The sequence below is a fragment of the Rutidosis leptorrhynchoides genome, chromosome 11, assembly GCF_046630445.1.
Source record: "Rutidosis leptorrhynchoides isolate AG116_Rl617_1_P2 chromosome 11, CSIRO_AGI_Rlap_v1, whole genome shotgun sequence".
Classification (NCBI taxonomy): Eukaryota; Viridiplantae; Streptophyta; class Magnoliopsida; order Asterales; family Asteraceae; genus Rutidosis; species Rutidosis leptorrhynchoides.
This window is the reverse complement of record NC_092343.1, coordinates 366,122,452-366,266,630: the sequence shown is the minus strand read 5'-3', so window position 1 is coordinate 366,266,630 and position 144,179 is coordinate 366,122,452. Positions and strand designations below refer to the sequence as shown.

Here is a 144,179-nt window from a genome sequence, read left to right as displayed (position 1 = left end):
CTCAGTATTGATCACAACTCAAACTATATATATTTTGGAATCAACCTCAACCCTGTATAGCTAACTCCAACATTCACATATAGAGTGTCTATGGTTGTTCCGAAATATATATAGATGTGTCGACATGATAGGTCGAAACATTGTATACGTGTCTATGGTATCTCAAGATTACATAATATACAATACAAGTTGATTAAGTTATGGTTGGAATAGATTTGTTACCAATTTTCACGTAGCTAAAATGAGAAAAATTATCCAATCTTGTTTTACCCATAACTTCTTCATTTTAAATCCGTTTTGAGTGAATCAAATTGCTATGGTTTCATATTGAACTCTATTTTATGAATCTAAACAGAAAAAGTATTGGTTTATAGTCGGAAAAATAAGTTACAAGTCGTTTTTGTAAAGGTAGTCATTTCAGTCGAAAGAACGACGTCTAGATGACCATTTTAGAAAACATACTTCCACTTTGAGTTTAACCATAATTTTTGGATATAGTTTCATATTCATAATAAAAATCATTTTCTCAGAATAACAACTTTTAAATCAAAGTTTATCATAGTTTTTAATTAACTAACCCAAAACAGCCCGCGGTGTTACTACGACGGCGTAAATCCGGTTTTATGGTGTTTTTCGTGTTTCCAGGTTTTAAATCATTAAGTTAGCATATCATATAGATAGAGAACATGTGTTTAGTTGATTTTAAAAGTCAAGTTAGAAGGATTAACTTTTGTTTGCGAACAAGTTTAGAATTAACTAAACTATGTTCTAGTGATTACGAGTTTAAACCTTCGAATAAGATAGTTTTATATATATGAATCGAATGATGTTATGAACATCATTACTACCTCAAGTTTAGTAGGTAAACCTACTGGAAGTGACAATAAATGATCTAGCTTCAAAGGATCTTGGATGGCTTGAAAGTTCTTGAAGTAGGATCATGACACAAAAACAAGTTCAAGTAAGATTTTTACTCGAATTAAGATAGTTTATAGTTATAGAAATTGAATCAAAGTTTGAATATGAATATTACCTTGAATAAGAAAGATAACCTACTGTATATAACAAAGGTTTCTTGATCTTAGATGATTACTTGGAATGGATTAGAAAGCTTGAAAGTAAATTAGTAAACTTGAAGGGATTTTTAAAGTGTTCTTGAAGTGTTCTTCCTATGATGATTATAGCTTGATTCTTGAAGTGATTTTTGATGAAGATGATGATTAACTACTGGAAAAATACGTTCATAATAGTGTGGGTGTGTTGAGAGAGAATTAGAAAGAGAATTGGAAGTGAAATGGAGTGAATGATGAGTGGTAATTGGTGAGTGGTGAGTGGGGTTAAAAGGAGTTCTAGTTAGTTGAATAGCTCATGGTAGAAGTTAAAATTGATTAGTCATACATGACATAATCAAGAGTGGAATCCCATGCTAGTTCCTATTGGTATATACCCATAGTAAGTACGTTTTGAAGCTGTGTATAATACGGGTAAAAATACGACTAGAATTCTTGATGAAAGAAAAGAATGGGAAAGTAACTGTAACCATTTTCGTTAAGTATGAGTGTTTAGATATATGTTTTGAAGTCTTCCAAAAGTATTTTAATACATCTAAATACACTACATGTATATACATTTTAACTGAGTCGTTAAGTCATCGTTAGTCGTTACATGTAAGTGTTGTTTTGAAACCTTTAAGTTAACGATCTCAATTAATGTTGTTAATCCATTGTTTATTATATCTAATGAGATGTTAAATTATTATATTATCATGATATTATGATATATTAATATATCTTAATATGATATATATACATTTAACTGTCGTTACAACGATAATCGTTACATATATGTCTCGTTTCGAAATCCTTAAGTTAGTAGTCTTGTTTATATGTATATAACTCATTATTAATATACTTATGGAGATACTTACTTATCATAATCTCATGTTAACCATATGTATATCCATATATATATATCGTCATGTCATTTTTACAAGTTTTAACGTTCGTGAATCGCCGGCCAACTTGGGTGGTCAATTGTCTATATGAAACATATTTCAATTAATCAAGTCTTAACAAGTTTGATTGCTTAACATGTTGGAAACATTTAATCATGTAAATATAAATCTCAATTAATATATATAAACATGGAAAAGTTCGGGTCACTACACGTTACCCCTAATATTGTACAAAATCTTATCTCTGTTCGTCGTTTTACACGTGATAATAAAGCTTCTGTTTGTTTTGATGAGTTTGGTTTTTCTGTGAAGGATTATTTGACCAGTCGCCTTCTTCTCCGATGTGACAGCACCGGGGATCTTTATCCATTCACCTCTCAGACATCTTCACCAGCTCATCACGCTCTTCTCACTACTCCAAGCATTTGGCATCAGCGTCTCGGACATCCAAGCACTGATGTTTTTCGTCACCTTATTTCAAATAATATTTCATGTAATAAAACGAAGTCTCACGTACTATATCATGCTTGTCAACTTGGCAAACACGTGAGACTTCCGTTTAGCACGTCTAGTTCTAATGTCAATGCATTGTTTGATATTGTTCAATCCGATTTATGGACTTCACCAGTTCCGAGTCTTGGTGGTTACAAATATTATGTTATTTTTCTAGATCATTTTTCTCATTACTTATGGGTATTTCCGTTGCGTAATAAATCTGATGTGTTTACTAAATTTATTCAATTTCGTGCTTATATTAAAACCCAGCTTAAATCTGAAATTAAAGCCTTCCAATGCGATCTTGGTGGGGAGTTTGACAACAATCAAATTCACCAACTCTTTCAAGATAATGGCATTCAAATACGCTTCTCATGTCCTCAAACCTCACAACAAAACGAAAAATCCGAACGTATGATTCTCACCATCAACAACCTCATTCGCACCCTACGTTTTCAGGCACACTTCCCGTCTACATTCTGGGTTGATGCCTTACACATGGACACATATCTTCTAAACCTTCTTCCCTCTTCGTCCATTAATAATGAAATACCTCACACGCGTCTCTACAAATATCCACCCACCTACTTTACTCTACGCGTCTTCGGATGCCTCTGCTACCCTCATCTCAACACCACAAACATGTAGTGACCCAAACTTTTACATGATTATATATTATATGAGATTAATATTTACATGAATAAATGTTTCCAACATGTTAAGCAATCAAACTTGTTAAGACTTGATTAACTGAAACGGATTTTGTGTTAACGTTTGACCACCCAGTTTGTCCGATGATTCACGAACGTTATAACTTGTATATGACATGATATTATATATATGAACATATATATATGTTTAACATGATGAAATGATAATTAAGTATCTCATTATTTATATTAACAATGAACTTTATACATAAAACAAGACTACTAAGTTATGAAATTCAAAACGATATCTATATGTAACGAATATCGTTGTAATAACGTCTTACTATTTATATATCATATTAAGATATATTAACACACTATGTTATCATGTTAATATAACAATTTAATATCTCATTAAGTATAATAACAATGGATTAATTACATTTAACAAGATCGTTAACTTAAAGGTTTCAAAACAACACTTACATGTAACGACTAACGATGACTTAACGACTCAGTTAAAATGCATATACATGTAGTGTATTAAGATATATTAATACACTTTTGAAAGACTTCATGACACATATCAAAGTACTTTTACTTAACAAAAATGCTTACAATTACATCCTCATTCATTTTCATCAACAATTCTACTCGTATGCACCCGTATTCGTACTCGTACAATACACATCTTCTAGATGTATATACTATTGGTATATAAACTTCAATGATCAGCTCTTAGCAGCCTTAATGAGTCACTTAAACATGTGGAAACCATCATTTGGCAACTAGCATGAAATATCTAACAAAAATACAAACTTATGGAGCCTTTATCTTGACTCCATTTTCACGTGAATATGCACACACACACACAAACACATTTTCAATCAACTTCCATGCATCAAACTACTCTCTCTCAAGTTCTCTCTCATTTTTCTAAGTGTTCTTCATCATCTTCATTAAAATCTAGCTCAATCTAGTTCAAAAATCCAAACATAAATCAACATACAACACAGTCTTTCAAGAACTCTTTCAAGTTTGCAAGTCTACTTTCAAGCTTTCAAATCCATTCCAAGTAATCATCTAAGATCAAGAAACCTTTGTTATTTACAGTAGGTTATATTTCTTATTCAAGGTAATACTCATATTCAAACTTTGATTCGATTTCTATAACTATAATTATCTGAATTCAAGTAGTAATCTTACTTGAACTTGTTTTCGTGTCATGATTCTACTTCAAGAACTTCCAAGCCATCAAAGATCCATTGAAGCTCAAGTTATTTTTTCATCATTTTCAGTAGGTTTATCTACTATACTTGAGGTAGTAATGATGTTCATAACATCATTCGATTCATATATATATAACTATCTTATTCGAAGATTTAAACTTGTAATCACTAGAACATAGTTTAGTTGATTCTAAACTTGTTCGCAAACAAAGTTAATCCTTCTAACTTAAATTTTAAAATTAACTAAACACATGATCTATATCTATATGATATGCTAACTTAATAATTTAAAACTTGGAAACACGAAGAACACCGTAAAACCGGACATACGCCGTCATAGTTAAACCGGGGGCTGTTTTGGGTTGGATAATTAAAAACTATGATAATCTTTGAATTAAAAGTTATTTTTCTGGAAAAATAATATTTCTTATGAACCTGAAACTATATCCAAAAATCATGGTTAAACTCAAAGTGGAAGTATGTTTTTCAAAATGGTTATCAAGATGTCGTTCTTTTGACGGAAATGACTACCTCTTTCAAAAATGACTTGTAACCTGTATTTTCGACTATAAACTTATACTATTTCTGTTTAGTTTCATAAATTTCAGTTCATTATGAAACCATAGCAACTTGATTCACTCAAAACGGATTTATAACGAAGAAATTATGGGTAAAACAAAATTGGTTAGATTTACTAGTTTAGCTACGAAAATTTTATAGCTTAACTAACTTATATTGTATTATACATGTAATTTAACATATATTATGTAATCTTGATAGACCATAGACACGTATACAATGTTTTGACATATCATATCGACGTCATATATATATATTATTTGGAATAACCGTAAGTCACTCTATATGCGGTAATGATCGAGTTAGCATATAAAGGGTTGAGGTTGATTCTAAAATAATATATATACCTTGAGTTGTGATCGAGTCTGAGACATGTATACAATGGGTCGTGGATTGATTCTAGATAATATATTTATTTATGTACTACTAAGTGTGTACTACTAATTGTGGACTACTAACGTTGGACTGCTAACTTAACAACTTAAATCGTTAAAACGTAATAAAATATGAAATGAATATATTTCTATCATACTTTGATATATGTATATATTTGTTATAGGTTCGTGAATCGACCCGTGGCCAAGTCTTATTTCCGACGAAGTAAAAATCTGTGAAAGTGTGTTATAGTACCATTTTTACTATCGAATATTTTCGGGATGAGAATACATGCAGTTTTATTAATGTTTTACAAAATAGGCACGAGTACTTGAAACTATATTCTATGATTGAATCATTATACCGGATATCACCCTTTTAGCTTGGTAGCCTAAGAATTTGGGAACAGACCCCCAAATTGACGTGAATCCTGAAGATAGATCTATGGGCCTAACAAACCCCATCCAGGTTATGGATGCTTTAGTACTTCGATTTTTATATACAGATGAGTGTACCTGTATATTTGGGGATATTCTAGATGCATTTTGTTAATGTCGGTTACCAGGTGTTCATCATATGAATAATTTTTCTATACAGATGAGTGTTCCTGTATGTTGTTATGAAAAATGAAATCTTGTGGCCTATTAATTACAAATTGATATATATAGGTTAAACCTATAACTCACCAACATTTTTGTTAACGTTTTAAGCATGTTTATTCTCAGGTGATTATTAAGAGCTTCCGCTGTTGCATGCTAATTAAAGACAAGATTTGGAGTCAGCATGGTTGTATCATATTGTTTAAAAACTGCATTCGGAATTATCCTTTGTTGTAACATATTAATGTAAACCATTATGTAATGGTCATGTGTAAACGCTATATTTTAGATTATCATTATTTGATAATCTACGCTATGTCCTTTAAACCTTTGTCGATAAATTAAAGGTTATGGTTTGTTTTAAAAACGAATGCAGTCTTTGAAAAACGTCTCATATAGAGGTCAAAACCTCGCAACGAAACCAATTAATATGAAACGTTTATAATCAATATGAACGGGATATTTCATTTGGTATCCGTGCGTTGGTCTTAGAGAACTAGAAAATTTGCATTACTGTGTCTTATCGAGTTGTTAGGATGCATTAGTGAGTCTGAACTTCGACCGGGTTTACTTTAAAAACGATTGCTTAACACTTTTTGTTGGAAACTATATATTTTTTTTATATGTAAATATTATGTGATATATTAATCTCTTAACGTGCTTACTATTGTATGATAGATGTCTACTTCTAGTACAAATACTATCGACTCACCTAATAACAATGAAGAGTCGAATGTATTTTGGGAAGATTCACAAATTCCGTAAGAAGAAGAAGGGGAACCAGAAGAAGAAGAACCGGAAGAAGAGGAACCGGAAGAAGAAGAACCGGAAGAAGAAGAACCAGAGGAGGAAATATTAGGAACCATAGAAAAACAATTAAATAAAAGAAAATCCTCAACCAATGGACCAAAGTTAAAAATGGTCAATGGTGTTTCCGCCGAGGAAGAAAAATATTGGGAAAATTACTAATTTTCTGATGAATCGGATCCCGATGAGGATTCCGATGAAGTGATAGAAATTACCCCGGCCCAATTTAAAATAGCAAAAGAAAACAATATGGGAAAAGCTATCAAAATATAGAAACCCGAGTCCAAACCCGATGAACTCTATGTTAACATGAAATATCCCGATGGGATATACCGTAAACACCCGTATTTCTTAAATTTTAACTATAACCAGGGAACATCTAAGCCACCAGGTTTTTCTAGACCATTTGTGAAAAGGACGGCTCGTATTAGAGGAGCACCATTTATCCTAAGAAAATTAGCAAAATGAACCGAGTCCAAGAAAGAAGAAACAAGTGAGTCGGAATAAAGAGTTGAAGTCATTTACTCTTATCATGCCATGTAATATATGTACTTTAGTGTGCTTGTACTTTTATGTTGTATGTAAAAATTGCTTGTAATGTTTGTATTCTATCATCCTTTACAAGATTTAATTTTTTCATCTCTTTTATAGTATAAAAATACAAAATGGACGTTAAGGATAGACAACCGAATATTTTAGAAGACCTACCACGGGACAGGATTGATGAAATCTTGTCTAGAGTTGGTCAGGATTCCTCGGCTCAATTGTTTATGGCAAAAATAGTTTGTAAGATGTTTGAAAGACGTTACAGGCATGTCTTGTGATATTGCTCAATAACATCATATATATCTATCGCAATATCGTGTAAAAATGCTCTAGAATCAAGTATAATGAAGGCATTTCTACAAGTGATAGGCCAAGATATGCAAATTTGTATCGGAGAGTGATTTATAAAGAGTTTTGATGATTTATGACCTTGGTTGATCCCGATACGAGTTAAGGTCTATTTAGTGCTCTAAAATGGTAAAACAAAGCTTCAAATGTGTTAGGCTTCATCCAAATGAAAGAAGACTGAAAACAAAACGAAACAGTAGCTTTCTTTACACTTGGACGCCGTCAGGGGCTTTGGGACGCCGTCCAGCACTTTATTCTTGGACGCCGTCTGGGGAATTGGGACGCCGTCTAACTCTTTACAATGGGACGCCGTCCAGCCTTTAGGACGCCATCCAGAAGTAGGTTTCAGCCACTTTTGACTTTCTGACCTACTTTCTCCACTTTAAAAGCTACTGATTGAGGAACTGTTTTATCACATACGAAACCAGAGGTTACAGAGACGATTTTGGGAGCAAATTTGGTGAACTCCAAGCTCTTGGAAGAGGCTCAACATCAAGTCTTCAAAGATCAAAACCTTCTCCATCCAAGATTCATTCTCTAGTAGGTTGTTTTCTTGTTCTCCAACAATGAATTCTACTTATCAGTTGATTGTTATTTTGTTTGTAATTATGATTGTTGGCTAAACTCTATAATGTTTGTCTAGATAAATAACCGAGATGTTGAATGTTTACTTTTGATTGATTGTTATTATGCACGATAGTTTAATGTTTGAATACAAGAACCATTCTTGTTAAAGTTTAATCCTTTCGATTCAACTAATTGATATGTTCATTTGATTAAGAAACATCATCTTGTTAAATTAATGTATTGATTTACACCTAGTGACATGTGTTTATCCATCTTTTACCAAAAGGGATAAGTTGAGTTCAAATGGTCAGCTTACATAGGAATGTAAGAACGACTCTTGTAGACACTTTCGGATAGCCTAATTGATATGTGTAGTTATATAGGTGAACGATCAATTCCCTAGATTATGTTATACATATTTTCATTACTCGATTCCATATAACTAATAGGTGTTAGTAATTTGCCTTATCTAGTGACGTTTATAGGGATCTTATTACCACCCTAAATTGATTACTTGGGTTGGGTGAATTGAGCATTTAACCGGACCAAGGGAATGAACTAGGCTAAATCATAAGTTGACATAGGAGTGGATCATGATCAACACACCATTGACTTGATAATTCTTCAAGTCTTTAGACTAGTTGAATTAGTTGAATACAAATAGGAGGTCTTAGATGACAAGAACATCACTTGCGTCTTGTAATCCCGTTTGAGTGTTTACTCAAGACTACTCTTGGTAAACCGATCAATTAGTTCTCGTGCATAACCAATCAATCCAGTCTTAATCCTAAATAACATTCAACATCGAGGGTAAAAAGTCTAGATGAGCATTTTTCCTTAAATTGATATCAAAACTATCTTACTTGCTTTCTTTGCACTTATTTTCATCTTATAAACTTAAAAGACCAAAAATATTGTTTTTACATTTAACCTTATCTGATTTGGCTAAATTGTTAAATAGCCACCAAAACATAAAACTTGTACCTTAAGCTTCATTTACTTAGTTAATCATAATATAGTTTATAATTCTAGTTTGACTAATACAACTGTCCTTGGAACGATACACGGAACTAAACCAGTTACTATACTACTACACGATCGGGTACACTGCCCGTTAGTGTATAGCAATCTATAATCGGTATTTTTCCATATTATTTTATACAACAATTCATATACCACTTTCCGCACATCAAGTTTTTGGCGCCGCTGCCGGGGACAGTTTTGTGTCAAAATAGAATTATTAACTAATTTGTGATTAAGTAGTTTCTTAATTATTTTAAATTATTAATAGTCTTTGAATAATCTTGTAGAATCGGTATGTTTAATAGTTTTTGTTAGTTGTGTGATTGACAGATTCTAGGTTGCATATGCCACATACCCGAAGTTCAGAATCTCCATTACTTACACCGTTTACGGAACCTGATAGAAAGCTTGGTAGAATTCCAAAAGAAGTACTTGAACTTTTTGAATCTTCATCAAAGCAAGAAACTTTTGATTCATAATCAAGTACAACCAAGCCTCGATATTCAGATTTTGGTAAACCCGTTCAACCCCCAAATTTTGAAATGGAAGGAGAAAGACCGTTGGTACCAAGACAATCAATGGCGGCTAAGATGAAAGCAACCCGAACCGGCCAAGGTAGTGCTATTACTCCGCCCACTGGTGAGGTAAATTTTGAAATAAAAGGACCTATTCTTCAAATGATTAATAACAGGTGTCAATTTAGTGGTGGTCCAAATGAAGATGCAAACGAACATATTCGTCTCTTTCAAGAGATATGTCTTCTTTTCAAACTTAAACAAGACACTGACCAGGCCATATTTTTAAGACTTTTCCCATGGACACTCCACGGGGAAGCACAACGTTGGTTAGATTCATTGGTCGAGGCTACGATAGAAACTTGGGATGGTATGTTGGAAAAATTTCTTAAGAAATATTTTCCAGCTTCTAAGTCCGCGAGACTCCAACACGAAATTACCCAATTCTGTCAAAAGCCGATGGAAACCTTGTACGAAGCATGGAATCAATTTTCCAAAATGCTAAGAGGATGTCTGAACCATGGTTTGGATACTTTCCAAAAAGTCCAAATCTTTTACAAGGGTTGTGATGTTGCAACCCGAATTTCCATTGATCAAGCGTCTGGAGGTTCACTCATGGACAAAACTGAGCAAGAAGCTTATGAGATAATCGAGAAGCTAGCCAATTATTCTCATGAGTGGCATCAAGAACGACCAATTACTCGCAATGCTCAAGTCCAAAGCGCCAGTGCTTATGATGACCTTAGTTCCCTAAGTGTGAAAATAGACGGTGTTGCTCGAAACATGGACAAAATCACCAAGGAAATTCATAGTATGAAAGTAGGTTGTGAATACTGTGGTGGACTCCATTTAGGAAAAGATTGTGATGCCGGTTTAACTATGGCTCAAAAAGAAGAAGTGGCTTTCATAAGCCAAAGAAATAATAATCAATTTCAAGGAAGAGCCCAGTTTAACCGGAACTTCAACAACCCCTACAACCCTCAAGGTCAAAATTCCAATTACCAACAAGGGTCAAGTAGCGGGTACCAACAACAAACTCCGGGTTTTTATCAAAAACCCCAACAGGAAGAGAAAAAGTCAAATTTGGAGAGTATGTTGGAAAAGTTAATTGCATCATAAACTCAGCTTGTCACAAACATAAACCAAACCAACGAGAAAAACGAACACCAGTTTAGAAACCAACAAGCCTCAATACAGAACTTAGAGAAGTAAATGAGTGGGTTAGCTAGTTTACTTAGTGAGAGAAAACTAGGAAGTTTACCGGGCGATACCAATAAGAACCCCCGAAATGAGCACGCCAATGTTATTACCACATGGAGTGGTTTAGCATACGATGCTCCAAAAATGCCAGAAAATTCTGATTTCAGTGTTCCGTTGAACCAAAATGATGAACCGGTTAAGGAGCCGGAACAAGTGGTTGAAAAGGAAGAACGGGAAAAACCCGTAGTGAAACCATATCAACCACCACTCCCATACCCAAGAAAGCAAAAACAAGAAAGGCTAGAGGCCGAAAGGTTGAAATTCCTAGATATGTTTAAACAAATTAAAATAAATATGCCTTTCATTGATGTAATCTCAGGTATGCCCAAGTATGCTAAGTTCTTAAAAGACTTACTTACTAATCGGAAGAAAATGGAGGAACTTTCATCAGTCACCATGAATGCTAATTGTTCAGCAATCTTGATGAACAAAATACCAAAAAAGTTAGCAGATCCTGGAAGTTTTACCATACCATGTCTCCTTGGAGATTTGGAATGCATTAAAGCATTAGCGGATTTAGGGGCTAGCATAAATTTAATGCGTTATTCATTATATGTTAAGCTAAACCCCGGGGTACTAAAACCAACCCGAATGGCAATTCAACTAGCAGACCGCTCTGTTAAATTCCCCCGTGGAATTTTAGAAAATGTGTTGGTAAAAGTAGGTACCTTAGTATTTTCGGCTGATTTTGTAATTTTGGACATGGAGGAGGATACATGTGTGCCTCTTATATTAGGTCGACCTTTCCTCAATACTGCTAGAGCTATGATAGATGTTCATGGGCAGAAATTGACCCTTAGTATTGAGGATATGAAGGTTACCTTTTTCGTTGACCATGCCCTGCAATACCCCGAATCTACTGATGATCAATGTTATTATTTGCAAACCGTAGACACATATTCGGAATTGTTGCAGGAATTTCCAGAATTGCAAGGTACGAGAGAATGCATTTTTGCGGAAGGTGATGAAGAGAATATGGTGGAAGAAGTGGAGATGTTGACCACCTTGATGGCTAACGGTTATGAGCCAAATGATGAAGAGTACAGAAAGTTGGATTTGGGAAATGAATACCGTTGTAAAACATCGATTGAAGAACCCCCCGTTTTAGAACTCAAGCCACTTCCAAAACACTTGGAATATGCTTACCTTCAAGAGGGTTCTACTCTTCCGGTTATCATTTCATCCGAACTCTCTGTAAGTGAGAAGTCTAAGCTTGTTTCCATGTTAAAAGCCCATAAACCGGTTCTAGCATGGAAAATTCATGACATCAAGGGTATAAGTCCCTCTTATTGTACGCATAAAATATTAATGGAAGATAACTATAAACCATGTGTATAAAGACAAAGGTGACTGAACCCTAATATGCAGGAAGTTGTTAAAAAGGAGATTGTCAAACTCCTAGATGCAGGTCTTATTTATCCAATTTCGGATAGTCCTTGGGTGAGTCCGGTCCAATGTGTACCCAAAAAGGGTGGCATGACCGTTATCACCAATGAAGACGACCAATTAATTTCCACCAGGACTATCACGGGATGGAGGGTATGCATTGATTACAGAAAATTAAATGATGCTACCCGAAAAGACCATTTTCCCCTTCCTTACATTGATCAAATGTTGGAAAGGTTGGCAGGAAAGAACTTTTATTGTTTTCTTGACGGTTTCTCGGGATATTTCCAAATCCCTATAGCACCCGAGGACCAAGAGAAAACCACCTTTACATGCCCTTATGGTACTTTCTCTTACCGACGTATGCCCTTTGGCTTATGCAATGCTCCTGCTACCTTCCAAAGGTGTATGGTAGCTATTTTTCATGATATGATCAAAGACTTTATGGAAGTATTCATGGATGACTTTTCAGTCTTTGGTGATTCTTTTGACTCATGTCTTAATAATCTTGAGCGTATGTTGATTAGGTGTGAAGAATCTAATCTTGTGCTTAACTGGGAAAAATGCCATTTTATGGTAAGAGAGGGCATTGTTTTAGGTCATAAAATTTCCTCTGCAGGACTGGAGGTGGACAGAGCTAAAGTGGAAGTTATAGCTAAATTACCACCACCGTCAAATGTGAAAGGTGTAAGAAGTTTTCTGGGGCACGCCGGTTTTTACCGGCGGTTCATTAAAGATTTTTCCAAAATTGCAACCCCGATGAACAAACTTCTTGAGAAAGACACTCCATTTGTCTTTACAGACAAGTGTCTTAACGCCTTTAACCTCCTTAAAGCAAAACTCACGCAATCACCCATTCTCATATCTCCGAATTGGTCAATTCCATTCGAACTTATGTGTGACGCTAGTGACTTTGCTATTGGTGCAGTCTTGGGGCAAAGAATTGAAAAACATTTCAAGCCCATTTATTATGCTAGTAAGACATTGCAAGGAGCCCAACTTAATTACACTACCACCGAGAAGGAACTCCTGGCAATCGTCTTTTCGTTTGATAAATTCCGATCCTATTTGGTACTAGCAAAGACGGTTGTCTATACAGACCATTCGGCATTAAAGTACTTGCTTGCTAAGCAAGATGCTAAACCCCGGTTAATACGTTGGGTCTTGCTTTTACAAGAATTCGACATTGATATTAAAGACAAAAAGGGGGCCGAAAACCTAGCAGCCGATCACCTTTCTCGACTTGAGAACCCGAATCTTGAGGTTCTCCATGAGACCGTTATTCAAGATAATTTTCCTGATGAAAATCTCATGAAAATTGAGAAAATTGATGATCCCTGGTTTGTAAACATAGCCAACTATCTTGCAGGTGGATTCCTAGAAACCGGTATGTCACATCAAAAATGAAAGAAATTTTTCAGCGACATAAAATACTATTTTTGGGAAAACCCGTATCTCTTTAAACGGTGTCCTGATGGGATAATCCGTCGTTGTGTCTCCGGGGAAGAATGCAATCAAATTCTTCTCCAATGTCATCTTGGTCCCACTGGTGGACATTTCAGACCCCAAATCACGGGGAGAAAAGTCTATGAGGCCTGTTTTTATTGTCCTACCATCTTCAAGGATGCCCACCAAATTTGTAAATCATGTGATTCTTGCCAAAGGGCAGGAAAAATTAGTCAAAGAGACGAAATGCCTCAAAACATAATCCAAGTTTGTGAGGTTTTCGATATTTGGGGCATTGATTTCATGGGACCATTCCCAAAATCTAATTCCAACCAATACATACTCGTTGCAGTTGACTACGTGTCAAAATGGGCGGAAGCAAAGGCTCTCCCCACAAACGATGCACGAGTTGTTGTAATTTTTCTTAAAGAGCTCTTTGCCCGATTTGGTACCCCGAAAGCATTAATTAGTGACCGTGGTACCCATTTTTGCAACACCCAATTAGAAAAGGTGTTGAAACGATATGGGGTAACCCATAAAATTTCTACATCTTATCACCCACAAACAAGTGGGCAAGTTGAAAATACAAATCGGGCACTAAAAAGGATCCTTGAGAAAACGGTTGGATCAAATCCTAAGGTGTGGTCAACGAAGCTTGACGATGCTTTGTGGGCGTTTAGAACCGCCCACAAAACTCCTATTGGAACCACACCTTACCGCCTAGTCTATGGGAAGGCATGTCATCTCCCTTTAGAGATAGAGCACAAATCACATTGGGCTCTTAAGACATGTAATCTCGATCTTGAAAAAGCGGGAAACCTTCGTTTAAACCAACTTAATGAGTTCGATGAGTTGAGATAAAATGCCTATGAAAAATCGCTCATATACAAGGAAAAGACAAAAGTTTGGCACGACAACCGTCTTAGGAATCTGAAAGATTTTAAAGAGGGTGATCGTGTTTTGCTATTTAACTCACGATTTAAACTTTTTCCTGGAAAACTCAAGTCCCGATGGATGGGACCATTTGTTGTTAACAAGGCTTTTCCATATGGAACGGTGGAGTTAAGGAATGCAAAAGGTGAAACGTTTAAGGTGAATGGCCACCGGGTCAAGCATTATGTTAATGGTCCCCTAGAAATCGAAGATGAGGTTAGCCTCAACTTCGAGAACAAAGCGTAAATCGAAATGGGTACGAGTTGGGTAAACGACTCGTTAAAAAGTGGTTCACAAATGTAAATATTTTGAATTGTGTGTACGATAATTTTTAGTGTTGTGCAAAATGATTTACGTTTGGACTTAAAACTGGCGAGTGTCAAAAAATTGAGGTCAGTAAGTTTTAGTTCATTGGGACACCGTCCCAAATCCCTGGACGCCGTCCCCCTTTTAAATCCTGGATGCCGTCCCAAAATGTAGACGCCATCCCACTTCATAAACTTGGACGCCGTCCCATATCCTGGACGCCGTCCAAAGTACCTGACTCAGAAAAAAATATACGCGTTTTATACCCTATCCAAACCATTTCTCAACCACAAAACACATTTTTTTATCAAGTTCTCTCTGCCAAACACGAACCCACGTCCAAAAACCCTAATTTCCTACCTCAAATTCGCGTTTTCTTCTACCAAATCCAAGCTCCAATCATGTTTTCTAGGGTATGGTTACTTCATTTTCACATTTTTCTTTCTCAATTACTTGAATTGTATGTTTATATGTATAAATTGGTGAAGGATAAGTGTGGGGTGTTTGATTTTTATGATTCATGTTTAGATTAACATGCCTTACTTGTTTAATTACCCATATTGTGTTGATTTTGCAAAGATTACATGTTTTAAGGGTATGTTCATGATTCTAGGGTTTGTGGTAATTGAATCCGAATTTAAGTTGATGAATTCATGATATTGAGTTTGTGTATGATGTTAATGAAGCTTGTGAAGTGTTTAATTGTGTTGGTGATATAGATGTCAATTTGGCCGGGTCATAATTTGAATGTTCTTGAATTTTTAGCATATTTTTGAATTGAAATGAACTTATGAAACATGTATGCTTGATTTTCATTTGTGTGAGCCTGTTGAAGTAGATTGATGGTATGGGTTGCTATAATGTATGACGTTATAATGGTCCTTTTGAGCTAAAATTGTGAAAATTTGTGTTATGATTTGTAATGAATATCATTAGAATGCAAGTTTAAATGTTATGACCTATGAACGCAACATGCTTGAATCCTAAGTTGATGCTAAATTGTGAAGTTGTGATTTTCATTTTTGAAAGTGTATTAGCGGGTTTATGTTAACTTTGGTTGACTTTGGTTAAAAATTGTGAACATACGCTTTTGTTTAAATGAATCATAATACTTATGAACTTTGTATGGAATGATTAGGTTCTCTTGCTACTCGGTTATGTTTTTAGCTAACATTAACACAACGGTTTCTATGTTCTTTTGGTTTGGTGTTATTATGTTTTGCAGGGACAATCTAGCAGAAGAGGACAACCAAAAAGAGGGAGGACCTCAGGTTTGGTTCCACCACCACCACCACCGCAACAACATTCATCTTCATCATCTGGTGACGAAGAAGAGGAGGATCTAAATGATCCTCGAGTTTGGTTGACACAGGTTCAAAACGACAACTATTACGCAGAAACATTTGAGAGGATAAACAGTAGGCCCATAAATGCAACGTGGTACTTTATTTGGGGCCCATTGGATGAGGCAAATATGCACCAACATGTTTCCCGTTTGCTAGCCATTCCCTACGATAGGATCATTACCTACGCATGGGAGCACGTTTTTAGCATCCGCGAACCAATTTTTCCGGTGTTGTTAAAAGAATTTTACTCAACTGTAAGGTTTAATAATGTTCGGGATTATTTGTCGAATGATTTTCTTCGGTTTTGATTAGAGGGCGAAAATAGAGGGATAAGCAAATTTGAGTTGTGCAGAGTGTTGGGGATTTTTGAGGAACTTACCGACAACCAATTGGGTTATTACTTGCGGGGTTCAGATTAGGTTGGTCGAGAGCCCTTTAATGAGATAGCTTATTGGCGAAGAATTTGTGGGCCGAATGCATCTACACCGTTCAGATCAAGCAGACACAGGTATAATGAGATTGCATCCCGGGATGATAGACTTCTTCATCGATTCATCGCATGCACTTTCAATGCGAGAGTCGAAGGCAACGAAAACGTTAAAACATTGGATCTATGGATAATGGATCAAATAAAATGAGGTTGCTATACTGATATTCCTGGGTTGATAGGAAACTATTTTCTGGCCATCGCTACCGAGACACGGAGAGAAAAGCCACTTCTTGGAGGCTACTATATCACGAGGATTGCTCGTCGCTTCGACATAGATTTCAGCCGATTGATGGAATGTACTAACGTCATGAAACCATTAAAGAAAATTTCTTATATCAACACTGATATTCTCATGAAGGATGCAAATGGGCATTTGGTACCTTTTGTGGCAGGTGGCGCAGGTGGCGCGAGTGGTAGTGGCGTGCAGCAAGAACAGCAGGTAGAGGAGGAAGCAGAAATGGAGGCGCAAATGAGCGTTGGTGATCAGGGTCCTTGGCATCCGTCCCAATCTAGTTGGGATAATTTGATTAGTAGTGTTAATAATATGAGGTTGAGTCCGAGTGAGCAAAGGACACACAACGATCGAATGTGGGATAGTCAGCAGCGAATAGAGCAACGACAGATTGCTCAAGTGCACGATCAGGGATGGATGAGTTATGGTATTGATTGGATTAACCATAACTCAGAGTTGTTTTATTCCAACCCCGAGCAGTACTATGGGACGACACGACTGACACCCCAATATTACACGGATCCTCAACACCCACCTCCTCCTCACCCAATTTATGATAATAACACTGCGATGCAGGATGCTAGGAACCGATTTGATCAGGAATTCCCTCAAGGACGCCCGTACAGAGATGGTTCGGGAAACTACTTTTGGCCATATGGTAACTAATCCCGTTAAGGCCTGCGTGCCTTTGATCATTTTGTACACTGTTTTCAGACTATTTAATTTGTGTGGTGTGTTTTTAGACAATATTTGGTTTGTAATAATTGACTAATTGTGTGGATAATGGGTGTGGTTGACAAAACACCATTATTTTTAGAATTAATTGTGTGGTTTGTTTTTTTTTGTGCAGCGTGATTTAACTTCAAAGACTGGCATTAAGTTCAGTAACATTTGATATTGTGATGTGTGTATGATGATAATCGCTGAATGGACGATGCTCTTATGCTGACAGTAAGTTCAGCGGCATCCGTCTACATGTTCCACGACTTGCAGGTTAAAAAAAAAAAAAAATTGAAAATTTCTACAATCACCCTATCACTTTGCCCTCTAAAATTAATCCTTTTTCTGATTTCATACAATGAGGGCCTTGCATGATCTCAAGTGTGGGGTGGGGAATATAAATTTATCGGGAACTCGTTTTACTAAAATTAAGGCATTTATTTAAAAATTTTAAAATTTTCAAGTAGCCTTAAATGTCCAAAAACCATGTTACACACATTGTGGTCTTAAAATCTAGAAAATAAATTTTGATTTATGTTTTAAATTATTAATAGTCTTTGAAGTTGCACTATCATTCAATTATTTGGATGAAAATCCTACTAGTTTAGTAAAGCTAACTTGTAGGTCACTTGTACCAAAACAAGTGTAAACCGTGAGAGAGCGGTTATTGTATAGCGTGGTCGGAAACCGGATCTCGCGCCAGATCGAAAACCTTAAGGGCGATCCTCATTGTTTCTCCTAACAAGGACAATGTTGCGTCCGACCACTTGATATGACCAATAGGATGTATCTATTCCATCCTCAAGGAAGTAAAGTCTTCCGAATGACACACTTACTGATTCAATTCAGAAGATGTAGTCCAGACCAGTTGTAGGGTGACGAAAAATCTTGAAAAGTCATTACTAACATCGACTGGAAATCTACCAGGCCTCAACGTCAAATAGGGAAACTGGTAGTCAAAGTTTGTCTCAATGAGGGAGATTTACTAGTAAAACGGGAGGAACCATGCATACACAAAATGTTAGTGATTTATCAGATTCCCGGAAGGATAACCTCCAGAAAGGTAAGATATCAGCTTTTAAGACTGATGAACCTCAATCTTCATGATTGATTTAACGGATTAGATGATTACCTCATAATTGTCAATGATATCCGGACGTAATGTGTATCCTCCTAAGCACATTATTTTCTTACCAACATCTTGTGATGTTAGGTACCGTGGGAGGGATTGGCTTGACCAATAGTGGAAAACCCACACTCATTTTTTTCAAAATTCAGAAAATCCAAAAAATTCGGAAAACGTGCCTAGTATTAAAACTAGCATAATATTTTCAAAAACATAAAACATTTTCATAAGGTCCTGATTTCCGTAGGATCAAATTTTTCGGATACTTGGCTCTAATCTCCCAAAAATATGTGTGTGTGTGTGTGTGTGTTTCCATTGTGTACATAGCGTGAGTGTGATTACAATAAAGGTGTGCTATACTTAAAGCATGTGTTTCATATAGCGTGAGTTGCGTTTCATATCAACGTGTGTGTATCGTGTGCTTCAGGTGATTTATGTAATGTTTGTAATCTATATTGTGTGATTGTGTTTGATATTGTTCTACTTTCTAAAGAAAGAATTGCTTGAGGACAAGCAAGGTTTAAGTGTGGGGTGTTTTTATATTGCTCAATAACATCATATATATCTATCGCAATATCGTGTAAAAATGCTCTAGAATCAAGGATAATGAAGGCGTTTCTACAAGTGATAGGCCAAGATATGCAAATTTGTATCGGAGAGTGATTTATAAAGAGTTTTGATGATTTATGACCTTGGTTGATCCAGATACGAGTTAAGGTCTATTTATTGCTCTAAAATGGTAAAACAAAGCTTCAAATGTGTTAGGCTTCGTCCAAATGAAAGAAGACTGAAAACAAAAAGAAACAGTAGCTTTCTTTACACTTGGACGCCGTCCGGGGCTTTGGGACGCCGTCCAGCACTTTATTCTTGGATGCCGTCTGGGGAATTGGGACGCCGTCTAGCTCTTTACAACGAGACGCCGTCCAACCTTTAGGACGCCATCCAGAAGTAGGTTTTAGCCACTTTTGACTTTCTGACCTACTTTCTCCACTTTAAAAGCTACTGATTGAGGAACTGTTTTATCACATACGAAACCAGAGGTTACAGAGACGATTTTGGGAGCAAATTTGGTGAACTCCAAGCTCTTGGAAGAGGCTCAACATCAAGTCTTCAAAGATCAAAACCTTCTCCATCTAAGATTCATTCTCTAGTAGGTTGTTTTCTTGTTCTCCAACAATGAATTCTACTTATCAGTTGATTGTTATTTTGTTTGTAATTATGATTGTTGGCTAAACTCTATAATGTTTGTCTAGATAAATAACAAGATGTTGAATGTTTACTTTTGATTGATTGTTATTATGCACGATAGTTTAATGTTTGAATACAAGAACCATTCTTGTTAAAGTTTAATCCTTTCGATTCAACTAATTGATATGTTCATTTGATTAAGAAACATCATCTTGTTAAATTAATGTATTGATTTACACCTAGTGACATGTGTTTATCCATCTTTTACCGAAAGGGATAAGTTGAGTTCAAATGGTCAGCTTACATAGGAATGTAAGAACGACTCTTGTAGACACTTTTGGATAGCCTAATTGATATGTGTAGTTATATAGGTGAACGATCAATTCCCTAGATTATGTTATACATATTTTCATTACTCGATTCCATATAACTAATAGGTGTTAGTAATTTGCCTTATCTAGTGACGTTTATAGGGATCTTATTACCACCCTAAATTGATTACTTGGGTTGGGTGAATTGAGCATTTAACCGGACCAAGGGAATGAACTAGGCTAAATCATAAGTTGACATAGGAGTGGATCATGATCAACACACCATTGACTTGATCATTCTTCAAGTCTTTAGACTAGTTGAATTAGTTGAATACAAATAGGAGGTCTTAGATGACAGGAACATCACTTGCGTCTTGTAATCCCATTTGAGTGTTTACTCAAGACTACTCTTGGTAAACCGATCAATTAGTTCTCGTGCATAACCAATCAATCCAGTCTTAATCCTAAATAACATTCAACATCGAGGGTAAAAAGTCTAGATGAGCATTTTTCCTTAAATTGATATCAAAACTATCTTACTTGCTTTCTTTGCACTTATTTTCATCTTATAAACTTAAAAGACCAAACATATTGTTTTTACATTTAACCTTATCTGATTTGGCTAAATCGTTAAATAGCCACCAAAACATAAAACTTGTACCTTTAAGCTTCATTTACTTAGTTAATCATAATATAGTTTATAATTCTAGTTTGACTAATACAACTGTCCTTGGAACGATACACGGAACTAAACCAGTTACTATACTACTACACGATCGGGTACACTGCCCGTTAGTGTGTAGCAATCTCTAATCGGTATTTTTCCATATTATTTTATACAACAATTCATATACCACTTTCCGCACATCATCTTGGTTTATAGAAGGCTTTCCTTCGATAGGTGGTGTATATCACATTGGGGAAACCTTAAGTTACGTCATATTTTCTATAAGGCTATGTGTAAGGGAAACCCTAATGAAATTTTCCGCCACGGGTTGAGGGCCTATTTTGACTCCGAATATCCCAATATAGGATTTCATTCATTAAAAAGGGCTTCAAAGATGCAACTTAAAGAAGCATGTTACGTTTACGGATTAGTATGTTCGCCTCTCATCAAATTGAGAAAAAGAACATCGGTTTGCAACTTCTTAATGAAACATTCCCACAAGTAACAGATTCGGTAGTTGGGGTAAGAGATAAGGTTTTTAACTTGTTACGGTGCTGTTGGATATTACGTAACCCCGTACTTTTGATGACGTTACAACATGCTGCCTTGCCAACGGTCACAACGATTATTTCCCATTTGATCAAGGATGGGAAATAGTACTAGTGAAACCCGAATGCATGACTTGTTTCTGGTCTTATGAATTACGTGTCTTTATTGCCTTCATTGAACAGTTTGAGTTTCACTAGAATTGTCTAAACAACTGCCTTGTATTACATTCATCGTGTGCCTTATTTCATGCTGTATGTAAAATAACGGTATTGTATGATTGTATGGTATTGTATCGAAGGTTTAAGCGTGAAATGTTAATGAATTAAAGTTTTTCATGATAGAATATTATGTTGATAGTAGTAGTTAATTTTTGTACTAGCTATTAAGTATGAACTTTAACGGGTAGGTAATACCCTAATCACAATTATAAAACGCTAATATGAAGAAAAAGCTTTTATAATAAGTTCATATTATGCTACAAAATATTACTCTTAATATTCTATACGATTAACTTAATTCTTTTGGCTACTTTTGAAGGAAATGGCACCGACTACTCGTTAGAACTTGAATATGAGCGAGGAAGATTTCCGTGTTTTCCTTGCAGCAAACATAGCCGCAGTACAGGCTGCAATGCAAAACAACAATAACTCTGAATCTAGTAATGGAACTAATTCCACAAGAAATCATGTAGGATGTTCCTACAAAGAATTCACTGCTTGTAAACCTCTGGAATTCGATGGAACAGAAGGACCAATCGGATTGAAACGGTGGACCGAGAAGGTCGAATCGGTGTTTGCCATAAGTAAATGTACTGAAGAATACAAAGTAAAGTACGCTACGCATACCTTCACAGGTACTGCGTTAACATGGTGGAACACCTATCTCGAACAGGTGAGATAAGATGCTGCTTACGCACTACCGTGGTCAGCATTCAAACACTTGATGAATGAGCAGTATCGCCCCAGAAATGAAGTCAATAAGCGAAAAACAGAGCTTAGAGAATTATGAACGCAAGGATTTGATATTACCACATACGAATGACGATTCACATAGTTGTGCCTATTGTGTCCAAGAGTGTTCGAAGATGAAGAAGAGCAGATCGACGCGTTTGTAAAAGGGTTACCAGAAAGGATTCAGAAGGATGTGAGTTCGAGCGCGCCCACCTCAATGCAAAAGACAAGTCGAATGGCTCACAAACTCATGAACCAGATTGAATGTAACACCCCGTTTTTCTAAACATGACGCTCGGGGCGTCATTTGAAGTCCAAGAATGATTATTTAATAGTTTAGATATAATGCATTGACCACGATTGACTTTGGGATGTTTTAAAAGTGAAATTGGAGTACATCATGTAAACTGGCGAGTTTGAGTGCAGTTTGTCGCGTTCTGGCGCATCGCGTTCCGTGACAAACATGCTTGAAACGAGACAACTTCTGATGGTGATTTCTGTCCACTTTGTCGCGTTTGAGTGTTGTGTGTCGTGTATTGGTGTCGCGAAACGCGACAAGGTGTCGCGAAACGCTACAAATGTCGCTGTAATGACATTATTAACCCATTTTAATGGAATCTTTTGAGGGTGTTTTGGTAAATTCACTTATGGACGGTTCTAGAGCCATAAGACTGATTCAAGGCTCATATTATCCTCATTTTCACTCAAAAACACTCTCATCTTCAAACCCTAGAGAGAGAGGAGAAATTTAGAGAGAGAGAGCTCCAATTGGAGAAGAAGAAGGGTGTTTCGGGTCAAACATCAAGTATTAAAGTTGTTCTACTCATCAATGGCATCATTTTGGCGGTATTGGTAAGTTCTAACTCCGAGTTTCATTGTTTGATTTGAGATTCAAAGTTAGAGTTTTGAGATTTGTTGGTTGTAAAACCCATTTAGATGATGAAGAGGGTTTATGGAAACTTGTTATTTTGATATTTGGCGGGTTTTGGGTTGGTTAATGATTTAACCATCTTTAAGGCTTGTAAGTGGTGTATAATCACTAGTGTTAGTGATTATAGAAGTGTTGGAACCACTTTGGGTGTATTTTGGTTAACTAATTTTGAAATGGGTCAAAATTAGGGTTAAGGTGTCATATTGGGCAAGATTGGTGTTTAACGCTTATGCTTGGGTTTAATTGGCATATTAGGACCATTTTCACTTGTGTTAGTGATTGTTGGTTAGTTTTGGCGTGCTTTGAGCTTGGAAGTGCAATTTGGGTCGAATTTGCACTAGTTGTCAATTTGGGTCGATTTGTAAATCCACCCTAATTGTGTTGTTGTATTTGGGTTAATGGATTAGGTACTTTCCATTGACGAGTTGCGGATTACTTGGAAGCATTCATCAAGGCGACAAGGTGAGTGTTAATATCCTATGTGCATATGTATGTGTAGGATGGGTGCGGGTCGGGTGAAGTGGTTCTCGGTTATAGAGCTCATTTCACATATAGGTGGATTTGATGGACTTGTGTATAGGTCCAATTGGCACGGTTGTGTGTTTTGGTTGACCACCTTTGGCGAAGTACACGTTTTGTGTGTACATTATCACACGTGGTTGTGATGTGGATGATATAACCCCAATGGCGAAGGGTTTTGAGGTTGAGAAGTGAGTCGCGTGTGGATTCGGATTCACGATGACGCGTGTAGTTTCGGTCATCTTATTGAATTGTGAAAGTGATTCTCGTGTAGTTCGGATTCACGATGACGCGTGTAGTTCGGTCATCTTATTGAGGTAGTAATCTCGTGTGGTTTCGAATTACTAAGGCTCGTGAAGTTCGGCCAACCTCGATGTTGTTGTGTTAGTGAAGATAGTAGTCTCGTGTGGATACGAATTTACTAAGGCTCGTGTAGTTCGGCCAATCTTCATTGTGGTATTTGGTTTCGGTATTGGGTTAAGGGGTTAACCTTGGACGTTTATATATTGTTATATATATATATATATATATATATATATATATATATATATATATATATATATATATATATATATATATATATATATATATATATATATATATATATATATATTGTTGTATTGTCGTGATATAGCTAACCCTCCGGTGTAGCTCATTGGCGTTGTTCACATCGTCGTTGGTGAACTTATGTTTTGTTGATGTATCTTTAGCTCGTTGCTTAGACTAGCTTGCCTTTATGCTTGGATGCTCCGGTATGCGGTATTTGATTATTGTTGTGGCGTGGCCATCTTATGCATATATATGTATGTAGTATATTCTCACTCACTAAGCATTAGCTTACCCTCTCGTTGTTGATATTTTTATAGGTTCGCGTGATGGCGGCTCGGGTAAGTATGGGGATTAGAGATCTTGGCTAGGTTGCTATAGAAGATCTTGCTTTTGGACTCGATTAGGATTTGGGTAGCGTAGTCCCAAATCACCATGCTCGGTTTTGTGTAAATGTAACTAGTCGGGTCATAATGATTATAACCGGTTTACGATTTAATTAATGAACCATTGTATTAGGGAGTTTAAACTATTAATGTATGTTTTAAGTTCGTTGAACTTACTTTGGTAACAAATATGTTTTGGAAATTGTGTAATGGTACCTAAAGTATTATTTAACGCGTATTAAAAGGAAAAAATTTTATGGGCCGGTTTTAATACGGGTTGGGTTGTTTCAAGTGGTATCAGAGCATGGTCTAAGGGATTTAGGCGACTTGAGATAGGTGCTTAGACTTAGACTTTTGTGTGTGCTTATTTGTTGCGGGACTTGTAGGTGAACGGGTCGGAACGGGTTATAGTTAGTGCCTTGTTTGTAGGTGGACTAACTAGGATTTTTGGCTTGTGTTGTGATGCTATTCCCTTGCGTGTGTTTATATCGCGTGGAATTGTCATTGTGTTGGTTATATCATCAAGCGAGGCGGTCGTTGTACTAACGAGTTGAGACGACGTGTGTGCGTAATAAGGATTTGCAAACCTTATTACGGGTGCAAATCGTGTCTAACAAGTGATGTACGACGAGTGTTAAGCAAGATGGGGCGGTGTTATGTGTGTTGTTTTATACGTTCGTGGACTAATCATTTTGCATTCTTTAGAATGACGACGCGAAACGAGATCGAGACGAATGACGAGGAGTTTAACTCTAGAGTTGCGGCCGCCGTTGCGGAGCAAATGAGTGCGTTTTGAGAAGAAATGGATAGGAAGTATTCCGAATTTTGGGGTAGTAGTGAAATGGAGCGTTATCTTAAGAGCTTCATGAGAACTAAACCCCCGATGTATGATAGGAAACTGGATCCTTTGGTAAGCACCACATGGATCTCGGATGTCGAAGGGTGTTTTCGTACTATTAAATGCCCTCCCGAGAAAAAGACGAGACTCGATACTAGTTTGTTGCGGGGTAGGGCGAGGGATTGGTTGGATGGTAAGATTAACCTTGTCAGTGGTGAAACGTTTATGGCTTTGTCGTGGGACGAATTTTAGGAGGAATTCTTCGAGGAGTTCCGGACTTCAGCCGATTTGTGGGAGCTGCGTAATGAGTTACGAAATTTGCGACAAGGATCTATGGATTTGAATACTCTCAAGACGACCTTTATGGCGAAGGCTCGTTTTTGCCCGGAGTACTTGGGGAATGATCATTTGTTGATGCAAGATTTCTATCGGACCTTGAATGATGACTTGAAGAGTAAAATTAGCCGGGGTTAAGCGAAATCGTTTGCGGAATTATTCACCTTGGCTAGAGGTTTCGAGTCGTATTCACGATCCAAGAAGAGTGAACCTTTAAGTGAAAGAAGGGTTGTTTCGTATGGTGCTCCAAGTAAGAGGACTAATGGTCCGAGCGTGAGCATGGGTGGTACGCGGACGAGTATATTGGATTCTAGTGCGCCTAGATGTTACAATTGTGGCGTGAGGGGTCATAAGTCTTGAGAATGTTCGGTACCAAAGAGTGATGGCATGGTGTGCTTCAATTGCCAAGAAGAAGGACATCGTAAGTCGGAATGTCCCAAGTTAGTGGGGACGGGTGCGGCAAGGAGACGTTAAGGTACGTTTCGCTTTAATAAACCTTTGATTATTTATTAAGTGCCGTTGAATTTGAGTTTGTAAAATGCCTTGTGTTGTGCATATTGTTGTTATGGGTGACGTTCCTAATGGAAGTACCCTATGGTGATGTTTTGATTAATGGGCGAAGGGCGTAAGACTTGGAGCAACCAAGCATTCCTTAGTATTTGAAAATGTTTCTACCAAGCCATGAAAATGGGTTTTGGTGTTCGATTGTTAAGCGCGTGTTCGCTATAGTGTGGAAGTTGATGAACCATGAGGTTCGTCGGGTGGATTGGAACCAGAAAAAGATCGAGTGTTTGATCTCGATGTATGTTGGTAAAGGAGTCTACGTAACGCAACATTAGGTGCCTCTTTTATACCTACTAGCGTGGTGTTCAACTCCAATTATGTTGCGGTTACATTGTACTTAGGGTACCGAAGTGAAACCCTTAGGTACATGAGTGATCGGGTGAAATTTGACATACTAAAGCAATTGGATGATTGCGAGAGTAGAGTGGTGTAATTTGCGGTACACTTTTCATTCGAAGTGTTTAAGGATTGGTTGAAATCCTTCGTATGCTCAAGGTGGGAGCAAGATATGGTGATGGGTCGTGTGAACCCAATTGTTGGTAAAGTCTACCTTTGGTAGCATGGTACGGTTTTACGAGATGCGGTTATGAGACGTAGTTCCAAGTGGGGGAGTTACACTCCCGCCCGAGGAAGTTCTAGTGTGAGACTTCGGATGACGTTTTAGTAAGATCCGAAAATTGTGTTGGGACCTAGTTTTGGTCAAATTGTGGTAGGGTACAATTTCGGTTAAATTGTACTTATGGTTTGGATTTAAATTATCACCGAAGTGGTAATGTGGTAAATCTCGTTGAGAGATAATGGACGTGTTGGGCGAGCAAGGTGAAATCCCTCGGTTAAGGGATGTGCGTATCGGATTCTCTTTTAGAAAACGATTGTTGGGTACCTATGTTTGATATAGGCGGTTCTTGCTCAATTGTGGGAATGGTTAGTGGTATCCGTTAGGATTTACTATGGCGTAGCAGAGCGCGATGTTATGATACTCGTTGTTCGAGGCCAAAAGGGCGTTGATTGGTGAAGCATGACCTTCGGGGTCCGCTGACTTCATCATGGTATTGTTGATTGGTGGAGCATGACCTTCGGGGTCTGCTGACTTCATCATGGGAGTACGTGATTGGTGGAGCATGACCTTTCAGGGTCCGCTGACTTCATCATAGGCGTAGTGTTATATCGGTGAAGCATGACTTTTGGGGTCCGCTGACTTCATCCGGTGTTGAGATTGGTGAAGCATGACCTTCGGGGTTCGCTGACTTCATCATAGTAGTGGATTGCATGTGGTTTTGGATTCACGATGACGAGTGTGGTTTCGGTCATCTTATTGTGGAAGTGAATCTCGTGTAGTTCGGATTCACAAATGACTCGTGTGGTTTCGGTCATGGTATTGAGGAGTGAGTCTCGTGTAGTTCGGATTCACAAATGACTCGTGTAGTTCGGTCATTCCTCTGGGATAGTGACTCTCGTGTAGTTCGGATTCACTAAGGCGCTTGTAGTTCGGCCAATCCCGATTGTTGTTGAGGTGAAGGTAGTGAGTCGCGTGTGGTTTCGGATTCACTTAGGCGCGTGTAGTTTTCGGCCAGCCTTCGTGTTGTGTAATATATCAGTTATTTTATACACCGATGGTGGGGTCATAAGGACCATGATGTTGATCTGTTGGTTGTTTTATACACCAATGGTTGGGTCGTAAGGACCGTGTTGTGTGATCGATCGGTTGTTTTATACACCGATGGTGGGGTCGTAAGGACCATGATGTTGATCTGTTGGTTGTTTTATACACCAATGGTGGGGTCGTAAGGACCGTGTTGTGTGATCGATCGATTGTTTTATACACCGATGGTGGGGTCGTAAGGACCATGTCGTTTGATCTATTGGTTATTTTATACGCCAATGGTGGGGTCGTGAGGACCATGTAGTATGATTAGTGATGCGATAGCCGTGTTTCGCTCACATGATGTTACGGGTGTGACGATAGTCGATTTTGTACATCTTGGGATTCGCGTTTCCATAGTCGTTTTGGGCGCTATCGGTTCTAGCCGTTGGATTATGATATTACGGTAGTTGCGTATGAGTCGTATTGCGCACAACAAGGGATGTTTAGTGGTAAGTGTTATCCGTAAGGATTTACTTCTTTTCGGTCTTCTTCGGTTTGATGGTTGACTTTATTTTGGCTTGTGGTTATTACTAGCGATGTACTTGGCATAGTACGCTAGAAGTTGATATCTCGGTACGAGATTGGTTGAGTTTTTCCCGATGTGAGGGATTGAGTTAGTGTTAGTGCTCGGAATTGTGGACTTGATAAATCACAGGTGACGATTTAGTTGTTATGGGTAACTCTTTGAGAAGGATTACCTAGAGGAGTTAGAAGAATACATGGTGATTCCTTGTATTCTATGAGTTAGAAGAATACATGGTGATTCCTTATATTCTAAGTGATTGTTGTAAACTTCGGTTGTTGCGTGTAGTGCACGGCTCAGAATGCGTGCAAGTGTGTGTCTTAGTTAATGGATTAGTCCTTGGGTTAATGAGTAATGTGATGAAAGTCAGATTGAAATGTTTGTTGAGAACCGTAGTGTGTCGGTTTGGATTGATTAAGTGATTAGGATCACGAGGACGTGATCGAATCTAAGTGGGGGAGAGTTGTAACACCCCGTTTTTCTAAACATGACGCTCGGGGCGTCATTTGAAGTCCAAGAATGATTATTTAATAGTTTGGATATAATGCATTGACCACGATTGACTTTGGGATGTTTTAAAAGGGAAATTGGAGTACATCAGGTAAACTGTCGAGTTTGAGTGCAGTTTGTCACGTTCTGGCGCGTCGCGTTCCGTGACAAACATGCTTGAAATGAGACAACTTCTGATGGTGATTTCTGTCCACTTTGTCGCGTTTGAGTGTTGTGTGTCGCGTATTGGTGTCGCGAAACGCGACAAGGTGTCACGAAATGCGACAAATGTCGCTGTAATGACATTATTAACCCATTTTAATGGAATCTTTTGAGGGTGTTTTGGTAAATTCACTTATGGACGGTTCTAGAGCCATAAGACTGATTCAAGGCTCATATTATCCTCATTTTCACTCAAAAACACTCTCATCTTCAAACCCTAGAGAGAGAGGAGAAATTTAGAGAGAGAGCTCCAATTGGAGAAGAAGAAGGGTGTTTCGGGTCAAACCTCAAGTATTAAAGTTGTTCTACTCGTCAACGGTATCATTTTGGCGGTATTGGTAAGTTCTAACTCCGAGTTTCATTGTTTGATTTGAGATTCAAAGTTAGGGTTTTGAGATTTGTTAGTTGTAAAACCCATTTAGATGATGAAGAGGGTTTATGGAAACTTGTTATTTTGATATTTGGCGGGTTTTGGGTTGGTTAATGATTTAACCATCTTTAAGGCTTGTAAGTGGTGTATAATCACTAGTGTTAGTGATTATAGAAGTGTTGGAACCACTTTGGGTGTATTTTGGTTAACTAATTTTGAAATGGGTCAAAATTAGGGTTAAGGTGTCATATTGGGCAAGATTGGTGTTTAACGCTTATGCTTGGGTTTAATTGGCATATTAGGACCATTTTCACTTGTGTTAGTGATTGTTGGTTAGTTTTGGCGTGCTTTGAGCTTGGAAGTGCAATTTGGGTCGAATTTGCACTAGTTGTCAATTTGGGTCGATTTGTAAATCCACCCTAATTGTGTTGTTGTATTTGGGTTAATGGATTAGGTACTTTCCATTGACGAGTTGCGGATTACTTGGAAGCATTCATCAAGGCGACAAGGTGAGTGTTAATATCCTATGTGCATATGTATGTGTAGGATGGGTGCGGGTCGGGTGAAGTGGTTCTCGGTTATAGAGCTCATTTCACATATAGGTGGATTTGATGGACTTGTGTATAGGTCCAATTGGCAGGGTTGTGCGTTTTGGTTGACCACCTTTGGCGAAGTACACGTTTTGTGTGTACATTATCACACGTGGTTGTGATGTGGATGATATAACCCCAATGGCGAAGGGTTTTGAGGTTGAGAAGTGAGTCGCGTGTGGATTCGGATTCACGATGACGCGTGTAGTTTCGGTCATCTTATTGAATTGTGAAAGTGATTCTCGTGTAGTTCGGATTCACGATGACGCGTGTAGTTCGGTCATCTTATTGAGGTAGTAATCTCGTGTGGTTTCGGATTACTAAGGCTCGTGAAGTTCGGCCAACCTCGATGTTGTTGTGTTAGTGAAGATAGTAGTCTCGTGTGGATACGAATTTACTAAGGCTCGTGTAGTTCGGCCAATCTTCATTGTGGTATTTGGTTTTGGTATTGGGTTAAGGGGTTAACCTTGGACATTTATATATTGTTATATACATATATATATATATATATATATATATATATATATATATATATATATATATATATATATATATATATTGTTGTATTGTCGTGATATAGCTAACCCTCCGGGTGTAGCTCATTGGCGTTGTTCACATCGTCGTTGGTGAACTTATATTTTGTTGATGTATCTTTAGCTCGTTGCTTAGACTAGCTTACCTTTATGCTTGGATGCTCCGGTATGTGGTATTTGATTATTGTTGTGGCATGGCCATCTTATGCATATATATGTATGTAGTATATTCTCACTCACTAAGCATTAGCTTACCCTCTCGTTGTTGATATTTTTATAGGTTCGCGTGATGGCGGCTCGGGTAAGTATGGGGATTAGAGATCTTGGCTAGGTTGCTTTAGAAGATCTTGCTTTTGGACTCGATTAGGATTTGGGTAGCGTAGTCCCAAATCACCATGCTCGGTTTTGTGTAAACGTAACTAGTCGGGTCATAATGATTATAACCGGTTTACGATTTAATTAATGAACTATTGTATTAGGGAGTTTAAACTATTAATGTATGTTTTAAGTTCGTTGAACTTACTTTGGTAACAAATATGTTTTGGAAATTGTGTAATGGGACCTAAAGTATTATTTAACGTGTATTAAAAGGAAAAAATTTTATGGGCCGGTTTTAATACGAGTTGGGTTGTTACATTGAAGGAAGAATTAAGGAACATACGGCCGAGGAGGCCAAAATGAAGCAAGTCAAAAGAAAGTGGGAGGAAAATAGTGACAAGGGTCACCAACACAACAACCGTCCCAATAACAACATCAACCGTCCCAATAACAACAACAATCGTCCCAATAACAACAACAATCATCCCAACAACAACAACAATGACAAGAAAAGGCAGAAAACCAGATGCCTAAGGTGTGAGAAATATCATCCGGATAATTATTGTAGGGAGTTATGCACAAAATGCAACAGAACATGCCACAATGCTGCAAATTGTTGACTCTACGGACCAAAGGCCAACAGAATTAAAGGAACAAATAATGTCGAAACGTTTAATGCCGCCATTACTTGTTTTGGGTGCAGAAAGACTGGCCATTACAAAACTGCATGCCCAAACGAATTGAATAAGAATGGGCAAAACCGCGGAAGAGTCTTCAATATCAATGCGGCAGAAGCGCAGGAAGACCCGGAGCTTGTTACGGGTACGTTTCTTATTGATGATAAATCTGCTTATGTTTTATTTGATTCGGGTACGGATAGAAGCTATATGAGTACAGATTTTTTTGCCAAATTAAATTGTCCATTAACGCCTTTGGATAATAAGTTTTTACTCGAATTAGCAAACGGTAAATTAATTAAAGCTGATAAAATGTGCCAAAATCGAAAAATTAAGTTGGTTGGAGAAACATTTAAGATTAACTTGATACCGGTAGAGTTAGGAAGTTTTGATGTGATAATCGGCATGGACTGGTTGAAAAAGGATAGAGCGGAGGTTGTTTGTTACAAAAATGCAATTTGCATTATGCGCGAAAAAGGAAAACCCTTAATGGTGTACAGAGAAAAGAGTAACGCGAAGTTAAATCTTATTAGTAGCTTGAAGGCGTAGAAATTAATAAGAAAAGGTTGCTATGTTGTTCTAGCACACATCGAGAAAGTCAAATCCGAATAAAAGAACATCAATGATGTTCCTGTCGCAAAAGAGTTTCCCGATGTATTTTCGAAAGAATTACCAGGACTATCTCTACACCGATCCGTTGAATTTCAAATAGATCTCATACCCGGAACTGCGCCAATAGCTCGTGCTCCCTATAGACTTGCACCCAACGAAATGAAAGTTACAAAGCCAATTACAAGAAATTTTGGAGCATGGTTTCATTCGACCAAGCACATCACCATGGGGAGCTCCTGTTTTGTTTGTCAAAAAGAAGGATGGTACATTAAGGTTGTGTATCTGATGGAATTCATCATATTAACAAGTTATATTAACATGCATGTCAAAACCCGATTTTAAAAGTGAAGCGAAAGCAATTTTACATAAACAAATCAATATGAGTTTAACCTTTTAAACATGAATTCCAAAATAGATCAAGTCTAGAAATATACTTACAAATATAAGAGTGCTAGTAAAGAAAAGTAGTTTAGAGGTTATACCTTCTCCAAGTTAGGAGGTTAATAAGTGATGATGAAGATGATGAACAAGTGTGTAAAACCCAATCCTTTGATACACCAACACCACCCTTTAAGTTAGTTAAGATTTAGACACTTAACTAACTAATTAACCAAGCTCAAAACCCTTTTATTTGCACTTAAAAAACTGGACAGCAGCAACTAGAAAGATGATGAGAATGCAAGCTTCAAAAGCATGAAACCTCAAGAGATAATACCCCAAACTTTGCCCAACACCTAATACTATAGGTAGGATTTGTTGACACTTGAAGATAAGCTTTCAAACAAACTCAAGCACACTCCTTTTTACCAAAAAAATTCGGCCAGAATGCTGTATGAAGAAGAAGAGAGTGTTTTTCACTTGTTTTCAAGGCTTTAGTCAAAGAATACTTTGGTATTTGAATGACCCATGCATATATAAACTTGTGCCAACACAAGTAACAAGGAAACAAGCATGGGAGGACCTTGGAGACTCCCCAAAAACATCCACCATGTGGGGTAGGTTTAGTTTTATTTTATAAAACTTGTATATTTGTTTTATAAAAGCTTGTTACAAAATGCCAAGTATTTTGTAAGTTACTTGCATATTTTATAAACCATTTACAAAATATAACACAATATAATTATTTAAACCTATAAATAATTAAATTCATAATGTATATAAATTATCCAAATAATTTATCTCAAGTGATTATATTTTAGAAAACCGATTTTCTAAAGTTCAAGTGTCGCGTATTTATTTAACGAGCCAATCGTCAATATTAAATATGTTTAAGGTGTCGGTAAGTTTGTTATTGGGTATGACCCGACTTGGATCATAACATATTAGCCACATTGATTTAATATGTCTCTCGGGCATACAAAATACCTTCAGTATCGACTACAGAGAGTTGAACAAACTTACTATCAAGAACCGTTATCCACTACCGAGAATCGACGACTTATTCGATCAACTCCAAGGTTCGTCGGTTAATTCAAAGATCGATTTACGTTCTGGGTATCATCAAATGCGGGTGAAAGAGGATGATATCCCAAAGACTGCTTTTAGAACGCGTTACGGTCATTATGAGTTTATGGTCATGCCGTTTGGTTTAACTAATGCACCAGCCGTGTTCATGGACCTCATGAACCTAGTGTGTGGACCATATCTTGACAAGTTTGTCATTGTCTTCATCGATGACATACTTATTTACTCTAAAAATGATCAAGAGCACAAAGAACATTTGAGAAAAGTCCTAGAATTGTTAAGAAAAGAAAAACTGTACGCTAAGTTTTTAAAGTGTGCATTTTGGTTGAAAGAGTTCAATTCCTCGGTCACATAGTGAGCAAAGAAGGTATTCAGGTTGATCCGGCAAAGATTGAAACTGTTAAGAAATGGGAAACCCCGAAAACTCCGACGCAGGTACGCCAATTTTTAGGATTGGCTGGTTACTACAGAAGATTCATCCAAGATTTTTCCAAAATAGCAAAACCCTTGACCGCATTAACGTATAAAGGGAAGAAATTTGAATGGAAGGATGAGCAAGAGAAAACGTTTCAATTGTTGAAGAAAAAGTTAACTACGGCACCTATATTGTCATTACCTGAAGGGAATGATGATTTTGTGATTTATTGTGATGCTTCAAAGCAAGGTCTCGGTTGTGTATTAATGCAACGAAAGAAGGTAATTGCTTATGCGTCTAGATAATTGAAGATTCATGAGCAGAATTATACGACTCATGATTTGGAATTAGGAGCTGTTGTTTTTGCATTGAAGATGTGGATACACTACTTATATGGGGTCAAATGTACCATATATACCGACCACAAAAGTCTTCAACTTATATTTGATCAAAAACAACTGAACATGAGACAGCGTATGTGGATTGAACTGTTAAATGATTACGAGTTTGAGATTCGTTACCACCCGGGGAAGGCAAATGTGGTAGCCGACGCCTTAAGTAGAAAGGACAGAGAACCTATTCGATTAAAAGCTATGAATATAATTATTCATACTAACCTTACTACTCGAATAAAGGAGGCGCAACAAGGAGTTTTGAAAGAAGGGAATTTGAAGAATGAAATACCCAAAGGATCGGAAAAACATCTTAATATTCGGGAAGACGGAGCCCCGTATAGAGCTGGAAGAATTTGGGTACCAAGGTTTGGAGATGTGAGAGAAATGGTACTTAGGGAAGCACATAAAACCAGATATTCAATACATCCCGGAGCGGGAAAGATGTACCAAGATCTCAAGAAACACTTTTGGTGGCCGGGTATGAAAGCTGATATTGCGACATATGTGGGAGAATGCTTAACTTGTTCTAAAGTTAAAGCTAAACATCAGAAACCATCAGGTCTACTTCAACAACCTGAAATCCCAGAATGGAAATGGGAAAATATTACCATGGATTTCATTACTAAATTGCCAAGGACTGCAAGTGGTTATGATACAATTTGGGTAATAGTCTATCATCTTACCAAATCAGCACACTTCCTACCAATGAGAGAAGATGAAAAAATGGAGAATTTGGCACAACTATACTTGAAAGAAGTCGTCTCCAGACATGGAATACCATTCTCTATTATCTCTGATAGGGATGGTAGATTTGTTTCAAGATTCTGGCAGACGTTACAACAAGCATTGGGGACTCGTTTTGATATGAGTACTGCATATCATCCACAAACTGATGGGCAGAGTGAAAGTACGATACAAACGCTTGAAGACATGCTACGAGCATGTGTTATTGATTTTGGAAATGGTTGGGATCGACATCTACCGTTAGCAAAATTTTCCTACAACAACAGTTACCACACGAGTATTAATGCGGCACCATTCGAAGCACTTTCTGGAAGAAAGAGTAGATCTCCAGTTTGTTGGACCGAGGTGGGGGATAGACAAATTACAGATCCGGAGATAATCCAGGAAACTACCGAGAAAATCATTCAAATTCAACAACGGTTGAAAACCGCACAGAACCGGCAAAAGAGCTATGCGAACATTAGAAGAAAAGATTTAGAATTTGAATTTGGTGACATGGTCATGCTTAAGGTATCACCTTGGAAAGGCATTGTTCGTTTTGGGAAACGGGAAAAACTAAACCCGAGATACGTTGGGCCATTCAAGATTATTGATCGTGTTGGACCAGTAGCTTATCGACTTGAATTACCTCAACAACTAGCCGTGTATATAACACCTTCCACGTCTCGAATATGAAGAAATGCTTAGATAAAAAAGATCTCAATATCCCATTAGATTAGATTAAAATTAACGAAAAACTACAATTCGTTGAAGAACCCGTCGAAATAATGGATCGTGAGGTTAAAGGACTTAAGCAAAATAAAATACCAATCGTTAAAGTCCAATGGAATGCTCGTAGGGGACCCGAGTTCACCTGGGAACGTGAAGATCAGATGAAGAAGAACTACCCGCACTTATTTTCAGATGATGCGTCAACACCTCCAACCGCTTAAATTTTCGGGACGAAATTTATTTAACGGGTAGGTACTGTAGTGACCCGAACTTTTACATGATTATATATTATATGAGATTAATATTTACATGAATAAATGTTTCCAACATGTTAAGCAATCAAACTTGTTAAGACTTGATTAATTGAAACGGATTTTATGTTAACGTTTGACCACCCAGTTTGTCCGATGATTCACGAACGTTATAACTTGTATATGACATGATATTATATATATGAACATATATATATGTTTAACATGATGAAATGATAATTAAGTATCTCATTATGTATATTAACAATGAACTTTATACATAAAATAAGACTACTAACTTATGAAATTCAAAACGATATCTATATGTAACGAATATTGTTGTAATAACGTCTTACTATTTATATATCATATTAAGATATATTAACACACTATGTTATCATGTTAACATAACAATTTAATATCTTATTAAGTATAATAACAATGGATTACTTACATTTAACAAGATCGTTAACTTAAAGGTTTCAAAACAACACTTACATGTAACGACTAACGATGTGTGATGACCCAGAAATTTCGACTAAATTTAAACTTAATCTTTGTATGATTAACATTTCCGACACGATAAGCAAAGTCTGTAAAACTGAATCTCAAAATTTTTGAATTACTTTTATATATTTAAATACCCTTCGGTTGTTTTCGACGATTCGCGAACAATTATATGTAAATAGATACATATATACTATAACATGAAAAGGTAACAACGTATTAATTGTTTGATACCGTACATTAAACTTATTGGTTTAAATATCTATTTGAATGTATATGATAAGTTGAAATATTTATTATTAAAATTTATTTATAAATAACTTCCAATGTGTATTTAAAAACTGATTTATGTATATTAAAAAGATATATACATATATATAATAAACGATAGTAACATTCGTTTATTGATTCAATTGATATTTAGATAAGTTAACTAAAGCGTCTAAGATGAACCAGTTAAACACTAATTTGTTACAGTGTTTTCAAATTGCCACATTACTCAAAATGCTACAGTGTTTTCGAAAATCACTATTTGCTACAGTGAAATTGACTTTGCTACAGTGAATTGCTACAGTAAAAATTGTCTTTGCTACAGCAAAATTGACTTTGCTACAGTGAATTGCTACAGTAACTTTGCTACAGTGGTATATTTTATGGATGATTTAAGACTATATTTTGACAAAGGTACGATTCACGAAAAGTAAAGTACAAGTTTTCTCAGCGTACGAAAGGGCGTTCGAAAAACCGGAACCGGGACATAAGTCGAGTGACAACGTACGACTTATCGGAACAAAAATTACAAGTCAACTATGCACGTGAATTTAATATAATATATAATTAATTAATTTAAATTATATATATTATATTTATATTTATTTTATATTATGTCGACAAGCTAGGAGCCAAAACAATGTGAGCTGTCCCTGGTCCTCATGCGAGTCGCATGGCCAGAAGGCCATTTCCATGCGAGTCGCATGACTCCAGATTCCAGGCCAGGTACTATAAATTCAGGTGTTTTGCTCGAATGAAAAATCAAACACACATACACAAATATATATTACTCCGTATAATATTTATTATTATTATTATTATTATTATTATTATTATTATTATTATTATTAAGATTATTATTAATCTTATTAATCTTATTATTAGTATTATTATTTTTGCGATACAAAAATAATAATGTACATAAAATATTACGACGGAGTACTGTCCAAGTAATTTTCAAAACGAGTTTCCGAGCGAGCTAGAGCTAAGGAAAATATGGGTTATTGCCAAGGAGGTTATGGGTAATGTTCGGGGGTATTTTTGTGAATCAAACCTCGTGTTTATTATCTCCGATGCGTCTACATGCTTTCCTACAATATTGTATATCAATATTAAACAGTGAGTTCATTTGATTCCCTTTTACTCCTTATATTTTTGGGACTGAGAATACATGCGCTATTTTTACAACGGCTTTATTAAATGCTTTTGAAATATATTTTTAACTGCGAATACATGCAAATGCTTTATTAACCGATATACAATATTTATATGCGTGAGTTTCATTTGCTCCCTTTTATATATATTTTTGGGACTGAGAATACATGCGCTGTTTTATAAAATGAATACAAAAACTAAAACTGATATGCGTGAGTTTCATAAGATCCCTTTTACCCTTTACATTTTTGGGCTGAGAATACATGCAAATGCTTTAATAACTGTTTTACAATAATTATAAAGTGTGAGTTTTATTTGCTCCCTTTTTAATTTCTTTTGCAAATATATATTTTTGAGCTGAGAATACATGCACTTTATTTTAAACACAATGGATACAAGTACATACTAAATTCTACACTGAGTTTGAACCGAAAATCCCTTAGCTTTGGTAACTAGTAACTGCCAGTTATAAGAACTGGTGGGCGCGAGTAGTAGTATATGGATCCATAGGGCTTGATATCCCCGTCCGAGCTAGAGCACTAGCCTTTTAACGGACGTATGCTATTTGAGAAGCGTACACGTTGGTTTGCGTGTATTATTAAGATGATTATACAAAGGGTACAAATTATATAAACATTAAAGTTTAGTTACCAGGGTGCTCAACTTTGTAGAACCGATTGATAAACGTTTCGGATGAAACAACTGAAATCTTGTGGTCCACCTTTTATTTAAAACATAATGATAAACGTTTTGAATGAAACAACTGAACTTTTGTAACCCACATTGATATACGGATTATGAACTCACCAACCTTTGTGTTGACACTTGAAGCATGTTTATTCTCAGGTTTCTAGAAGTCTTCCGCTGTTTGCTCATACGTGATACAAGTTATGTGCTTGGAGTCATACATGCTATATACAAGAAACTTGCATTCACCAAACCATTACCATGTATCTTATTTTGACTGTATTGTCAACAGATGTATTATTGTAAACCATTTAAATGGTGATTGTCTATACGTAGGAATCATCAGATGTTAAAAACCTGGAATTTATATATTCATTTATGAAATACCTTTTCAAACGAATGCAATGTTACAAAACGTATCACATAGAGGTCAAATACCTCGCAATGAAATCAATGAATGACGTGTTCGTCCATATGGATTTGGAGCGATCGTCACACGATGACTTAACGACTCAGTTAAAATGCATATACATGTAGTATAATAAGATATATTAATACACTTTTGAAAGACTTCATGACACATATCAAAGTACTCCTACTTAAAAAAATGCTTACAATTACATCCTCATTCATTTTCATCAACAATTCTACTCGTATGCACTCGTATTCGTACTCGTACAATACACAGCTTCTAGATGTATATACTATTGGTATATACACTTCAATGATCAGCTCTTAGCAGCCTTAATGAGTCACCTAAACATGTGGGAACCATCATTTGGCAACTAGCATGAAATATCTAACAAAAATACAAACTTATGGAACCTTTATCTTGACTCCATTTTCACGTGAATATGAACACACACAAAAACACATTTTCAATCAACTTCCATGCATCAAAATACTCTCTCTTAAGTTATCTCTCATTGTTCTAAGTGTTCTTCATCTTCTTCATCAAAATCTAGCTCAATCTAGTTCAAAAATCTAAACATAAATCAACATACAACACAGTCTTTCAAGAACACTTTCAAGTTTGCAAGTCTACTTCCAAGCTTTCAAATTCATTCCAAGTAATCATCTAAGATCAAGAAACCTTTGTTATTTACAGTAGGTTATCTTTCTTATTCAAGGTAATACTCATATTCAAACTTTTATTCGATTTCTATAACTATAATTATCTTAATTCAAGTAGTAATCTTACTTGAACTTGTTTTCGTGTCATGATTCTACTTCAAGAACTTCCAATCCATCAAAGATCCATTGAAGCTCAAGTTATTTTTTCATCATTTCCAGTAGGTTTAGCTACTATACTTAAGGTAGTAATGATGTTCATAACATCATTCGATTTATATATATATATAACTATCTTATTCGAAGATTTAAACTTATAATCACTAGAACATAGTTTAGTTGATTCTAAAATTGTTCGCAAACAAAGTTAATCCTTCTAACTTAACTTTTAAAATCAACTAAACACATGTTCTATATTTATATGATATGCTAACTTAATGATTTAAAACTTTGAAACATTAAGAACACCGTAAAACCGGACATACGCCGTTGTAGTTAAACCGGGGGCTGTTTTGGGTTGGATAATTAAAAACTATGATAACTTTTGAATTAAATGTTGTTCTTCTGAGAAAATGATATTTCCTTTGAACATGAAACTATATCCAAAAATCATGGTTAAACTCAAAGTGAAAGTATGTTTTTCAAAATGGTCATCAAGATGTCGTTCTTTCGACGGAAATGACTACCTCTTTCAAAAATGACTTGTAACCTGTATTTTTGACTATAAACTTATACTTTTTCTGTTTAGTTTCATAAATTTCAGTTCATTATGAAACCATAGCAACTTGATTCACTCAAAACGGATTTATAACGAAGAAATTATGGGTAAAACAAAATTGGTTAGATTTACTAGTTTAGCTACGAAAATTTTATAAAAAATCTACACTAACCATAACTTAACTAATTTATATTGTATTATACATGTAATTTAGCATATATTATGTAATCTTGATGAAATAACCCAACCCGTAATCAACCGAATAATTATTTTTTTTATATAACAATCATTAACGTGCCATTCGAATGATATAAATCGTTCCATACAACCCATTAAAACATACATCAAGTTTAATGTTTACAAAGAGGCACGAATGCCCTAAATCAAATGTATTATAAGTTCGACCCATAAATGATAGTTTTAAATCAAACGACACTCGAGCATGGTTTGGGGCTAAACTACCCAAATCTCTAGGTCAACTTCCAAAAGCTTCAACAAGCATCCAACAAGGGAAATCTAGTGCCCAACAACCCCTTTCCCTTTCTCCGCACCTGCATCTAAAAAGATAAATAACGAGAGGGGTAAGCTAACGCTTAGTGAGTGCAACAATTATACGGTTACATATACAACCTACTTACTTGCAATCACTTACGCATTTACCGCATATATGCTAGCAATATAAATAATCATACCATCACAAGTATAATACTAAACCTTCAGCCACACAAGCTAGCATAACAATAGCATATAACTAGAACAATATAATATGCTACATTACAATACACAACCATGGTTAACCAATAATACAAGGAATGGTACTCGAATTTCCCATCGGTGTTCACAACAACCGTTAGAGTACTTAACACGTCGTACACTAACCCCACGGGTGGCATCTTAACACGTCGATACTTCACCCCGGGCGGTGTCTTAACACGTCAACACTCCACCCGTTACATCCCTTGGAGTGGCACCTTAACACGTCGATGCTTATAACAACCCTCACTTTTCCCTTCTGAATTTACCAAATTCCCCTTAGGGTTTCAATGTCATACTCCGTGTATTAGCATTAGGGTTGTTATCCGGATATAATAAATAAAGTAATAAATACTAAAACCCTAATATTATTTAAAACCCTAAACCTAACCCTATACATTAAATACTAAACCCTAATCCCATTTAATATTGAATATTAAACCCTAACTCTAATACTAAATAAATAATATAAACAATATGTCATAAATTAAAATGTGACAATATTTATAAGATTCAAACAAATAAGAATATATAAACTAAATGGAACCAAATGTAATTATTAAAAGTTAGGGATTAATAAATAAATAAAATGTATTTAAATAAAATGTAACCCTAATATTAATTATAGTAATAAAAAAATATAAAATACATAATTAAATAAAAAAAACTGCCGAATAAAAAAATATATATATAAACATGTATTGTATGTAAATAGGCCAAAATAGATAATAATAATAAAAAAAAAAACAGAGAAATATTAAACTTGGTCACTAAGTAATTCAATCCTAGTTAAATCCTAATTATTTGTTCTTGATCATTAAGCTATCCTAGTGGGATTAGGAAACTAATCACAACTATAAAAGGGATCAAGTTATTCATTAAACTCACCACAATTAAACCCCTAAACCTGAGTTTAGTCGACAATGTCCTTCAGCTGCTTTCCCTTTAATTTTGTCGACTAAAACCAACCATATCCGGCCTTCTTTTAGTCAACTAATAAACCCCTTCTGCAACTTTCTTTATTGACCAACAAACCCACAAAAACCCTCCTGCAAATCGACTAAAACTACCATCAAACAGCCTGCTTTTGATCTCCTGTCCAGCTTCTGAATTTCTTGCTGTGCAGTCGACAAAACCCTCTTGTTTCCTGCTCCAGTTGCTGCGTGATTTTCTGGTTTCTTCCTGCTGAATTCGTGACCTCAACAGCCCAAAAACGAGCTCATTGTTGCTGCGTCTGTTGCTGCTATTCCTGCTGTGTATTAGCTGTTTTCTGGCGAGTCATTCAGGCCCAAACAGACCCTCAATTGGGTCGTTGCTGCAGCTGCTAGGTTTCTGTTTCTACGTTGCATCATCATCATCAAATCTTAGTCTCATTCCTTTTAAGGTAGACACTAAAACCCTAGTTAGTCTTGTTCTTAATTTAATTACTTTTAAGTTATACTTAAGTAGTTTATTGTTATAAGTATGATGATGTTAGTAAAGATGATTATGAATAAGGATTTCAAGTTCATTAATAATTTTGTAATTAAAGGAAATTAAGATTATGTATATGAAAAAGATTAAAAGTATTATGATTGTGAAGCATTAGTAAATTGGTAATTAATAAGTATAAGATTATGATTATGGTCATTGTTAATGATTTAGTAATTGATTTGATTAAGAATATAGATAATAATAATAATAGTTGTATGATTATGATTATAGAGTAATAAGATAAAGAATATGATTATTAGTAATAAAGTTAATAATGATGTTAATGTGTTAGTAATAAGGTTAATGGTATAGATAAAGATTATGAATAAGAATTTGTTTATGATTAATATGATTAGGGTTAGGAGAATTGAATAATGATTATGGTTATGTATATACATGAAGTATTGAATAAGGGTTACAAGTTTAGCATAAAGGTTGTAATTAAAAACTTACGATTTTATGTTAAAGCTACTAGGCTAAGTTTATGATAAAAGGTTATGATTATGGATTAGTAAAGTAATTATGATCATGGTGTACATGCATGCATGCATGCATGCATACATATGTATGTATTAATGTGTATTATGTAGGTTATATAATGTTAATAAACATAATAAGAAAAGTAATAAGTGTGTGTATATATATATATATATATATATATATATATATATATATATCATCTTACACTTATGTATATGTAACACTTACATATAATATATACATATATCACATAGCTATAAACATATATATGTATGAAAATAAATAAAGAATATATGTATGTATGTATCACATAGGTGTATATCTATATATGTAACATATAATGATAAGATTAAATAATAGTTGATTAAATAAATAATAATACTATTATTAGTATAACCTATACACTTAACTATATAGTAACACTTAATTACACTAAGTATATTATCACTTATATATAACTAATAAGTACATTAATAACTTGTTAAGTGTATACACTATTAACGTGAAGGTTATAATTAAGGATAGCGTATAAAGACTACAAACGTCATCGCTACTTGTGACCTAGGGTGATCCTTGGTACCATTATGGGACGCTTGTGGATCTCGAATGCCAAGACTTAGATTCTGGTCAAGAGATCCTGGGCCGCTCGGTAACAATAGATCATTCAAGTGACTTGCATGTTAGCAATGAAGTTTGGGCGAGATTGTACAACATCTTTGTTAAGAATTATAACCCGAACATTCTTAAACTAGAAGCTTACTATAAGTGGAAGCTTTCCATAAATAGTAGGTTTCCAAATATAGAAACTTTTGAGAAATAGTAACTTTTCTCGAAAACCGTCACTGTTAATATAGTTTGCTATATTAATAAACAAACTTTATGTCTATTAGACATTAACTAATTAAACATTATATCTCTAGGTTGAGATCTCCGCTTACATACTCCGTTCTTACTACTTGCGTGGAATTTATTACTTGCTACTAAGGTGAAATTTATAGCCTCACTTTTTAACTTGTTTTATATATTTATTTTGAACTTTTGAGGTGAGACACATGCTTGCTTTCAAACTGTTTTACGCATAGACACAAGTACACGAAAACTTTATTTTGATTAGTTCAAACTGTGCTATGACATGCTTTGATTCATGCTTAATCCCTGCCATGATATCGTTAGTTGCTGGAATTTTGGCAAGCTTAATTATCGTGAGTAGCGCTATTGAGAGTGGCATCTCAATCCGGATGACCGTTGGTCAATGGATATATAATAATGATTTAACGACACGAACGAATAAAGTGATCACGGGGTAACTTAGTTTAGTTTCGATATCATACACCTCAGCACTACTACCGAACTGATTAAACTTTATAACTAAATCTTGTGGTCTAAAAACTTTGATCTTTACTGTTAAACCTATGTTGTTCACTCAACCATTTTTGGTTGACACTTTAAGCATGTTTTTTTCTCAGGTGAAGATTGCTAAAGATTAGTTGCTATTTGGACTTTGCGGATTTTGGAGTCTGCATTTATACATTCATATTATTGCATTAAAACATTTAAGTTTACAAATGTAAAGACTTATTACTTTCCGCTGTTTTAAATACATTAGTTTATACTAAAAACGTCACATATAGAGTCGTTCTCGTTTATACATACTTGTGTTATGATATTGTGTAGTCATATTTCCCCAGCCCTATTTGGGGGTATGACAGAGTGGTATCAGAGCCAGGTTGTTATAGAGAATCAGGATTGCATATTATGTGTGCCTTATGTGTTAGTTAGGGTGCCTTAGTAATCCATAGGTCTATAACCTTTCCTGCCTCAATTTTTAAGTACTTTCCCTTTACATTTTACTTAGTGCCTTTACGTATTCCTTAGAACTTTCCTAACTTCATTCTTTCTTTTCATTTAGGATGTCTCGCCGTAACCCAATCGTCATTTCTGACTCTGAAGGATCCTACTCCGAAAGATCTGTCCGCACACCGGCTTATAGACCCGTTTCCCCGCGATTATCACCAACTCACCCATATTATATCCCTGCTAGTCCACCACACTCCCCTCATTTAGAAGAATCCCACACTAATGCTAACTATGATGGGGATGACGAGGAGGAAGAATTTGTGGAGGAGATGATTGAAGAAGTGGAGGAGGAGCCTTCCGAGGAAGAACCCGAGGAAGAGTCCAAGTCCGAGACCTCTGTTGCCTTACCTCCTTCTTTAAAAAGAAAGGAACCCGAAGCATCAAAAACCGAGAGTTCAAGATCATCTAAAGAACCCCGTCTTACCACTGCTCCCGTGCTTTGCTCGAACTCTCTTGAACATGCTAAGGTAAAGAGTGATTTACATGAAGTGAAGACAGAATTTGGTAAGTTAAAGGAACTTCTGGATGGTCAATTTAGTACGGTTGAAGATCAACAAGAGGAATTGTCAACATACTCATATGATGTGTATAACATCTTTAGAAAGACTGCTAAGAGACATGATAGAGAAATTGAGCTTCAAGATCAAAGGATTGAGGAACTAGAGAAGGAGGTGCAGTTTCTCAAGGATCTTTCGTGGGAACATTTCAAGACCCAACCCCCATCACCTAATAATTAGATCTTAGGATTTCTTTTCCATTTCCATATTAGTGTTTTTCATTCATTGTAAAGGCTTTGCCTAAACCTACTATCTTAGTTTCGTTTCGTGTTTATTCTAGTTTCGATTCGTGTGTAATAAAAGATGTTAGTTATCTTTGTGATGTTTAATGAAATTCAAGTGTTTTTAAAACATCTCGTTATTTCTCCTATCTATTTTCCTAATATATGATGTGTGAAATTTGTGCATCATTAAACAAACTTATAACTTACTAGCACCATAACTCTTCTACTAATACTGTTGTATGTGTTGAAGATCAATGGCTCAATCAACTCGTGGCGCTAACGCTTTTCCAAATGTTACTTTGACTCCCACACAATTTCAACAACTGTTGGCTGCCGCGCAAGGCAATGGCAACAATGGCACACCACGAAATCTTTCGACTACTCGTTCACATCAAAGTTTCATGAGCTACCCGCCCCCTACATACAAGAGTACTGAAAGACCTGGGCTCAGTAATATAGAAATGGTGAATGCTGATCTCATGAGCTACACCAACCGATTTCAAGAATTTGCTCTCATGGCTACTCCCGAGTATCTAGGGATCCAATGCTACATCAATGGATTACCTGATGAAGTCCGGAGAGATGTTATCTTGGAGAACCCAAGCACCATTCAAGAAGCCGCTTGCATGGCAAGCTATTTCATCGACAAACATAAGGAGAAAGAAGGTGCAAAAAGGAAGAGAGAAGGAATGGAGTAAGAAAATTCTAAAAGTAAATGCAACAAGCTTTATAAGGGAAAATTCAACAAGCTGTATAAGGGAAAACTTCCTTATTGCCAAAGATGTGAGAGACATCATGAGGGATGGTGTAAGGCTAAGTGCACCAAGTGTAAGAAGGTGGGTCACGTAGCCAAAAATTGTAGAGTTGTTATTCCATCAACCAAAACTCCAGCCACAAAGACAAATGCAACCGTTCCTACTTGCTATAACTGCGGAGGAGTAGGGCATTTCAAAAATCAATGTTCGGATAAGAAGAAGAATGAAGAGGCACAATGAAGAGTTTTTGGAAACCACTAGAGACATTTAAATTTCTCATTTTCATAGTGTTCTTTATGTTACCATTTAGTAGTTTTACATTTTGGAAGATTTCGTTAAGTTTCTGTAATACTTTGGTTATTTTCTTTTCAAATGAATGAATGATGTTATTTTCTTTTCATTCATTTTCCATTGAATCATTCACCTTGAAGAAGATGAATATTGACTAGATGATATAGTAGTAACCTTATGGAGTGATAAAAGTATGATTTAGTATAATATAATGACGCTTGATCAACGTAGTTATATTATGATAAGTCATGCAGAAATCCTAATGGATCACGATGGAAATAAGATTTGATCAACCTTAGGACCATTGTGTACCGTTACCTACTCCTTATCACTATATTGTCAACTAAAAATATCAACCCTAAATATTATATTATCCTTCACTTGTAAATTATCCACGCCCGGTGCTGCACCTGTTGCATAGGTACCATACCGCTAGCTCCAACCAAAATGAAGGAATCATCCAGTCAACTCCAAGTATTTTTGGAGAAAGGTTTCATTCGTCTCAGCTTACCTCCGAGAGGAGCACCCGTTCTATTTGTCAAGAGGAAAGATGGTACGTTGAGAATGAGTATTGATTACCAAGAACTCAACAAGCTAACCATCAAGAATCGTTATCCATTCTCGCTTATTGATGACCTGTTTGACCAACTGCAAGGATCAAGTCTCTATTCGAAGATTGATCTTAGGTGGGTTATCATCAATTGAGAGTCGAGGAAGCTGATGTTTCTAAGACTGCTTTCCGAACTCGTTATGAACATAATGAGTTTCTTGTCATGCCTTTCGGGTCAACCAATGCTCCTGCTATACTCATGGATCCTAGGAACCGTGTATGCAAACCTTATCTTGATAAATTCGTAACCGTTTTCATTGATGACATCTTAAATTATTTCAAGAGCAAGAAAGAGCATGAGCAACATCTGAGATTTATTCTAGAGCTCTTAAAGAAGGAACAACTGAATGCTAAGTTTTTCGAGTGTGAACTTTGGCTGCGAACCGTACAATTTCTTGGGCATGTAGTATAGTGAAGGAATACATGCCGATCCTATAAAAATCACCACTATTCAGAATTTTTTTTGAGAACTAGTCATGGATGAAGTCCATAAGACTAGATGTTCTAATCACCCAGGCTCTTTTGGCAGAAATTTCATACAATGTTAGCTATCACTCAAGTAGATCCCGACTGTAATTAAGTGTAAACTTTGCTTTAATAAAACATTGACCGAATGGTAATTTTTAGTCAACACTTCCTGTTAATTAAAGTTCATACATTCCACATCTCGAATCTTAAAAGTGTCTTGTTAATGACATACATGTTATTCCCTTGGATGATCTTAGTAATGATGATAAATTGCACTTCACTGAAAAACCTATAGAAGTTATGGATCGTGAGGTTAAACGTTTGAAACGAAGCTCTATTCCTGTTGTTAAGATCCGTTGGGATTCACGAAGAGGCCCCGAGTATACTTGGGAACGTGAAGACCAGATGAAGTGGAAATATCATACACCTCAGCACTACTACCGAACTGATTAAACTTTATAACTAAATCTTGTGGTCTAAAAACTTTGATCTTTACTGTTAAACCTATGTTGTTCACTCAACCATTTTTGGTTGACACTTTAAGCATGTTTTTTCTCAGGTGAAGATTGCTAAAGATTAGTTGCTATTTGGACTTTGCGGCTTTTGGAGTCCGCATTTATACCTTCATATTATTGCATTAAAACATTTAAGTTTACAAATGTAAAGACTTATTACTTTCCGCTATTTTAAATACATTAGTTTATACTAAAAACGTCACATATAGAGTCGTTCTCGTTTATACATACTTGTGTTATGATATTGTGTAGTCATATTTCCCCAGCCCTATTTGGGGGTATGACAGAGTGGTATTAGAGCCAGGTTGTTATAGAGAACCAGGATTGCATATTATGTGTGCCTTATATGTTAGTTAGAGTGCCTTAGTAATCCATAGGTCTATAACCTTTCCTGCCTCGATTTTTAAGTACTTTCCCTTTACATTTTACTTAGTGCCTTTACGTCTTCCTTCAAATCATTTAATCACGTGAGCAATGAATTATAAATGTTCTAACGATCAAATACGTACCTTAAGACATGTAAGAAGAAAACGGGATGTTACAACTCTCCCCCACTTGAATCGGAGCGCGTCCTCGCGATCCAAGCCGCATGACAAGCAGGAAGATATACCAATACAAACTCTTCGGGTTCCCATGTAAACTCGGAACCTTTACTACGACTCCATTGAACTTTAAAAGTTCTCACCTCTTTATTTCTCAACCTCTTTACCTTTTCGTCGAGTATAGCAATCGGCTCCTCCACATACTCTAACTTGTTGTTTACTTCAATCTCGTCTAATGGCACCCATGAAGAATCATCCGCAAGACACTTACGGAGATGGGAAACATGAAATGTATTATGGATCCCCGCAAGCGCTTTGGGTAATTCCAAATGATATGCAACTTCACCAACACGAGCTAAAATCTTAAAAGGACCAATAAACCGAGGAGCTAACTTTCCTCGTTTTCGAACCCGAATAACACCCTTCCATGGTGAAACTTTAAGCATCACCATGTCGCCTTCTAGAAACTCAATCGGCCGCCTTCGTTTATCGGCATACGACTTTTGTCTATCTTAGACCTTTTTCAAATGAGCCCGAATCATATCAATCTTGTTATTCGTCTCCAAAACCAAATCGGTACTCCCGATTTCTCTTTGTCCCACTTCACCCCAACATATAGGAGTTCGACACCGACGCCCATAAAGCATCTCATACGGTGGCATTCCAATACTAGCATGATAGCTATTGTTGTACCAGAATTCCACCAAAGGTAAGTGCTCATCCCAACTACCACTGAAATCGATAATACACGCCCGTAACATATCCTCCAATGTTTGATTCGTACGTTCGGTTTGACCGTCCATTTGAGGATGATACGACGTGCTCAATTTCAATTGTGTACCCATATCTTCATGAAACTTTTCCCAAAACCGAGATGTGAAACGAGTATCTCGATCCGAAATAATAGATATAGGAATCCCATGCCTTGCTATCACTTCCTTGATGAACAACTTAGCCAAAGTCACCGATGATATCGCTTCCCGAATGGGAAGGAACAAAGCACTTTTCTTCAGTCGATCAACTATCACCCAAATCGAATCAAATTGGGTTCTCGCTGTCTTTGGTAACTTTGTAATGAAATCCATGGTAATGTGCTCCCATTTCCATTTTGGGATTTCTAACGGTTGTAACATACCATACGGCTTTTGGTGTTCGGCTTTAACTTGGAAACACGTGACGCATTGTTCAACATACTTAACAACATCACATTTCATGCCCGGCCACCAATACTCCTTCCTTAAATGTGACAACCCGGAAATTTCTGACCAAATTTAAACTTTATCTTTATATTATTCCGACACGATAAGCAAAGTTTGTTAAGTTGAATCCCAAGAAGTGTAAATTGTATTCATACATTCATTTAACATTGACCAAACCCTGACGATTCACAAATCATTATAATTGGATTAGAAAATATACGTATATATATATATATTTTTTACAAAAATATAATATTAACTTAGTCATAAAACGTCCTGATTTAAAATAATATATTTTGACGAACAACAAGCCACTGATTTATAGAAGCAAATGACCATAACACTCAAATTATATAAGTTACATTTTTATAAGATAAATTATTGATGAGTAAGTCAAATTATTAACAAGGGTACACGTCGCGTAACGTAAAAGGCTAGTTTTCTGAACGTACGAAAGTGCGTTCGAAAAACCAAAAGTGGTACATGAGTCGAGTGACAACGTACGAGTCATTTGAACAAAAATTATATTTTTACCATGAGCGTAAATATAATATAATATATAATTAATTATATAGATTAAATAATTATTTATAATTAATATATATTATTCATGTGTCGACATGAATTGGAAATGGATAACAGCTGGGGAACTTCTTCATGCGATTGCATGAAAATAAAGAAGGAACCCCATGCAATTGCATGGGGTAAGAAATTAGGACACATTATTTAAAGCTCGATCGACTGGACTCAAACACACACATATCATATCCATCTATCATTACTCCGTATGTATTATATTTATTTATATTATTATTATTATTATTATTATTATTATTATTATTATTATTATTATTATTATTATTATTATTATTATTATTATTATTATAATTATTAAGATTAATATTAATATTAATCTTATAGTTAGGAGTATTATTAGTAGTATTATACCTAAAATACTACGACGAGGTCATGAGCGTGTCACCTTCAAAAACTGGTTTTCGAACGGGATAGAGCTAAGGAAACTATGGGTTATAGCTATGGAGGTTATGGGTAATGTTCGTGGGTATTATTTTGCAAGTCAAACCTAGTATTTATCATCTCTGTTACGTCTACGTAATTTCCTGCAATATTGAATCACAATGTTGAAACTTGAGTATTCATATCTTATCTTTTATATATTAATAATGTATACATGTCTAGTGCTCGAGTATATATGTTTATGCATGCTTGTATGCTAAATTTCATCGTTAAATAGTTATGATGAATTACGAATTAAATACATTTATTACTGATAAAAGGTATATGATATGCATGTTTTTGGAAAGCTGGCGAAAAATCAATAACTTTTCATTTTGATATCGATTAGTTTCGATGAACGGATTAAAAGATATGATCAACTGAATTATAATTGACGTTAATTAAAATTGCTTTTGAATCTGCAATTAATATTTAAACAACTTGTTTGTAAGATTGATAAATTGGATTTTTTGAATATTACCAACCGAGTAAATGAATCCTTATATAAGGTACGTCTCGTTTTGTTGAACTTTTGTCAAAATAGACTTTTTGAAACGACTTTGGATAACTTTTGTATGTCGATCTCGAGCATTAGGATTATGATACACTATGACCAGACCTAGCTTGATAGACATCTATTGACCAACATATGTTCTCTAGGTTGAGATCTACGGTTATTTGGTAATTCGAGTTTCAGTCACATTTTGGTGAACGACTTTATATGCTGCTAAGGTGAGTTTCATTTGCTACCTTTTTAATTGCTTTTGCAATCTATATTTTTGGGCTGAGAATACATGCACTTTATTTTAAACGCAATGGATACAAGTACATACTAAATTCTACACCGAGTTTGAACCGAAAATCCCTTTGCTTTGGTAACTAGTAACTGCCGATTATAAGAACTGGTGGGCGCGAGTAGTTATATATGGATCCATAGGGCTTGATATCCCCGTCCGAGCTAGAGCACTAGCCTTTTAACGAACGTATGCTATTTGAGAAGCGTACACGTTGGTTTGCGTGTATTATTAAGATGATTATACAAAGGGTATAAATTATATATACGTTAAGTTTAGTTACCAGGGTGCTCAATTTTGTAGAATATTTTGATAAACGTTTCGGATGAAACAACTGAAATCTTGTGATCCACCTTTATATACAGATTATACGAATCACTAAAACTATGAACTCACCAATTTTTGTGTTGACACTTGTTAGCATGTTTATTCTCAGGTTTCCTAGAAGTCTTCCGCTGTTTGCTTATATGTTAGACAAGTTATGTGCATGGAGTCGTACATGGTATATTTTTCAAGGAAACGTTGCATTCACCAAATCATCATCATGTATCTTATTTTGACTGCATTGTCAATGGAAGTACTATTGTAAACTATTATTTACAGTGATTATCTATATGTAGAAATCATCAGATGTCGAAAACCTTTGATTTAAATATTCATTTATGGTGTGCCTTTTCAAAAGAATGCAATTTTTACAAAACGTATCATATAGAGGTCAAATACCTCGCAATGAAATCAATGAATGACGTATTGTCCATATGGATTTGGAGTGATCGTCACAGTTGGTATCAGAGCGTTGGTCCTAGTGAACCAGGTCTTGCATAAGTGTGTCTAACTGATATTTATTAGGATGCATTAGTAAGTCTGGACTTCGACTGTGTCTGCATGTCAAAAGTTTTGCTTATCATTTCTTGTCAGAAATTACCTGTCTATCATCTTAAGTCTAAAAGCATCTTATTGCATTGATTGCATAGATAGTGTATAGACAAAATTCATATCTTGGCATATCTATTACAGTAAACTTTGACTGCCATCTTCCGAAAATTTCTCCATAATTTACGGGATTTTGGTATTATATATACATATGTAAATTATGTATTGAAGAGTACCAATCTAAATTCTATAATCTATTTCATATCAAAAATCATCTATCTAATTATACAAGATGGATCCCGTATCTAGTTCAAATTCCTTAAATTCCGACAGCTATTCCGATATGGATATTCACCTGAACTCTGAGGAAAGTGTAACCGGAATGGATCAACCAATCAGCCATCATCTATTCTGGATGAATTGGGGATGGGTTCGTAGTCTACTTAATCATTGGAGAAAAGAAGAAGGTGATCCCTTCCATCCACCACATTGTCCTCTTGGCGAAGAACCTGAAGCACTTTTAGGCGAACCTGTTCGAGACATCATTTTCTCTCTCATTTCCAGAGTATCTCATCACGATAATATACTATCTCAAATTCTGAATCTTATTCATTCGCTCGTCCGAACCGCCAATCATCCCGGTGTAGTAGAAGAAGTCAACGAGCTTCGCGCTCGGGTAGTGGCTTTGGAGAATATGGTGCAAAGGTTACAAGCACCAGCAGCATCACCGGCATCAACAATACCACCATCAGCAACACCAATAGTACCATCACCACCACCAACAACAACATCCGCATCCCACACCTCAACATCACAATCTGTACCTCGAACATCAACGTCATACGCCCCATAGATACCAAGGAATACCAACAACAATAAACGATGAAGTATTGATTCATAACTTCACCGAAGAAATATTCTGCAGAGAATATGTAGTGTCAAAAAGTTGTAGAGATTACTTATTCTAGTCCTATTTGTAAACCAGATGAATGAGCGAATGGAAATGATGGAATAAAACCCTGATCGGAATGGTGCACGATTTACAAGCTAGATCTGTTAGCAGCAGCACCGTCAGTACCATCTGCATCGTCAGCATCAGCAGCATCTACAACAACCACAAGCTCCGCCAGATCCATAATCACCGCAAACATCATCACTAATCAACAACGCATATATCGTATCAACGAGTTATGAAGTATTAACTCATTTCCCCTGAAGAAATTATATGTATATTTTATATATATGAATTTTGAAATCAAAATAAATCTTTTCGTACTAAGCTATTACGTGTGAATCTTAACTAGTAGGTACTACTTGGTTAATTCATATTACTAATATGCTATAATGTACATCCTTCGTTAACGACTTAACCATTATTAACTATAATCTCTGTTTCAACTTAATGAATTCCATTTCATAATAAACCAAGTGTATTATTCAATTACATAATTGATTTTACATTTTCATTTACGATATACTCGTAACTTTCCAGAAAACATCATCTGTGCCTTGTAAGGTTCACAAAAATTCCACGAGCATCAACATCCTTCACTGAGAAATAAGAATGAATAATGAAGTATTGATTACATTAGTGAAATACTCTGCGAAGATTATGAAATCTTTAATATTTTAGAGATTATTCATTTCTAATTCAGCCAAAAATCAAATGAGCTTAATATGATATTAATTCATTAAATCTGTATTACATCTGAAGAAAATATACATACATATATTTTCATAAAGACTGTAATAAAATTCTCTGGTACAAAATATTACTTGTGAAACTTTTAACTGGTAGGTAATACCCGAAAGATATATAAATTCACAAGTAATATGTTACATTATTCGATTCTGATTCAATAAATCATTAACTATACTCACTACTTTCACAACGATATACATTCTTTCCGAGAAATCAAAACAACCATTCACATCCAAATTTGATTACATATTCTGATTTTGAAAAATAAGAATCCAAGCTAAGATTTAACAGAAAACATCACTCTTAGATTCCTACATCTTTCAAATCTATACTTTGACTTCAAAACTGTACTAGAACATCATATGTATATATATATATATATAACATTCATCTCTTAGAATTATGAGCTTTCATTCTAAAAATCTGAAAAGCAACCAGTCTACGAATCAATACTCTGAATCTTGAAAAATGCTGATGAAGCAGCAAAAACTGTAAACGGCCTTAACAGTCAAAAGTTTAATGATAAAGAGTAGTGTGTTGAAAAAGCACAGAAAAAGAGAAAGTTTGGTACTGAAAAACGGATTGAGCAAAGTATGAAGGAGGCTGTGGACAAATCACAAAGAATAAACCTGCCTTCAAAGAATCCAAATGATTCAGTATTTGCTGAAGCCATTTACGAATACCTTGCTTCCGAATCTAAACCCATGCGGACAATATTCTTCATCATCCTCTGATATTAGAAATTCTAAGATATCATCGTATCTTTCATTATAAATATCCTCCATATTTCTGGAGATAATTCCATAATCATTCTTATCGGAAATCAATTTTCTCCTTGCGATATCTGTGTAACATCATAAAAGAAACTATTTTAGTTTCTAAATTCTGAAACCTTCGAGTTTAAAATATGAATATTTTTGAAGTGGTGTTGGGAGCTGAAGCATGAGTTAGTATAATATAATGACACTTGATCAACGTAATTATATTACAGTAAGTCATGCTGAGTTTCTAATGAAACATGATGATTCACAGTCCATACCGTCATCATGTGCCATGTTACACGACTCTTACATTCTACCTAATCTCCAAACATATTAAGAATATATCTTCTTGATAGTTCTATCATTCCAGATATTCTGGTAATTTGACAAACCAAGATCGTGCCATTACGATTACCTTCTCAGAACATTAACTATGTTCATCCAAAACTCCATACCTATGAATTCTGGACCATTATTCGCTTGACTTGAAGTCGGGAAGGAAAAACGAAAGAATGGAGCTCCTAAATATAAGGGAAAAATATAAAGCTTGACAACAACACATATATTACAAACCATGTATATCAATGTATATAGCAATATAAAGACACGGGAGAATGAAAAATACTATAACTCCAAGGTAGTGGTAGAAGAAAATAACTTCCTCTGGTGGTAGATGAAAAAGAAGAATGACAGATATGAAAGTTAGGAGTATATCAAGAATCAGAACTGGATGAAGCATTTTCACAATCTTTTGGAAGTATGAAATAAGAAAGAAGATTATAGGAGTGGTCAAAATAAATGAAACGGAAGAGGTCAATTTATAGCGAAATATCAGACATAGCAATCGAGGCAGATTACGAATTTAATCAAAGGAAATCCTAATTTCCGCAATTACCGAAGAATTAAATCTTATTACTAAGACCTTCTCCAAATCTCTTGAACTCTGGAAATCAACCTGTCTACGTCAAAAGATATGACGAAACTTTACCTACTCATTTCACTCCTTTGTGATAACTTCATTTATACTCTTCGCGTAACCAAATTGTTTTATCTATATTACTCGTTGATGATAAAACTTTAATTTTCAGCTCGCATGCATCATGAAAACGTATTTATTGTCAGCCATGACCATCTCAATCAAATTTCGGGACGAAATTTCTTTAACGGGTAGGTACTGTGACAACCCGGAAATTTCTGACCAAATTTAAACTTTATCTTTATATTATTCCGACACGATAAGCAAAGTTTGTTAAGTTGAATCCCAAGAAGTGTAAATTGTATTCATACATTCATTTAACCTTGACCAAACCCTGACGATTCACGAACCATTATAATTGGATTAGAAAATATACGTATATATATATTTTTTTTACAAAAATATAATATTAACTTAGTCATAAAACGTCCTGATTTAAAATAATATATTTTGACGAACAACAAGCCACTGATTTATAGAAGCAAATGACCATAACACTCAAATTATATAAGTTACATTTTTATAAGATAAATTATTGATGAGTAAGTCAAATTATTAACAAGGGTACACGTCGCGTAACGTAAAAGGCTAGTTTTCTGAACGTACGAAAGTATGTTCGAAAAACCGAAAGTGGTACATGAGTTGAGTGACAATGTACGAGTCATTTGAACAAAAATTATATTTTTACCATGAGCGTAAATATAATATAATATATAATTAATTATATTGATTAAATAATTATTTATAATTAATATATATTATTCATGTGTCGACATGAATTGGAAATGGATAACAGCTAGGGAACTTCTTCATACGATTGCATGAAAATAAAGAAGGAACCCCATGCAATTGCATGGGGTAAGAAATTAGGACACATTATTTAAAGCTCGATCGACTGGACTCAAACACACACATATCATATCCATCTATCATTACTCAGTATGTATTATATTTATTTATATTATTATTATTATTATTATTATTATTATTATTATTATTATTATTATTATTATTATTATTATTATTATTATTATTATTATTATTATGATTATGATTAATATTAATATTAATCTTATAGTTAGGAGTATTATTAGTAGTATTATACCTAAAATACTACGACGAGGTCATGAGCGTGTCACCTTCAAAAACTGGTTTTCGAACGGGATAGAGCTAAGGAAACTATGGGTTATAGCTATGGAGGTTATGGGTAATGTTCGTGGGTATTATTTTGCAAGTCAAACCTAGTATTTATCATCTCTGTTACGTCTACGTAATTTCCTGCAATATTGAATCACAATGTTGAAACGTGAGTATTCATATCTTATCTTTTATATATTAATAATGTATACATGTCTAGTGCTCGAGTATATATGTTTATGCATGCTTGTATGCTAAATTTCATCGTTAAATAGTTATGATGAATTACGAATTAAATACATTTATTACTGATAAAAGGTATATGATATGCATGTTTTTGGAAAGCTGGCGAAAAATCAATAACTTTTCATTTTGATATCGATTAGTTTCGATGAACGGATTAAAAGATATGATCAACTGAATTATAATTGACGTTAATTGAAATTGCTTTTGAATCTGCAATTAATATTTAAACAACTTGTTTGTAAGATTGATAAATTGGATTTTTTGAATATTACCAACCGAGTAAATGAATCCTTATATAAGGTATGTCTCGTTTTGTTGAACTTTTGTCAAAATAGACTTTTTGAAACGACTTTGGATAACTTTTGTATGTCGATCTCGAGCATTAGGATTGTGATACACTATGACCAGACCTAGCTTGATAGACATCTATTGACCAACATATGTTCTCTAGGTTGAGATCTACGGTTATTTGGTAATCCGAGTTTCAGTCACATTTTGGTGAACGACTTTATATGCTGCTAAGGTGAGTTTCATTTGCTACCTTTTTAATTGCTTTTGCAATCTATATTTTTGGGCTGAGAATACATGCACTTTATTTTAAACGCAATGGATACAAGTACATACTAAATTCTACACTGAGTTTGAACCGAAAATCCCTTTGCTTTGGTAACTAGTAACTGCCGGTTATAAGAACTGGTAGGCACGAGTAGTTATATATGGATCCATAGGGCTTGATATCCCCGTCCGAGCTAGAGCACTAGCCTTTTAACGGACGTATGCTATTTGAGAAGCGTACACGTTGGTTTGCGTGTATTATTAAGATGATTATACAAAGGGTATAAATTATATATACGTTAAGTTTAGTTACCAGGGTGCTCAATTTTGTAGAATATTTTGATAAACGTTTCGGATGAAACAACTGAAATCTTGTGATCCACCTTTATATACAGATTATACGAATCACTAAAACTATGAACTCACCAATTTTTGTGTTGACACTTGTTAGCATGTTTATTCTCAGGTTTCCTAGAAGTCTTCCGCTGTTTGCTTATATGTTAGACAAGCTATGTGCATGGAGTCGTACATGGCATATTTTTCAAGGAAACGTTGCATTCACCAAATCATCATCATGTATCTTATTTTGACTGCATTGTCAATGGAAGTACTATTGTAAACTATTATTTACGGTGATTATCTATATGTAGAAATCATCAGATGTCGAAAACCTTTGATTTAAATATTCATTTATGGTGTGCCTTTTCAAAAGAATGCAATGTTTACAAAACGTATCATATAGAGGTCAAATACCTCGCAATGAAATCAATGAATGACGTATTGTCCATATAGATTTGGAGCGATCGTCACATTAAATCAAGATACATTTTCGTCGCGCCCGGATGAATGGAATACTTTAACTTATGCGCTTCATCAAGTAGCACTCGTCGATTATCCCCCATCTTAAGCACCCACACTCTTCCTTGAAAGGACAACAAACCATGCGGGCCTAGGGTAATAGACTCCGTTTGCCCCACGATTCGTTCCTCATGCTTGTTGTTAACAAAAGCTTCAATTTGAATCTCACCAAGCTTTACAAGAAAATTGTTAGTAATAATCATGCGTAACGATCCTACTCGTATTCCCGGATGTTGACTCTTTCAACTAAATGCATCCGCGACCACATTCGCCTTGCCCGGATGATAAAGTATCTCACAATCGTAGTCTTTCACCACATCCATCTACCTACGTTGACGATAATTAAAATCTCGTTGATCAAAAAGATGTTTCAAACTATTATGATCCGAATAAATCGTACACTTGACACCATACAAGTAGTGGCGCCAAATTTTCAACGCATGCACAACCACCGCCAACTCAAGGTCATGAGTCGGATATCTCGTTTCGTGTTCCTTTAATTGTCGAGAGGTGTAAGCGATGACTTTACCTCTTTACATTAGAACACACCCGAGCCCATTCAATGAGGCATCACAATACACCGTCATGTCTTCTACACCTTCTAGCAACACTAACACCGGAGCTTGACACAACTTCTCTTTTAACAATTGGAAAGCAATTTCTTGCTCGTTTTCCCAATTAAATCTAGCATTCTTCCTTGTCAACTTCGTCAATGGAGAAGCAATCTTAGAAAAGTCTTGGATAAACTGACGATAATAACCGGCCAATCCGAGAAAACTTCGAATTTCCGTAGGTGTAGTCGGTCGTCCCCAACTCTTTACCGTCTCAATCTTCCCCGGATCTACTTGAATACCATCTTTGTTCACAATATGACCAAGGAATTGAACTTCCCTTAGCCAAAATTCACATTTGGAGAATTTTGCATACAACTTCTCCTTCCGCAACGTCTTCAACACACCACGCAAATGATGTTCATGTTCCTTCATACTCTTCGAATAGACAAGTATGTCGTCAATGAACACAATTACTGACTTGTCCAACATAGGTTGGCACACTCGGTTCATAAGATCCATGAATGCCGTCGGTGCATTCATAAGACCAAAAGGCATAACTACAAACTCAAAATGCCCATAACGTGTTCGAAAGGCCGTTTTCTCAATGTCTTCCTCACGGACCCGCATTTGGTGATAGCCAGACCGTAAGTCAATTTTAGAAAAATAAGTTGCGCCTTGAATTTGATCAAACAAATCGTCAATCCGAGGCAATGGATAACGATTCTTAATTGTCACCTTAATCAACTCACGATAATCAATGCACATCCGCATACTACCATCATTCTTCTTCACGAATAAAACCGGAGCACCCCATGGCGAGGCACTCGGTCGAATGAAACCCTTTTCAAGCAACTCTTGAGTTTGATTTAACAATTCTTGCATTTCTGTTGGCGCTAAACGATAAGGAGTTTTAGCGATGGGAGTAGCCCCCGGAACCAATTCAATGCGAAATTCGACTTGTCTTTCCGCCGGAACACCCGGTAATTCATCCGAAAAAACGTCTTTGAATTCATTAACCACCGGAATTTCACGAATGGATAGTGGCTCTTCACGAGTATCAACTACATGGGCAAGAAATGCCATACCACCGCTAGGAAGAAAACGACGTACCCGTGCAATAGTGCATAGTGGCACAAGTCTTCTCCGTCTTTCGCCATGAACAATTAACTCTCCCCCACTAGGGGTCTTCACACGGATAGACTTTTCATGGCATGCGATATCGGCTCTATAACGATCGAGCCAATCCATGCCAATGACAATATCAAATTCACCCAACGTCATCGGGATAAGGTCAATTTTAAACATTTCGGAACCAAACGCAATATCACAATCATTACAAACATCAACCCCTAGCACCGTCTTACCATCTGCTATTTCAACTTCTGCCGGATGACTTAAATTAGCTAGTGGTTTATCAAGTTTAGACACAAATCACGGAGACACAAACGATAAATTAGCACCGCTATCAAATAGGATCCTTGCCGGATTAGAGTTAACCATGAAAGTACCTGAGACGACTTCGTTTGATTGCTTGGCCTCATCATGGGTCATTAAGTAATTTCGTCCCCGAGCCGTACCCACCGCTTTCTCCAACTTCTTAACATGATCACCCCGCAACTCGGGACATTTCGTCCTTCGGTGCCCATCTTTGTTACAATTAAAACAAGTGAGTTTGTTTGTAGCGGTTTGGTTCGGACAATCGCGAGCCATGTGCCCCTTTTGTCCACAATTGTAGCACGAGTTAGAAAAACCCCCGAAAGCACTCTTCTTTACACTACCAATGCTTTCGGAACCCTTCTTGTTCTTCTTGCTTGAAAAGTTTGATTGACTCGAACCCTCAAATTTTCTTTTGCCAAAAGTAAAACTACTCTTTCTCAAGACGAGCGCCTCAAAACCTTTGGCCATATCAAACAACTCATCAAAAGTCTTCGCCGTAGTTACACTAATCTTTTCTTGATAGTGGTGGTTTAAAATTCGATATAAGTCTTCTTTCAACATTTTATCATTCCCGACATACTCTGGGTAAAATTGGGTCTTTGACAAGAAAACGGATTTTAGAGTGTTCAAATCCATCGACCCTTGCCTCAAGGCACGCAACTCGTCCTTAAGCCTAGTAAGATCGGCCGAAGTTCGGTACTCTTTGAAAAACTCCGCTTTGAATTCATCCCAAGTGAATTCCATGCATTGCTCTTCACCATAAAGTTGGATCTTCGCGTCCCACCACAATTTAGCATCGCCCCGCAACATCCTACACCCGTACCTTGTCCTCTTATCAAGAGGGCATTCACAAGTACGGAAAGCCCCCTACATATCGGAGATCCAGCGGACACTCTTAAGAGGGTCTCGTTCACCTTCAAAGGTGGGAGGTTGAGAATCCTTGAAATTCTTATAAAAGAAATCCCGTCTTCCCACATTATCTTCTTGTAGAACAAGTTTAACTTGTTCCTTTACTACATTGACTAGTTGCTCATCAATCGTATCTAGAAACATCTTCTTAACGTCTTCGAGAAACTCAGCTTTTTGACGTTTGAAAATAGCCTCAACCTTAGCCGTAAATTCAACATCCTTACTCGTACCTCCGTCATTGTTCTCGGGTCCATTTCTCATCTTCATACTATAAAACGGAAATAGATTAAACAATGAAACGAGAGTACAAGACACCAATATATACGTATACATCTCACCGCCCCATCTTGCTCAACAATCATCATACATCACTTGTTTGACACGATTTGAACCCGTAACAATGGTAGCTAATCATTGTTATGCGAGCATGTCTCATTAACTTGCTAGTACAACGTCTATCTCGCTTGATGATTGCAAAACACAACACAAAGCAATTAGCGCATAGTTAGTTCACCTAAACCTAGGCACTAACCAATCCCCGGTCCGAACCGTCTCCTACAAGTCCCGCATACAATGCATACACAATTAAGTCTAAGTCTAGGCACAAATCTCAAGTCGCCTAAATCCCTTAGACCATGCTCTGATACCACTTGAAACAACCCAACCCGTAATCAACCGAATAATTTTTTTTATATAACAATCATTAACGTGCCATTCGAATGATATAAATCGTTCCATACAACCCATTAAAACACACGTCAAGTTTAATGTATACAAAGAGGCACGAAGGCCCTAAATCAAATGTATTATAAGTTCGACCCATAAATGATAGTTTTAAACCAAACGATACTCGAGCATGGTTTGGGGCTAAACTACCCAAATCTCTAGGTCAACTTCCAAAAGCTTCAACAAGCATCCAACAAGAGAAATCTAGTGCCCAACAACCCCTTTCCCTTTCTCCGCACCTGCATCTAAAAAGATAAACAACGAGAGGGGTAAGTTAATGCTTAGTGAGTGCAACAATTATACGATTACATATACAACCTACTTACTTGCAATCACTTACGTATTTACCGCATATATGCTAGCAATATAAATAATTATACCATCACAAGTATAATACTAAACCTTCGGCCACACAAGCTAGCATAACAATAGCATATAACTCGAACAATATAATATGCTACATTACAACACACAACCATAGTTAACCAATAATACAAGGAATGGTACTCGAATTTCCCATCGGTGTTCACAACAACCATTAGAGTACTTAACACGTCGTACACTAACCCCACGAGTGGCATCTTAACACGTCGATACTTTACCCCGAGCGGTGTCTTAACACGTCGACACTTCACCCATTATATCCCTTGGAGTGGCACCTTAACACGTCGATGCTTCACCCCCGAGTGGTGTCTTAACACGTCGACACTTCACTCGCCACGTGAGATGTGGTGTCTTAACACGTCGACACTCCACAACTCATGCTACACAAATAAATACATTATATATGCACACATATAATTACTCCACTCACCTTATCGCCTTTGGTGAACTAGGAATCAAGCTCGCAACCTTCAATGCAATGCACCTATCACATCATGCATTTAATTAACATACAACTCTAGTGGACTAACCACCAACACTTTTCCCTTAGGCATTTAATGTCCTAAAAGCATTAAATGACTCGCATCCACCAAAACCACCCATTAATGGCCATGACTCATCATAAATCACTAAAAGTTAGTGATTAGGGTCTACTAACACCAACTACCACAATTTATGGGTATTTCATACCCATCTCATCCATCTAGGTCAACAATCACCCATTTGACCCATTTTAACACTTAGACTACAAATTTAGGTCAAACCTTACCCGTTAACAAGCTTTCATCATTTTACAAGTGTTTTTAGTGACTATAACACAATTAACACTTACAAATCCCAATTTACATGACCATACCCTAGATTAACACCATTTAGGTTTTCCTTGCATCAAATTAATCCAAATTCACCCATTAATTCCCCAAATGGGTCTTACAAGTCTCAAATGGCCAAACCCTAGCCATAAATTAACTAAAACTTAAAAAACGGAGTTAAGACTTACCAACACTATCAAGTCGTAGCTAAGAACGAGGAGAACAAATTTATTTCTTGCTCCAAAAACCGAATCACAATTCTTCACATTCAAATCTCAATTTAGATCTAAGCAGGTTTTGTGTTTTGGAAGAGAAAATGGAAAGAAAAGAGAAAAGAAAAATGAAGGATTGAGAAAAGTGGTTGATATTTGATCCACAATCTGATCCAAACGCGAAAAGACAATAATACCCTCGAACCAACCCTTTTTAAATCTAAATTTTGAATCAGCGCAGCAGTACCCTTTGCCGCGGCGCGACATTTGACATAAAATTCGAGCTGTTTAATTTGGTTCCTGGTTCTTGATTCGCGTTATATGTCGCGGCGCGGAGATGCCCGCCGCGGCGCGACCTCACGCCCACTTTTGACCAGCTTTTGGTTTACAAACTCAAATGTCATAACCCGACTCGTACACCCCATTTTAGCTTCGCATAAACACTTAAACTACATGTATAAATTCATACGCATTTATATACACACACACACACACACACACACACACACACACACACACACATATATATATATATATATATATATATATATATATATATATATATATATATATATATATATATATATATATATATATATATATATATATATAAACTAACACTTTAAATCGTTTAATCACATGAGCAACAAATTATAAACGTTCTAACGATCAAATACGTATAGTGACCCGAACTTTTCCATGTTTATATATATTAATTGAGATTGATATTTACATGATTAAATGTTTCCAACATGTTAAGCAATCAAACTTGTTAAGACTTGATTAATTGAAATATGTTTCATATAGACAATTGACCACCCAAGTTGACCGGTGATTCACGAACGTTAAAACTTGTAAAAACTATATGATGACATATATATGGATATATATATAGTTAACATGATACTATGATAAGTAAACATATCATTAAGTATATTAACAATGAACTACATATGTAAAAACAAGACTACTAACTTAATGATTTTTAAACGAGACATATATGTAACGATTATCGTTGTAAAGACATTTAATGTATATATATCATAGTAAGAGAAATTCATACATGATAATATCATGATAATATAATAATTTAAAATCTCATTTGATATTATAAACATTGGGTTAACAACATTTAACAAGATCGTTAACCTAAAGGTTTCAAAACAACACTTACATGTAACGACTAACGATGACTTAACGACTCAGTTAAAATGTATATACATGTAGTGTTTTAATATGTATTTATACACTTTTGAAAGACTTCAATACACTTATCAAAATACTTCTACTTAACAAAAATGCTTACAATTACATCCTCATTCAGTTTCATCAACAATTCTACTCGTATGCACCCGTATTCGTACTCGTACAATACACATCTTTTAGATGTATGTACTATTGGTATATACACTCTAATGATCAGCTCTTAGCAGCCCATGTGAGTTACCTAACACATGTGGGAACCATCATTTGGCAACTAGCATGAAATATCTCATAAAATTACAAAAATATGAGTAATCATTCATGACTTATTTACATGAAAACAAAATTACATATCCTTTATATCTAATCCATACACCAACGACCAAAAACACCTACAAACACTTTCATTCTTCAATTTTCTTCATCTAATTGATCTCTCTCAAGTTCTATCTTCAAGTTCTAAGTGTTCTTCATAAATTCCAAAAGTTCTAGTTTCATAAAATCAAGAATACTTTCAAGTTTGCTAGCTCACTTCCAATCTTGTAAGGTGATCATCCAACCTCAAGAAATCTTTGTTTCTTACAGTAGGTTATCATTCTAATACAAGGTAATAATCATATTCAAACTTTGGTTCAATTTCTATAACTATAACAATCTTATTTCAAGTGATGATCTTACTTGAACTTGTTTTCGTGTCATGATTCTACTTCAAGAACTTCGAGCCATCCAAGGATCCATTGAAGCTAGATCCATTTTTTCTCTTTTCCAGTAGGTTTATCCAAGGAACTTAAGGTAGTAATGATGTTCATAACATCATTCGATTCATACATATAAAGCTATCTTATTCGAAGGTTTAAACTTGTAATCACTAGAACATAGTTTAGTTAATTCTAAACTTGTTCGCAAACAAAAGTTAATCCTTCTAACTTGACTTTTAAAATCAACTAAACACATGTTCTATATCTATATGATATGCTAACTTAATGATTTAAAACCTGGAAACACGAAAAACACCGTAAAATCGGATTTACGACGTCGTAGTAACACCGCGGGCTGTTTTGGGTTAGTTAATTAAAAACTATGATAAGCTTTGATTTAAAAGTTGTTATTCTGAGAAAATTATTTTTATTATGAACATGAAACTATATCCAAAAATTATGGTTAAACTCAAAGTGGAAGTATGTTTTCTAAAATGGTCATCTAGACGTCGTTCTTTCGACTGAAATGACTACCTTTACAAAAATGACTTGTAACTTATTTTTCTGACTATAAACCTATAATTTTTCTGTTTAGATTCATAAAATAGAGTTCAATATGAAACCATAGCAATTTGATTCACTCAAAACGGATTTAAAATGAAGAAGTTATGGGTAAAACAAGATTGGATAATTTTTCTCATTTTAGCTACGTGAAAATTGGTAACAAATCTATTCCAACCATAACTTAATCAACTTGTATTGTATATTATGTAATCTTGAGATACCATAGACACGTATACAATGTTTCGACCTATCATGTCGACACATCTATATATATTTCGGAACAACCATAGACACTCTATATGTGAATGTTGGAGTTAGCTATGCAGGGTTGAGGTTGATTCCAAAATATATATAGTTTGAGTTGTGATCAATACTGAGATACGTATACACTGGGTCGTGGATTGATTCAAGATAATATTTATCGATTTATTTCTGTACATCTAACTGTGGACAACTAGTTGTAGGTTACTAACGAGGACAGCTGACTTAATAAACTTAAAACATCAAAATATATTAAAAGTGTTGTAAATATATTTTGAACATACTTTAATATATATGTATATATTATTATAGGTTCGTGAATCAACCAGTGGCCAAGCCTTACTTCCTGACGAAGTAAAAATCTGTGAAAGTGAGTTATAGTCGATTATTAAGAGCTTCCGCTGTCGCATACTTAAATAAGGACGAGATTTGGAGTCCATGCTTGTATGATATTGTGTAAAAACTGCATTCAAGAAACTTATTTTGTTGTAACATATTTGTATTGTAAACCATTATGTAATGGTCGTGTGTAAACAGGATATTTTAGGTTATCATTATTTGATAATCTACGTAAAGCTTTTTAAAATCTTTATCTATGAAATAAAGGTTATGGTTTGTTTTAAAAATGAATGCAGTCTTTGAAAAACGTCTCATATAGAGGTCAAAACCTCGCAACGAAATCAATTAATATGGAACGTTTTTAATCAATAAGAACGGGACATTTCAGTTGGTATCAGAGCGTTGGTCTTAGAGAACCAGAATTTTGCATTAGTGTGTCTTATCGAGTTTGTTAGGATGCATTAGTGAGTCTGGACTTCGACCGTGTTTACTTGAAAAATGATTGCTTAACAAATTTTGTTGGAAACTATATATTTTTAACATGTGAATATTATGTGATATATTAATCTCTTAACGCGTTTAATATTATGTGATAGATGTCTACCTCTAGAACAAGTCCCATTGACTCACCTAATAATAATGAAGAGTCAAATGTAAATTGGAATGATTCGTGGACTGATTCACAAGTTCCCGAAGAGGAACCGGAAGAAGAGTCGGAACCGGAAGAAGAATCGGAACCGGAAGAAGAATCGGAACCGGATGAAGAAATAGAACCGGTGGGGGAAATAATAAAACGGTTAAGTAAAAGAAAATCCTCAACCAACCGACCAAGGTTAATTATGGTCAATGGTGTTTCCGCCAAGGAAGCAAAATATTGGGAGGATTACCAATTCTCCGATGAATCGGATTCCGACGAGAATTCCGATGATGTTATAGAAATTACCCCAACTGAATTTAAAAAGGCAAAAGAAAATAATAAGGGAAAGGGCATAAAAATAGAGAAATCTAATTCCAACCCTGATGAACTTTATATGTATCGTCAACCCCCGAAGTTCTTAAGTTGTAACAATGACCCGGGAACCTCTAAACCACCAGGTTTTTCTAAACCAATGTGGATAACGACGGCTCGTATTAGGGGAACATCATATATCCCTAGAAACTTGGCAAAACGAACCAAAACCGAAGAAGAAGAAACAAGCGAGTCGGAATAAGATAGTTGTATTCGTGTGGTGTAATATAAGTAATATAGTGTGCTTATGCTTTATGATATATGTAAAAATTGCTTGTATTAATAAGTATTTTTTTATGAATCTAACTCTTGTCTATTTTACAGTATAAAAACACAAAATGGATAGACAACCCAATATTTTAAGAGACCTACCAGGAGACATGATTGATGAAATCTTGTCTAGAGTCGGTCAGAATTCTTCGGCACAACTACTTAAGGCGAGATCAGTTTGTAAGACATTCGAAGAACGTTCCAAGAATGCCTTGGTTTATAAAAGGCTTTCGTTCGAAAGATGGGGGATATCACATTGGGAAATCCATAAGTTACGATGTGTTTACTTTGACGCATATATTGCGGGGAACCCAAATGCTATTTTACGCAATGGGTTAAGAAATTATTTTGACTCAATATATCCGAATATTGGACTTCGTGATTTAGAAAAAGCGGCTAACATGCAACATAAAGAAGCATGTTATGCTTACGGATTAGTAATGTTCGCTTCTCACCAAAGTGAGAACAAGAACATCGGGCTACAACTATTAAACAAAACGTTCCCACAAGTGACGGAGTCGGTAATTGGGGTAAGAAATGAGGTTTTTAGATTGTTACGGGACTGTTGGACATTACGTAACCCTCGTCCCTTTGACGACGTTACAACACGCTGTCTTATCAACGGCCATAACGGTTATGTTCCACAAGACCAAGGATGGGAAGTAATCCTAGTAAAACCAGAATGCATGACTTGTTTCTGGACGTATGAATTACGTGTCTTTATTGCCTTTGCTGAACGACTTGTGTACTAGCTAGAATTATCTTCACAACCATCTTGTATCAAATTTATTGTGTGCTATATTTCATGCTATATGTAAAATAAGCGGTATTGTAAGTTTGTAAAAATTGTGTAAAAGTTTGAACGCGAAGTATTATTATAATCAGTTTTTCATATAGAATTGTAGTAGTTGAATTGTATATTAGCTACTAAGTATGAACTTAACGGGTAGGTACTACCCGAATTTAAACTTATAAAACGCTAATATGAAGAAAAAGCTTTTATAAATGAGTTCATATTATGCTACGAAATACTATTAACTACTCTTAATATTCTGTATGATTAACTTGTTCCATTTGACTATTTTGAAGGAAATGGCACCGACTACTCGACACACCGTGAATATGAATGAAGAGGAATTCCGTACTTTTCTAGCTTCAAACATAGGCGCATTACAGGCTGCGCTACATACCAACAATAACCTTGGATCTAGCAGTACAGGAAATCGTGTAGGATGCACCTACAAAGAATTCACTGCCTGCAAACCTTTGGAATTTGATGGAACCGAAGGACCGATCGGATTGAAACGGTGGACCGAGAAGGTCGAATCGGTGTTTGCCATAAGCAAGTGTACTGAAGAGGACAAAGTAAAGTACGCTACGCATACCTTCACAGGTTCTGCGTTAACATGGTGGAATACCTATCTAGAGCAAGTGGGACAAGACGATGCGTACGCACTACTGTGGTCAGCATTCAAGCACTTGATGAACGAGAAGTACCGTCCCAGAACCGAGGTCAATAAGCTCAAGACAGAACTTAGAGGGTTACGAACCCAAGGATTTGATATTACCACGTACGAAAGACGATTCACAGAATTGTGCCTATTGTGTCCGGGAGCATTCGAAGATGAGGAAGAGAAGATCGACGCGTTTGTGAAAGGATTACCGGAAAGAATCCAAGAAGATATAAGTTCACACGAGCCCGCCTCCATACAACAGGCATGTAGAATGGCTCACAAACTCGTGAACCAGATTGAAGAAAGAATTAAAGAACAGACTGCTGAAGAGGCCAATGTGAAGCAAGTCAAAAGAAAGTGAGAGGAAAACGGTGATAAGAATCACCAATACAACAACAACAGCAATTACAACAATAATCTCAACAATTATACCAACAATCGCAACATCAATCGCAACTACAACAAACGGCCCAACAACAACAACAACAACAACAACAACAACAACAACAACAACAACAACAGCAACTACAACAATCATCCCAACAACAATAATAACCGCAACAACAACAACAATCAGAAGCAGCTATGCCAAAGGTGTGAAAAGAATCACTCGGGGTTCTGCACCAAATTTTGCATCAAGTGTAAAAGAAATGGTCATAGCGCGGCGAAGTGTGAGGTCTACAGACCAGGGGTTAATAGAACGAAAGGAACAAATGGTGTCCGAATGAGTAATGGCGGAGCAAGTAGTGTCGGAGCAAGTTATGCCAATGTAGTTTGTTATAAATGTGGAAAACCGGGCCACATTATTAGAAATTGCCCGAACCAGGAGAACACGAATGGACAAGGCCGCGGAAGAGTTTTCAATATTAATGCGGCAGAGGCACAGGAAGACCCGGAGCTTGTTACGGGTACGTTTCTTATTGACAATAAATCTGCTTACGTTTTATTTGATTCGGGTGCGAATAGAAGCTATATGAGTAGAGATTTTTGTGCTAAATTAAGTTGTCCATTGACGCCTTTGGATAGTAAATTTTTACTCGAATTAGCAAATGGTAAATTAATTTCAGCAGATAATATATGTCGGAATCGAGAAATTAAACTGGTTAGCGAAACATTTAAGATTGATTTGATACAAGTAGAGTTAGGGAGTTTTGATGTGATAATCGGTATGGACTGGTTGAAAGAAGTGAAAGCAGAGATCGTTTGTTACAAAAATGCAATTCGCATTATACGAGAAAAAGGAAAACCCTTAATGGTGTAAGGAGAAAAGGGCAATACGAAGCTACATCTTATTAGTAATTTGAAGGCACAAAAACTAATAAGAAAAGGTTGCTATGCTGTTCTAGCACACGTCGAGAAAGTACAAACTGAAGAAAAGAGCATCAATGATGTTCCCGTCGCAAAAGAATTTCCCGATGTATTTCCGAAAGAATTACCGGGATTACCCCCACATCGATCCGTTGAATTTCAAATAGATCTTGTACCAGGAGCTGCACCAATAGCTCGTGCTCCTTACAGACTCGCACCCAGCGAGATGAAAGAACTGCAAAGCCAATTACAAGAACTTTTAGAGCGTGGTTTCATTCGACCAAGCACATCACCGTGGGGAGCTCCTGTTTTGTTTGTCAAGAAGAAAGATGGTACATTCAGGTTGTGTATCGACTACCGAGAGTTGAACAAACTTACCATCAAGAACCGCTACCCACTACCGAGAATCGATGACTTATTTGATCAACTACAAGGCTCGTCTATTTATTCAAAGATTGACTTACGTTCCGGGTATCATCAAATGCGGGTGAAAGAAGATGATATTCCAAAGACTGCTTTCAGAACACGTTACGGTCATTACGAGTTTATGGTCATGCCGTTTGGTTTAACTAATGCACCAGCTGTGTTCATGGACCTTATGAACCGAGTGTGTGGACCATACCTTGACAAGTTTGTCATTGTTTTCATTGATGACATACTTATTTACTCAAAGAATGACCAAGAACACGGTGAACATTTGAGAAAGGTGTTAGAAGTATTGAGAAAGGAAGAATTGTACGCTAAGTTTTCAAAGTGTGCATTTTGGTTGGAAGAAGTTCAATTCCTCGGTCACATAGTGAACAAAGAAGGTATTAAGGTGGATCCGGCAAAGATAGAAACTGTTGAAAAGTGGGAAACCCCGAAAACTCTGAAACACATACGCCAGTTTTTAGGACTAGCTGGTTACTACAGAAGGTTCATCCAAGACTTTTCCAGAATAGCAAAACCCTTGACTGCATTAACGCATAAAGGGAAGAAATTTGAATGGAAGGATGAACAAGAGAAAGCGTTTCAGTTATTGAAGAAAAAGCTAACTACGGCACCTATATTGTCATTTCCTGAAGGGAATGAAAATTTTGTGATTTATTGTGATGCATCAAAGCAAGGTCTCGGTTGTGTATTAATGCAACGAACGAAGGTGATTGCTTATGCGTCTAGACAATTGAAGATTCACGAACAAAATTATACGACGCATGATTTGGAATTAGGCGCGGTTGTTTTTGCATTAAAGACTTGGAGGCACTACTTATATGGGGTCAAAAGTATTATATATACCGACCACAAAAGTCTTCAACACATATTTAATCAGAAACAACTGAATATGAGGCAGCGTAGGTGGATTGAATTATTGAATGATTACGATTTTGAGATTCGTTACCACCCGGGGAAGGCAAATGTGGTGAAATGTCCCGTTCTTATTGATTAAAAACGTTCCATATTAATTGATTTCGTTGCGAGGTTTTGACCTCTATATGAGACGTTTTTCAAAGACTGCATTCATTTTTAAAACAAACCATAACCTTTATTTCATAAATAAAGGTTTAAAAAGCTTTACGTAGATTATCAAATAATGATAATCTAAAATATCCTGTTTACACACGACCATTACATAATGGTTTACAATACAAATATGTTACATCGAAATCAGTTTCTTGAATGCAGTTTTTACACAATATCATACAAACATGGACTCCAAATCTTGTCCTTATTTTAGTATGCAACAGCGGAAGCTCTTAAAATTCACCTGAGAATAAACATGCTTTAAACGTCAACAAAAATGTTGGTGAGTTATAGGTTTAACCTATATATATCAAATCGTAACAATAGACCACAAGATTTCATATTTCAATACACATCCCATACATAGAGATAAAAATCATTCATATGGTGAACACCTGGTAACCGACAATAACAAGATGCATATATAAGAATATCCCCATCATTCCGGGACACCCTTCGGATATGATATAAATTTCGAAGTACTAAAGCATCCGGTACTTTGGATGGGGTTTGTTAGGCCCAATAGATCTATCTTTAGGATTCGCGTCAATTAGGGTGTCTGTTCCCTAATTCTTAGATTACCAGACTTAATAAAAAGGGGCATATTCGATTTCGATAATTCAACCATAGAATGTAGTTTCACGTACTTGTGTCTATTTTGTAAATCATTTATAAAACCTGCATGTATTCTCATCCCAAAAATATTAGATTTTAAAAGTGGGACTATAACTCACTTTCACAGATTTTTACTTCGTCGGGAAGTAAGACTTGGCCACTGGTTGATTCACGAACCTATAACAATATATACATATATATCAAAGTATGTTCAAAAATATATTTACAACACTTTTAATATATTTTGATGTTTTAAGTTTATTAAGTCAGCTGTCCTCGTTAGTAACCTACAACTAGTTGTCCACAGTTAGATGTACAGAAAATAAATCGATAAATATTATCTTGAATCAATCCACGACCCAGTGTATACGTATCTCAGTATTGATCACAACTCAAACTATATATATTTTGGAATCAACCTCAACCCTGTATAGCTAACTCCAACATTCACATATAGAGTGTCTATGGTTGTTCCGAAATATATATAGATGTGTCGACATGATAGGTCGAAACATTGTATACGTGTCTATGGTATCTCAAGATTACATAATATACAATACAAGTTGATTAAGTTATGGTTGAAATAGATTTGTTACCAATTTTCACGTACCTAAAATGAGAAAAATTATCCAATCTTGTTTTACCCATAACTTCTTCATTTTAAATCCGTTTTGAGTGAATCAAATTGATATGGTTTCATATTGAACTCTATTTTATGAATCTAAACAGAAAAGTATAGGTTTATAGTCGGAAAAATAAGTTACAAGTCGTTTTTGTAAAGGTAGTCATTTCAGTCGAAAGAACGACGTCTAGATGACCATTTTAGAAAACATACTTCCACTTTGAGTTTAACCATAATTTTTGGATATAGTTTCATGTTCATAATAAAAATCATTTTCTCAGAATAACAACTTTTAAATCAAAGTTTATCGTAGTTTTTAATTAACTAACCCAAAACAGCCCGCGGTGTTACTACGACGGCGTAAATCCGGTTTTACGGTGTTTTTCGTGTTTCCAGGTTTTAAATCATTAAGTTAGCATATCATATAGATATAGAACATGTGTTTAGTTGATTTTAAAAGTCAAGTTAGAAGGATTAACTTTTGTTTGCGAACAAGTTTAGAATTAACTAAACTATGTTCTAGTGATTACAAGTTTAAACCTTCGAATAAGATAGCTTTATATGTATGAATCGAATGATGTTATGAACATCATTACTACCTTAAGTTCCTTGGATAAACCTACTAGAAAAGAGAAAAATGGACCTAGCTTCAATGGATCCTTGGATGGCTCGAAGTTCTTGAAGCAGAATCATGACACGAAAACAAGTTCAAGTAAGATCATCACTTGAAATAAGATTGTTATAGTTATAGAAATTGAACCAAAGTTTGAATATGATTATTACCTTGTATTAGAATGATAACCTACTGTAAGAAACAAAGATTTCTTGAGGTTGGATGATCACCTTACAAGATTGGAAGTGAGCTAGCAAACTTGAAAGTATTCTTGATTTTATGAAACTAGAACTTTTGGAATTTATGAAGAACACTTAGAACTTGAAGATAGAACTTGAGAGAGATCAATTAGATGAAGAAAATTGAAGAATGAAAGTGTTTGTAGGTGTTTTTGGTCGTTGGTGTATGGATTAGATATAAAGGATATGTAATTTTGTTTTCATGTAAATAAGTCATGAATGATTACTCATATTTTTGTAATTTTATGAGATATTTCATGCTAGTTGCCAAATGATGGTTCCCACATGTGTTAGGTGACCCACATGGGCTGCTAAGAGCTGATCATTGGAGTGTATATACCAATAGTACATACATCTAAAAGCTGTGTATTGTACGAGTACGAATACGGGTGCATACGAGTAGAATTGTTGATGAAACTGAACGAGGATGTAATTGTAAGCATTTTTGTTAAGTAGAAGTATTTTGATAAGTGTCTTGAAGTCTTTCAAAAGTTTATGAATACATATTAAAACACTATATGTATATACATTTTAACTGAGTCGTTAAGTCATCGTTAGTCGTTACATGTAAATGTTGTTTTGAAACCTTTAGGTTAACGATCTTGTTAACTGTTGTTAACCCAATGTTTATAATATCAAAAGAGATTTTAAATTATTATATTATCATGATATTATGATGTACGAATATCTCTTAATATGATATATATACATTAAATGTCGTTACAACGATAATCGTTACATATATGTCTCGTTTCAAAATCATTAAGTTAGTAGTCTTGTTTTTACGTATGTAGTTCATTGTTAATATACTTAATGATATGTTTACTTATCATAATATCATGTTACCTATATATATATAACCATATATATGTCATCATATAGTTTTTACAAGTTTTAACGTTCGTGAATCACCGGTCAACTTAGGTGGTCAATTGTCTATATGAAATATATTTCAATTAATCAAGTCTTAACAAGTTTGATTGCTTAACATGTTGGAAACATTTAATCATGTAAATATCAATTTCAATTAATATATATAAACATGGAAAAGTTCGGGTCACTACAGTACCTACCCGTTAAATAAATTTCGTCCCGAAATTTTAAGCTGTTGAAGGTGTTGACGAATCTTCTGGAAATAGATGCGGGTATTTCTTCTTCATCTGATCTTCACGCTCCCAGGTGAACTCGGGTCCTCTACGAGCATTCCATCGAACCTTAACAATTGGTATCTTGTTTTGCTTAAGTCTTTTAACCTCACGATCCATTATTTCGACGGGTTCTTCGATGAATTGAAGTTTTTCGTTGATTTGAATTTCATCTAACGGAATAGTGAGATCTTCTTTAGCAAAACATTTCTTCAAATTCGAGACGTGGAAAGTGTTATGTACAGCCGCGAGTTGTTGAGGTAACTCAAGTCGGTAAGCTACTGGTCCGACACGATCAATAATCTTGAATGGTCCAATATACCTTGGATTTAATTTCCCTCGTTTACCAAATCGAACAACGCCTTTCCAAGGTGCAACTTTAAGCATGACCATCTCTCCAATTTCAAATTCTATATCTTTTCTTTTAATGTCAGCGTAGCTCTTTTGTCGACTTTGGGCGGTTTTCAACCGTTGTTGAATTTGGATGATCTTCTCGGTAGTTTCTTGTATAATCTCCGGACCCGTAATCTGTCTATCCCCCACTTCACTCCAACAAATCGGAGACCTGCACTTTCTACCATAAAGTGCTTCAAACGGTGCCATCTCAATGCTTGAATGGTAGCTGTTGTTGTAGGAAAATTCTGCTAACGGTAGATGTCGATCCCAACTGTTTCCGAAATCAATAACACATGCTCGTAGCATGTCTTCAAGCGTTTGTATCGTCCTTTCGCTCTGCCCATCAGTTTGTGGATGATAGGCAGTACTCATGTCTAGACGAGTTCCTAATGCTTGCTGTAATGTCTGCCAGAATCTTGAAATAAATCTGCCATCCCTATCAGAGATAATAGAGATTGGTATTCCATGTCTGGAGACGACTTCCTTCAAATACAGTCGTGCTAACTTCTCCATCTTGTCATCTTCTCTTATTGGTAGGAAGTGTGCTGATTTGGTGAGACGATCAACTATTACCCAAATAGTATCAAAACCACTTGCAGTCCTTGGCAATTTAGTGATGAAATCCATGGTAATGTTTTCCCATTTCCATTCTGGGATTTCGGGTTGTTGAAGTAGACCTGATGGTTTCTGATGCTCAGCTTTGACCTTAGAACACGTCAAACATTCTCCTACGTATTTAGCAACATCGGCTTTCATACCCGGCCACCAAAAATGTTTCTTGAGATCCTTGTACATCTTCCCCGTTCCAGGATGTATTGAGTATCTGGTTTTATGAGCTTCTCTAAGTACCATTTCTCTCATATCTCCAAATTTTGGTACCCAAATCCTTTCAGCCCTATACCGGGTTCCGTCTTCCCGAATATTAAGATGCTTCTCCGATCCTTTGGGTATTTCATCCTTTAAATTTCCCTCTTTTAAAACTCCTTGTTGCGCCTCCTTTATTTGAGTAGTAATGTTATTATGAATCATTATATTCATAGATTTTACTCGAATGGGTTCTCTGTCCTTCCTGCTCAAGGCATCGGCTACCACATTTGCCTTCCCCGGGTGGTAACGAATCTCAAAGTCGTAATCATTCAATAATTCAATCCACCTACGCTGCCTCATATTCAGTTGTTTCTGATTAAATATGTGTTGAAGACTTTTGTGGTCGGTATATATAATACTTTTAACCCCATATAAGTAGTGCCTCCAAGTCTTTAATGAAAAAACAACCGCGCCTAATTCCAAATCATGCGTCGTATAATTTTGTTCGTGAATCTTCAATTGTCTAGACGCATAAGCAATCACCTTCGTTCGTTGCATTAATACACAACCGAGACCTTGCTTTGATGCGTCACAATAAATCACAAAATCATCATTCCCTTCAGGCAATGACAATATAGGTGCCGTAGTTAGCTTTTTCTTCAATAACTGAAACGCTTTCTCTTGTTCATCCTTCCATTCAAATTTCTTCCCTTTATGCGTTAATGCAGTCAAGGGTTTTGCTATTCTGGAAAAGTCTTGGATGAACCTTCTGTAGTAACCAGCTAGTCCTAAAAACTGGCGTATGTGTTTCGGAGTTTTCGGGGTTTCCCACTTTTCAACAGTTTCTATCTTTGCCGGATCCACCTTAATACCTTCTTTGTTCACTATGTGACCGAGGAATTGAACTTCTTCCAACCAAAATGCACACTTTGAAAACTTAGCGTACAATTCTTCCTTCCTCAATACTTCTAACACCTTTCTCAAATGTTCACCGTGTTCTTGGTCATTCTTTGAGTAAATAAGTATGTCATCAATGAAAACAATGACAAACTTGTCAAGGTATGGTCCACACACTCGGTTCATAAGGTCCATGAACACAGCTGGTGCATTAGTTAAACCAAACGGCATGACCATAAACTCGTAATGACCGTAACGTGTTCTGAAAGCAGTCTTTGGAATATCATCTTCTTTCACCCGCATTTGATGATACCCGGAACGTAAGTCAATCTTTGAATAAACAGACGAGCCTTGTAGTTGATCAAATAAGTCGTCGATTCTCGGTAGTGGGTAGCGGTTCTTGATGGTAAGTTTGTTCAACTCTCGGTAGTCGATACACAACCTGAATGTACCATCTTTCTTCTTGACAAACAAAACAGGAGCTCCCCACGGTGATGTGCTTGGTCGAATGAAACCACGCTCTAAAAGTTCTTGTAATTGGCTTTGCAGTTCTTTCATCTCGCTGGGTGCGAGTCTGTAAGGAGCACGAGCTATTGGTGCAGCTCCTGGTACAAGATCTATTTGAAATTCAACGGATCGATGTGGGGGTAATCCCGGTAATTCTTTCGGAAATACATCGGGAAATTCTTTTGCAATGGGAACATCATTGATGCTCTTTTCTTCAGTTTGTACTTTCTCGACGTGTGCTAGAACAGCATAGCAACCTTTTCTTATTAGTTTTTGTGCCTTCAAATTACTAATAAGATGTAGCTTCGTGTTGCCCTTTTCTCCGTACACCATTAAGGGTTTTCCTTTTTCTCGTATAATGCGAATTGCATTTTTGTAACAAACGATCTCCGCTTTCACTTCTTTCAACCAGTCCATACCGATTATCACATCAAAACTCCCTAACTCTACTGGTATCAAATCAATCTTAAATGTTTCGCTAACCAGTTTAATTTCTCGATTCCGACATATATTATCTGCTGAAATTAATTTACCATTTGCTAATTCGAGTAAAAATTTACTATCCAAAGGCGTCAATGGACAACTTAATTTAGCACAAAAATCTCTACTCATATAGCTTCTATCCGCACCCGAATCAAATAAAACGTAAGCAGATTTATTGTCAATAAGAAACGTACCCGTAACAAGCTCCGGGTCTTCCTGTGCCTCTACCGCATTAATATTGAAAACTCTTCCACGGCCTTGTCCATTCGTGTTCTCCTGGTTCGGGCAATTTCTAATAATGTGGCCTGGTTTTCCACATTTATAACAAACTACATTGGCATAACTTGCTCCGACACTACTTGCTCCGCCATTACTCGTTCCGACACCATTTGTTCCTTTCGTTCTATTAACCCCTGGTCCGTAAACCTCACACTTCGCCGCGCTATGACCATTTCTTTTACACTTGTTGCAAAATTTGGTGCAGAACCCCGAGTGATTCTTTTCACACCTTTGGCATAGCTGCTTCTGATTGTTGTTGTTGTTACGGTTATTATTGTTATTGGGATGATTGTTGTAGTTGCTGTTGTTGTTGTTGTTGTTGTTGTTGTTGGGCCGTTTGTTGTAGTTGCGATTGATGTTGCGATTGTTGGGATAATTGTTGCGATTATTGTTGTAATTGCTGTTGTTGTTGTATTGGTGATTCTTATCACCGTTTTCCTCCCACTTTCTTTTGACTTGCTTCACATTGGCCTCTTCAGCAGTCTGTTCTTTAATTCTTTCTTCAATCTGGTTCACTAGTTTGTGAGCCATTCTACATGCCTGTTGTATGGAGGCGGGCTCGTGTGAACTTATATCTTCTTGGATTCTTTCCGGTAATCCTTTCACAAACGCGTCGATCTTCTCTTCCTCATCTTCGAATGCTCCCGGACACAATAGGCACAATTCTGTGAATCGTCTTTCGTACGTGGTAATATCAAATCCTTGGGTTCGTAACCCTCTAAGTTCTGTCTTGAGCTTATTGACCTCGGTTCTGGGACGGTACTTCTCGTTCATCAAGTGCTTGAATGCTAACCACGGTAGTGCGTAAGCATCATCTTGTCCCACTTGCTCTAGATAGGTATTCCACCATGTTAACGCAGAACCTGTGAAGGTATGCGTAGCGTACTTCACTTTGTCCTCTTCAGTACACTTACTTATGGCAAACACCGATTCGACCTTCTCGGTCCACCGTTTCAATCCGATCGGTCCTTCGGTTCCATCAAATTCCAAAGGTTTGCAGGCAGTGAATTCTTTGTAGGTGCATCCTACACGATTTCCTGTACTGCCAGATCCAAGGTTATTGTTGGTATGTAGTGCAGCCTGTACTGCGGCTATGTTTGAAGCTAGAAAAGTACGGAATTCCTCTTCATTCATATTCACGGTGTGTCGAGTAGTCGGTGCCATTTCCTTCAAAATAGTCAAATGGAACAAGTTAATCATACAGAATATTAAGAGTAGTTAATAGTATTTCGTAGCATAATATGAACTCATTTATAAAAGCTTTTTCTTCATATTAGCATTTTATAAGTTTAAATTCGGGTAGTACCTACCCGTTAAGTTCATACTTAGTAGCTAATATACAATTCAACTACTTCAATTCTATATGAAAAACTGATTATAATAATATTTCGCGTTCAAACTTTTATACAATATTTTACAAACTTACAATACCGCTTATTTTACATAAAGCATGAAATATAGCACACAATAACTTTGATACAAGATAGTTGTGAAGATAATTCTAGCTAGTACACAAGTCGTTCAGCAAAGGCAATAAAGACAAGTAATTCATACGTCCAGAAACAAGTCATGCATTCTGGTTTTACTAGGACTACTTCCCATCCTTGGTCTTGTGGAACATAACCGTTATGGCCGTTGATAAGACAGCGTGTTGTAACGTCGTCAAAGGGACGAGGGTTACGTAATGTCCAACAGTCCCGTAATAATCTAAAAACCTCATTTCTTACCCCAATTACCGACTCCGTCACTTGTGGAAACGTTTTGTTTAATAGTTGTAGCCCGATGTTCTTGTTCTCACTTTGGTGAGAAGCGAACATTACTAATCCGTAAGCATAACATGCTTCTTTATGTTGCATGTTAGCCGCTTTTTCTAAATCACGAAGTCCAATATTCGGATATATTGAGTCAAAATAATTTCTTAACCCGTTGCGTAAAATAGCATTTGGGTTCCCCGCAATATATGCGTCAAAGTAAACACATCGTAACTTATGGGTTTCCCAATGTGATATCCCCCATCTTTCAAACGAAAGTCTCTTATAAACCAAGACATTCTTGGAACGTTCTTCGAATGTCTTACAAACTGATCTCGCCTTAAATAGTTGTGCCGAGGAATTCTGGCCGACTCTAGACAAGATTTCATCAATCATGTCTCCGGGTAGGTCTCTTAAAATATTGGATTGTCTATCCATTTTGTGTATTTAAACTGTAAAATAGACAAGAGTTAGATTCATAAAAAAAATACTTATTAATACAAGCAATTTTTACATATATCATAAAGCATAAGAACACTATATTACATATATTACACCACACGAATACAACTATCTTATTCCGACTCGCTTGTTTCTTCTTCTTCTTCTTCGGTTTTGGATCGTTTTGCCAAGTTTCTAGGGATATATGATGTTCCCCTAATACGAGCCGTCGTTGTCCACATTGGTTTAGAAAAACCTGGTGGTTTAGAGGTTCCCGGGTCATTGTTACAACTTAAGGACTTCGGGGGTTGACGATACATATAAAGTTCATCGGGGTTGGAATTAGATTTCTCTATTTTTATGCCCTTTCCCTTATTATTTTCTTTTGCCTTTTTAAATTCAGTTGGGGTAATTTCTATAACATCATCGGAATTCTCGTCGGAATCCGATTCATCGGAGAATTGGTAATCCTCCCAATATTTTGCTTCCTTGGCGGAAACACCATTGACCAGAATTAACTTTGGTCGGTTGGTTGAGGATTTTCTTTTACTTAACCGTTTTATTATTTCCCCCACCGGTTCTACTTCTTCATCCGGTTCCGATTCTTCTTCCGGTTCCGATTCTTCTTCCGGTTCCGACTCTTCTTCCGGTTCCTCTTCGGGAACTTGTGAATCAGTCCACGAATCATTCCAATTTACATTTGACTCTTCATTATTATTAGGTGAGTCAATGGGACTTGTTCTAGAGGTAGACATCTATCACATAATATCAAACGCGTTAAGAGATTAATATATCACATAATATTCACATGTTAAAAATATATAGTTTCCAACAAAATTTGTTAAGCAATCATTTTTCAAGTAAACACGGTCGAAGTCCAGACTCACTAATGCATCCTAACAAACTCGATAAGACACACTAATGCAAAATTCTGGTTCTCTAAGACCAACGCTCGGATACCAACTGAAATGTCCCGTTCTTATTGATTAAAAACGTTCCATATTAATTGATTTCGTTGCGAGGTTTTGACCTCTATATGAGACGTTTTTCAAAGACTGCATTCATTTTTAAAACAAACCATAACCTTTATTTCATAAATAAAGGTTTAAAAAGCTTTACGTAGATTATCAAATAATGATAATCTAAAATATCCTGTTTACACACGACCATTACATAATGGTTTACAATACAAATATGTTACATCGAAATCAGTTTCTTGAATGCAGTTTTTACACAATATCATACAAACATGGACTCCAAATCTTGTCCTTATTTTAGTATGCAACAGCGGAAGCTCTTAAAATTCACCTGAGAATAAACATGCTTTAAACGTCAACAAAAATGTTGGTGAGTTATAGGTTTAACCTATATATATCAAATCGTAACAATAGACCACAAGATTTCATATTTCAATACACATCCCATACATAGAGATAAAAATCATTCATATGGTGAACACCTGGTAACCGACAATAACAAGATGCATATATAAGAATATCCCCATCATTCCGGGACACCCTTCGGATATGATATAAATTTCGAAGTACTAAAGCATCCGGTACTTTGGATGGGGTTTGTTAGGCCCAATAGATCTATCTTTAGGATTCGCGTCAATTAGGGTGTCTGTTCCCTAATTCTTAGATTACCAGACTTAATAAAAAGGGGCATATTCGATTTCGATAATTCAACCATAGAATGTAGTTTCACGTACTTGTGTCTATTTTGTAAATCATTTATAAAACCTGCATGTATTCTCATCCCAAAAATATTAGATTTTAAAAGTGGGACTATAACTCACTTTCACAGATTTTTACTTCGTCGGGAAGTAAGACTTGGCCACTGGTTGATTCACGAACCTATAACAATATATACATATATATCAAAGTATGTTCAAAAATATATTTACAACACTTTTAATATATTTTGATGTTTTAAGTTTATTAAGTCAGCTGTCCTCGTTAGTAACCTACAACTAGTTGTCCACAGTTAGATGTACAGAAAATAAATCGATAAATATTATCTTGAATCAATCCACGACCCAGTGTATACGTATCTCAGTATTGATCACAACTCAAACTATATATATTTTGGAATCAACCTCAACCCTGTATAGCTAACTCCAACATTCACATATAGAGTGTCTATGGTTGTTCCGAAATATATATAGATGTGTCGACATGATAGGTCGAAACATTGTATACGTGTCTATGGTATCTCAAGATTACATAATATACAATACAAGTTGATTAAGTTATGGTTGAAATAGATTTGTTACCAATTTTCACGTACCTAAAATGAGAAAAATTATCCAATCTTGTTTTACCCATAACTTCTTCATTTTAAATCCGTTTTGAGTGAATCAAATTGCTATGGTTTCATATTGAACTCTATTTTATGAATCTAAACAGAAAAGTATAGGTTTATAGTCGGAAAAATAAGTTACAAGTCGTTTTTGTAAAGGTAGTCATTTCAGTCGAAAGAACGACGTCTAGATGACCATTTTAGAAAACATACTTCCACTTTGAGTTTAACCATAATTTTTGGATATAGTTTCATGTTCATAATAAAAATCATTTTCTCAGAATAACAACTTTTAAATCAAAGTTTATCGTAGTTTTTAATTAACTAACCCAAAACAGCCCGCGGTGTTACTACGACGGCGTAAATCCGGTTTTACGGTGTTTTTCGTGTTTCCAGGTTTTAAATCATTAAGTTAGCATATCATATAGATATAGAACATGTGTTTAGTTGATTTTAAAAGTCAAGTTAGAAGGATTAACTTTTGTTTGCGAACAAGTTTAGAATTAACTAAACTATGTTCTAGTGATTACAAGTTTAAACCTTCGAATAAGATAGCTTTATATGTATGAATCGAATGATGTTATGAACATCATTACTACCTTAAGTTCCTTGGATAAACCTACTAGAAAAGAGAAAAATGGACCTAGCTTCAATGGATCCTTGGATGGCTCGAAGTTCTTGAAGCAGAATCATGACACGAAAACAAGTTCAAGTAAGATCATCACTTGAAATAAGATTGTTATAGTTATAGAAATTGAACCAAAGTTTGAATATGATTATTACCTTGTATTAGAATGATAACCTACTGTAAGAAACAAAGATTTCTTGAGGTTGGATGATCACCTTACAAGATTGGAAGTGAGCTAGCAAACTTGAAAGTATTCTTGATTTTATGAAACTAGAACTTTTGGAATTTATGAAGAACACTTAGAACTTGAAGATAGAACTTGAGAGAGATCAATTAGATGAAGAAAATTGAAGAATGAAAGTGTTTGTAGGTGTTTTTGGTCGTTGGTGTATGGATTAGATATAAAGGATATGTAATTTTGTTTTCATGTAAATAAGTCATGAATGATTACTCATATTTTTGTAATTTTATGAGATATTTCATGCTAGTTGCCAAATGATGGTTCCCACATGTGTTAGGTGACCCACATGGGCTGCTAAGAGCTGATCATTGGAGTGTATATACCAATAGTACATACATCTAAAAGCTGTGTATTGTACGAGTACGAATACGGGTGCATACGAGTAGAATTGTTGATGAAACTGAACGAGGATGTAATTGTAAGCATTTTTGTTAAGTAGAAGTATTTTGATAAGTGTCTTGAAGTCTTTCAAAAGTTTATGAATACATATTAAAACACTATATGTATATACATTTTAACTGAGTCGTTAAGTCATCGTTAGTCGTTACATGTAAATGTTGTTTTGAAACCTTTAGGTTAACGATCTTGTTAACTGTTGTTAACCCAATGTTTATAATATCAAAAGAGATTTTAAATTATTATATTATCATGATATTATGATGTACGAATATCTCTTAATATGATATATATACATTAAATGTCGTTACAACGATAATCGTTACATATATGTCTCGTTTCAAAATCATTAAGTTAGTAGTCTTGTTTTTACGTATGTAGTTCATTGTTAATATACTTAATGATATGTTTACTTATCATAATATCATGTTACCTATATATATATAACCATATATATGTCATCATATAGTTTTTACAAGTTTTAACGTTCGTGAATCACCGGTCAACTTAGGTGGTCAATTGTCTATATGAAATATATTTCAATTAATCAAGTCTTAACAAGTTTGATTGCTTAACATGTTGGAAACATTTAATCATGTAAATATCAATTTCAATTAATATATATAAACATGGAAAAGTTCGGGTCACTACATGTGGTAGCCGATGCCTTGAGCAGGAAGGACAGAGAACCCATTCGAGTAAAATCTATGAATATAATGATTCATAATAACATTACTACTCAAATAAAGGAGGCGCAACAAGGAGTTTTAAAAGAGGGAAATTTAAAGGATGAAATACCCAAAGGATCGGAGAAGCATCTTAATATTCGGGAAGACGGAACCCGGTATAGGGCTGAAAGGATTTGGGTACCAAAATTTGGAGATATGAGAGAAATGGTACTTAGAGAAGCTCATAAAACCAGATACTCAATACATCCTGGAACGGGGAAGATGTACAAGGATCTCAAGAAACATTTTTGGTGGCCGGGTATGAAAGCCGATGTTGCTAAATACGTAGGAGAATGTTTGACGTGTTCTAAGGTCAAAGCTGAGCATCAGAAACCATCAGGTCTACTTCAACAACCCGAAATCCCGAAATGGAAATGGGAAAACATTACCATGGATTTCATCACTAAATTGCCAAGGACTGCAAATGGTTTTGATACTATTTGGGTAATAGTTGATCGTCTCACCAAATCAGCACACTTCCTGCCAATAAGAGAAGATGACAAGATGGAGAAGTTAGCACGACTGTATTTGAAGGAAGTCATCTCCAGACATGGAATATCAATCTCTATTATCTCTGATAGGGATGGCAGATTTATTTCAAGGTTCTGGCAGACATTACAGCAAGCATTAGGAACTCGTCTAGACATGGGTACTGCCTATCATCCACAAACTGATGGGCAGAGCGAAAGGACGATACAAACGCTTGAAGACATGCTACGAGCATGTGTTATTGATTTCGGAAACAGTTGGGATCGACATCTACCGTTAGCAGAATTTTCCTACAACAACAGCTACCATTCAAGCATTGAGATGGCGCCGTTTGAAGCACTTTATGGTAGAAAGTGCAGGTCTCCAATTTGTTGGAGTGAAGTGGGGGATAGACAGATTACGGGTCCGGAGATTATACAAGAAACTACCGAGAAGATAATCCAGATTCAACAACGGTTGAAAACCACCCAAAGTCGACAAAAGAGCTACGCTGACATTAAAAGAAAATATATAGAATTTGAAATTGGAGAGATGGTCATGCTTAAAGTTGCACCTTGGAAAGGCGTTGTTCGATTTGGTAAACGAGGGAAATTAAATCCAAGGTATATTGGACCATTCAAGATTATTGATCGTGTCGGACCAGTAGCTTACCGACTAGAGTTACCTCAACAACTCGCGGCTGTACATAACACTTTCCACGTCTCGAATTTGAAGAAATGTTTTGCTAAAGAAGATCTCACTATTCCATTAGATGAAATCCAAATCAACGAAAAACTTCAATTCATCGAAGAACCCGTCGAAATAATGGATCGTGAGGTTAAAAGACTTAAGCAAAACAAGATACCAATTGTTAAGGTTCGATGGAATGCTCGTAGAGGACCCGAGTTCACCTGGGAGCGTGAAGATCAGATGAAGAAGAAATACCCGCATCTATTTCCAGAAGATTCGTCAACACCTTCAACAGCTTAAAATTTCGGGACGAAATTTATTTAACGGGTAGGTACTGTAGTGACCCAAACTTTTCCATGTTTATATATATTAATTGAGATTGATATTTACATGATTAAATGTTTCCAACATGTTAAGCAATCAAACTTGTTAAGACTTGATTAATTGAAATATGTTTCATATAGACAATTGACCACCCAAGTTGACCGGTGATTCAAGAACGTTAAAACTTGTAAAAACTATATGATGACATATATATGGATATATATATAGTTAACATGATACTATGATAAGTAAACATATCATTAAGTATATTAACAATGAACTACATATGTAAAAACAAGACTACTAACTTAATGATTTTTAAACGAGACATATATGTAACGATTATCGTTGTAAAGACATTTAATGTATATATATCATATTAAGAGAAATTCATACATGATAATATCATGATAATATAATAATTTAAAATCTCATTTGATATTATAAACATTGGGTTAACAACATTTAACAAGATCGTTAACCTAAAGGTTTCAAAACAACACTTACATGTAACGACTAACGATGACTTAACGACTCAGTTAAAATGTATATACATGTAGTGTTTTAATATGTATTTATACACTTTTGAAAGACTTCAATACACTTATCAAAATACTTCTACTTAACAAAAATGCTTACAATTACATCCTCATTCAGTTTCATCAACAATTCTACTCGTATGCACCCGTATTCGTACTCGTACAATACACAGCTTTTAGATGTATGTACTATTGGTATATACACTCTAATGATCAGCTCTTAGCAGCCCATGTGAGTCACCTAACACATGTGGGAACCATCATTTGGCAACTAGCATGAAATATCTCATAAAATTACAAAAATATGAGTAATCATTCATGACTTATTTACATGAAAACAAAATTACATATCCTTTATATCTAATCCATACACCAACGACCAAAAACACCTACAAACACTTTCATTCTTCAATTTTCTTCATCTAATTGATCTCTCTCAAGTTCTATCTTCAAGTTCTAAGTGTTCTTCATAAATTCCAAAAGTTCTAGTTTCATAAAATCAAGAATACTTTCAAGTTTGCTAGCTCACTTCCAATCTTGTAAGGTGATCATCCAACCTCAAGAAATCTTTGTTTCTTACAGTAGGTTATCATTCTAATACAAGGTAATAATCATATTCAAACTTTGGTTCAATTTCTATAACTATAACAATCTTATTTCAAGTGATGATCTTACTTGAACTTGTTTTCGTGTCATGATTCTACTTCAAGAACTTCGAGCCATCCAAGGATCCATTGAAGCTAGATCCATTTTTTCTCTTTTCCAGTAGGTTTATCTAAGGAACTTAAGGTAGTAATGATGTTCATAACATCATTCGATTCATACATATAAAGCTATCTTATTCGAAGGTTTAAACTTGTAATCACTAGAACATAGTTTAGTTAATTCTAAACTTGTTTGCAAACAAAAGTTAATCCTTCTAACTTGACTTTTGAAATCAACTAAACACATGTTCTATATCTATATGATATGCTAACTTAATGATTTAAAACCTGGAAACACGAAAAACACCGTAAAACCGGATTTACGCCGTCGTAGTAACACCGCGGGCTGTTTTGGGTTAGTTAATTAAAAACTATGATAAACTTTGATTTAAAAGTTGTTATTCTGAGAAAATGATTTTTATTATGAACATGAAACTATATCCAAAAATTATGGTTAAACTCAAAGTGGAAGTATGTTTTCTAAAATGGTCATCTAGACGTCGTTCTTTCGACTGAAATGACTACCTTTACAAAAACGACTTGTAACTTATTTTTCTGACTATAAACCTATAATTTTTCTGTTTAGATTCATAAAATAGAGTTCAATATGAAACTATAGCAATTTGATTCACTCAAAACGGATTTAAAATGAAGAAGTTATGTATAAAACAAGATTGGATAATTTTTCTCATTTTAGCTACGTGAAAATTGGTAACAAATCTATTCCAACCATAACTTAATCAACTTGTATTGTATATTATGTAATCTTGAGATACCATAGACACGTATACAATATTTCGACCTATCATGTCGACACATCTATATATATTTCGGAACAACCATAGACACTCTATATGTGAATGTTGGAGTTAGCTATACAGGGTTGAGGTTGATTCCAAAATATATATAGTTTGAGTTGTGATCAATACTGAGATACGTATACACTGGGTCGTGGATTGATTCAAGATAATATTTATCGATTTATTTCTGTACATCTAACTGTGGACAACTAGTTGTAGGTTACTAACGAGGACAGCTGACTTAATAAACTTAAAACATCAAAATATATTAAAAGTGTTGTAAATATATTTTGAACATACTTTAATATATATGTATATATTGTTATAGGTTCGTGAATCAACCAGTGGCCAAGCCTTACTTCCCGACGAAGTAAAAATCTGTGAAAGTGAGTTATAGTCCCACTTTTAAAATCTAATATTTTTGGGATGAGAATACATGCAGTTTTTATAATTGATTTACAAAATAGACACAAGTACGTGAAACTACATTCTGTGGTTGAATTATCAAAATCGAATATGCCCCTTTTTATTAAGTCTGGTAATCTAAGAATTAGGGAACAGACACCCTAATTGACGCGAATCCTAAAGATAGATCTATTGGGCCTAACAAACCCCATCCAAAGTACCGGATGCTTTAGTACTTCGAAATTTATATCATATCCGAAGGGTGTCCCGGAATGATGGGGATATTCTTATATATGCATCTTGTTAATGTCGGTTACGAGGTGTTCACCATATGAATGATTTTTATCTCTATGTATGGGATGTGTATTGAAATATGAAATCTTGTGGTCTATTATTATGATTTGATATATATAGGTTAAACCTATAACTCACCAACATTTTTGTTGACGTTTTAAGCATGTTTATTCTCAGGTGATTATTAAGAGCTTCCGCTGTCGCATACTTAAATAAGGACGAGATTTGGAGTCCATGCTTGTATGATATTGTGTAAAAACTGCATTCAAGAAACTTATTTTGTTGTAACATATTTGTATTGTAAACCATTATGTAATGGTCGTGTGTAAACAGGATATTTTAGGTTATCATTATTTGATAATCTACGTAAAGCTTTTTAAAACCTTTATCTATGAAATAAAGGTTATGGTTTGTTTTAAAAATGAATGCAGTCTTTGAAAAACGTCTCATATAGAGGTCAAAACCTCGCAACGAAATCAATTAATATGGAACGTTTTTAATCAATAAGAACGGGACATTTCAATACGTACCTTAAGACATGTAAGAAGAAAACGGGATGTTACACTTGATAGACCATAGACACATATACAATATTTTGACATATCATATCGACGTCATCTATATATATTATTTGGAATAACCGTAAGTCACTCTATATGCAGTAATGATCGAGTTAGCATATAAAGGGTCGAGGTTGATTCTAAAATAATATATATACCTTGAGTTGTGATCGAGTCTGAGACATGTATACAATGGGTCGTGGATTGATTCGTGATAATATATTTATTTATGTACTACTAACTGTGGACTACTAATTGTGGACTACTACCGTTGAACTGTTAACTTAACAACTTAAATCGTTAAAACGTAATAAAATATGAAATGAATATATTTCTATCATACTTTGATATATGTATATATTTGTTATAGGTTTGTGAATCGACCCGTGGCCAAGTCTTATGTCCGACGAAGTAAAAATCTGTGAAAGTGAGTTATAGTCCCATTTTTACTATCGAATATTTTCGGGATGAGAATACATGCAGTTTTATTAATGTTTTACAAAATAGGCACACGTACTTGAAACTATATTCTATGATTGAATCATTATACCGGATATCACCCTTTTAGCTTGGTAGCCTAAGAATTTGGGAACAGACCCCCAAATTGACGCGAATCCTGAAGATAGATCTATGGGCCTAACAAACCCCATCCAGGTTATGGATGCTTTAGTACTTCGATTTTTATATATAGATGAATGTACCTGTGCATTTGGGGATATTCTAGATGTATTTTGTTAATGTCGGTTACCAGGTGTTCATCATATGAATAATTTTTTTTATACAGATGAGTATTCATGTATGTTGTTATGAAAAATGAAATCTTGTGGCCTATTAATTACAAATTGATATATAGGTTAAACCTATAACCCACCAACATTTTTATTGACGTTTTAAGCATGTTTATTCTCGGGTGATTATTAAGAGCTTCCGCTGTTGCATGCTAATTAAAGACAAGATTTGAAGTCAGCATGCTTGTATCATATTGTTTAAAAACTGCATTCGGAATTATCCTTTGTTGTAACATATTAATGTAAACTATTATGTAATGGTCGTGTGTAAACGCTATATTTTAGATTATCATTATTTGAAAATCTACGCTATGTCCTTTAAACCTTTGTCGATAAAATAAAGGTTATGGTTTGTTTTAAAAACGAATGCAGTCTTTGAAAAACGTCTCATATAGAGGTCAAAACCTCGCAACGATACCAATTAATATGAAACGTTTATAATCCATATGAATGGGACATTTTAAAACAAACTAGAACCTCGCTCCACTCCCTGCATCTTTCTCGGGTATCCATCCAACCACCGTGGATATCGTTGTCTTGATCTCGCCACAAATAAAATCCTTCTCTCACGCCATGTCACCTTCGACGAAACCTCATTTCCAAAAAATTCCCACACTACTACACCACCTTCCTCATATGATTTTATCGATCCTCCTCCAAATCTATTCTCTCGCAACCTTGCCACTAACACACCTACTCCACATCCTCCACCCTCTCCTCCTACTCCACCTACTCTACCTACACCACCCTCTCCACCTACTCCACCTATTCCTCACAACACCACATCCACACATCCTATGGTTACCCGCCACCGCGTCGGCACAACTAAACCCGTTCAACGTTTAAATCTTCATGAAACATAATCTCATGCTCTTTCTGACCCCAATTGGCATAACGCTATGACCGAAGAATACAATGCTTTAATTAACAATGGTACTTGGACTCCTGTGCCCCGACCATCGGACACGAACATAGTTCGCTCCATGTGGCTGTTCAAGCACAAGTTTAATGCTGATGGCTCCTTGAGCAGGCATAAGGTGCGACTCGTTGCTAACAGTCGCAGCCAGCAGGTTGGTATTGATTGTGACGAGACCTTTAGCCCGGTGGTTAAACCGACCACTATACGCACGGTTCTTAGCCTCGCTGCTTCTCGACACTGGCCTGTTCACCAGATTGATGTCAAGAACGTATTCCTACATGGACATCTGTCGGAGACCGTATACATGCACCAACCTCCCGGATTCTGGGACCCAGCACGACCGGATCACGTCTGCCGTTTACAGAAGTCCCTATACGGCCTAAAACAGGCTCCTAGGGCTTGGTTTCAGCGGTTTTCCAGTTATGCTCAGCGTGTTGGATTCCAGCACAGTTGGTGTGACACCTCCCTGTTCATATATAAAGAGGGTACTGATACATCTTACTTATTATTATATATTGATGACATCATTCTCACTGCCTCATCAACATCTCTAGTACAACGGATCATTACCTCCTTACATACGGAGTTCTCGATGACAGACCTCGGCCCGTTGAACTATTTTTTAGGCATTTCCGTCACTCGCACCGCTTCTGGGATGTTCCTCTCTCAAAAGAAGTATGCATCAGAGATCATTGAGCGTGCAGACATGGGAAGTTGTCACCCTAGTAGGACTCCTATTGATACCGGCACCAAAATCATTAACTCGGGTCCTCCTGTAAAGGATCCAACTGCCTATCGCAGTCTTGCAGGTGCTCTTCAGTACCTCACATTCACCAGACCTGACATAGCATACGCTGTCTAGCAGATATGTTTATTCATGCATGATCCTCGGGAGCCCCACCTTGCTGCTCTTCGAAGGATCATTCGTTATGTTCAGGGCACTCTTGATCTCGGGCTACAGCTATATGCCTCATCCACCACCTCTCTCGTAGCCTATTCGGATGCCGATTGGGCAGGATGCCCGTCCACCAGACGCTCGACTTCCGGGTACTGTGTTTTTTTGGGCAACAATCTGTTGTCTTGGTCCTCTAAGCGGCAACACACTCCATCTCGCTCTAGTGCAGAGGCCGAGTACCGAGGTGTTGCCAATGCCGTTGCAGAGACATGCTGGATTCGTAACCTCCTTCGGGAACTTCACTACCCATTGTCCTCCACTACTCTTGTCTATTGTGACAATGTTAGTGCCGTCTACATGTCAGGTAATCTGGTTCAGCACCAACGCACCAAACACATCGAGATAGACATACATTTTGTCCGCGATCTTGTGATGAAAGGTCATATTCGAGTGCTCCATGTTCCTTCCCGTTATCAGTATGCTGACATCTTCACCAAAGGTCTCCCTACAGCATTGTTTGATGAGTTTAGATCCAGTTTGAGCGTTCGCACCTCTCCTGCTCCAACTGCGGGGGGATGTTAGACGGATATGCAATTCTAGCCCATTTATTATTTATGTAATTTTATAAGGGCCCTTTTGTCTTAGCCCATTAGGTTTTCTAGCTATGGCTATTTATTCTATTCTACTCTCTGATATTGAGGCAAGGAAATATATCAAAGTTATTCTCTTTAACAATATGGAGCAGTGACGAAACTACTTGGGGGCATGGAGCGTCCAGTGAATTTTTTCTTTAGTGTAAAACTCTTTCAACTTTGCACTCGGTGGATTTCTTTTTGCCTTAAAACCTACATTTTTTGTTTCAAAATCTTCAAATTTTGTCCAAAAACCTTCAACTTTTACTCAAAACCAGAGGCGGATTTAGAGTGTAAGAGAGAGAGGAGGGGGGGGGGGGCGCCCGCCCCCGGTGGAATTCAAAATTTTAATGTAAAAATATTTTGGATTTTTCGACTTTGCCCCCGGTGGTTTTTTTTTTTTTTTAACGGCAAGCTTGCATCAGTCCGGACCGAAGCCTAGTCATCATTTGCACACACACACGCGTTCGGGCAGGAAACCCGAACCACACTCAGGGGATTCGGCCCTTAAACCATCCCATACGGGGCAGGCGGGCCGGACCTTAGTCCCGGAGCGAGTCGGTAAAACCTTCCATTTGGGCCACCCTCAAGGAATTTCTTTCAAATAATATCCTTTGTAGGTGACGAGGCTCGAACCCGAGACCTCTAGCCCGGCGGGGGTGCTAGGCACCACCACATGTCCACTGAGCCAAAGCTGCGGGGCGAAATCCAACCAATCTTGCTTGTACAATGGAAAGTGCTACCGGTTTATCTCTCCAATTGGTTTGGAACTTTCTTGAAGCATCAAGCCTGGCATCCCAAAGCCAGCGTAGTCCAGGCGAACTCAATAATCCGATTTTTAAAACTGTGCCCAGCCACGAAGTTTGCCTGTGCTATCACTCAGATTCATATAGGCTATAAACCGAGGTGTAAGCAATCCATGTTTGATAAAGGCCAGCTCGTCTGGACTTGGCTTTGACCGGTCTGCCCCCCTCTTGCAAGGATTCGGCGCCTCCACTTAATGCTTTACGCCCACGCTTCGTTTACTCGACTAAGCAACGATTTCTTATCCCAAACCTGTCCCGAGTTCGTCAAGCTTTCGAGCAGCTCTTTCAACTGCCGCCTAATCCCCCAACATGCTCAAGAACCGAGAGCCGCCCAGTCCACCAAGAGGTTCTTTCTCTCACGTCATTTCGCCCGCCCATTTCATTTTTTACCCCAAAACCTATATATTTTGCCCCAAAACCTTCAAATTTTGCCTAAAAACTTCAATTTTTAGTCTCAAAACCTCCATATTTTACTCAAAAAAATTGCTATGGTTTTGAAAAAAAATTCGCCCCCGGTGGGAAAAAATCCTGGATCCGCCACTGTTCAAAACCCTTAATAATTTGTCTAAAAACCTTAATTTTTTCCCCTTAAAACCTCCATATTTTGTTAAAAAAATTACTACGGTTTTTTTTTTCCGGTAAAAAGAATTCTAGTATCGCCAGTAGTGATACGAAGTATTACTGGTTCAAAACTTCAAAAACTTATGAAAAAAGTAAATTTAATAATCGTATAAAATAGCCATCAAAGTATTGTATTATTATTGCAGTGAAAAACTCTAAAAATTTCCCTACACTTGTAATCTCCGCCATAATCCATTCATCATTCCCGCCATTATTCCCAAACTTCTATTTTATTCAAAATTGCAAAACCCCCAATTCTTAACAATCTTCAAACCCCAAAGTCACGCATCTAATTCCACCATCGGACTGCAAAACGACACCGGAACATAATCTGGTAATTACATTTCACTTATCAGACTACAGTAATTCTATATATCTGGATTATTCGTTCAATATTAATATCTAGGGTTTGCATTTTCGTTTAAAGTTAGGGTTCTGCTACAGCTACTGATAATAATAATAAACATAATTATTGATTTGTATACATATACGAAACCCTAAATTAGTTCGCATCATCTAACTTATCGCTATGAATCTGCAGATATACAGTTTCCATTCTTGAACAATTTCAGTTAACAGCAAGATATGCAATCGAAGATCAATTCATTCTTTAAAGTAGATTCTTCTTCAGCATCAAAACAACAAGCCACGGTTGTAACTCATTCGTTGGAGAATCAGAGTGATGAAGAACATGAAGAGGACTTCACCAGAGAACCTGAAGTTCCGATTATATACACTCGAAGAACTCGAAAATTACTCAGGTAAATACATTTCGATATCTGATTAATTTGTCCTGTTACTTTTCGACATTTTGATCCGTGGTCGCTTATAAAACCGATGTTAATCTTTTGCAAATGTATCCATATTGTATCATTTTACTCCAGTTTCAAAATAATCATTGTGTAGGAGTGTAATTAGTATTATTGATGATTAGTATTATCAAAAAGTTTGTTTATTGATGATTATAAATGTGAGAATCTAATGAATCGAAGCTTATCTGCAGATTTTGTGTGTTTAAAGTGTCTTTAAATGTTATAGTGTAAATTGCTTTATGTTGAATTTTAGTATAATTTTGGATATGCAGGGAGGAAGACTGTGTACTCGAAGAAGATGAATCAAACAAATCTGATTTTGGGGAACAGTTAGTTATGGCAAAGAGTAATAGGATTTTAAACAAGAAAAGGAAGTATGCACAGTTTCATTTGGATTTGGGTCAATCTGATTTTATGTTTCGTAATTGTAAAACGTGTGGATTCAAGTTTGTGCCTGGTGATGAAGAAGATGCCAAGCTTCACAAAGAATTTCATAAGAATTACACTCATGGTATTGGGTTCAAGGTACATGTTCATGATGTGATAGTAATTTTATAACTAGTAAATGAATTATTGATATGATGAATAGCTTGTTTACCTTTTTAATGTTTTTATCTTTTGAATGTTACTTCTACTCATTTACTGTTCTTGGATTTCATAATAAAGGGTTGGCGTAATGAAAGAGTTATTGATATGGACTCATTAGAAACCGGGCGTGTTATTTTGGTACTGAATGATGATCCTCCTGCTCATATTAATAAGGTATAATAGACTTCTGATTATTAATAAAATACTTTTTTTAATATTTTAATTAACTCAGTAAGGACCTTTATCGTGATGTTTAACAAAGAACTTAATATATCAGGTTAAGGAGGTTATTAAGATGATGGAGATGGAGCTCGGTGATGGATGGATTTTTCACAAAAACTGTAAGGTGCCTATTTCAAACATTTTCCTTTAGCATTGTTTTTTTTTTTGTTTTTTTTTGTTTTTTTTTTTTTTTTACTTTTTTAGTGTAAATAAAAGAAAAAGATTGACTTTTTACTATTTTAAAACTTGTAGGTTTATCTATTTATATCCTCACAGAGAGTTGCTGGTTGTCTAGTTGCAGAGCCAATTAAAAAGGCATATCGATTAATATCAAACTCAAATGCAAATTCTGACCTAACCACAAACACTAACAAAGAACGAAAATTGACTTCAACCACCCTTAAATTCGGTAATATAAGTTTTCGTCAAGAAATTGTGAGAAATAAACGTTTATCTAAAAGTGAAACGAAATCAGAAGATGCACTTTTGGGAGCCATAATATGTGAAAAAGATGCAGTGCCTGGTGTGTGTGGTATTCGTGCAATATGGGTCGCACCATCTAACAGAAGAAAGCATGTTGCTACTCATTTACTTGAGGCCACAAGGTAACCACCATATTATTTTGTAGAAGTAGTTAAATGAGCGGGTTGGGTATTTGGTTGAAACGGGTAACTACTGTAAGGGTTGACCCGGAATACATTTTGTTCATTTTTTAAAATGTTTCATTATTTTTGGTAATTGGTTGAAATGGGCGGGTTGGGTAATTGGTTGAAATGGTTAAAATTGTTAACTTTTGAGTATATTGTAACTTGTTAATACTTACAGTTTATATATATATTTAACTTAAATGCAGGAAAAGTTTTTGCCCAGGTTTAACCCTTCAACGCTCACAGTTAGCATTTTCTCAGCCAACCAATGCCGGGAAGTTATTAGCATCCAGTTATATCAATGCTGAATCTTTTTTGGTTTACACAACTAATTCATTGTAAGCTATATGTATATGGCTTCCAAATCTTGAATTCATAACTTGTACATTATTTGCTCTTCGTTAATTATATATAGGATAGGATTGGTTGTGTGTTAAAACATGTATGTAATATTTACATCCATCTATGGTAACCGATAATCCAAGACAAGTATCCCTTTTATACACCTAAAATACAAGTCCTGATCTTATTTTCTATCTCATTTTTATTGTTTGTTTTTGTTCTTCAGTATCACATTACTTCTAGTAGTGTTCATTTGTTCTTGATTGTTATACAAACATCATTAAAATACCATGTCTGTTGCTGATAGGTTAAAACTAGAGAAGTCTAATAAAACAAAAAATGAAAGGAAGATAATAAAAAGCTTAAGACATATGGAATCCTCTATATAATTGGATATTATTATTGTTTAATTTATTCAAGCAAAGTATAATGTAACACAATGTAAGACTAGAACACTGCTGCTGAACCCATTACAGGAGTTTGATTCTTTCGACCAAACCGGGAAACAGCACAATCAATAGCAAATAAACCCGTTGTCGAGTACTTTGGTTTATCCCCCATTACCGGCATCTTCGAACTAACCTTCATCTTACTCACATAATTTTTTCTATAAGTTTGTCCCAAAACACCATCCACTTCATCACTTAGATTATAAAATTTGAACCCCAATTCCAAATGTGCAAAACAATCCTCATTTGTGATATTATAGCCATGAATCCTTGACTCATCCTCGCCAATGGGGACCACCGAAGCGGTGATCCTAAAACTATTCGTCACTTCAATTGCCACTCCATTAGTCGGGCTAGTTCGAGTAATGAGTAGAGATGAATTACGATAATTCCAATTTTTCCCATCTAATGTTAATGGTGTATCATCAAAAGATATGAAGAGATGTTCTTCATTATCGTCCCATGTTGATGTTTTCTTGGCCCCAACAAGGAGTTTATGTTCATCAAACATGATTCCGATAGATTGGACCCACGTGAAGTCACGAGCGAGTTTGGGGTTTCTTTTTCCGATAAAGTGACCGTTGATGTGGAGGTTGGGGTCGGATACTAAGCAAAAGTCTCGATCTTTTTGGCCGTGAAAGTAGAATGTGACACCATCTCCACCTACAAATCTTGGATCTTGACATACAGCTCCCGGTACATTGCAATCTTCAAGTTTCACAAATAAATAATGTTAGAAGTTGATTTTGAGAACAAAATAAGACAAGTTAATGAGAAACAAATAGTCCCAGTTCAGGACTTGAACTCACGACCTCAAGATTGATGTGTTTTTCGAGGCCAGTGACCCTTTTGGTTAATGATTTACAATTTAATAAACAAAACGAGTTAAGTGAATATGAAGAACAGAAACTTACTGCAAACGGGCTTGCAGGAAACACAATCCACATAGCATTTTGTTGAGCATTCATTTGGACAAATGTGCCATAGACCGAAGCATAACGGGTATGATGGAGACATACATCTCGCCTTCCAGGGTTTCGGTGGTAAGCGTGGTTTCCAAGGTGCAAACTGCATCGCTAGTGAAGGTTGTTGCGCAACGACCATAGATTTGATGGCCAAAGAGATTAGCAACAATGGAAGCAGTTGAAACATTGAACTCGTCATTTTGTTGATTTTGTATAGATTAAAAATTGGTGGTACATTTGATTTATGGTTTGAAGACACATTTATAGGTGAATATGGATATGATAAAGGGAGAAAATGAGTAAAATGGTCTCTTTCATTGTCTTCATAACACAAGTAACATGTGAGAAAAAAGAACATTTACTTGGCTTGATCACATGCAAATCTATATATGATCATGGTATATGTTAGAAATTAAAATTACTTTTAGGGATCAGAGTTTACAACTCATCATGTCCCATTAATATCCAAAAGCAGCTTTTTTTTACTTTCCAAAAAGTAGAATACTTCTTCCGTGATTTAGGCATATAGCCGTTTAGCTTCTTTTGTATAAGAAGTCTTCCATCCAAATGTAACAAGGACTGAGATATGCAAAACTGAATATTCAAGCAAATACAATTACAATTATATTCCTACTTTGAACATGGCATCAGAGCTTGTGTTGATGATCTAAATCATTCAATCACAGCAATTTAAATCATTTGCCTATTTTTTTTCGTTTGAGTGGTTATCATGGCAGAACATGACAGCCAAACTCAACTCATTACAGAATTAACTAGCCAATTGGCTAGAATTCTCCAAACCAACAATGAAAATCAATCACAAAGGCATCCTGATTCTTTAAAAATCAGTGTTACCCTTAACAACTCAAATTATTCATTATGGTCTCGTATGATCAAGGTTGCCATCGGAGGTAAATCCGAGGCCCTCCTCCATCATTTAACCGAAGATCCACCAGAAACCAACAACCAGAAGTGGAACCAGGAAGACTTGGTGGTATTTTCATGGATTATTCAAAACATAGAGCCACAAATTGCAAGCAATCTGACCCAGTTTCCAACAGCAAAAACCTTATGGAATGCCCTCATCACAACCTACAGTTCTGGTAAAGACAAACTCCAAACCTTTGATTTACATGTTAAAGCCAACAATATCAGGCAAGAAGGTAAATCAACTGAAGAACTGTGGTTGAAATTACAAGGAATCTGGGGTGAAATCGAAATAAGGGATCCAAATCCCATGGAACATCCGAATGATATTGTCAAATATAATAACATCAGGTCAGAACAAAAGCTTTTCCAATTCTTAAATGCTTTAGATTATAAACATGACAATATCAAACGTGAGCTACTAAGAATCGATCCCTTACCCACTGTCGAAGGGGCTTATGCTCCATTCGAAAAGAAAATGCACACCAATATATATTTAACAATAAAACAGATGTCCTTACCCAATCCGGCATCGCCACTGGCTTGGTAGCACCGGCATCAAAATCCAAGGATTTCGACAGCCATGGTTTGCTATCAAGAAATCAGCGTCGGTCAGACTACACGTCATCATCCCGAGATAAAGACAACCTTGAATGTACAAAGTGTGGTATGAAACGACATACCAGAGAACAATGCTTCAAGGTTATTGGATATCCCGATTGGTGGGCTGATAGACACAGAAAGGGAAAAGCCTCGATGGTAACGACGGCTACAACCAAGGGAAAACAGGAGGATAACGAAACCGGCACCACCACTCAAGGTGGTTTCGGTTTATTCACAGCCGAGCCACCATCATCATCATCATCATCCGGTGAAGGTAACAGGGGATTGGGATTAGGGATTAAATCCCTAAAAATCATACCCAACAAATTGAATAAAGTGGGTGGGGATAAATATGTCGATGAGTATGATGGGTTAGGAGTGTCGGTCACGAACTCAACACCCACCACCGAATTTAATTCCCCAAATTTATTTATTGACACAAATAGTCCCTGTAATAATATAGTTGGTAATAAACAAATAAAACCTTTTTTCAATAAAACTAAAGATTTTAAAATTAAAAATAACGTTTCATCAATTAACATTGTTTCAAATAAAACAAAAAGTAATGAGTGGATTATCGATTGTGGTGCCACCGATACTATGACTTTTAATAAAAATGATATTATTATAAATACGAAACCAAACAAAACCAAAATTAAAACCGCTAATGGCGGTATTATACAAGTCAAGGGCGGGGGAACAGTTGAAATCTCACCAAATTTAAATTTAAAAAACTGCCTTTATGTTCCCGATCTCTCCCATAAATTACTGTCTGTTAGTCACGTGACAAAAGAACTTAATTGTACCGTCTTATTACACCCTACATTCTGTATCTTACAGGACATCAGAACGGGGGAGATAATTGGGCGTGGTACTGAACGGGATGGTCTGTATTATGTGGATGAGGTCACTAAAGATGGTAGGATCATGCTAGCTCACGGGACTCCCGATAGACAAGCATGGTTGTGGCATAGACGTCTTGGTCATCCGTCTGCTGGATATTTGCACATTTTATTTCCTAATTTATTTTCTTCAAATAATAGTATTGAGTGTGAAACTTGTATTTTGGCCAAAAGCCATCAAAACTCGTTTAAAACTAGTAATACAAAGACTGAACGTCCCTTTGCTTTAGTTCACTCCGATGTATGGGGACCCGCAAGGGTTAATGGAGGGCACAGTTTTCGATATTTTCTTTTATTTATTGATGACTGTACTCGTATGACTTGGACATATTTTTTAACTAACAAATCCGAGGTGTTTGATAAATTTACTACTTTTTCCAACATGGTTCAAACACAATTCCAAAGTAAAATACAGGTTTTAAGATCCGATAATGGTGGTGAATTTGTCAACAGTCAAATGAAACTTTTTTGTGAAGAAAGGGGTATTATTCATCAAACTACGTGTCCACACACACCTCAACAAAACGGGGTAGCTGAAAGGAAAAATCGTATTTTATTAGAAATAACCCGTGCTTTAATGATTGAATCTAATGTTCCAAGGTCTTTTTGGCCTGAAGCTCTTGCCACCGCAACCTATCTTGTAAATAGACTACCAACTAGAGCTTTAGAACTTAAGAACCCTCTTGAAACCTTAACTAAATTTTATAAACCCCCATCTAATCTCACCCTAAGACCTCGAATATTTGGGTGCACGGTTTTTGTTCACATTCCTAAAATAGAACAAACCAAATTAGATGCGTGTGCTGAAAAATGTGTATTTGTGGGATACGGGGTAAATCAAAAGGGGTATAGATGCTATAGTCCAAAAAGGAAACACATGTACACTACAATGAACTGTGATTTTTTGGAGACTGAATACTTCTATACCCAACACACAAGTCAGGGGGAGACAGACTCTGGTGACACAGTGAGTTGGCTAGATATTCCATCATCTGAAGAAGTGACTCATCATACCACTCCACAAAGTCCTCCTCCAGTCAGTACTACGGTTAATAATCTTCCCAACCATACAGAGGTAAATACCGAATCTCCTGATATAACTAATCATGAGGATTTAGAAGAGATTTTACAGGAAAATAGCGATCAAGTATATCCTGAAAACGAAACACCACAACAAAATGAAACACAACAGCAAGAACGGGAACAATATGTTCTTCCTCCAAGAATCAACCGAGGGATTCCTCCCAGAAGATACTCTCCTGAGAGAACAGTCTCAAAATCAAGATATCCAATGGCAAATATTGCTAGAGGAAATTTATCAAAAGAAGCAACAAAGTTCACTTCCGCATTATACTCTGAAGAAATCCCAGCAACGGTTGAACAAGCTCTAAAATCAACATACTGGAGGAAAGCAATGGAAGATGAAATGGAGGCTCTCAAGGTAAATAATACTTGGGTAAAATGTGTCCTTCCAGAATCAAAGAAACCGGTAGGATGTCGATGGGTATTCACAATCAAACACAAAGCCGATGGATCCATCGAAAGATATAAAGCGCGGCTTGTTGCCAAAGGGTACACTCAAACCTATGGCGTTGATTACTCAGAAACTTTCTCACCAGTTGCAAAAATTGACACTATTAGAATCCTTTTCTCCGTTGCATCAAACAAAGACTGGCCACTCCACCAATTTGATGTTAAAAATGCCTTCCTACATGGAGAACTCAAAGAAGAAGTCTATATGGAAGGTCCTCCCGGTTTCACATCAGAATTCAAAGAAAGGGAAGTTTGTCATCTTAAAAAATCTCTTTATGGTTTAAAACAATCCCCTCGGGCTTGGTTTGGGCGTTTTACTATTGCTATGAAAAATTATGGTTTTAAACAAAGTAATTCCGACCATACTTTATTTTTAAAAAAAAGAGGGAACCTTATCACATGTCTCATTATTTATGTTGACGACATGATTATCACAGGAAATGATCAAGAGGAAATTACAAACTTAAAAATTAACCTTTTTAAAGAATTTGAAATGAAAGATCTAGGAGGTCTTAAATACTTTCTAGGAATCGAAGTTTTACGTTCAAAAAGAGGGATTTTTATATGTCAAAAGAAATATATACTTGACCTTCTTGCTGAAACAGGAATGGTCAACTGCAAACCCGCAGATACTCCTATGATTCCAAACCTAAGGTTATATATAGAAGATGATGCCAAAGCAGCGGATCGAAGTCAATATCAAAGGATCGTGGGAAAACTTATCTATCTAGCTCACACTCGTCCAGATATATCACATGCTGTTGGAGTTGTTAGTCAATTCATGCATCAACCCCAACAACACCACATGGATGCAGTATGGAGGATTATCAAGTATCTAAAAGGCACTGCAGAAGATGGAGTCCTGTTCAAGAAAAATAATCATCTAGAAACACAAATATTCACCGATTCGGGTTACGGAGGAGAAAAGGGAGATAGAAAATCAACATCCGGATACTTTGCCTTTGTTGGAGGAAATTTGGTTACTTGGAGAAGCAAGAAACAAAAGGTTGTCGCCCTATCTAGTGCTGAAGCTGAATTTCGGGGGATTTCACGAGGTGTAACCGAGGCCTTATGGATCAAGAAACTTTTGACAGAAATTGGTTTTCCTCCTAATACTTCGATCAAAATCATGTGTGACAACGAAGCAGCAATTGCGATTTCAGAAAATCCAGTTCAACACGATCGAACCAAACATATAGAAATTGACAGACACTTCATTAAGGAAAAATTAGAAGCCGAGATCATATCTTTACCTCACGTCCGATCAGAAGACCAACTAGCAGATATCTTAACCAAGTCAGTCAACGGAAGACTTTTTAGAGAAATACTCTCCAAGTTGAACATCGGAAACCCCACTATTCAACTTGCGGGGGAGTGTTAGAAATTAAAATTACTTTTAGGGATCAGAGTTTACAACTCATCATGTCCCATTAACATCCAAAAGCAGCTTTTTTTTACTTTCCAAAAAGTAGAATACTTCTTCCGTGATTTAGGCATATAGCCGTTTAGCTTCTTTTGTATAAGAAGTCTTCCATCAAAATGTAACAAGGACTGAGATATGCAAAACTGAATATTCAAGCAAATACAATTACAATTATATTCCTACTTTGAACAGTATAAACACGTGTTGTTACATTTTTTTTTTTTTTTTTTTTTAACGGCGATTTTTTGGCATCAGTAGATAATTTCTTTCAACGACGCTCATCATTTGCACGTAATACACACGTTCGGGCGGAAACCCGAACCCGATCGACGGTACCCGGGAACACATCCATTCGGGCAGTGGTTCCGGGTAGGGGTCCGTGAACGAATCCGGTAAAACCTCACTATAGGGTCAATATATACCACCATTATTGGTGTTCAATTGGTTTAAATAAAATTATGTCATCCCTAAGGATCGAACTCATGACCTCTTCCTATCTAATGACACAAAGTACATGGAGAGAACCGTTGGGCTATGTGTGACGACCCGAAAATTTCTGACCAAATTTAAACTTAATTCTTATTTGATTTCGACACGATAAGCAAAGTCTGTAAAGTTGAATCTCAAAAATTTTGAACTATTTTTATGAATTCATTTGACCTTTGACTTTTCCCGACGACGCACAATACGATTACTTGTAAATAGATATGTATATAATTATATATATATATATATATATATATATATATATATATATATATATATATATATAATTATATATATATATATATATATATATATATATATATATATATATATATATGTAAATAATAAAATGAAATATTATATATTGTAATTGTTAGAATTAATTACGTAAATAATAATTATATATAATAAATATTATTTAGAAAGTATATATACATATAAATAAAGTGTATAGAATATATATTTAGTGATTTCGAAGTTATTTAGTAAACAACGGTAACGCTCAATTGTCATTCAATTGATAGTAAACGAGTTAAAAAGGAACTTATGTGATTTTAAAATAAACGATGATCCGAAAATGAGTTTTATAAATTATAGGCTTATTAAAAATATAATAAATAATGAAACACACCAACTAGGTATGACGTCAAGAATTTTAAAAGGTTTAAAACAATATAGATATATATATATATATAATTTTTATAAATATAAAATTAACCAATCATTGAATCATATTAAACTAAAATACATTGGGTTTTAGATAACAGATAAAAATTAAATACCAACCCGTGACTACACATTTAATACCCGAGTTTATTTAATTATTACACTGTGTTATATCTATACCCGTGATTAACCAGTAAAACACCCGTGACCTTATCTAATCTATCTATATTCCAGATTCATTTTATCAAACACCCAATTTTTCTCTCAAGAACACCCACTACTATTCATCATCATCATCAATCTTTTATCACTCAAGAACACCTTAAAAAACTTGATGGATCATAAAATCGTTTATATATTCGGATTCCTCTCGAAGAGCTCTACACATCCATACCAACAATTTCATGATTTGTGTAAGTTTTAAAAACTCAAATTTTTGGGTTTTCATGTTTTTGTTACATATTAGGGTAGATATAGTGTCTATTGCTCAAGTCTATATGATTATACATGATTGTATGTGTTATATTGCTCGTTTGATGTGTTTATGTTTAATCCCGAATTTGTTTTGTGTGGTTACAGAAACTTGGTTTTCTTGAATGTTAAATATTATGATATAATTAAAATCCTCTCGAAAAATTAATAATTTTAGGCTTTAGATTCGCGTATTTTCATTACCGTATGCTTAAGATATGATTGATTGAAGTTTTTGTGATGAATATGTGATTATGTCAAATTCTGGAAAAATGGACATAGAATTGAATTCTAAACTGATCATAATTGTGTAGAGGATTTAAAAACACTCAAGTTAGACTAGGATATCATGCTATTTGGATTTGTAATACTCCCGTTATGCTTAATTGATCGTATATGAAAAACTGATTTGCTCAGTATTATAAAACTGACTTTTAAATTTATTTGAAGTATGATAGTGATTTAGGACTTTGCATATCTGAAAATTTCATATGTTGTAGTTAACGTTTCATCTAGGCCTTGCATCATTTGGATTTGTGAAGCTTGAGTAATGTGCGTGTCGAAATGGTAACCTGCATTCTGTCCAAATCTGTAACGTATGTACCTATAGTTTTATAGTAAGAGTTGTACACCTTTTGAGACCTTGGCCTTCTGGATTATCGAACTTTGTATGTTATGTGATAAATGTCTAGTTTATTGAAACCTCTGAAACCCGATACATTGTGCACACTAAGGCCGTAGATTTGGTAACTTCTGAATTGAGCTGAAACAGAATGTCCAATTTGATTGAATAAACTGTACCAATTGGCTAAACAAAAGTTTCTCATTTAAGGATATGTGGTAATTTGACTTGTCCTTGAACTAAGACCACTGACCTAGCTTGATTTGCATGTCCCTAGCTCCGGTTATAGCCATTACGAGATTGGTGCGCAGTCAGAAACTGATTTAGCGAACCATAAATGTATCTCTTCTGAAACCCGACTTGTAGACATCGTATGAGGCCCTAGCTGGATTTTTTGGAATCGATTTTGAGTCTACTTTTGATCTGGAGTTTTCCATGTTACCATGTTTTATGTGTTATGAATTATGTCCGATGTTTGTATGACGCGCGTGAAAATTTGTGACAATACGTGTTAACTCTAAACTAAACAGGCCAATATGTTTAATTAACTTAAGTTCTGGAAAATGTAGATTTTATATTTGAAAAGTTCATGATTAGTAGTTAAGTTTTCATATAGGTGTTGTATCTTAAAAGTTTCTAGATTTTGAGATAATTGCATGCGAAAATGGACACCCGAACTTGGACCGTCCATTTGGACACTTGACCCGTTTGAGTCTAAAAATGTCAAAAGGGATAACGGTCAGCGTAAACAAATTCTATATGTTGATTTAAGTATGCCTGCAAGTTTTGGTGCTTTAAAAATGAGTTTTGGGTCTATTTTGGTTTAAAGAGAGATTTATGACCTATTCGGGTCAAACGTGAATAAATTGACCCATATGCATAATTTTGGAAAACGGAAGTCACCAACACATCTAAAATGTCATTTTTGAGCTGTGATACAAATTTGGTTAACTCAGGTCAGCCGGATTCAAATTTGGATCGTTAACCGAAAGTTTTAGCATTTTTAACAAAAGTGTCAAAAATGACTCTCGAGCCTACTTTGCGGACTCATAAGTTGAAATTGGTTAAGTTTGGATAAAAACCATTAATTGATATTGAAAGTATTTACGACAAGCTTTAAAACGATATGTTATATGTATGATTTTGTCGAGACTAAACTGGTCTAAAACGAGTACGAAAATGGAACATCAGGGCTGATCCAATGCTGTTAACAACAGCAAAACTCAGCATTTAGTGTTTTGAAGGACTGTTTTCGCGAGGTCATAACTTTCAAACTGTAACTCCGTCTTTGTCAAATAAACTGTCTATAGAAAGGTGGGATGACATACTTTCCAACGGTCACGACCCAAAGTATTATATCGGATTTGGTGGAACCCGAAATCAGCTGTAAAGTTACTACATATACATATATGTAAATAATATTGTTTTTACTAAATAAAAATGTATAACTTAAGTTTGACCTATGTTTGACTATTTGACCAACTTGAGTAATATTATGAGATTGTTGACTGGTGTTGACTATGTTGACTGTGTTTGACTTGCGTTTGACTTACATTTGACTTAATTTGACTTTTGTTGACTTTTGCTAAATTTTGCTAAATTTATGAGTAGGACTTGAGCAATAAGACTATACGAACCCTATAGACCGACCTAGCTTATTAGACACTTATTGACCAACATATGTTCTCTAGGTTGGGGTCTACGGTTACTTGCATTCCGATTTTCGGTCACATCTCTGTGATTTATTTCTGAAGTTGTCAGGTGAGTTTCATTTGCCTTTTTACCCTTTATATTTTTGGGCTGAGAATACATGCGCAATTTTTATAAATGATTTACAAAATAGACACAAGTACGTGAAACTACATTCTATGGTTGAATTATCGAAATCGAATATGCCCCTTTTTATTTAGTCTGGTAATCTAAGAATTAGGGAACAGACACCCTAATTGACGCGAATCCTAAAGATAGATCTATCGGGCCCAACAAGCCCCATCCAAAGTACCGGATGCTTTAGTACTTCGAAATTTATATCATGTCCGAAGGAGGATCCCGGAATGATGGGGATATTCTATATGCATATTGTTAATGTCGGTTACCAGGTGTTCAATCCATATGAATGATATTTTTGTCTCTATGTATGGGACGTTTATTTATGAGAATTGAAAATATGAAATCTTGTGGTCTATTAAAATTATGAAATGTTTGTTTATGATAAACTAATGAACTCACCAACCTTTTGGTTGACACTTTAAAGCATGTTTATTCTCAGGTATGAAAGAAATCTTCCGCTGTGCTTTTGCTCATCTTAGAGATATTAATTGGAGTCATTCATGACATATTTCAAAAGACGTTGCATTCGAGTCGTTGAGTTTATCAAGATTATTATTAAGTCAATTATAGTAAGATATATTATGAAATGGTATGCATGTCGTCAACCGTAGATGTAATGAAAGATTGTCTTTTCAAAAATGAATGCAATGTTTGTAAAATGTATTATATAGAGGTCAAGTACCTCGCGATGTAATCAACTGTTGTGAATCGTTCATAATCGATGTGGACTTTGTCCGGATGGATTAGGACGGGTCCTTTCACTATGCCAGCAAGTTCATGCGTTGTTACATTATGCATATATATTCTGTTAACTAACCAAAACTAAAAGCTACGAAACCAATACTTTAATGCTGTTATTATGAATTGCAACTCTTTTTGTCTATCTGAATTTATTAGCGTACGAAGTAAATACTTTTTGTCCCAATTTTAAGCACACCTTTTCTCCCTAGTGTATTTCAAAAGCATGGGGCGTTCCCGAAATCAATGATACTTTAGACCAGTGTTGCAAAAAATGGGTTTAAACGACGATCAAACGGAAATCTAACATTTCCGCTAAGTTTAGAGTAATTCGCTATAAAAAAGGGTCAACGCCTATTAATTCAGTCAAACTCGATTAAACGGAATTAAACGGGCTTAATTCGGGATTAAACGAGATTTATTCGGTTAAAAAAATTGTTTAATCAATTATTCATTTTCGAAACTGTTATATTTAATATATTTATAGTTATTATTTAATTTTATTATATTTATTTTTAAAAGTCAACATTGATCAATATTCGATTAATCTTCGAATTTTTAATTAATCCTTCAAATGTCTTAACCGATTAATCCCTGAATAGCGTTTTTAACAACCTTGCTTTAGACACTCAAAATATACTTTTCCTCATGAGTGTAGTAGTTTTCTAATAATAACCTTAAGAGGTCATTAAAATTTTGAATATGCCTAAATTTGCTTGTACATTAAAAATTAAAACTGATCAACTATTTATCAAAATAACTTCCTTCAACCGCCTAAAAATTAATTAAATTTTTTTAACTGCAGTACGAGATCACCTAAGGGGACTTAACCACCCATGACTTCTTCTCCCGCAATTGCATACACGACCCCAACTGCTGCTCAGGAAAAAACCTGACCCAATCTGAAGGCATGGGTAGTAAAACCTCCATCCCCACTGCCCCCACAACGCGATGTGCGGAAGGCACCCTTGGATGGAACTAAAGGGTAAAGGGGCAACCTTGTCAATGATGCACTCCACGGAAGTCAAACTTCTGACCTCATCTTAAGAGAGTCAGACCACTACCACATGAGCTACAACACAAGGTTAAAGTATTCCTATTTTACAAAGTAAAAAGAACAAATCTTCTCAAAAATGCTTACGATGTGTTTGATTCAACATTCAACACACTTGTTTTTAATATCTGAATAATAATTGTGTCGAATCAATTTTTTTTAACCATGAAACGCTTTCATTTATTTTAATACCATCTTAAACAATTGTATATACATCGTTTAGACCCGGGGGCAGCCATAGAGTAGGTCCCGAGATGGGCGGGGCCTGCCCTGGTGGATCTGAAATTTTTAAGCTTAAATTTTTGGATTTTATAATTTTGCTCCTAACCCAAAAGTCCATGACTCAAAAACCTCCATGTTTTTCGTTATTGGACTCTTAATTTTATAAAGCAAATGTTGTATTTTTTTCGAACCACGATATCGGCATCACTCAGAGGGGACTTAACCACCTTCATGATCATATGCTAATTCGCGACGATGTTGACAGTACCATCGAAGTACCAATTCACATTAATGTTGGCAGTACTATCAAAGGTTGGAAACTCTCGCTTAGAGCGAGAATCGGACCTGGGTTGGCAGTACCCCAAGTTGGATCACACCCCATACTACTCAAGCCAAAGCTTCAGTGGTTAAAAAAATGTTGTATTTTGCTCACTAGCCTCCATATTTTGCCTAAAGCCCATAGCCCAAAAGGTTGTATCTTGCCCAAAAGTCTCTATATTTTGCCCTCAATCCAAAAGCTCATGACCCAAAAAGTTGTATTTTCATGGAAGAAAAATCTTTTACATTGAATGTGAGCGATTTTAAAAAAAATTTCACCCCAGGTAATAAAAATTCCTGGTTCCGCCACTAGTTTAGACTCTTCATTAAGAGCATAAAGAGCTTACTGCACATTTGCAATTGGTCTGCAGTTTATTGAACTATTTATAAAGAAATGAGTGTCACGAGTGGTGATTTTCTGATCAAAACTCAAAAGGGTCTTATACAATTTCAGTAGTATTATGTATTTTTCTTCTTCAAAGAATGATTGTTTACTTCCATAAAACTATTGATTTTAAAAACATATTAGGTCATATCTTTGAATTTAATCCTATACAATTTGAGTAGTATTTTGTAAAAAAAGTTTCTAAACTAGTGGGGGCCTTGGACCCCACACCTCTCCATGTAGATTCGTCAGTGAGTGTCGCTGTCAAAATAAGGATCTACGATATGGATGGATCGACTTGGGTAGATAACTAGTCAAAATAGATAATCTTTGTAAAAGGTGGCTTGATCGAAAACTCTTCTACTCAAATTTGCATACCTTTTTTTAAACATCGGTTAGGAGTTATTGAGGGTCCGAACCCACTCGCCCGATCATTTACTTGGTCAAAATATTACAGTTCTACCGCTCCTCAGAAGGAATCCCCACGACAAATCTATAAGGACATCGCGTGTGGTAAAACCCCCTCAGGTGAGGTTCGAACGCAAGACGTCCGCAACCCCGAGGCCCATGAAATAAGTGGGTAACAATAAAAGAAATTTTGTAGCGAGTGAGAGTCAAACCCTGACCTCTCATAAGGGATGTCAAAGTCACAACCCCTTCGCCAACTCAATGCCACGTCAAATATACAAATCTATGATGGACTACATTTTTAAAAATGATTTTTTAAGGTTATTATTACACACTTTGGTAGACCTCTGCCTCTGACCCATTTGTTCCAATTTTTTTCTGCCCATTTAACCTGCTGAAAATAAAATAATAATGTGAAACGACCCGTTTGGGCTAAATATGCCACGAGTGTTATGCTGCAACTTCTGTGTGCTTAACATTGTGAACATTTCAGACTCAGTTACCAACCAAGCATTTCATATCTACACTAATGAATCATCATGAAACTATCAAACCTTCAAATCTCAAACCCATTACTTGCACATAATCAAGACACAATCTTTTTACCCAAACTTTATTACGATTTTTTATTCATTTATTTTATTCGTAGAAAACACTGAAAATTGAAAATACCAAATATAGCAATGTCACAACGTTAAATTGACAATCATCAAACATATGCATCGGGGTTGTTAATGAGGTAGGCTTCGACCACTTTGTAAAGCCCTAAAACCTTTTCTTTGCCTGCTTTTAGTTCTTCTTCATTGATCTCAAAATCACCATGTGTGTAAATAGTCGTGGTCATCTTCGAGATGGTCCCACCATCAGGTGCAGCTTCAAACTTAATATCGTATGATACCTTTTCAATTTTGTCTGATATGCCGTTTCCTTCAATCAGAGTGTACTTGTATGTGAATGTCTTTTCATCAAGTTCATCTATCTGATGCTTCACAAAACCTGTTTACAAGATTTTAATTAAACACTAAAAAAAATTAAAATAAAATAAAAAAACATCATCAACAAACTTAAAGGATTCTGGCCTAGCGATATACTTGAGGTTCTGAGTTCGAGCCCCGTCGTGGACAAAAAAGGCGTGTGTACTTGCTCTTCCCCAAAAAAAAAAAAAAAAAAAAAAAGAAAACTTAAAAAAAAACCAGTAACAACAATACCCAATTCTACGTGTGCAAATCAAACAGGCATCCAACATATATTTTGTAAATTAGCTCTTCGGTTCGTAGTGATTCAAGCATGCAAGCACATGCATGGGGACTATAATTAGTTTGAATGAGTAACTAAAAGTGCATGTTATTTGACCGGCCTGACCCGACCCATTTTAATACTACAAAAAATGAACTAGTTCAACCTAAACTCATTTTAACCCATTTATTGTCATTATGTACCCAATGTGGTCCGTGGCGAATCGAATATAAAATCAGAACTCAGAAGGTCCCGAAGCAGCTTAATTTTATTTAGTGGTTATTTACCTTAAAAAAACTATAAATTCTAAAAATAAATGAGGTCTTATCATTAAATTTAGTGGTGTCTTTTACAATTTAAGTTGTACTTTGTATAAGTTGTACTTTGTAAAAAAAATCAAAAGTAGTCACAGGAAACCGTAACTTATAAGCTACAATCACCCGTGGTGGTTAAGTAGTAACTTTACCTCCGACATAGTTAATCTGCTTAATACTTCCGGCCCCACCATCACCTTTGATAAACTCGATGCTTTTAATAGCATCTGGCAACAATTTTGGCATCAAAATGTGCGAGTCGACAATTGAAGCCTTGAAAATTCTTGATAAGGGAACAACAGAAGTGTGTTCATCGGTATATGTCAAGACACCCATGTTTTGTAAGGATAAAAGATGGCTTAATTTCAGTGTTTTTGAGTATAGAGATTAAGGTTAAGTGTTTATTTATAGGTTGTAGAATTTGACATTGTTAAAAACTTTGTGCTGTTTCTTGTCCACATTTGAAAATTTGTTCTGTTTTTTGTCCATGTTTGAAATGGAGTTCTCCATGAATGACTAAAGTAATGAAAATCTCCACTAAAAAAATTGAAAATCGGTTTAATATTGGTTCATGGTTCTGGTTCAACCAGTTGGACCGGATCAGTTGGACCGGTTTGAAAAACATTGGTTTGAATGAAACAAAGTTAAGAATAAGCCTCTTCAGTTTTTTAAGTTATGAATTATGATACTAATGTTGTAATTCATTTTGTTGTCTGTTTTGCTCGTTTGGTTTATTTGTATTTATTACAGTATTGATATTATATTTATTTATCTGCTAGATAACATTTTATAAGACAATTTAAGTGGTATATACTTGAGAGATGCGAATTATGTGAATTAACCAATATATAGTTCTATTAGAGTTATAAATGGCTTCGTATAATATTCCATGTATTATATCACAAAAAATAGGATAGAAAGGACGGCAATGATAAAAAGTTTAAAACTATTCATAACAAAAATTCAAACTTTAGATATGAAAGTTTCTTAAAAAAGAGAAAACAATATTATTTCTCCAATATTATAGGATGTCCTGCTTGAATAACCATTTAAAATTGTCTAGAGATAGTGTTTTAGAATAGATTTTACGATTTTATAACGATCCAGCATAGTTTAATGGTTGATTCTCACAAGAGGTCTTATGCGTTTGTATTATAAGTTTTTTGAGATGTTATTTTCAAATTTAACAAGTTCTTCTAAAACTACATGATAATTTTCATCTAACGTGCACATCCACCGATACGAGCATGGGTACAATATGGATATTCATAGGAGGCCCGGAGAGAGGGAGCAAAGTGATCGACCGCTCAGGGCCCCGGATGTAGACGTTATATCTAAAGATCTTAGGTCGCTTGTAATCCGATCTAGTAGCGGAAATCACTAGAACGAAGGTAATCAAATATTGGGTCGTATCGGGGTCGAAATAGTCGAACCTAGGGTTAAATCTAGATTAGAACGACTCCTAAACGATGCCATTCGGTGGTATTTGGTATTGGGATCGACTGGGACACAAAACAAACGAATTAGGGTAATTAGGATGTGTAAGCTCGTAAAGGAGGTTAAGGCTCGTATATATACTGCATATCAGACACAGTCGGTCGAGTGTGTCAACACACTCGGTCGACTATGTATGCAGTTTAACTATTGATATATAAATTATTAAAGCACATACACACACACATAGCAAATCAATAGTCACAAAGATAATGTTATTACATGACCAAATGTATTAAAACGATAAACGACTAAGAACTAGGGATAACATGTACCAACACCGGGGCCCAAATTTTTTATATATATAGACATAATCAGAGATTTGAAAAGTAGGGAACTAGGAAAACGCAACTAAAACAGCGAAATCAAAGCACAATAGGTCCAAAAACAACAATCAAAGGCCCCAGAAATAAAAGAAATCAAAGTCCACTAGCTGATATTGCTCAAAATATACATATTTATCTTCGCAATATCTCCCTACTTTCATGGCATTTCGATACGGGTTGTGATGATTAGTGAGCGGTTTGTGGTATTTAGTCGTTTCGGGACAATAGTGGTCTAAAAGTTCATATTTATGCTAAGGAATCAACCCTTGGGCCAAAGGAATGAACCTAGAGAAGATTTAGAGTGAAAATAAAATTCCAGGGTCAAAAGCGGCGCTCCTAAGGTCAAAAGTGGCGCTCCTATGTGCTAAAACGAGAGTTAAAAAGATCAGTAGCCAAAAGCGCCGCTCCTGTACAAAAGCGCCACTCCTGTACAAAAGCGCCACTCCTGTCTCCTAAAAGCGCCGCTCCTGTCCAAAAGCGCCGCTCATGGCGCTGATTCAGCCAAAAAATTCAGCCGAACTATAAAAGCATATTTGGGGTTTTTGAGTGAGAGAGCTGCAACTTAGGGCCGTTTTGGAACCCTAAATGGGTTCCAATCATGATTCCATCAAGATCAAAGCCTAATTTCATGTTCCAATTCAAAGATTAGCGAAACTAGAAGTTAGATCTCCATCATCCATCTCCATTTTTGTAATCTCTTTTCTTTTTAACACTAGTTCTTCTCCATTTTAGTTGTAATGATGAATGCTTTAGTTTTAATTGATTTTGTTCTTGTTTATCTTATGATTATAGCTTAGATTACTTGTGTTCACTTGATGTAAACTTAATGCTTGGATTTTGCCCCAATCTATGAATTGGGTGTTTGAGTGAGTTGATAATTATTGTGCTTGATTGATGATCCATTGCTATGCAATTGTTTTAGACTTTACTTTGATTACATAGATTGTGTAGCTTTTTTAAGTGATTTGATTAGTGAAACAATTTGTGCTTCAGCACTCTAAGTGATCTAGACAACTAAATTGAGAATTTCAAGTGATTGTGTTCTTAGTTTATGTTAGTTTTCAATTGGTCTTTAGTCAACATAGTGGTGTTTGGTTATCTTAAGTGATTTTGATAATCAAAGGACTTTAAGTGATTTTAATTCAAAATAGAGTCTCAATGATTTCACTCAAAATATAGTTTGATCTTTTGAAATGAGTCTACGTGAGTTAACGAATTTCATTTGATTGAGGTTTTATGGTTGACGAATGGAAATGAAACCATATGTTTGAACATTAATGAATAAATTGGGTAAACCATGGCAAAAGGTAGAATAGTCAAGTGGACATGTTTTTATCTTATTTGTTAATCTCTCTTAAGTTCATATTAGCTTAATCAACACTTTTTCGACCCCCCCCCCCCCCCCCCACAACAATCAAACAAACCCTAGTTCAATTAATAGTTTCAATTATTCAACTTACACCGCTCTCTTGGGACGAACTTGAAACGAATACTTGCATTAAAGTACTATAATAACCGGGTCTTAAGTGCTCATTAGTTATGTGTGCTTATTTGTAGTGTTTGAATCTTGTATAAATTTTGAGGGTAATTGATGTATTGTTCCACACGCATCACAAGCATTCTTGCAAGGCTGAAAAAACTTTTTTTTAAATAGTTTATATTATTCGTTATGACCTATGGGCCTTTTTTCCACCTTGTTTGGGGTCCTTAAATTCTCGGACCGACCCTGTGAATATTAATACATGTCTTATACGTGGGTTTGATGATACAATTTACACGTGAAATTTGAAGTTTACTCATGCTCCACGATGTAATGCTCCATCCGTTCCAAAAATTCGATGTAATGCTCCATGGATGCATATTCTCCATAATCTATTTTTTTTATAATCTGAGTATCCAACATTTTTAACTGACTAATCCCAGGGCGACTACCCGTTTCTCCATAATCTATGTTCCCATGTTCTTATGCATTATTAATTAGTTGGTTGTTTATTTCTAGATCATGTAATATTATTGGTAGTTTAATAGTATGTTAGTCAGTACCTGTGAAGGAGTTAGGTTAGATGCATTACCATGATTTCTTTATAGTAGGGTAGTGGGTCAGTTCGTTGCATTTCATTAGGTAACTTCGTGCATGTTTTATTTGGTATAAATATGTACTCTCATTATTAGAATGATTATGAATGAAAAAGTTTGGTGTTAGCCAAAAAAAGTCTCTTCTTGTTCTTTTTTTTTTTTTTTTTTTTTGGAGATTAGCTATCTCGAATGGGCTTCTATCCTAGGAGTTCACGATCACTCGAAGAGACCATATCAATGATGCTTTCATTGAGTCAACGTGAGTCATTTATGACTTTCATTGAGAAGATGAGTGTCCTCGTTGAGCAAATGAACGAGAAAAATGGATAAGCTGAACGATATTTATCGAGTCACCAACACCCGACTTGAATTGTTAGCCAACCAATTCTCTACATCTGTCACCACACAAACCACCACCTTGTAACCATCTGTCAACAATTCACCACCCATGTAGCCACAACTACCACCTCAAATTTCCACCATGAGCACGTCCCTAAACATCTAACAACACAAACCAAAACTCACACCATCGAATCTAAACCACTCACCGCTTTTACCACCACCACAACTACCCGTGTGACAAACATCACCGAATCTGACTCTACCGAACCGCCTAAGCAGCCCCCTTTCATTCCAGACACCCTAAATGTCGACCTTCCAGCCTTACCTATTGCCCCTTTTCATGGCAACAGTCTGCCACAATACTTTCTTGTGACATGCCATCTTATAAGTCAACATGTTCCCATTCTCCTCAACTCCAGTCACAACTACAAACCACCGAAGTTTGTAGTTATTTAAACCACACATGAACCACCGTGGACGATTACGATAATTTTGTCATTCGAAAATTAGTGGTTGTTTGTTGAGAATGGATCCCTGATCATACGACCACCCCAAAAACCACCGTGGAAGATTACTCCAACCTTGAGGACAATGTTGATTTTCAACCAGTGGGTATTAATACGAGCATGGGTACAATATGGATATTGATACATGTCTTATACGTGGGTTTGATGATACAGTTTACACGTGATATTTGAAGTTTGCTCATGCTCCACGATGTAATGCTCCATGGATGCATATTCTCCATAATCTATTTTCCCATGTTCTCATGCATTACTAATAAGTTGGTAGTTTATTTCTATATCATTTATTATTATTGGTAGTTTAATAGTATGTTAGTCGGTACGTGTGAAGGAGTTAGGTTAGATGCATTACCACGATTTCTTTGTAGTAGGGTAGTGGCTCATGTAACACCGTACTTTTTTACACCTACAAGTTTTTAAAGGGCACTCACAGAGGAAGACTTATGAATATACACATCATATATTAAGTATATAAATATATGATTATACAAATCACATGTGTTATGTTATTACAAACCATTTTAAATATATTATTTATTACACAAAAACATCAGAGAGACACGGTGTCAAACATCTTCAGTTGCCCTGCTATACCCACCAAAAGCTGCTAATACACAGCTGCAGGGCAAAACACTGTGGGGGATTCACAGCTTAAAAGCAGCTTTTCAACTTTCCGCTTTCACTCTAGTACACTGACCTCCTCAGAGTTATAAAATTTACAAACCCCATATTCTCATCCCAAGCACACACCCACTGTACGAGTAAGAATTAAACCGCGACTACTCGAGAAGAAACTTGGTTCGTACCAGCGGTCAGTCGCAAATTACTTTGCCATCAAAGAGTAAAACAAGTATTCGAAGCCCTAGTATTATCCGGAATCAACACACTAAACTTGAGAATATTGGAGAAACAAGTCGCTCAACCATCTCCGCAACCCCACTAGTTGTCTAACACCCATTAACTCGATAACTTTTGTAGGTTACCAAACTCACACTGAGTTCCCGACACCCTCAACGATCCCAGAGAGTTCAAGTCTCAGAACTTACAAGATTATCTGCGCCATCCATCGCCTAAAGACCCCTAATTAATCACCCTCGAAGAAAAACTGCTCCCTTTGTTGAAATATCAACCAAAACTCGAGCAACGGCCGAATGCGTTCTTTCTGAAACCATTCGAAATCAACTACCCTAGTAAAAAGGAACTCTAACCTACCCTCATATTCCATAAACCCTGGAATATCATACTATACACTTTCCTCCCCCCCTCTCGTTACAAAACACGCAAGCACTAAATGTTTCCGATAACTCCCATTGTCGACTTTCAAACCGATGTACCTCGTTCATTAAAACACTGCCCAAATATGAATTAAATCACTCTACTGAGCTATCGTAACAAACCAACATCCTCGAAAACACAGCTCGTATCGCTCGATGTATCACGAGACAAAACCGTCTCGCACTTGCGTCATCAAACCGAAAAAGTTCATCCTAAAACTGTTCAAATTCTAAAATTCGTTATGAAAATCCAACTGTCCGATCACCTTAAATTTTAACCACTTGTAAACCCATGTATCTGCTACCTACAAAAAAAATTCAAGTCGATCCAACAGTTAACGAACTCGCTATGAATTTCCTCCTACAACTGCGCATGAACATCCAAATATTACAGAAAATCTCTTCGCACGGGATATCGAGGAACAAGAACTTAGACCCGTCACCCGGATATTAGAGAAAATATCTCTGCACGAAAGCATCTACCAAACTCCTGACTCTGTAACCTTGCGTGAACAAACCACCATCACAATGCTATCGCGCACACCCTTACATTATAATTTGCCAAGATCGTCGCCTGAATCTTGGTGTGATCAATTTCCCCGGATACATAGACATATCCTATGTTTACCGCGATCAACTGAATCCGTTGGTCTCGATACATGTTGCAAGACAAATCCTTAAGCCCTTCCTTTAATAACCCAATGATATATCCCCAATCATTAACTTTATTGAAAACCTAACCTTGAAGCTCTGATACCACATGTTAGAATTATAGAACCCAACAAGAAAAGTGATTTATGTCAATCACTCACCTACAAACGATAAACGAAATAGCTAAAGCATACGAACGATAAATAAATGCATAAAACGACACGGATTTAACGTGGTTATATCCCAACTCCATAACACGGAGAAGAATTTACTCCACGGGTGCAAACCTATTTTCTACTATATTTTGGTGCACATATGTTACATTTACATATGATGTATTTATAGTGCTAAAAACAAGACAAATTAGACTCAAACGTAAACTCCAAATCGCGTCACAATTTTGTCCGCCCATGCCCTTTTTCGTGAACGTGAAACTTGTCACCCTATAAATCTCGCGGTCACGAGCTTCAGATAGGAATCCAAATTTACTTCTAACACGTAACTTGTTTGATTCGTTTTTTAATTCGAACTTCACATTTAACACTATAGAAATAGCCTGTTTATTAACTTATTTATATGGTCTAGTAATATAAGAATAAATAAAATGTGGATTGTTGGCAACTATGTTTATATTGTATACCGCCTTTTTCATCAAAAATTTAATAAAATATTTCACCAAAAAAAAAAAAAAAAAAAAACAACTCCTTGATCCACCACTAAAATGTTGAGCCATTGACCTTGCAAATATCGAATCCAGCACATTATTAGGAAACAATCTTATTAGCCGAACTTTATTATGATGATTTTTTATGAAGGAAACAGTGGAAATCGAAAATACAAATTATAACAACGCTACAACGTTAAATTAACAACCATTAAACATATGCATCAGGGTTGTTGATGAGGTATGCTTCCACAACTTTAAAAAGCCCTAAAACCTTTTCTTTGCCTACTTTTAGTTCTTCTTCATTGATCTCAAAATTACCTTTTGTGTGGATACTCATGGCCGTCTTCGAGATGGTTGAACCATCTGGTGCAGCTTCAAGTTTAATATCATACGACACCTTTTCGATCTTGTCTGATATGCCGTTTCCTTCAATCAATGTGTACTTGTACGTGAACGTCTTCTCATCAAGTTCATCTATTCGGTGCTTCACAAAACCTGCTTAAAAGATTTGAATCAAACATACAACCACATATTTAGTTTGAGTAGGTGACTTTCAAACTGATGATTAATAAATAACAGTACTTGTTGTTTGTTTACGGGACCAACCTTACCCATTTTGAGACTACATACAACAAGAGGTCGTCTCATTATTTTATAAGTTTCGGTTTGAAATATAAAAATGATCTTATAAACATTAACTTTTTCAATACATACTAAAATATAAAAAAGTAATACTACTAAAAGCTATCGTTATATATAGCAAAATAACTTATATTTGTTTCCGAGATCTCTCAATCAAAATGACTTCTCACTTGGGGTAATCTGTGTCTAGAGAAGAGAAATAAAACTCTTTTTCGGTTGTAAGTTCTTTTTGTGTCCAGAGAAGAAAAAAAACTCTTCTTTCGGTTGTAAGTTCTTTTTGCGCTACTAGGACCGATAGCAAAACAAGTACGCGTAAAGAGTTTTGTAAAATTTCGGTCCTTTTAAAAGTTTGGACTCTGTTGATGTATCTTGCACACATACATTGATAACTACTCCCTCCGTCCCAAATCTATTGTCTCCAGACAAAAAAAGACGCAGTTTTAGGAAATCACACTAACTTCATTCTCCACCAATAATTTATCTTCTCTCTCCAGAATAACCTCTTTTGATTGGTTGAAAAAGAATCTAGACAATTAATTTGGGACATCCCAAAATGGAATAATGGACAATAGATTTGGGACGGAGGGAGTAGTTATCTTATGTGCTTAAGTTTATACATTGAGTTGAAGCTAAATTTACCTCCGGCGTAGTTAATCTTCCTAATACTTCCAGGTGCACCATCACCTTCGATAAACTCGATGTTTTTAATAGCATCTGGCAACAGTTTTGGCATCAAATTGTGCGAGTCGATGATTGAAGCCTTGAAAATTCTTGATGGGGCAACAGAAGAAGTGAGCTCCTCGTTATATGTCAAGACACCCATTATGATTTCCAAGGCTGAAAAATGTCTTAATTGATTATTGGTTATTTTCTGTTTTTGGATATGGAGATTGATGGTTAATTAGTGTTTATTATAGGGTGAAACTGTAGATTTTGATATTGTTAAAACTTTATGCTGGTTCTTGTCCACATTTGAATTTAAGTTGACTTGAAGTACTGAACCATTTGAAGGAAACAAAATCAAGAATCAGCCTCACTAACTTTTAAGTCATCATAACGTTATACATCCATTTTGTTGGTTGGTTACCTCATTTGTTCGTTTGTATTTCTTTGTTAGAATATATTCTTAACTAGTGCAGAGACCCGTGAATTCACGGGTTTGTAAAGAAAAAATTGTTGAATGATATGTATAGTTCACGAACGTTATTTAATCATAATGTAGATTCGAGTGCTTTGAAGGACTCTTTTTTGAATTCAAGGCATAGATGTCATATCCATTACTTGGCCATAAAACCACTTGTGTTAGCCTCGAATTCAAAGCGTACACTAACCATCAATGAAATGAAGATATCAAAATTTGAACAGGTGTTAGCTACATAGTGTTCTTCAATAAACACTTAGTTATGGGTTTACTGCATTCTTCATGAGAGATAGTCAGTGAATTTACTGGCCACTATGCTTGTTTCCTATCAATTTATAGATGCAACTTGCAAATTAAAAAATAAAATAAAAAAAAATTAAAAAAAAAAAAAACATTAATGAAAGAAACATATGCTCAGTAGTCAGCACAAATAAAATGGTACTTCCAAATTTTAAAAGATCATATGCAAGGCCTTTGTTTATTAATTCTATTAAAAAGTATGAGTAATTTTATAAGGAACTCTTCAGTCATAAGTTAAGCACATCCATTGACAACTATTTCAATCATAAGTTAAGCACATCTGATACAATTCTTTAATCCTTTGTTCAAAGTCCTCACCTAAACAAAATAAAAAAAAAATCATTTATAAGCACATTCAGCAAATTATAGTATAAACAGTAGCAAAAAGAATCATTACATCCAAGATGGGTGTCACCATTTGTGGCAAGAACCTCAAAAACACTATTATGAATTGTAAAGATACTAACATCAAAAGTTTCACCACCAAGATCGAACACAAAAATGTTCTTTTCTTTGCCTTTCGTGTCTAGATCGTAAGCGATAGCAACAACTATAGTGAAAACATATATAAGTCAATTTGTAGTGTAAATCAAAATTGACAAGACAAATTTTAGCATTACATTGCATTCATATTAATCATCAAGAGCTTAGTGGTTAATTCAAACCAAACCAATGTGATACACCCATGACAAAGTTTCAAAAATACATAACCAAAGACTAAGAGAAAAAAAAAACAACATGAATTCACCAACCTGTATTAACCCATTTGAAGTGGCATGCTTATAATATTCAATGTATTGCAAATACATTTGAATTGACATAAAACTTACATTAAGACCTGGATACATATGTTAGGAATTTTAACAAAAAAATTCACATAAAATGGTCCAAGAGATCAATATATTAGTTGTTAAGCAAGTCATGATTAGGTAAACATAAGAAGATAGAAGATAACATAACAACACGATAAAACGAAAATTCGGCTAAGTGAAGTATTCACCGGTGTCGTCCGCCAATTTTCACGCCGAGTCCTATTCCTAGCTTCATTATATGAACTGAGAGTGCCAAAAAAGGTGATTCCAAGTTTCCCAAAAGCCTTCCGGATATTATTTCTCCGATCATACCAATTGTTGGACTGTGAACCACCACACAATCTGTACTCATATCACGACGCATGTAAACACGTGGTGGTTCAAGTCGTTGGTAGCCATGATATCTTGGTTCAAGTCGTTGGTAGCCATTAATGCAATTTGGCTTTATATTTAGGTGCAAAATATAAACAAATAGAGATGAAATATATGCAAAATTATAGTACCTAAGCTTGCAAGAGTGACATGGGACGTGATCAAGGGATTTTTTTAAGCACATTTATAAACAATATAGATTATTATGTAAATTCTAAAATGAACAATAATGATATTACTATGAATTTCTAAATGAAAGGGAAGTGGAACATGTTATTGATATCAAATTTTTATGACTGACTTGAAGAATTGTACAATTCTCAAACATCAGTGAACATGAAAGTTGCTTTCCAACCTACAAACAAAAAACCACCTTAAGTCACAGATAAACTCATCTTCTATAATTCCAGTAACATTTACATTTAATCTATACTTACATGGATCAGTTTAAACAATACTATAATAATTGAGTCAACACTCAACCTCAATTAGTATTTTCATTTGAATATGATTATTGATTAATATTAATTGCAAAATCAGTCAGCCAATATCACAATCCAAAACATGGTAACATACATCAACATCATAGTTTCTTTAAATTCCATCTTTAACTTTATTAAGCTCAAAAACAGCATTTGAATTTTAGTCACAAAAAGTACATCTTCTACTTATGAAAAAACATGCTTTATGAAAAGCTAAGGATAGCATCATTTCATGATGGTCCAAATAGTTAAGGATGATCAAAGTAAATTTATCAACTTACAAATGATTAATTCTATCTTAAAACACTATTATTCAAGTTCAAGTAAAAAATAAATAGGATTATTCAATTTAAAAAATTACTTTACTGTAATACTTGAAAATAAATAACATACCTTCTTCATTAGAAAGAGCAGAGTTTGAAGCTAGTAAATTATTATTTATAAAATCAGAATCATCAAGTTTAGATGGTGATGTTCTTGCAGAATTACTTTTTGATCCTCCATCTTTCTTTCTATGACCTATTAGCTTCATCCTTAATTTACTTCGAGATATTATTCCAACCTACATTCATTTATTCATTCAAAATTTAGATATTACAACAAAATCATCACATTGTTAGAATAGCATAAAATTATATAAAGCCCCTTGATTTGAATAATTTAACTAAAAATACATACTTGGCAAATTTATAATATATGAAGTCAATAACATAACCATAATCCAGCTAATATGAAGTCACTTGGACATTTCATCAAACACTTGATGTGCATCGTGTAGTGTTGATCAAAAAACATAATTTGTCAAAAGTTAATACCACAGTATCATACAAACTTTCATCCATTACCACAGTACCAAAAACAACATGAGATATTGATTTTGTGGCATAACTCTTCATTTAAATGGGTGATAGTTAAACATCACTCTGTGTGTTCAGATAAAGACCAATATGATTATATTTAAATTGAAAAGGTAAGTATATAATGACATAATTTATGTACCTGACCAAACACAATTCCATTAACGTTTTTTATGAAACCTGCAAATAATTCAGCAATGCAAAGAACATATTAAAGTTATATACAAAGAAGTAATCTGTAACGACCCTGGAATTTCCAGCATTTATTTATTAATAATTACTATTATTAATACGTGTGATTAAACGAATGTATGTTATTACATTTACATGTTGCTATGATTGCCCGTACTTGACTTTTAAGTGCCCGAAACGTCTTTGTGACACCCGGAACTTTCACGAATAATATTTTTAGATATTATTTACATTCATGATTAAATTTATTAATCATTTTAATTAACTAAGGCTATTAGTTAGTTACTTGGGCTTTAATTGGTTTAACTTGTGATTTATTTGAACTTGGGCTTTGTTAGTGTAATGGACTCATGTTATTGGGCTTCCAAGCCCACCCTACCTTTTAAGTGGACTTAGTTAGCCCATGTCTTCAAGTGTAAGTATCATTTAGTGAGGTAACTAGTTAGTTTCATCAATTGGAATCTAGTTAACTTGTTATCCCCATGAAACCCCATCTTTTGTCCAACTTTTGAAGCTTTAACACACTAATAACCAAAGAACAACTCCCCCCTCCCTAATTGCTGCAGAAACCGTGGCCTTAGAGCCATTAGAGGGAGGTTTTGGTTTCAATTTATTCATTACTTACTTACTAGAATTCTCTCTCAAAAACACACACACATACTTGCTTCATTTCTCTCTCAATTCTTCTACATTCTTGTAAGTAACTTGAAGCATTTCTCCCTTTCTTTTTCTTGCTAAAACCGTGACCTTTCACCCTCTAATCATCATCATCATTTGTTTTTTGATACTTGTTGTTCATTGTTGTTAGTTACTTGTCTTTGTTAGTTAGTTATTTACATGTTGTTATGAATCAAACTCACTAGTTTGTTCATCACTTTATCTTGTATTAACAAGAACATTCAAGAACTAAACTCTCTAGTTTAGGTTCTACATATAATTTCTTTAAAGATTGCAAGTTCATGTGTTGATTAAAATCATACTTGTAGTTCTTGAAGTAAACTTAAAGTTTACTTTACTTAAAGATCAAACCTTGGTTGAATCTTTAAAAGTATGAACAAACCATGAACCTTTTACTTGTTTATTTAGTGTTACTTGCACTTTAATTGTATGATTTTGGTTGTTGTTGGTCAAGTACTACAAGTTAGTCTTGATCTCATATCTCTTGGAACTAAAAGATAACTTAAAGGTTCAAGAACATGTAAATAAGTTTTCTTTAAAAATAACTTTGTATACTTATGCTTGATCTAGACTTTTGGGTCTTGGATCTTCAAGATCTAACTAAAGAACTATGTTCTACATCTTAAGATCTTGATTAGTTAGTTTACTTTCAAGTTTGTAACTTGTTATTGGCTTTAAAGTTCATGTAGGTGTTAGATCTAAGACTTTGATGTAACTTTGGTTCATCAAACTTCATACAACTCTTAAGTGAGTTATGCTTCATGTCTTAGACTTGCACTAGGGTTATGATGGTCAAGACTTGGTTAAGATGATGTAGATACATCAATGAGTTGTACACTTAAAGCTATATGCATCAAGGACGAGAACCATGATGAACATCAAGCACCAAGACCACCGGAACCCACTTAAACTTACTGTTTCTGTCCAAAACCTACTGACCTGATGTTTCTGTAACAGACCAGCAGACCTGGGCTGTTCTAACCATGATTTTTAGATAGATCTTTTCGAGTAAATAACTTTTCATATAGGACTCGTCTTAATCCGAGTTACGGTTTAGGATTTATGGTCCTCCGAGCGTCACTATGTCTTTTAACGTTGTGCAGAAATTTCAGACCTACTCGCACTTAAACCGTCACCACAGTTAAACGAAGACGAGTTTGATTCTGTAAATTTTACCACACTTAAGGGACTCATATACGGAGCCATGACCACTGGTCTCACCTTAATTCAGTAAGGTTAGAGGCCGTGGTGACTGATCGAAGTCAGCCTTTGTTTTAAACTACTTTCATAAACGAAACCTACTTTACGTCTTTTGTTTGATGATGAATGATGATGACCTTTATGACCTTAAATACATACTTTTAAACCTATTAAGACGATTTACTGACTTAGTACTATTTGACTTAGGTTGAGGACCTTCGGACCGATTACTTGCACACCTTTTTCCGAACCGACTTTTCGACTACATTATCATTGTGAGTTATAGCATTCCCTTTTTACTTTAACTTATTTTGAGAACTGAGAATACATGCGGATTTTATGTTTTACATACTAGGCACGAGTACTTAAACTTATATATGTGTGGGTTATACAACGGCATAAACATTCCCTTTAGCTCGGTAACGTTTAATCATTGGTTTTTGAACCGTGAACGCGAATCTTAGATATGGATCCATAGGGTTTGACATCCCCACTCGGGCTAGTAGCGCTAGCATTTAATGAGTGTTTAATACTTCGTAGACATACGCACTTGCCAAGTGTACTTTCAGGGGGTATAAACGTTAAGTTAGTTACCAAGTGCCCACGGTTAACATATACTTTATCATACTGTTTTGAAACGCTCTTTGTAGCACTGAAATCTCGTGGCCTACCTTACATACTGTTATACTTAAACTATAGCTCACCAACCTTTGTGTTGACGTTTTTAAGCATGTTTTTCTCAGGTGCTTGAGGTTACCTTCCGCTGTGTACTAGTCGTGCTGTAGACACCCGCTGCTTAGAGTTGCTATCGCATGAACTACTTTAATTTGCATTCAAACATTCGTACTTTTGAACTATGACTTGTAACGACCATTGTGGTCACATACACTTATTATTTGCTTCTACTTAGTGAAGCATGCTTTTGGATTGTAAAAAATTCGATGTTGGTTTAGACATCACGTTATTATTGAATGCAAACTCTTTTTGAAAACGCATATAGTACTTAACCTTGTAATGATCCTGTTGTTGATGATTCGTACACGATGGTTTTGTACGGGGCATCACATTTGGTATCAGAGCATTGGTTGTAGGGAATTAGGTTGCATTAGTGAGTCTAAGACCGACCCGAGTAGGATTCACTAATAGGACTAATCTACAACTTGCTAGTTTACTTATTTTCGCTGAAATTACTGCATGCTGCTGCTTAATTTTACTGCTATATGCCGTATGCTACTACATGATTTCACTACTGCATGATATTACTTGCTTTCGATTGCATGCTACTTCTGTACGATTCGTTATTATTGCCATGCTACTTATTGTTATACATGATTTAAACTGTTGGCCTAATACGTGCTTGCTTATGACTTACTGACATGGAAAATTTATTTTTCCTTGTTCAGATGTCGGATGTACCACCTGCTAGCGTTTTGGGCAGTTCAGACTCAGACTCCACCACACCACCTGCTACTGTTGCTGATACACCGGTTCCGTTACCCACTAGTGATCCCGGCGCTTCGTCTTCCGGAGCGAGTAGTAGTGCGCCAGCACCTGTGACCACTTCTGACCCTACGGAGATTCCAGCTCCATCTGCTCCCGGACCCTCGGGGTCACAGCCCCGCATCGGTGGGATTGAGATTCCCGCGGAGTTCGGGGAAGGGCCATTTCGTAACCACATGCGCACGCCTTGCCGATGCACTCCCGACGGACATTTAGTCGTGATTCCGCCAGGCAGACACCGACAGATGTTGGCCGCCTTCGGACGCTTCGGACTACCAGCTCAGCCACCAGTGCCACCACCACACGATTCGGTTGACTCATCATCCGCCGATTCTTCATCATCAGACGACTCCAGCGATGATGAGGATCCTGCTGATAGACCTATTCAGGCACCCTCCACCCCGCCGAAGAAGCGGTACCGTTTCGACGGCACCGTCATTCCAGGGGTGAATGGAGGTCGTGCTTTTACTGACGCATTTGGCCATCGTCGTAGGGTTACCGCCCATAAATGGGTTGTGCCATACCCTGCCGACCCTCAGATACGTAAGGTTCCCCGTTACGTATTGACCATTCCTGGAACCGTACCGCCTAGATTTAGATACGGACCACTTACATCTAGGGACGTACCGTCTACATCCGGAGCCGGACCATCTACATCAGCACCACCGGTACCACCCGTACCACCTGACCCACCTGCACCGCCTGCCCCACCAGCTCCCTCTAACGAGGAACTGATGAGGGAGATTGAGATCCTCCGAGCTCGAGTCACTGAGCTCGAGGAGCAGTTGGCTCGAGGAGCAGTTCACCCGCCTTCACCGTAGGACTTTGTATTTAGATTTCATGATGTAATCTAGTTGTAGTTTCATGTATTTCATACGTATTGTACGAACTTATGCGATGTATGAAACTTATTATTGTTAATGGAAATTTGCGTTGTTTACTTTTTTTTTTCACAAGTGTCCTATTTACATTACTATGTGGTGATTTGTGGTACTTATATCTAGTTGCGTTACTTAATCAACATGTGTTGTGCTGTTTTCATGTTGGTTGCTATATACTATATTATTACTATACTGAATGCTGGATTTTGACTTGGGTCAAAAATTTTGTTTAGAATATCATGGCTAACGGAAGATCCACACCTACCGCCGCCCAGATTGAGGACATGATCAACGAACGGGTCGCTGCAGCCCTAGCAGAAAGAAATCTCCAAGCTCCACCGCCACCACCACCGGTTATTCCACCCATTCGAAATGGGTGTACATACAAGGAATTCCAGAGCTGCAAACCGCATAACTTCAGCGGCACCAAGGGACCAGTTGGTCTCACCAGATGGTTCGAGAAACTTGAATCAGTATTCCGAGTTAGCAACTGTTCGGAGGACAACAAGACCAAGTTTGCATCTTGCACGCTATCTGACGGCGCGCTAACATGGTGGAACACGCTAGCTCAATCGAAAGGCATTGACGAGGCATATGCTACGCCATGGGAGGAATTCAAGGCTGCAATGATTGATGAGTATTGTCTGAGAACCGAAATCCAGAAGATGGAAATCGAATTTATGCAGTTAAAAACCGTAGGGAACGACCTTAACAGTTGCAATCGTAGGTTTTTGGAGTTGGCTCTTATGTGTCCGACCATGGTCACCCCCGAATTTAAGCGCTTGGAGAAATACTTCTCGGGACTTCCTAAGTCCATCAAGGGTAATATTACCTCATCCAAGCCACCGAGTGTTCCCGAAGCAATGCGCATGGCGCATACTCTATTGAATCAAATCATCCTTGACGAGCCGGAGAAGGCTAAGTTTGAAGCTGGTAGTAGCGAAAAGCGAAAGTGGGGTAATAACAATAACAACAACAACTACAACAACAACAACAGGGGAAGAACCTATGACCAGACCCCCGCCAAGAGGCACAACAATGGTGGAAACCCTAATCCCAACAACAACACCAACACCAACCCGAACTACAAAGGAACCTTACCACAATGCAAGCGGTGTTACAAGCACCATACTGGGTATTGTAATGTTGTGTGTGAGAAGTGCCAACGGGCTGGGCACATCGGGAAGGACTGCAAGGTCACTACTTTGAATGGGAAGCCAAACACCAATGGGCCGAAGAAGTGTTATGAATGCGGGCAGACGGGCCATTTCAGAAATGCGTGCCCAGACAAGCGAAAAGACGGAGTACCACCCCGTGGTAGAGCTTTTAACGTTAATGCAAGGGATGCACGCGATAACCCCGACTTGGTGACAGGTATATTCACAATCAGCAATCTTTTAGCTTCTGTCTTGTTTGATACTGGTGCGGATAGAAGTTATGTATGTAGACATTTTTGCGATAAGATTAATTGGTCATTAGTCCCGTTAAAAGAAAGTATGCTTGTCGAGGTCGCCAATGGAAAACTTGAAAAGGTTGACCATATTAGTCGTGGAGCTATTATCAACATAGCTGGTGCAAATTTCGAAATTGACTTGATACCTATCAAACTGGGAAGTTTTGACGTGATCGTTGGTATGGATTGGTTGAGTAAGATAAGGGCCGATATTATCTGTGGAGATAAAGCACTTCGCATACCACAAGGAGATGGCGAACCACTGGTTATCTATGGAGAGAGATGTACCTCGAAGTTGAACCTCATTAGTTGCGTGAAAGAGCAAAAGATTATGAAGAAGGGACGTTTTGCTGTCCTAGCACATGTGAAAGTGGTAGAAACTGAGGTGAAGAGCGTGAACGACGTTCGAATTGTGAACGAATTTTCTGATGTCTTCCCAGAGGAGTTGCCTGGATTGCCGTCGCAAAGAGCCGTAGAGTTTCAGATTGACTTAGTGCCAGGAGCTGTACCTGTAGCTCGCGCACCTTATAGACTCGCACCTTCCGAGATGCTAGAATTACAGAGTCAACTACAAGAGCTGTTAGATCGTGGATTTATCCAACCAAGTTTCTCGCCTTGGGGCGCACCTGTGTTGTTTGTGAAGAAGAAGGATGGCTCCTTCCGTATGTGTATCGACTACCGTGAACTCAACAAATTGACTATCAAGAATCGGTATCCTCTTCCATGAATTGACGATCTTTTTGATCAACTACAAGGATCGAGCGTTTATTCAAAGATCGATTTGCGATCCGGATATCACCAGCTGAGGGTGAAGGAAAGTGACGTGATGAAAACTGCATTCAGGACTCGTTATGGTCATTATGAGTTTCTCGTGATGCCATTCGGTTTGACAAATGCACCTGCCGTGTTCATGGACCTCATGAATCGTGTCTGCAAGCCGTACTTGGATAAGTTTGTTATCGTCTTCATAGATGATATCCTCATCTACTCTAAGCGCGAAGAAGAACATGAGCAACACCTCCGATTAGTGCTTGAACTCTTAAGACAAGAGCAACTTTACGCCAAATTCTCCAAGTGCGAATTTTGGTTGAAGGAAGTACTGTTTTTGGGTCATGTTGTGAGCGACCAGGGTATCAAAGTTGATCCCACCAAGATTGAAGCCATCAGAAAGTGGGAGACCCCCACTACTCCAACGCATATTCGCCAATTCCTAGGTCTCGCCGGTTACTATCGAAGGTTCATTGAAGGTTTCTCTCTGATTGCGCGTCCTTTGACCGCGCTGACTCACAAGGGCAAGAAGTTCATTTGGGAACCCGCACACGAATCAGCATTTCAAACTTTGAAGAAGAAGTTAACCTCCGTACCTATCCTATCGCTTCCCGAAGGTAGTGACGATTTTGTTGTTTATTGTGATGCATCGAAGAGTGGTTTTGGTTGTGTACTGATGCAACGATCAAAGGTTATTGCCTATGCCTCCCGCCAATTGAAGATTCACAAGCGGAACTACACTACACATGATCTTGAACTTGGAGCCGTTGTCTTTGCACTCAAATTATGGAGACATTATCTGTATGGAACTAAGAGCACTATCTTCACCGATCACAAGAGTCTCCAGCACATCTTTGATCAGAAGCAACTGAATATGAGACAGCGTCGATGGATTGAGATGCTCAACGACTACGATTGTGAACTCCGTTATCACCCTGGCAAGGCCAATGTTGTAGCTGACGCTTTAAGCCGAAAGGAGAGGATGGCACCTCTTCGTGTTAGGGCTCTGAACATCACCATCCATTCGAACCTCAACAGCCAGATCAGAGTAGCCCAAGATGAGGCTCTCAAAGAGGAGAACATATCTCACGAACATTTGAACATACTTGTCTCTCGATTCGAGGTTAGGGAGTCTGGACTCCGATGTTATGCCGGAAGAATTTGGGTACCTTATTATGGAGATCTACGAAACCTGATACTTGATGAAGCACACAAATCGAGATATTCGATTCACCCCGGTGCGGGCAAGATGTACCACGACCTTAAAGAACAGTATTGGTGGCCGAATCTTAAGAAGGACATTGCGACTTATGTTGGTAAGTGTTTGACTTGCTCGAAGGTTAAAGCCGAGCATTAGAGACCTTCTGGTTTACTTCAACAACCGGAAATCCCACAATGGAAGTGGAAAAGGATAACAATGGACTTCATCACCAAGCTGCCAAAGACGGTGGGCGGATACGATACTATTTGGGTTATTGTTAACCGCCTTACTAAATCTGCACACTTTCTAGCGATGAAGGAAACTAATACAATGGAAAGACTTGCTCATCTATACATCAAGGAGGTTGTATCACGACACGGTGTACCTTTATCGATCATCTCCGATCGCGATCCCCGTTTTGCCTCTAGATTTTGGCGTTCTTTGCAAGAAGCCATGGGAACTCGTCTTGACATGAGTACTGCTTATCATCCTCAGACTGATGGGCAAAGTGAACGCACGATTCAGACCTTGGAGGACACGCTGCGTGCATGTGTCATTGATTTTGGAAAGGCCTGGGAAAGGCATTTGCCACTCGCCGAATTCTCGTACAACAACAGTTATCACTCGAGCATTAATGCTGCACCTTTTGAAGCATTGTATGGCCGTAAGTGCCGATCTCCTATTTGTTGGGCCGAAGTAGGCGAAAAGCAAATCACCGGACCTGAGGTAGTCCACGAAACGACGGAGAAGATTGCTCAGATTCAAGCTAGACTTAAGACTGCCCGTGATCGCCAAAAGAGTTATGCCGATCTTAAATGTAAAGACTTTGAATTCAACATTGGTGATCGTGTAATGTTGAAGGTTGCACCTTGGAAGGGTGTGATTCGTTTTGGAAAACGTGGAAAGTTAAACCCACGATACATTGGTCCTTTTGAAATCCAGGAACGTGTTGGACCCGTTGCATATCGTTTGGATTTACCAGCACAATTGAGCTCAGTTCATCCTACCTTCCACGTGTCAAACTTGAAGAAGTGTCTTGCTGCACCTGAACTTATCATACCACTGGAAGAACTTACAATTGATGACAAACTCCACTTTGTGGAGGAACCTGTTGAAATTATGGATCGTGAGATCAAAACTTTGAAACACAATAAGATTCCGATCGTCCGAGTACGATGGAATGCCAAACGAGGACCTGAGTTTACTTGGGAACGAGAGGATCAAATGATGCGGAAGTATCCTCACCTTTTCCCGACTCCTCCATCTACCTCAGCTTAAATTTCGGGACGAAATTTTCTTTAACAGGTGGGTAATGTAACGACCCTGGAATTTCCAACATTTATTTATTAATAATTACTATTATTAATACGTGTGATTAAACGAATGTATGTTATAACATTTACATGTTGCTATGATTGCCCGTACTTGACTTTTAAGTGCCCGAAACGTCTTTGTGACACCCGGAACTTTCACGAATAATATTTTTAGATATTATTTACATTCATGATTAAATTTATTAATCATTTTAATTAACTAAGGCTATTAGTTAGTTACTTGGGCTTTAATTGGTTTAACTTGTGATTTATTTGAACTTGGGCCTTGTTAGTGTAATGGACTCATGTTATTGGGCTTCCAAGCCCACCCTACCTTTTAAGTGGACTTAGTTAGCCCATGTCTTCAAGTGTAAGTATCATTTAGTGAGGTAACTAGTTAGTTTCATCAATTGGAATCTAGTTAACTTGTTATCCCCATGAAACCCCATCTTTTGTCCAACTTTTGAAGCTTTAACACACTAATAACCAAAGAACAACTCCCCCCTCCCTAATTGCTGCAGAAACCATGGCCTTAGAGCCATTAGAGGGAGGTTTTGGTTTCAATTTATTCATTACTTACTTACTAGAATTCTCTCTCAAAAACACACACACACATACTTGCTTCATTTCTCTCTCAATTCTTCTACATTCTTGTAAGTAACTTGAAGCATTTCTCCCTTTCTTTTTCTTGCTAAAACCGTGACCTTTCACCCTCTAATCATCATCATCATTTGTTGTTTGATACTTGTTGTTCATTGTTGTTAGTTACTTGTCTTTGTTAGTTAGTTATTTACATGTTGTTATGAATCAAACTCACTAGTTTGTTCATCACTTTATCTTGTATTAACAAGAACATTCAAGAACTAAACTCTCTAGTTTAGGTTCTACATATACTTTCTTTAAAGATTGCAAGTTCATGTGTTGATTAAAATCATACTTGTAGTTCTTGAAGTAAACTTAAAGTTTACTTTACTTAAAGATCAAACCTTGGTTGAATCTTTAAAAGTATGAACAAACCATGAACCTTTTACTTGTTTATTTAGTGTTACTTGCACTTTAATTGTATGATTTTGGTTGTTGTTGGTCAAGTACTACAAGTTAGTCTTGATCTCATATCTCTTGGAACTAAAAGATAACTTAAAGGTTCAAGAACATGTAAATAAGTTTTCTTTAAAAATAACTTTGTATACTTATGCTTGATCTAGACTTTTGGGTCTTGGATCTTCAAGATCTAACTAAAGAACTATGTTCTACATCTTAAGATCTTGATTAGTTAGTTTACTTTCAAGTTTGTAACTTGTTATTGGCTTTAAAGTTCATGTAGGTGTTAGATCTAAGACTTTGATGTAACTTTGGTTCATCAAACTTCATACAACTCTTAAGTGAGTTGTGCTTCATGTCTTAGACTTGCACTAGGATTATTGAAATGTCCCGTTCTTATTGATTAAAAACGTTCCATATTAATTGATTTCGTTGCGAGGTTTTGACCTCTATATGAGACGTTTTTCAAAGACTGCATTCATTTTTAAACAAACCATAACCTTTATTTCATCAATAAAGGTTTAAAAAGCTTTACGTAGATTATCAAATAATGATAATCTAAAATATCCTGTTTACACACGACCATTACATAATGGTTTACAATACAAATATGTTACAACAAAATAAGTTTCTTGAATGCAGTTTTTACACAATATCATACAAACATGGACTCCAAATCTTGTCCTTATTTAAGTATGCGACAGCGGAAGCTCTTAATAATCACCTGAGAATAAACATGCTTAAAACGTCAACAAAAATGTTGGTGAGTTATAGGTTTAACCTATATATATCAAATCGTAACAATAGACCACAAGATTTCATATTTCAATACACATCCCATACATAGAGATAAAAATCATTCATATGGTGAACACCTGGTAACCGACATTAACAAGATGCATATATAAGAATATCCCCATCATTCCGGGACACCCTTCGGATATGATATAAATTTCGAAGTACTAAAGCATCCGGTACTTTGGATGGGGTTTGTTAGGCCCAATAGATCTATCTTTAGGATTCGCGTCAATTAGGGTGTCTGTTCCCTAATTCTTAGATTACCAGACTTAATAAAAAGGGGCATATTCGATTTCGATAATTCAACCATAGAATGTAGTTTCACGTACTTGTGTCTATTTTGTAAATCATTTATAAAACCTGCATGTATTCTCATCCCAAAAATATTAGATTTTAAAAGTGGGACTATAACTCACTTTCACAGATTTTTACTTCGTCGGGAAGTAAGACTTGGCCACTGGTTGATTCACGAACCTATAACAATATATACATGTATATCAAAGTATGTTCAAAATATATTTACAACACTTTTAATATATTTTGATGTTTTAAGCTTATTAAGTCAGCTGTCCTCGTTAATAACCTACAACTAGTTGTCCACAGTTAGATGTACAGAAATAAATCGATAAATATTATCTTGAATCAATCAACGACCCAGTGTATACGTATCTCAGTATTGATCACAACTCAAACTATATATATTTTGGAATCAACCTCAACCCTGTATAGCTAACTCCAACATTCACATATAGAGTGTCTATGGTTGTTCCGAAATATATATAGATGTGTCGAAATGATAGGTCGAAACATTGTATACGTGTCTATGGTATCTCAAGATTACATAATATACAATACAAGTTGATTAAGTTATGGTTGGAATAGATTTGTTACCAATTTTCACGTAGCTAAAATGAGAAAAATTATCCAATCTTGTTTTACCCATAACTTCTTCATTTTAAATCCATTTTGAGTGAATCAAATTGCTATGGTTTCATATTGAACTCTATTTTATGAATCTAAACAGAAAAAGTATAGGTTTATAGTCGGAAAAATAAGTTACAAGTCGTTTTTGTAAAGGTAGTCATTTCAGTCGAAAGAACGACGTCTAGATGACCATTTTAGAAAACATACTTCCACTTTGAGTTTAACCATAATTTTTGGATATAGTTTCATGTTCATAATAAAAATCATTTTCTCAGAATAACAAATTTTAAATCAAAGGTTATCATAGTTTTTAATTAACTAACCCAAAACAGCCCGCGGTGTTACTACGACGGCGTAAATCCGGTTTTACGGTTTTTTTTCGTGTTTCCAGGTTTTAAATCATTAAGTTAGCATATCATATAGATATAGAAAATGTGTTTAGTTGATTTTAAAATTCAAGTTAGAAGGATTAACTTTTGTTTGCGAACAAGTTTAGAATTAACTAAACTATGTTCTAGTGATTACAAGTTTAAACCTTCGAATAAGATAGCTTTATATGTATGAATCGAATGATGTTATGAACATCATTACTACCTTAAGTTCCTTGGATAAACCTACTGTAAAAGAGAAAAATGGATCTAGCTTCAACGGATCCTTGGATGGCTCGAAGTTCTTGAAGCAGAATCATGACACGAAAACAAGTTCAAGTAAGATCATCACTTAAAATAAGATTGTTATAGTTATAGAAATTGAACCAAAGTTTAAATATGATTATTACCTTGTATTAGAATGATAACCTACTATAAGAAACAAAGATTTCTTGAGGTTGGATGATCACCTTACAAGATTGGAAGTGAGCTAGCAAACTTGAAAGTATTCTTGATTTTATGAAACTAGAACTTTTGGAATTTATGAAGAACACTTAGAACTTGAAGATAGAACTTGAGAGAGTTCAATTAGATGAAGAAAATTGAAGAATGAAAGTGTTTGTAGGTGTTTTTGGTCGTTGGTGTATGGATTAGATATAAAGGATATGTAATTTTGTTTTCATGTAAATAAGTCATGAATGATTACTCATATTTTTGTAATCTTATGAGATATTTCATGCTAGTTGCCAAATGATGGTTCCCACATGTGTTAGGTGACTCACATGGGCTACTAAGAGCTGATCATTGAAGTGTATATACCAATAGTACATACATCTAAAAGCTGTGTATTGTACGAGTACGAATACGGGTGCATACGAGTAGAATTGTTGATGAAACTGAACGAGAATGTAATTGTAAGCATTTTTGTTAAGTAGAAGTATTTTGATAAGTGTATTGAAGTCTTTCAAAAGTGTATAAATACATATTAAAACACTACATGTATATACATTTTAACTGAGTCGTTAAGTCATCGTTAGTCGTTACATGTAAGTGTTGTTTTGAAACCTTTAGGTTAACGATCTTGTTAAATGTTGTTAACCCAATGTTTATAATATCAAAAGAGATTTTAAATTATTATATTATCATGATATTATGATGTACGAATATCTCTTAATATGATATATATACATTAAATGTCGTTACAACGATAAACGTTACATATATGTCTCGTTTCAAAATCATTAAGTTAGTAGTCTTGTTTTTACATATGTAGTTCATTGTTAATATAATTAATGATATGTTTACTTATCATAATATCATGTTAACTATATATATAACCATATATATGTCATCATATAGTTTTTTTTTTACAAGTTTTAACGTTCGTGAATCACCGGTCAACTTGGGTGGTCAATTGTCTATATGAAACCTATTTCAATTAATCAAGTCTTAACAAGTTTGATTGCTTAACATGTTGGAAACATTTAATCATGTAAACATCAATCTCAATTAATATATATAAACATGGAAAAGTTCGGGTCACTACAGTACCTACCCGTTAAATAAATTTCGTCCCGAAATTTTAAGCTGTTGAAGGTGTTGACGAATCTTCTGGAAATAGATGCGGGTATTTCTTCTTCATCTGATCTTCACGCTCCCAGGTGAACTCGGGTCCTCTACGAGCATTCCATCGAACCTTAACAATTGGTATCTTGTTTTGCTTAAGTCTTTTAACCTCACGATCCATTATTTCGACGGGTTCTTCGATGAATTGGAGTTTTTCGTTGATTTGGATTTCATCTAACGGAATAGTGAGATCTTCTTTAGCAAAACATTTCTTCAAATTCGAGACGTGGAAAGTGTTATGTACAGCCGCGAGTTGTTGAGGTAACTCAAGTCGGTAAGCTACTGGTCCGACACGATCAATAATCTTGAATGGTCCAATATACCTTGGATTTAATTTCCCTCGTTTACCAAATCGAACAACGCCTTTCCAAGGTGAAACTTTAAGCATGACCATCTCTCCAATTTCAAATTCTATATCTTTTCTTTTAATGTCAGCGTAGCTCTTTTGTCGACTTTGGGCGGTTTTCAACCGTTGTTGAATTTGGATGATCTTCTCGGTAGTTTCTTGTATAATCTCCGGACCCGTAATCTGTCTATCCCCCACCTCACTCCAACAAATTGGAGACCTGCACTTTCTACCATAAAGTGCTTCAAACGGCGCCATCTCAATGCTTGAATGGTAGCTGTTGTTGTAGGAAAATTCTGCTAACGGTAGATGTCGATCCCAACTGTGTCCGAAATCAATAACACATGCTCGTAGCATGTCTTCAAGCGTTTGTATCGTCCTTTCACTCTGCCCATCAGTTTGTGGATGATAGGCAGTACTCATGTCTAGACGAGTTCCTAATGCTTGCTGTAATGTCTGCCAGAATCTTGAAATAAATCTGCCATCCCTATCAGAGATAATAGAGATTGGTATTCCATGTCTGGAGACGACTTCCTTCAAATACAGTCGTGCTAACTTCTCCATCTTGTCATCTTCTCTTATTGGTAGGAAGTGTGCTGATTTGGTGAGACGATCAACTATTACCCAAATAGTATCAAAACCACTTGCAGTCCTTGGCAATTTAGTGATGAAATCCATGGTAATGTTTTCCCATTTCCATTCCGGGATTTCGGGTTGTTGAAGTAGACCTGATGGTTTCTGATGCTCAGCTTTGACCTTAGAACACGTCAAACATTCTCCTACGTATTTAGCAACATCGACTTTCATACCCGGCCACCAAAAATGTTTCTTGAGATCCTTGTACATCTTCCCCGTTCCAGGATGTATTGAGTATCTGGTTTTATGAGCTTCTCTAAGTACCATTTCTCTCATATCTCCAAATTTTGGTACCCAAATCCTTTCAGCCCTATACCGGGTTCCGTCTTCCCGAATATTAAGATGCTTCTCCGATCCTTTGGGTATTTCATCCTTTAAATTTCCCTCTTTTAAAACTCCTTGTTGCGCCTCCTTTATTTGAGTAGTAAGGTTATTATGAATCATTATATTCATAGATTTTACTCGAATGGGTTCTCTGTCCTTCCTGCTCAAGGCATCGGCTACCACATTTGCCTTCCCCGGGTGGTAACGAATCTCAAAGTCGTAATCATTCAATAATTCAATCCACCTACGCTGCCTCATATTCAGTTGTTTCTGATTAAATATGTGTTGAAGACTTTTGTGGTCGGTATATATAATACTTTTAACCCCATATAAGTAGTGCCTCCAAGTCTTTAATGCAAAAACAACTGCGCCTAATTCCAAATCATGCGTCGTATAATTTTGTTCGTGAATCTTCAATTGTCTAGACGCATAAGCAATCACCTTCGTTCGTTGCATTAATACACAACCGAGACCTTGCTTTGATGCGTCACAATAAATCACAAAATCATCATTCCCTTCAGGCAATGACAATATAGGTGCCGTAGTTAGCTTTTTCTTCAATAACTGAAATGCTTTCTCTTGTTCATCATTCCATTCAAATTTCTTCCCTTTATGCGTTAATGCAGTCAAGGGTTTTGCTATTCTGGAAAAGTCTTGGATGAACCTTCTGTAGTAACCAGCTAGTCCTAAAAACTGGCGTATGTGTTTCGGAGTTTTCGGGGTTTCCCACTTTTCAACAGTTTCTATCTTTGCCGGATCCACCTTAATACCTTCTTTGTTCACTATGTGACCGAGGAATTGAACTTCTTCCAACCAAAATGCACACTTTGAAAACTTAGCGTACAATTCTTCCTTCCTCAATACTTCTAACACCTTTCTCAAATGTTCACCGTGTTCTTGGTCATTCTTTGAGTAAATAAGTATGTCATCAATGAAAACAATGACAAACTTGTCAAGGTATGGTCCACACACTCGGTTCATAAGGTCCATGAACACAGCTGGTGCATTAGTTAAACCAAACGGCATGACCATAAACTCGTAATGACCGTAACGTGTTCTGAAAGCAGTCTTTGGAATATCATCTTCTTTCACCCGCATTTGATGATACCCGGAACGTAAGTCAATCTTTGAATAAACAGACGAGCCTTGTAGTTGATCAAATAAGTCGTCGATTCTCGGTAGTGGGTAGCGGTTCTTGATGGTAAGTTTGTTCAACTCTCGGTAGTCGATACACAACCTGAATGTACCATCTTTCTTCTTGACAAACAAAACAGGAGCTCCCCACGGTGATGTGCTTGGTCGAATGAAACCACACTCTAAAAGTTCTTGTAATTGGCTTTGTAGTTCTTTCATCTCGCTGGGTGCGAGTCTGTAAGGAGCACGAGCTATTGGTGCAGCTCCTGGTACAAGATCTATTTGAAATTCAACGGATCGATGTGGGGGTAATCCCGGTAATTCTTTCGGAAATACATCAGGAAATTCTTTTGCGACGGGAACATCATTGATGCTCTTTTCTTCAGTTTGTACTTTCTCGACGTGTGCTAGAACAGCATAGCAACCTTTTCTTATTAGTTTTTGTGCCTTCAAATTACTAATAAGATGTAGCTTCGTGTTGCCCTTTTCTCCGTACACCATTAAGGGTTTTCCTTTTTCTCGTATAATGCGAATTGCATTTTTGTAACAAACGATCTCCGCTTTCACTTCTTTCAACCAGTCCATACCGATTATCACATCAAAACTCCCTAACTCTACTGGTATCAAATCAATCTTAAATGTTTCGCTAACCAGTTTAATTTCTCGATTCCGACATATATTATCTGCTGAAATTAATTTACCATTTGCTAATTCGAGTAAAAATTTACTATCCAAAGGCGTCAATGGACAACTTAATTTAGCACAAAAATCTCTACTCATATAGCTTCTATCCGCACCCGAATCAAATAAAACGTAAGCAGATTTATTGTCAATAAGAAATGTACCCGTAACAAGCTCCGGGTCTTCCTGTGCCTCTACCGCATTAATATTGAAAACTCTTCCACGGCCTTGTCCATTCGTGTTCTCCTGGTTCGGGCAATTTCTAATAATGTGGCCTGGTTTTCCACATTTATAACAAACTACATTGGCATAACTTGCTCCGACACTACTTGCTCCGCCATTACTCGTTCCGACACCATTTGTTCCTTTCGTTCTATTAACCCCTGGTCCGTAGACCTCACACTTCGCCGCGCTATGACCATTTCTTTTACACTTGTTGCAAAATTTGGTGCAGAACCCCGAGTGATTCTTTTCACACCTTTGGCATAGTTGCTTCTGATTGTTGTTGTTGTTGCGGTTATTATTGTTGTTGGGATGATTGTTGTAGTTGCTGCTGTTGTTGTTGTTGTTGTTGTTGTTGTTGTTGTTGTTGTTGTTGGGCCGTTTGTTGTAGTTGCGATTGATGTTGCGATTGTTGGGATAATTGTTGCGATTATTGTTGTAATTGCTGTTGTTGTTGTATTGGTGATTCTTATCACCGTTTTCCTCCCACTTTCTTTTGACTTGCTTCACATTGGCCTCTTCAGCAGTCTGTTCTTTAATTCTTTCTTCAATTTGGTTCACGAGTTTGTGAGCCATTCTACATGCCTGTTGTATGGAGGCGGGCTCGTGTGAACTTATATCTTCTTGGATTCTTTCCGGTAATCCTTTCACAAACGCGTCGATCTTCTCTTCCTCATCTTCGAATGCTCCCGGACACAATAGGCACAATTCTGTGAATCGTCTTTCGTACGTGGTAATATCAAATCCTTGGGTTCGTAACCCTCTAAGTTCTGTCTTGAGCTTATTGACCTCGGTTCTGGGACGGTACTTCTCGTTCATCAAGTGCTTGAATGCTGACCACGGTAGTGCGTACGCATCGCCTTGTCCCA

The 144,179-nt window shown here is 36.1% G+C and overlaps 6 protein-coding genes across 6 annotated transcripts in view; 3 read left to right on the top strand and 3 right to left on the bottom strand.

The window, feature by feature from the left end:
* LOC139875910 (uncharacterized) overlaps window positions 1-3,097 on the top strand; it is a 15,446-nt gene extending 12,349 nt beyond the window's left edge. Inside the window, exon 2 of the mRNA XM_071863209.1 lies at window positions 2,267-3,097. Coding sequence (XP_071719310.1) covers window positions 2,267-3,097 — 831 coding nt within the window. The remainder of the gene's footprint in view (window positions 1-2,266) is intronic.
* Window positions 3,098-96,486: 93,389 nt separating this feature from the next.
* LOC139875909 (protein CHROMOSOME TRANSMISSION FIDELITY 7-like) lies at window positions 96,487-98,775 on the top strand. The gene is made up of 7 exons (XM_071863207.1): window positions 96,487-96,662; window positions 96,986-97,238; window positions 97,380-97,475; window positions 97,579-97,647; window positions 97,776-98,128; window positions 98,377-98,508; window positions 98,739-98,775. The coding sequence occupies exons 1-7, from the start codon at window positions 96,487-96,489 to the stop codon at window positions 98,773-98,775; spliced, it is 1,116 nt and encodes a 371-aa protein (XP_071719308.1).
* Window positions 98,776-98,959: 184 nt separating this feature from the next.
* On the bottom strand, window positions 98,960-100,125 carry LOC139875908 (uncharacterized). Its single transcript, XM_071863206.1, has 2 exons — window positions 99,876-100,125; window positions 98,960-99,669 (listed from the first exon to the last, which is right to left on the bottom strand). The coding sequence occupies exons 1-2, from the start codon at window positions 100,123-100,125 to the stop codon at window positions 98,960-98,962; spliced, it is 960 nt and encodes a 319-aa protein (XP_071719307.1).
* Window positions 100,126-100,413: 288 nt separating this feature from the next.
* On the top strand, window positions 100,414-103,100 carry LOC139877481 (uncharacterized). The gene is made up of 2 exons (XM_071864906.1): window positions 100,414-101,204; window positions 102,297-103,100. The coding sequence occupies exons 1-2, from the start codon at window positions 100,657-100,659 to the stop codon at window positions 102,316-102,318; spliced, it is 570 nt and encodes a 189-aa protein (XP_071721007.1). The 5' UTR covers window positions 100,414-100,656; the 3' UTR covers window positions 102,319-103,100.
* A 10,123-nt stretch (window positions 103,101-113,223) lies between these two features.
* LOC139877651 (major allergen Pru ar 1-like) lies at window positions 113,224-114,400 on the bottom strand. Its single transcript, XM_071865077.1, has 2 exons — window positions 114,217-114,400; window positions 113,224-113,510 (listed from the first exon to the last, which is right to left on the bottom strand). The coding sequence occupies exons 1-2, from the start codon at window positions 114,398-114,400 to the stop codon at window positions 113,224-113,226; spliced, it is 471 nt and encodes a 156-aa protein (XP_071721178.1).
* Window positions 114,401-121,626: 7,226 nt separating this feature from the next.
* On the bottom strand, window positions 121,627-122,883 carry LOC139876479 (major allergen Pru ar 1-like). The gene is made up of 2 exons (XM_071863795.1): window positions 122,700-122,883; window positions 121,627-121,913 (listed from the first exon to the last, which is right to left on the bottom strand). The coding sequence occupies exons 1-2, from the start codon at window positions 122,881-122,883 to the stop codon at window positions 121,627-121,629; spliced, it is 471 nt and encodes a 156-aa protein (XP_071719896.1).
* Between the last annotated feature and the right edge of the window lie 21,296 nt (window positions 122,884-144,179).

What these genes read in the sequence shown, in the direction of transcription:
- LOC139875908 (XM_071863206.1), bottom strand. Translation starts at nt 100,125, where the DNA reads ATGACGAGTTCAATGTTTCAACTGCTTCCATTGTTGCTAATCTCTTTG. An exon ending in TTCCTGCAAGCCCGTTTGCA is followed by an intron (nt 99,670 to 99,875) that starts GTAAGTTTCTGT and finishes TGAAACTTGAAG; the next exon opens with ATTGCAATGTACCGGGAGCT.
- LOC139875909 (XM_071863207.1), top strand. Translation starts at nt 96,487, where the DNA reads ATGCAATCGAAGATCAATTCATTCTTTAAAGTAGATTCTTCTTCAGCA. An exon ending in CTCATGGTATTGGGTTCAAG is followed by an intron (nt 97,239 to 97,379) that starts GTACATGTTCAT and finishes TTCATAATAAAG; the next exon opens with GGTTGGCGTAATGAAAGAGT. An exon ending in CTCCTGCTCATATTAATAAG is followed by an intron (nt 97,476 to 97,578) that starts GTATAATAGACT and finishes TTAATATATCAG; the next exon opens with GTTAAGGAGGTTATTAAGAT.
- LOC139877481 (XM_071864906.1), top strand. Translation starts at nt 100,657, where the DNA reads ATGGCAGAACATGACAGCCAAACTCAACTCATTACAGAATTAACTAGC. An exon ending in GTCAAATATAATAACATCAG is followed by an intron (nt 101,205 to 102,296) that starts GTCAGAACAAAA and finishes TGTATCTTACAG; the next exon opens with GACATCAGAACGGGGGAGAT.
- LOC139877651 (XM_071865077.1), bottom strand. Translation starts at nt 114,400, where the DNA reads ATGGGTGTCTTGACATATACCGATGAACACACTTCTGTTGTTCCCTTA. An exon ending in GCAGATTAACTATGTCGGAG is followed by an intron (nt 113,511 to 114,216) that starts GTAAAGTTACTA and finishes TCTTGTAAACAG; the next exon opens with GTTTTGTGAAGCATCAGATA.
- LOC139876479 (XM_071863795.1), bottom strand. Translation starts at nt 122,883, where the DNA reads ATGGGTGTCTTGACATATAACGAGGAGCTCACTTCTTCTGTTGCCCCA. An exon ending in GAAGATTAACTACGCCGGAG is followed by an intron (nt 121,914 to 122,699) that starts GTAAATTTAGCT and finishes TCTTTTAAGCAG; the next exon opens with GTTTTGTGAAGCACCGAATA.